A 144,179-nucleotide genomic window follows, 5' to 3' on the forward strand; every position below is an offset into this window, starting at 1 on the left:
GTGTGTGTATGTGTTGGTGCACTCAAACAAACTTTGCTCCCTACACTTGACCTTGTATTGCCATTTTGCCATGCACAGTCAACGCTGCCCGTCGCTTGCTGGGGCTACGCTGGGCTGAGCTGCTGCATTTGCTCGATGGATTTGTCAGTGAGAGAGTGACTGAGGGAGGGGGAGGAGGGGAGGGGAAGCATGGGAAAAACCAAAGGCCAAGACGCATACTTACTTACATACATACATATCTATGCGTGTATGTGTGTGTGCTTGTCAGGGCGGCGGCCGTCAGTAATTTGCCTAAAATTCTGCGCCGGCTCAAATGCCGGCTGTGCCACAAAGCAACGATGACGACAACAACGACAACAACTACAGCTACATACATACATACATATGTATTTATGTATGTACATACATACACACATACATACATATGTATGTACAACGAACGAACAGAAAAAGCCACAGGCGGCAGGCATCGACGGGCAGACAGCGGCAATAAAAATGCAGAGCAAGGCAAACCGACAGGGGCAACAAAGTTATTTTAATGACCTGCAAGCCATGAGGGTCGAAAAGAAATGTAGTAGTCGGAGGCAACTGAGGAGACGGAGACGGTGAGCGAGTTGGCTAAGGAGTGGGGTGGGGGGCCTATGCCGCAACAACCGTAAAAATGGCAAGCGAAGGGAAATTAAAGACCACGAACACTAATGTCACAACAACAACAACAATAGTCAGAATATGATGGCAAAAGGCAAAAAGAGAATTGCTAATGCCAAACGGCAACAACAACAAACGCGGCAATAACAGCAACAGAGACAAAAATAGCAACAACAACAACAACAGAGGTAGCGGCAGCAGCAAGAAAGTGATGAAAGAAAGGCATAAAAGCTTTATGCTATTAAACACACACACATATGTACATACATATACATATGTATAATTTGTGTTTGTACATATGTATGTGTGCATGTACTTTATTTGTCTGTTTACGTGTTTAGCATTTGTTTAAGAATTTTCAACTTTTTAACAAACAAATAACCGCCAAAAGCAAAATAAGGCGAGAGCCATAAACACATGTATGCATGTACATACATACATATGTATGTAAGTATACATATGTACATGTACATAAGAGTATATGTATGTATGTATGTACATTTGCGGGAAAGAAACTAACACTATTATGAGAATCTGATTCCAAAAATATACATTTGTATGTACATATGTATATACATAATGTATACAAGTACCTCTTTATACCCGTTACCCTTTTGGTAAAAGGCTATACTAGCTTAGTTCGAGTGTATGTAACATACAGAAAGGATCAGTATTAAAAGTCGAATCGATATAGCCATATCCATTCGTCCTTCTGTATAAATACAAAGTATTTAGAAAGTAAAGGAGCTAGAATAACCAAAATTGGTAACAATCTTCTACTCGAACAGAGAAAGCATAAGCTTTTATTTTCTTCCGATACGCCCCCACTTCCTCCCCTAGTAGTGATCTTCTATAGCTCCCATAATTCTCAGATTATAGTTTGGTATTACCCAAAAGCAAAAATTGTTTAAGATTTTTTTATAAATACCCAAGTTTCTGGCACACCAATCGTTCCTGATATAAAGGCGATTTGAAATATATAGAATATTATGGGGTCTTAAACAAAACACATAACTAACCAAGTTTAGTGTCTCCAGCTGTTATGGTTCAAAAGTAATTGGTGTTCATACAGACGGACATATCTACTTATATTAGTTTGTTTCGGCACGCTCTTTATATATAGTATAGTAGTGGGTCTACGACGCCTCCTTATTTGCCTGTTACATACTCTACATTTGGTCCTTAAGTCTTCCGGATACAGGGTACAAATATTGACCACAGATGGATCGAAACTGGAGCGGTTATATGTTTCCGTTTTGATATGGTAAACGGTTCCCAAAAAAATGTTTAATAACAACATCTCCCAGAAGTTATATGTATAGAGCTTAATAGCAGTTGAAATGCCAGAAACTATCCTTGGTTTCTATATCTAAAGAGTATGGTCCAAGAAATGATTAAGGTGCCTCACATGGGTCACACACAGGACTTGCTTGCAAATATAATGCAATATTTGAAAATATATTCGAAAATCAATTTCTGTGCATTTCCAAAAATATATTTTGTTTTTCTTAATCGCATTGCGTTCCAATTTTTATTACAATTTTTCATCTTTTCATTACAGTACTGGAACTATTTTCGTTCGCACAAACGGAATTCAATTTTTTTGGAATACCAAAAATTATTACAGAACTGTACAATAAATATTAATAAACACACATATGTAAGTAATTCAACACAGATTTGTGTGTGTCTAGTAAAAATATTTATAAATGAGAACCTTTCCACAACATTTCGGAAATGTGTTTTTGTTTTTGGAACATACTTGTAGATATATACGCATATGTATCTTTTAAAAATATTAAAATTGAAATGGAATGAGGCTGTGGCTATGATTTGATGAATCAAGTTATCAAATTTATTGGTTTTGTCTTACAAAGTAGTTTCTCTGCTACTTTTCTAACTTAATTCTTAAGGCCAGAGAAATGTTCTTGTAACTGACTATTGTATTCTACAAAAAATTGGGAAACTTTTGTAAAGCTAGCCTTCGTTTCTTCTATTATCTTTATCGATTTAATAGAGACCATTATTATGGATCAATTTTAACCAGATCACTGTGAATTCTTTAGAGAACAAATTCTGAAGTACAGCAGGACCAGTAACTGTGCGAGTGGGTTCGGCATTGAAGAAATGAGGCTCTCTAAAAAAGGCTGTTTAGCTGCTTAAAGATGAAGATTTTTTAATATACTGCAACGAAACTCTTGACCGCTTCTTAATCAACGATTAGATATTAAATTATCAAATTATCAAAACTGATTTCTTTCTTTTCCAGATAATTTTTGAGAGCCAAAGAAACTTATAAATAGAATATTATTGTTTCTGTCTTTAAATTTGTATGGCAAAGTTTTAACTATAATCTTTCGAGTTACGAATCCAGAATACAGAGCAAATATTTAAATGAAAATTTGACGAGCTTAATCGACAGCTTCAATTTGCAAATCAGCTTCGGTCAACAGGAATCGTTAATGGGGGCATATGTTGTATGTATGTATGTATCTGAACATAACCATGCGTGTGTGTATGGGGGTGCGAGAAGGGTCTGAGTTTTGGCGCCCGTATAACGGATCCCGACGGCGATGCCAACAATTTCAAGTCAAGTCGAAATACCAAAAAAAAAGCAAAGCAAAATGTGCAGATTTTTTGCAAAAGAACTGCTGCGGAGGGTTGAATAGGATGGGGTTCGGGGGTGTTGGTGGGGGCTGGAGATGCTTGGTGGTCTATAGCGTGTGCGCTGACTGTGCCAAGTGGCAACAGCAACAACAACAACAATTGTGCAAAAAGCAAAAGACGACGACAACAAAATAGCAGAGAAAGCAAAAACCAAAAGAACGCGACGGAAAAAAGAAAACAGAACCTCAACTCACGGACTCGCGAATGTTACCATAGAGGAGTAAGAGAGTGGAGTGAACGCAGTGGGTATGGTAGAAGAGGAGAGGGAAGGGGAGGCGGGAGTCACGGTTAGGGGCCGCCACATGTGTGGTGTAGGCATGCAGAACCGCTTAGTCAAGATTTCAAATGAATACAAAGAAAATACAACAAACCGGTTCATAGCTTGTAAACAGTTCTTCATGTTCTTCCTTTCTTTTTTGCCTTACGGATTATGCAGAACAATCGGTACGAGGCAAGTGAGAGAGAAAAAGGAGCTAAAAAAAACACCAAACTTTCGTTGGTCCCACAAATCAAAGCATAGGAAGTTTATAATTCAGAAAGCTACAGACATACATACATACATATGTACTTATGTATTTACATATAGCGCATGACATATGTATTTAATTTTGAAACTTGAAAAGGATTTTCCCAGATCTAGTTATACAATTTCGTTTGAAAAGTATACTTGTAAAATTTTACTTTCTGGATGTGATTTGCGCACACGGAAGCAAAGATTTTCTATTCCGCACACTTCTAACGAATTCGGAAGCAAAGATTTTCAATTCCGCACACTTCTAACGAATTAGGAAGCAAAGATTTTCAATTCCGCACACTTCTAACGAATTCGGAAGCAAAGATTTTCAATTCCCCACACTTCCAACGAATTCGGAAGCAAACAATTTCAATTCCACACACTTCTATCGAATTCGGAAGCATACATTTCTTTAAATTCGGAAGCGGAAATGATTTGTTATTTACCGATTTTTCTCAGAATTCACTTCTGTTCACTTTTCAAAGCCAATAGCTCAATCGTTTTTTTCTTGGATGTGGATACATTTTTAATTGAGCAAAATCTGAATAAACGGTGCTTTCTAGAACATTCTCCATGGGACCTAAGAGATCTAGTAAAATCAAAGTTATTTTTTAATCAAACTCAAATTCAGTTAATTTTTGAAGCTACAAACATATCCATATCCTTTAGGGACTAAAATTCCTTGAAAGACCAAAATAGAAACATACTTTTAAACATTTATTCCGTTTCATAGCTGGCATCAATTAATAAGCAAAAAAATGTAAATAATAATATTAAATTATTATAATAATTGTAATTATTTGTATTTAATAGTTTGGTAAAAATAAGTATACAAATAAAATCAAGTGTGGTTTGGAAAGTCTTTAGATCTTTGAAGTCTCTTCATGTCTAAGCAAAAATATTTTGCTATATTATATATTATATAAAATATTGGAAACCTCCCCCTCCCCCCTTTCACCCTTTCCCACGTCTTACTGGAACATACAACCTTCTAGCTGGAGCCATTGGGCAGAAATCGTGCATCCAAGGACAAACGATTCATGCGTCCAAAGATGAGAACCTCGGATATAATGCGCTCGGCAAAGAGTCTCTGATCCATGCGCATATTACGGAAATGTACCGCCATACGTTTGCCAATAATATCACATTCATTATCTATTTTCTGCGCATTATGGAGATTGAGGCGTCGCTTCTTCTGTTGGAGTACATCGGAGACACTCTCATCGGCGCTACTATGTCGACGACGTCGCTCCTTCCCCGACTGCCGGCTAGTTTCCGCTGTCGAAGGTTCTGCCTCCGGTTCCGGCGACTGTATATAGTCGATGGTGGTCTGGTTCTCTGACTTAAGCTCTGATTTGACACGCACGGACGGCGAAGATTCTTCAACGTGCTCGATATCGCCATCCAATTCCAAGACATCTTCCTCAACACTGAAGGGTTCGGCAAAGATATCGTCGTCCTGTTGGGATGAGACCCATTCAAAGACAGTTATAGACAAGAATGAGTTGAGCGATTTAGAGGAGAAGTAGACAAGTCTTCCAAGTAAGTACGCCCCATGTTTTTTTCCTCCCTTACTATCTGGTTCCCCCTCCCACTGCCCGAACTTACTTCCATATCGCCCGTAAACTGGACAAGATCGATAGCATCTGATGCATCCACCAATTCGAGCATTTTATGGTCCCGTTTTGGTCGCGGCAACAATACCGGTGATATAGAAATCGACGACAATTGTTCCTGTTCAACTTCGTTCTCTGTATCAGGGCCCCCCAAATAGTCTGTATCGTCCATTAATTCCATGTCGTATAGGAAATCCAATTCCTTGAAATACCACAATGTCGGCACATATTGCTCCTCATCGGTACCATTCGCCTTGCAACGACGCATTTTTCGCAACTCACGGCGATACGATGTCCGAAAATTGTTAATTTTCCGTTTCAGCGTGTGAATATTCGCCGATGGTTCATGGGTGCGCATATGATCCAATAATCGCTGATAGGAGCGCGCCTTCAGTGCACGATTACGATAACACTCGCTCTTTGTCAGCCACAGTTCGGGCATGGAGCGATAAAGGCGGAAAAATTCCTGCCAATATTCGACATTTGCATGATATACCGGCATATCTGACATCTGGCAGCAAACTGAACGCAACACACCACAGAAATAACAAAAAGGTTGTCGTCCAACCCGGTCGTACGACAAACGACGCAACCTGCTCGCTCGTCTACGACTAACGCTCTCTTTCTCTCATACACACACAAGCAGGCAGGCAAGCAGGCAGGCAAGCAGGCAGACAGGCAGGCAGGCAATACTTACTTGTGTGCTTCGCAGTTCCTCATCATTATCGCCTCCATCGTCATTATCGTCATCCTCATCATCATAACTATCGAGAGGTTCTTCTTCTTCAGCTTCTTCCTGCTTGTGCTGTCCCTGTCTTGGCGATTCAATATTTAGCACAGGTTTGAGAAAATCCATTTTGTGGAACCACCAGAGACGCGTCTCGTAGCCATCAAAGGAAGATTGTATCTTTTTCAATTCCCGTCGATAGCAACAACGCAAGGAATTTATTTTACGCTTCACATCATTCACGTTCGCATCCGGATTGACATGGCGCAGAATTTTCAATAGTTCCAAATAGCCCGGTTCCTTCATCTTCTTGGACAGATAATCTACAGAGCTGTTGTCCCAGAGGGCCTTATAGTGCTTATAACAGCTGATAAACTCCTGGACCACCTCCATCTCATCATACGGGTGGGTGTTATTCATGGTAGATCGGACCGCTAGTGGGGCATCACGTCATGCCAAAAGTAAAAAATTGACTGACGTTCTTGCTTGATGAAAACGCCATGCAACGAACTAATTTTGTATGAGAAAGAGATGGCGATAGCCAGACTGCGAGCCAGAGAGCAATGCGCTCATTTCATACAATGCAACAACAAAGCTTAACATTTTATGCGAAACACAATAAAGCAGCACCACCACTAACAACAACAACAACAGCCACGGCCTCTTCAGCTGGTACAAGCATCTAGAAGGTATGACATTGCGCAGGTCTGTTATTCGCCGTTCTCTTGGTGTGACATCACAACAGTACTGTCCCATAGATTGTTATTCAAAAATATCGCTTATTGGCGCAACCCAGCTGCATTGTATGGACATGTATTGTAAATCAAATGCGTATGCAAATTTATCGCGCGGGAACTCACGCGTACGTGGCTAATGACGTGTTTGTATGTGAGAGTGGAAAATGTGCCGTATTTAATGCCATACCTTATCTGTTTATAGCAAGGCCTCTTGCCATAATTGTTGTTGTTACTTTGGCATTAAAGTCAGCTTAGTACGCAACGATTTGCCGTCAATGCGTCTATTTTGCTTCTTTTTCTATGCCACCTCTTCGTCTTCTTCTTCAACATCATCTTATTTATTTATTTATTTTCCTAAAAACTGTGCTGCCGACGTTGACGTTGGCGTTGGCGTCGCACAAGTGTATTGTATGGCTGGCAGCAGTCATTATGTGCGCTGTTGCCGAAGTTCAGCTACAACACCAACGTCGACGTCGACGCCGCTCAGAGCATGTGTTCGGCCGGCAATTTGCTTATACGTTTCAAATTTTTTTCTTCTACATTTGCTTTATTTTTTTTGCCCGTATAGCGCAGAGCTCCCAGCTCGCACTGAAAACTGGCAACAGTGCGCGCTCTCAGGCATGTTGTGGTACGAATGTTTGTCTGTGTATGTGTGTGTGAATGCTTAGAAATGTTGCATTGCAGCAACGAGGCCACAGCTGCGACGTTGACTGCGACGGTATAGTCGTTGTCAGCGACTGCGACTGCGAGTTGGCCGGCCGGTCGGTCGGCCGTGTTGCACAAAAATTTCAGCCTAATAATAATAACAACAACAACTGCAATAATAATAGCAGCCAACAACAACACCATATTAATAGACATGAACACACACCAACACACACACACACACACACACATGCATACATGAATGCTTGCATACACGCAGTCACATCAAACAGGCCAAGTCTGCAACTTGAACATGCTGCAAGCAGCGCTGCCCACGCTTCGCGTCGTCGCCCGTTTCACTTTCACTGCAATTTGCAATTGGCAATAACAACAACAACAAGAAGAACAGCAACAAATATGAAAATTGTCAGGCCGGCCCGAATCAGCAACATTAATCAACGAGCGCGCAAAAAATAAATGAAATATACATACATACATATCTACACGCACACTTACATACACATACGCGTATATGTATGTATGCACATGTGTGTCTGCCAGAGCATAGAACAAAATTTAAGGCCCCTATTATATGTTTGGCTAATAATACTAACAAATATCTGAGATATCTAAACGAAAACAAAGAAAGTCTCCAAAAAGAATGTTGGGACTGCTGTGGGAAAAATAATTTTATTTCAGATTTGATTTTCGGGACATCAGAACTATGTAATATACGAGTACGGAAATGAATTGAATCATATGTAGAAATCATGAAAAATTGTACATATACATATGTACATACATACATACTTAAAACCTTTCTTCCATCCACTTTAATTTCTAGCTGAGCTTAATTTTCCAACTCCTCATTCTCTTCTAAAATAGTTGTTAATTTCTAGATCCCAATCGATTTCGTTTCGTTTTCTGAGTGCTTTTCCTAAATTCCTTACTAAAGTGAATCCAATAAATATCAGAGATAAATTTCCTATTTGTTTTTTCTGTAAAGGCGATTTCAATTAAAGTTCAGCAAAATTTGGATCTTTTTCTCAGGGAAAAGCATGTTTTCGATGGATTTGAAATAGAATTTTCTTAAATTTCTTATCAATGTTGAAAAAAAATTCTCGAATAGTTTTTAAATAATATAGATTATTATAAACATTGAGATCTATATTTTGTCAGCCTTTTTATTTCTAAAAACATACTTTGATTTAGAAAGAAAGAGAAAGAGAGAGAGAGAGAGAGAAATCAAACATTTTACATTTTTAAATGTTGTTCCTTTTTAGTTTTTCTTTATATACGTGGTCTATTGCATATATCTATTTTAAGACTTTTAAGACAACTTTGAACTTTGGCAAAGTGTTTTTTGAAAAATCCCCATGGCTGCTATATAAAGTACTTATGTACATATATTGATAAGGACAGCCCAAATGCCAAGTTATATTTACTTAAAAGTTTCAAAGTCATCCTCAATTATTTGCTTGAAATATTTATGAAATAATGAAGAAATCGCTATTAATATTATTATCGTTATTATTATTTAGTACTAACACACCTATTTATAGGAAAGCCAATCATTGCGATTATTTCACTTATATTATCCAATTTGCGACCGTAATGAGCATTCAAGGCAATTCTATTTCGAGAACCCTTGCGCATTGCTTCAAACCTTCATCCTTTAATTAAAATAGATTTCCAGCGAATCAGGGAATCAATCCAATTAGTCTGATTATGGCAAAGTCAACTGTTGTTGTTGTAAGTACGAGTACTATTATAAAATAAAAATAGGTAGCTTTATCCTTCCAGGAAATATTGATGACTCGCATTTCGCTTAAATCTCAGCTAAGTACCACCCCCTTGATGGGGGTTATTTAATTCCCCCATTGCCACCCACTCGGTATTGTATGTCTTTGTATATAAATAAAAAAAGAGCACACTGACAAAAATAATGAAAATTGCCTAATATGGAAATACTTTTCCGCCTGTAAATGAATATTATCTATGAAATAATACGGAACTCTATTCGAAATATGTATTTACAATTATACCCAAAATTTAATCCAATAAAAATAACTTTAAGCAAAAATAAGTTAAGTAGTAACAGCTAGTTGGTACTTAACCTTGTACTTTCAAAAGCTAGATATTAAAGTGTGTGCTTTGCATTTTTAATTTAATTTTAAATCTATGTGCTTATGTATTTGTTTAGTTGAAATTTCGCACGCAAGTACACACTATTTTTGTAAACACTGTAACTAAGCCACACAAAACCAGTGGACATGTTGTGTCGCGCCATCGAACATGCTTAGTCAATTGCTACACTGTGCGAATCTGCAGCCACAGCATCTGTGTTGTTCGCAACTGTTGTATGGGGTTGCGTTGGAGTTGTGTTTGATGTTCGATGTTCGATGCAGCTAGACAGGCGCAGAACACAGGGTTCGATGAATTTTTTTTCAAGCTGCATAACAAAACTCAGCCGTCGTCGTCGTTGTCCGTCGCGTTGCGCGTCGGTCGTGTGTGCGTTTCGTTTTCGTCGTCATCATTCAAATCAAAAAATCAAAATCGTTGTTCCAAAGCCTAAAAAACTCGGGTGTGTGTTGTGCAAGCGCAGAAAGAAGAGCATGTGTGTGTCTTCTTTCAACTTCAACAAACGTTGCGAATTTATTAATAACAAATTTACGAAAAAATTATGAGAATCGTATTTAAAGAAAACAACCAACAACAACCACCACCACCCCGTCATATAAAAGGTAAAATATTGAGACGCAGTTAAAAATATACATATGTATGTACATATGCACAAATTTATATGTATGTATATGTATGTGTTTTATCTGCAACGGCTAACATAATAATAACAAATAAAATGAAAATTATAATTATAATAATACACACATACATAATACATAAATACAGATAACAAGAAAAAGTTCCACTCCGTGCGCCGTAATCTGTGCGTGTCGTGTGTGTGTGTGGCTCTGTGTGTCTGTGAGTGTGTGTGTACAGGTAGAAGAAAGAAAGAAATGATATGAAAAATTGGGGAAAAATTGCGTCGCGTTTTTACTTAAATCGCGCAACGTCGTGACGTAGTTTTTTGTTGTTGCTTTTTTTTATCTGTTCAAACATTTGCTCGAATGCAATTTATGTGTTGTAGTGTGCAAATAAAAGTGTCTAAAGATCAGTATAAAAAAGAAGAAAATAAAAATAAATGGAGAAATACAAATAAAAGAAAAAAAAGAAACGCAAGTAGCGCAAAATGTTCAATTTTTGCCTGTGCCTTTGCCTGCCTCTCTGTGTGTGTAAGTGTGTGTGTGTGTGCTCGTGTGTATATATAATATATATACATATGTATATACATATATATATATACATTTGTACATATTCTCTGTGTGTATGTGTGCGTGTGTGTGGCACCCCACCAACAACCAAAAGGCAAATACTGGCGCTGCCGTTGTTGCTGACGTCGTCGTCTGCGTTCCAATTCTAATTCTTTTTTTTCAATTTTTTTTGTTGTTGCTCGCTTGCCTTTTGTGTGCTTTTTAAAGTGGCATAGATTTATATACATATGTACATATACATATGTATATATGTATGTATATACTGTTTTATATAATAAATTGGAATGCCCTTTTTTTTAATGTGCAGCTGGCCCCCGAAACAGTGCATATCTGTGTCCATGTGTGTGTGTGTGTGTGTGTGTTTGTGAAAGAAAATCATAAAAGTCATCCAAATAAGGCAAACAAAACACACACACACACACAGGCACACACATAACTGTGCATAAAAATTTGCTAGCATTGCTTTAAAAGCGCAAAAAGCAGAAAAACTGTTATGGGGACACGCCCTGCCTTGAAAGTCTTGGCCAATAACGGTATCAGGCGTCACTTCTGTTACTTTTGCCTGCCAGCTAACGTTTCCTGTTTATGCTTTTGCTTTTCGCTCTCCACCCCACCCTGCCCCGCCCCAAGCCAAAATAAAAACGAATATCTATATATTTTTTTTGTAATAAATAAATATAAAACAAAAATAAAATCAAGAGAAATCAAGAACGACGCGACATTTGTTTTTTGTGAGTTTGGGAAATTTTTGGAAAACTGACACGAAAAACTGAATCTTTGAGTGATTTTGGATTTTGGATTCTAACCGCCGGCACTCGACGCCTGTCTGCATGTGCGTGCGTGGTAAGTGTAAAGATGCAAATTTATATTTTCATCGAAAGCTATAGATACATAAGTACACGCATACATTTATAAGAAAGAAATACAAATACTCGTATGTATATGCAGTATACATACATAATGTATAATTATATGTAGAACGTAAGGGGGTGAGAGCTCGCCGTCTGCGCCTTGCGTCTTATAAGGGTTGTTATATACAACTGCGTCAGCGGGCTGGGGGTTGCGAGTGGGTTGGGGAGTGCCAAAGGTTAGGTCGATAATGAAATAAAACAGCTGACGCCACGGAAATCCAAAACAAATGGCTTCATCCCGAACATGAAGTGATCATCTATTGTCGACTTGCAATCGGGAAATGAGGCCTAAACGTCCATACATATACATATGTAGTTTAAATGAGTCCTAGAAACGTTTTAAAGTTTTTTTTTAAAGACATTTGAAGCAGTTTCAACAAAGTAATGAGAATTAATTGTTGTGTGACAGATCTGTAAATCGTTCAAGTTGAATTATATGTATATGTATATCAAGGTAATTATCTGTTGTCCACATAGTCCGTTAATAGTTCTCTTATTCTCATCAAATTTTTGTTCTCTGAAATTTAAAAGGCACCCGAATTTTTAAAGCAAGCATTATAATGTTTTAAAAACTTCACTTATAGCTTTCATTCCGTTTCCATATCACAATATTTGCAAGTTATCTACATAGTCCGGAAATAGTTCTCTTGGTCTCATTAAATTTCCGATTTTTCTGAAACTTAAAATATAAGCAAATCTACATATGTATATATCGAACAAGTTGCATTGCCTTCTTTTGTTTCCAATCACATAGTCGTGCAATATGTAGTTCTCATCAATTTTCGGAAACCTAAAAGACACTCAAATTTTGGCAAACACCATCGAATTTTGTGGAACTTCCGCTATCCGTTCGGCTTTCCTTGAATTCGAATCAAATTGAGTGACAAAACAGCTTTTACTGACGAATTCGTATAACTTGCACCCTCCACCATACCTCGATTTTCTTCAAAATTCAAACAATAAATGAAACATATGCGTTTCCTTTGCTTCGAAGTTTTCTGCGAAAACCCCACACTTAGCCATTTATTTATTTTTATTGCAGATTATATTTTGTGGCTAAGTACTTTTGTGTCCTCTTTTTTCCATTTCGTCTATTTACTTTTATAATGTCTTAATTAAAAAGAATGTTTTCTGTAAAAAAAAACATTCGAAGCTATAGTTAAAGAAAGGGTTTCTTACTAGGAAATATTTATTTGTAGATCTATACAAACGTATATAATTAAATCAAGATCGTCGGGACTAAATTTTAAGCTTTGTTTCGTTTGTCCATTTGTCTCATGGTTTGACAATAGCGCTGTAAAGAAATTTGAATATGAAAGCATTCAAAATGTATATAAGATGTTTCCGGACAATTTCGAAAAACTTATGAGCCTTGGCACAAAAACTACAAACCCTGTTGGATCTTTAAATTTATTGTGTTATCCTGTGAATAATGATTTTATGGTACATATAATCAGCTTTATGAATTATTTAAAACCATGAATTTTAAAAGGCACATTTTGGAATTGACATTCCCATATTTTATTTAATTATATAATACTAGCTTAAAATTAAAATCTTAAAACCAACAGAAGAGATTATGTTAGCTTTCTTCTACATATGCGCTACCAATATCAAACTATAATCTATATTAAGGCTTTTGAATTGATAGTTTTTAAAGCGATAATATGAACGCGCTGGAGAAGCTTTCCGCCTTGAACTTTGACTTAAATACTATAAATATATAGTGTTTGTTATTGCTATTAATAGTTACATTTGAATTTCAAATGGATTTGAGGTAGTTTTACATAAGACTTGTGACTTCTAAAGTGATTTGGTTCCACGCCTCATTCGAAGGCTATACTAGAGTTTTTTTAAGCGAATTTGGAGAACATTTAGTTCTATTCGCAACTAAATTAATGTTTAGAGGGCACACATTGTTTCGATTCAGTTGGAAAATTCCAATCTACTAAAAAAATCAAATGGGCTTAAAATAGAGTGCAGTTATCTTCATTGTTTAATAAAATACCATACAATTATTTTAAATATAATACCACAATCCATATTCTCATTCCTTTTCCCCAAATAGTAAATAAGTGGTTTTACCTAATTGTTAGCGAATATTGTTTCTTCTTATGCCCATTATTTAAAAAAAAAAACCCATCCATCTATATGACAAAGGGTTTTTTTTTTTAAATTTGGGAGCGTGATATTGCACATTTATTCAAAATTCTATTAAATTGTTCACTAATAAGGGTGGAAGGCGAATATATCAAAAATGTAATAACCCTATGCTATTCGTATCTATATGATTGGTATGATAAGGCGAATGTCTGTCCGTCTGAACGTCGGGAACTTTTGCATCATAACAGCTACGGACACCAAACCTTTTATGTAGACTTGTCATTTCATTGACTACATTATCATGATTAAACTTTGTAATTATATGTTCTATTTAATACCCCACTTGTTAATGAAGTTTCATCGAAATCGGAGCACTATATAGCTGGAATAGGAAGGATGTTTGCTAGAATCACTCTTCGTAGCATAGCTCTTTTGTTCATGACGATATTGTACTCATAACTTAACTGTGTAGTTATGAGTTTTATATAGTGCCTGGCTGTATACTAATTTCTCTTCAAAATCGAAGCATATATATATTATATTAGGTAGCTATAATAGAAACAATCCGTGCAATAATTACTCTTTGTGGTATACGTTTCAGATTGCTCAAGATTTTGTAACTAAATTTTTTTAATAGGACTTTCATTTAACGCCTGACTTTATACCAGGGAACGCAAATAATATTTTATTTTTTTAAACATTTTAATTTTTTTTTCATTCGCTCACAATTTAATGATTAATTTTGAGTTTTACTTTTAAAATTAAATTAAATCTTCATTATTCAAGAGCAACAAAATGAAACTTATTAAGCTTTGAGTTTTATTTTTTTGATCAAAAAGTTTGTACAGAAGTTTCCGTTTCAGAGAACTGTACATTGGCTGTCAAAGGGCCAATCGGTGCGAAAACTTTTGTTAAAGTTAAAAGGCTGCGTCGAGACAAGAGTGTGAGCTCTTTAGCGTTCTACTCATACGTACAAACATAGTTAGAATATTTGGGAAATCCAAACACACTTAAGTGCTGATTTAACCGCTAGACCCCATTTAACCATCACATATGCATACATATATACAACTACATACATGTTATATACTCGTACGCTTATATTCTATATGTACTGATTACGCAATGTTTGAGAAAGTTTTTGTATAGCTGTGTTCCATTTCAGCTTTTGTTCAACCTGATGAACTTTATTTTAATTGTCCACCTTTTCTCTGCGTTTCAACTAATTTTGGAAAGTTTTCTGTGTGTGTGTGTGTCTGTTCTTTAGAATAGCTTCTTAATAACAAGTCGTATGTATTCCACAAATTCTATTCCATTATAATATCATTCCATTCCACTCCATTGGCATTAACATTACCAGTTCGGCTATCGGCTAAGGCCATAGCAATAGCCATCGCTGCTGCTATAGATTTCAAATTCCGATATATATGTGTATATATGTATGTATGCGCGTATATACATATCTACCTAACTAACTACCTACCTATGTATCTACCTCTACCTACATTTTGTTGTTTTTTTTCCCCCCATATAGACACATCTTATTTCTTATCTACCCCATTCAGTTTGTTGCTTTGCGAGATCTCGTGTGTATGAGTGTGTGTGTTTGCTAATTAGCATTTAAATTATGCAAATATTACTTTGCATTTTCTTGCTGTTGCTGTTTCCCAATTTCTTTTCTCTTCATATTGTACAGATACAGATATGTATATACATACATACATATGTATATATTCATATATGTGCATATGTATGTATAAATATCAGTATCTGTAGCTTTTTTGTGTGCTTTTTCTGAATCGCATGTAGAATTTCTTGTTCAACTGGTTTGTTGTTGTTGTTGCTCTTGTCTTTTTGTTGTTGTTGTTGTTGTTGCCTTTTAATCACATTTTATTTGCTACTGCCGTTGTCAGTTCACCTCACCTCACAGCCCCCCTCCCTTGCTACGTTGCTTTTATTGTACATTTAAATGCAATCGCATATTGATTTTTCCATTTCTTTTATGAGCCATCCAGAAATAAACAACAACAAAAAACAGGCATTAAAAAGAATGCAAAGAAACCCACGCAAAATGTTTCGATTCGCTGAAATTTGGCAACGTCGCTTTTACACCAGCCAACAAAATGGAGCTCCATTTCACTGTCGTCTCCAGCAACATCCTCAAGGAAGCACAAAACAATTCCTTCGCCTCCAATTCGAATAATGCGACGAAGGTCAAGACATTTAACAGTCCCTAGACATACTCTATATAGACTATATATTATTCGCAAGCTGAACCAGAAACTCTTATAACATGAGTTAGGTTTTTAATAAGGAGAAAGAGAGTAGAAGAGTTATAGGAGTAGACAAGAAAGTAATATATTATAGATTGTATTTTTCAATAATTCAATTAATGCTCTGAAGTTAGTTTTGAGGCACAAGATCCAAATTTTACGCATATATGTATATATGAAGGAAATCACTCAAATATACAAGTATTCAGAACTTTTATGAATAGAGTGTGTATTTGTTTCTTAAAGTACACTCAAACTGTTTTATTAGAATAGGAAAATAAATTTATGAGAAATATCCAAATAATTAGCTGCAAAAATCAAGTTTTTAGGTAACAAGAAATATTAATATAAAATTTAAAGAAATGCTCAAAATAATAGTAGTGCTATTTCAAAAATATAGTTCGATCAAAAAATGTACGAAATGTTGTTTTAATGAGCTTAAAATAATTTTTTTTATTAAGTACTATATTAACAAGTAAATCATAAGGAAATAACAACAAATTCTGGTCATATAACAATTGAAATAATAATATATGCCCAGGTCTATTATTAAATCAATTTGCATTCGATTTGTTTCATAATTATAAGCAATAGGAAAATCGAAGAAAATTATTTCTTGAAGAAGTTTTCAAGGAGGAAGTTCAATATATGTATCTTTTTAAAGAACTTCAAAAATTTGTCACATTTTTAGGTATATCAAATAAATGTTTTATTTATCATTTGTTTAAACAAATATCACCAAAATATTAAACAAAAGCCTTAAGCATATGTCAACTTTTTCAAAGTGTATATTATTTCATTTGGAAATATTTTAAAAATTATTTTAGGAGGCAATTAAAAAACATTTCTCTTTAAATATTTTGGTGAAAATTAGTGTGCAAATTAGTTGCCTGTCCGACCATATAATATAATTAATATAGTGTGTCATGTAGTTCAAAAGTTTCATCAAAAACTTTCCCCTATAATATACATATATAGTATGTAGCTGTCCTAGGAACGATAGTTGCAAAAATCAATTCGTGTACCAAAAACTTTTTTGCTTGAAATGTTTAAAAACTGGCATTCAGTTTCTATAGCGTCTCAGCATCATCTAAAGTTTTAACGAAATCGTAGAGCCTCTATATAAACGATCGCGGTAGATAACTAGCTTACTACTAAAAACTGTTTTGTTAATTAAGATATTATAACCAAATTGAATATTTTTGAGTTTTTTATGGGGTTTTATGATGGAGAGCCTTCAAAATCAGTGCAACATATCATATAACTGCCATAGGAATGTTTGGTACGAAAATAATATTTTAATTGAAAAGCTGTGCTGGGAAATGGGTTCAGGTACTCTTTTCTTCTTTTCGTCATGCTATAAATATTATACTTGTATACACACATATATCCGCACTATCATCAATCTTTCGAAATCGCTTGAAATACCTTTTTGAAAAAAATTCTTGGACCACCATAATAGACTTTTTCATGATGCTGTAATTGCACATCAATATAATGTTATAAAAGGACGATTGAAAAAATAATGAACATGCTGAACAATCGCATTATATAGTACTTAAATCTATTTAAAGAACGCGGGAGTCAAATGGAAAACGAGCCACCGCCTCTAGCTTCTACGAAACTGTAATTGCACATCATTATAATAATAAAGGAAGCAGTAATGGGAAGCAGTTTATCATTAAAAATTAGTGCAGCGTTATATAATAGGTATGTATATGTATATGTACATGCATACATATATACATGATATGTATAATATATATATATATATATCGTAAGTAGTAATGCAGGCATGTGCGTGAGTTTCAACGTCCTTGTGACGTTTTCGTGCCTCGTTGCGGCCGGAACGCCAATTAACTGTAATTTACAGTAAGATGCCACCATCACTACCACCCTACTATACAGTGCCACCTGGCACCACCGCCTTCCCGACTTCTCCTTCTCTTTTTCTCTGCCTTCTTCTCGCACATTCTCGACAAGGCACTTTGCTCTCTAATATCGTTGATTGGCTCGCGGCCTGCATATAAAATATGCAAACAAAATTACAGCAATTTAAACCGATTCATATGACAGGTGGAACCTACAAACAACCATTCCAACCACCAACCACCATTATCACCCACAACCACCGTCCCACCGTTCCCGTCTCCGCCACCACCACTACCATCATTCAAAATAGTTTTGGCCTCGTCTGTCACTCCATTTCTGTATGGATATGCAACGTTGCTGCCGGCCGGCCCGTCGAGCACTTTCCACAGTTATTTATTGTGCAGTCCCCCTCCCACACCCCATCCCCATCCCCCCCCCATCCTCTTTTCTTGGTCACACGTTTATCAGCCTCAGCCGCGCGGTTGAGTTCTCCAGCTTAAATATACATGAACCCCAAAAAGCTGTGCACGGAGCTACAACAACAACAACAATGATGATGACGATGACGACGTTATTGTTGTTGTTGTTGCCCAAAGCTTGAAGACATGTTCTGCTGACGTCAAGGATGCAGCGAAGCGGTTTCGACGCACAGTGGTTCAACTCTCAAAGCTTGGGTTTGAGGTTCGAACATTTTCATTTTTGGGTTTATAGTATTCGGTTTTTCTGCAATCTTTTCAAATGAGGTTTAGAAAATGGTTAACTTATTTAAGCTTGTATTTGATTATAATATTCTTCTCTATTCCTGCCCTAGCCATGCAGGCGCTTAAAGGCCTTGTAGGTTGAAAGAATATGGTTCCTTAAAAGCACACCTTTACGAGCTCGTATTTTAAATGGAAAATCCTTTACTTCCCATTTAGGCGCTTAATAGCCTCGGAAAGTTGAGAGAATAAAGTTTCCCAATGGTAAACCTTTTAATTCTTCTATAGGCCTCTCTTGTAAAGCTGTCAGGATACTACATTTTTCACCCATAATGCTAAACTTCTGTAAGCTCGCATTTGAGTAAAAGTTTTTTCTTAATTAATTGCTATTTATTCTTTTAGCTTAATGGAATTAATATTATGTGCTGTCTTAGAGGGATAAGGTGGGGATTTCGTAAGTGGTTACACAGTTGTATAAAATTCTAAAATTCTATCATTTTTGCAGGTCCAGCTTCCGTTTTTAAATCCTCATTGGAATTAATTGGAATAATTTGATGCCTTATATTGACTTCCTCTCTCTATTTTCTACTGCGAAATTATGTGTACCATTTCATAACTTAGATGGTTTAAGATGACTTTTCCCTGTCTACATTACTTTGTTTGCCTTTAAGTAAGCCCTATAGCCGGAAACAAATTAGCTGACTCTGCTAAACATCCATCTGAATCCTTGAACGCTATGTAATACACTTAATTCTGTTTTTGCACGGTCTTTGGGACGGTTTAAAAACTAAAAATGTTATATAAATACCAAAAAAAATAATCGTGCAACCCTTTATTCCATTTAGCACGATTCAAAATAACATATGATCACTGTATTTTTTCACACGACTTTTTCTGGAACCAATCTACCGTGTAAAAACAGAAATAGGTGTATTAAGGTTATCTTCTGTCTTTCAATATTGCAATATTTTATTATACATTTTTTTGTATATAGTATAAGCCCATCCACAATATTCGCGGAGTCGATTTAGCTAATGAGAGCGCTACTATAGATAGCGATAAACAGCATCTGCAGTTAAAGAAAAATAAAAACATTCTTACTACTTATAATTCTTATCATCTATTTATCAGACACGAATCCAACAAAAATTTCAACTGTGAACCACTCTATAATTTCTTATAAATAGAATATACATACATATATCATGATATGCATTCGATCGTATATCAAATAGGCACACCTCTTCTAAACGGTTTTATAAATAGAACCAACAACCCAATTCCCGATTTGCTCAGCCTTATGACAAATCCGAACCACTGTTCGACGTGGGTTGCCACTGCACGGCAGATTCTTCTTCTCCTGCCAGAGAGCGGCAAGAACTGTCACTTGACATTTTAATGGAATTTTTATGTTTGCCGGCCAAAAAGGAACAAAAGTAAATGTTGAAGAAAAACAGCAACAGAAACAGACACAGAGACAGAACTCGGCAAACCAGAACAGCAAATGGCATAGATGGTCTGGTCGGTTGGTGGGTGGAGGATGAAGGAGCAAATGACAGAGAAAAGTCAAAGTTGATTTCAATATGGTTTATATAAGTATATATTTGGGCCACTCATAGCAGATCAGTTGACAAGGCCTGACAGGCAGGCAAGCAAGTAGGCATTAGCCCTAAAAATAAGTTGACCCGATAATACATACAAACATATCTACATACATATATAGAAAACCACTAACCTCCAAAAAGTTTATTGGAATCAGAGAATATAATTCGACAGAAGAAGTAATATAAGAGCAGTAATTTCGTTAGAAAATACTTCCCACTAACTTCATTTACTTGCACATTTTTTTTTTATGTAATTGTAATCAGAGATTATGGTCCGATATGTGAGAGATAATAAATATATATTCCCATTTAACTGAGCAGTCTGATTCCAATTTTGTTCTATCGAGACATCCGTTTCGTTAAAAAGCTTCATTTTATGTTTTCAAATTCTTGTTTCTTGAGGTAAAGTACTTCCTAAATGTAACATAGAAATTAATTAAAATATTGCTCCTGTTCTATAAAGTTTCGATTCTATAGAATTGTAAATATCGCTTCGGTTTCTTTGTCTTAAACGATATCTTATGGCCTCCGGTTTTTGAGCATGCTTGACAAAAATTAACGTAGAACTAGGGGAAACATAAACTTATTAATAAATTCCTTATTAGATATGGAAATCAAACACCGGAGCAAACTAATTCGGAATGGCTATAAGAGATACGGAATTGCAGAGAATAAAGGAATGCACACACTGTTATCGGAACCATATAATACCATTTCTGACAAACTCTGAGATAATATTCCCCTTTTGTGCTTTGCTTCCCGAAATTGTTATTTTAGGACAACAGCTATATTTATAGGAATTCAGACAACAGAGATAAGATATAGAAAGCTGACTTAACTACGAAATACTTTGTATATAATCGGGGCACCCATAAAAGACGAGTCGCGAGATTTTAATGATATTTTAAATAAAATATTTATTCATACAGGGAAGTCTTTAGTGAATGATTTCCGAGTGCCTTCTAGTCGATTTTATATTCAAAAATAACTATCGAAGTTAAAAAGTATATTAAATTGAAAACACTAATGCAACGAGCAGAAGAGTTTAGAAAAGCGCTTAGTGGGATGGATAAGTTATTTAAGATATTAATTTTAATATATCGGATTATATTCTCTGACTACGCTACATCAAGAAAAGTTCAAAAGAACTTGGTAGGATGGATTTCTGTTAAAATTCCTGCACCGCGTAATGAGAATCTTAAAATATTACTTTTAGGGGTCCGAAGTCGTTCTTTGCAGCAAATATTATGATTTCAGATTCTGAATTTACTTTTTATGAGATAGACGTCCCTTCATTACGAAATAGAATTGCATGACTTTTAATAGAAACGTCATTTTTTTGTTATATTGTTAAGCAAATATACATTCACACACACACACACACACGCATGTCTGTTTTCATTTCAGTAGCTGTTGCACTTTGCTATCAAAAATGTTGTTGTTGATATTTTTAAAGCAGCTGCACGCAGTGTAGGTGTGGGAAGGGGAGGGGAGTGTGGAAGCGCACATCAACAGCATAAATCGCTAAAATAAAAGTTATAATAATAATAATAACAACAACAAAAAACACAAAACCTACGACACATTTTAGGTTGAAAAACACGTATTCCATGCATCGCTGCTCGCCATTCACATGCGCTTATTTTCGTACAACAAAGTTATAAAATATGTAGCAGGCCACAACAACAACAATAACAGTAGCAGCAGCAGCAACATCGACGAGCCAACTAGAGTAATAGCTGATAAAACACACGCACTCATAATAACAGCCGCAGCAGCAGCACCACCACCACCAAAAAACAACAATCAACACACACAAATACGCACACAGATACATACATTCATACATATACAAAGGCGCATGCATGCCTAAAAAAAGCAGGCGCACTAAATTAAAGCTCGAATGAAAAATCAATACTTAACTTAACTCTGACAGTAACAACAACAACAACAACAACAATAGCGGCAATGGCAGCAGCAACAACGCCAATCCAACAACAATATAAAGCAGCAGCAAGAGGCACACAATGAACAACAACAATTACATACAACAACGTCGACGGCGACGTTGGCAGCGCCAAAAAAAAAAGTTCAAAATTATCTCAAATAAATTGCTTTCGGCCTACTCGTGATTTTTTTGTTGTACATTTTGTTCGTTCCATTCGCTTTCGTATTTTACTGTATATTTCTAGCAGTCGCCCGCCGCTCTGTCGTTCCACCTCTCTAACACTGCTAACGCCCACACACCAGAGCTGTGCGTGTGTTTGTGTTTTATTTTATTACAATTATTATTATTATTATACGTTCTGTGCGTATGTATGTATGTATATATATGTATATATATATATGTATATATATGTGTGAATGCGTGTGTGTGTGTCTGCCTTTTGCTTCTCTGCTTCTTCTTTTACTCGGTATTTTTACGTTTCACCTTGCGCGCCCGCACGACGTTTTTATTGCTGTTGCCGCCGCCGCTGCTGCTGCTGCCTCTTCCCCACCTATCGTGTTGTACTCGTTAGACTCGTCGCCTATCATTTTTCATGCACACTCGCATATAAATGTACATATGTATGTATGTATATACTTCTATGTATATGTATGTATGTTTGTATATATATAGATGTGTATATACATACATATATACAGTCAGACGGCCGTTGGTTGCTGTTAAACACGAGGCTCTCATTGCCGTCGTTGGCACAGGGGATCTTTGTGCACGTCACTATGCGAGTCTGACTGACTGAGCGGCGGGCAGACGAACTGACTCACTCACGCGTTCATTTGGTCTGTCGCTCTGCTCGTTATGACGTTGCGAGTTTTGTGGCTGCCTGGTGTCGATGTATGTATGTCCTCTAGAGATGGACATGTTCGCGTCACTGCAGGCACTCACGTACTCGTGTTTCATTTTCCGGGTGTGGTCGTGTCGATTCAAATAATACGAACAAAAAATACCTGAAATTGGGAAAACTCTCAAATTCTTAAGCTCTTAATATTTATTGAATTTGCGATATGTATTTTATTTCTTGGCGAGTGATTTTGTCTACTTTACAACACTTTTTAAAGCAACTATACGATAAACACATTTATATGTATATGCATACATATACATAAGTGTATATAATAAAAATAATTAAATTTTCTGCGAAGTATTATTTAAAGTGTCGGATCGACATAAACCGGCGTATGCCCATCTCTAGTATGTAGTATGTGTGTTTGTGTGCGCATTGTATTTAGTTGCCAACGACGCGGCTGCGTCGCTGCCTGCTACTCACTGCCTCCTGCCCGTTGCCCGTTGCCCACTGCCTGTGCTTGCACTTGCTGTTGCGTCACCCGCGCCATAACGAACGTTGGAACTCGTCGGTGCCTCTGCCATCGTGTTGCCCCCTCTCTCAATGACAAGATTGTTTGTTGTACTTCTCTATGCGTGTATGTGTATATCTATAGATGTATATATGGAAGTGTGCGTCTTGGCTGTTCTCTGTTTTTGCTTAACCCACACATACACCCCCCGCTCTTGCATGGCAACGACCCAACAGAGCGTCGGTCAGACCGACTGAACGAACGGCTGACGTACGCTCTCTTGTTTCCTGTCTTCTTGTGCTATGTAGCCATTTCTCTCTTTCTCTCGCTCACTCTTGTGGGCTTTGTTATTGCTGCTTTACTTGAACATGTGCCACGGTATTATACAGTATGTATGTATGTGCCTGTGTATACATTTTTGCTCTTGCGTTTTGAGTTGGCTTTGTTTTTTTTTTTATAATTTCTTTCTTTTTATGTCATTATTATTATTATTATAACGCTGCTGGCAACGACGCAAACGTCGCTGCTTTGCTTGTTTCTTTTGACGTATAGTTTTAAGCCTCTTTTTTTCATATTGTCGTCGTCTGCGCAATTGTTGTGTGTGTTTGAATGTATATGTGTGTTGTTATTTTTATTAATTTGTTTGCGCTGGGGCTGCTGCTGAAAATTGTCAACAGCGCACTTGGCTGGCTGACTGGCCTGGTCGTCGTCGTCGTGGCCGGCGCTGTGCTGCTGCCGTCGCTGCTTTAATCTTACGCGCGCTTAAGTTTTTCTTTCCTTTTTATTTTTTTTTGCTTTGGCTGTTGGTTTTGCTTTTGTAAGAAATTTGGCGACGTCGCATTTGAACGACCATGTATTTTTATTGCTGCTGCTTTTTAGACGGTCGTTTGGTCGCTGCGACGGTTGGTTGATTTTTCTTTTTTCGTTTTTGCTTGTTTGTGGAATTTCGTACTTAATTTTCGCGTATGTGCATACATACGTACATAATGTATGTATGTTTGTATGTATGTATATGTGTACATTTGTATGTATGAATGTATTTTTCTGTGTGCGCGTTTTTGGTTTGCCTTTTGCTTAAATTCAATTAAATTTCTGTGAATTTTCATAGTGTGAATTTAATTTACTATTTGCTGTTGTTGTTGCTGTCTTTTTTGGGTTTTTATTTATTTGTGGCTTTGTAGTTTAATTACTTCTATTAAAAACAAACACACACACACAGTCACATACCATCGCAGAAATGTTGCTGGTCAGCATGCGGTTTAGAAACATGTGGCCCAACTTTAGGAACATGGGCGCGCTGTTGCCAATTTTCACTTGCTCGGCGATTGCTGCAGCGCTTCTAAGCTTGTCCTAGGCATACACACATACATACATTCATACATAAATATAAATGTTGTTTATATGCATATGTTGTTTGCTTGTATGTACATATGTATGTAGTATGGATGTGCGTACCTGGAGGCCCTTTAAGTTGGGCAGTTTTCTGATGAATCAGCGCATAAAATTGATCGAAATATTTGTTGCTTGGCCGAAAGCTAAATACACACATACATGCATACATATGTACATATGTACGTATGTGTGTGTATGTATGTATGTTGGCATTATTTAGGCTTGTTTGGCAAAGGTTTCTTTTTTTCGCATTGGTAATCACCAATCATTGGACACGTCAATGGAAAAATTGTTCAACCTCTGTTATACCGCGTATCAAACGCATACATAAATACAAATTACAGTGCATATGTATGTATGTACATATGTACATACATATATATGATTATTTCTTTGTCTATGAAGATGCTGCTCTAATCTGTTAAAAAACTTTTGAATGGAAAATTTTTGAAAATCCCAGCAGCTAGAAATTTGGATGCCTACTTGAAGAAAACTATTAAAAACATGTACAGTGAATCAAAGTAGCGCTTTTGAATATAAACTGAGTACAGATTGATTCGGATATCGGATATGTATAATATTTAAGAACACCATAACATATTCAAATGCAAACCAAAGTATAGGAACCACTTAACAAAAAATCAACTAAGCTAATATTAATAATGAAAGAGTAGAGATTGACTTTTAAGAGAGGTTTGGTGCTTTTTCACCAGCAGATTCTGAATATGCCTAAAAGGATTTGGAAGCCCATATTCGGCTTTCCAATCTTTGAAAATTCGGTGTGGCTCCTACGATTGAACATTGCCAATCAAATCATAAAAATGTATATAACCGCGCACCTACAAGGCTTTTTTGTTGGTAAAGCAACGATAAGTTTTGGAGCGTGAAAAAAATCAAATTAAAGAAAAAAACATAGTAATCCAAATATTCGTATTAAAACATTGTTTATATTGATAGTACCATCGATTGTTTTCCAGGGCCGGCATACATACATACATATGTATGTATGTATGTATGTATGTGTATAATACATATGTATGTAAATGTATACATATGAATGTATGTATGTACATAAGTATTATGCTAAAGCGACTAGTTTTCATGCAAGCTGTACGAATATAGAGATAGCATACATACGTTATCATCATTACCTTTATGTGTTCACTATTTTTATTGGAAAACAAATGCATTTTATAAATAAGACTTTATTATCAAATTGCAACTGTTGTTTTGTTCTGTAATCAACACGTTCTCACCCTCCCTTTTCTCTCCGTCTCTTTCATTGCAGGTTTGCGACGCTCTCTTTTACTGCAACGCAATATCCACGAAATACGTACACGTACGCACATGTGTGTGTGTGTGTGTGTGTGCGAAGAAACAAAACGGGTTTTTGTTTCATGTTTTGCGCGTTGATTTTTCTTTTTTGTTTTTTTTTTTATACATATATATTTTTTTATTGTGTGTGTGTTAAATGTCTTGTGATAAATGAAGATAAGCCGAGCGCCGACCGCCCGATCGAACGGTCAAGCAATCGAAATCGCGCTTCATAATGTTAAACAAAAAGTGTGCAAAGTTGCTAATTAATGGAAAAGTTTGAAATTAAATTCGTGGTTTTGTTTTCATATCGGATTTGATAGAAACTCTCGCTCTCGCTCTCTCTCTCTTGGTCACGCTCTCGATCTCCCTCCCCCACACACACAAACACACACACACACGCGCATATGTATATGGGAGAACGTACATAAATAATAATAAAAAAAGCAAAGCAATTATTTATGCAATTAACTTAGACACAAACAAATTACACGTAACGAATATTAACAAATATTAAACAATTGCATCAAATAACGAATATTAAATAATCAGTTTTCGAATTGCAAATAAAGATTGCAACAATTAAAAAATTCTTGAATTCATAAATGATAAATTATTAACAAATAACGAAATGAACAAAAAGTCACAAAAGACACAAGCAAAATTATTATACAAATATTGTGATTATTAAATATTCATATATGTACATACAAACATAATTTTACAAAAAGTCTAACTATCAAAAAAAGACAAAATAAATATTTTAAAAATATTTAAATATAATCGGAATAAAAATTAAATCAAAAATGAATAAATACTTAAATCAATAAATCAGAATTGCATAAAAATAAATGAAAAATGAAATGAAAACTTGATACATAATTAAATAAAATAATTGCTTAATATAACTACATATAAAATCTGAATTTTTATAGATAATTAGTGACTACAAAGAAGAAGACCCAAAAGCAACCAATTCTGCGCTGCTTCTCCTATAAATAATGATCGTTATCGTTTTCCGCACGCCGTTTAATAATATGTTCGGTACAATAAGTCGCAAAATAATGTTAAGTTTTTTTTTTCAGTGCCAGTGTCTTGTTTGTTTGTGTGTTTTATTTTGCGCAGTGTAAAAAGCGCGCCAAATATTGTACGCAAAGCGCAAATTGGCAACGTCGCGCACTCATTTGAATCAGCGAGTGATTGAGCAACGTTGCCGCACTTCACGAGCCATGCACTGCGCGCGTCGTGTTCGTGCTGAAATGCAAAAAAGTGCATCTGCCTCAAATTTCATTTTTCTTCTCTTTTTGTTGTTGTTCAAATTGCAGCAGTGTAAATAGAGATAAATGGCGACGAATGAGCGAGTAAAGCAGAAATAATGTAAATTAAATGAAAAGTAGGAATTAAGTAAAGTGCAACTACAGCAACAGCAACTGTGTCTGTAATCAATTAAAGTCTCAAGCCAAGTAGTAGTGTAAAAAATATGCAAAAGCAGCAACAACAACAGCAGCAGAAGCAGCAGCGGAAACAACAACAGCAACAAAGGCAGCAACTGTTGCTATGCGCTTAAGTTGTTGCTGTTTGTTGAGGGCGTGTTGAGTTTAAAACGAAAAGCAACAGCAACAACAACAACAACAGCAGCAGCAGTCGAAAGTGTTGAAAAAAATTAATTGAAATAGAAAAAGAAGAGCAAAAATAAACAACAATTCAAATAATAGTAATAAAATATCAATAATAAGTGAAACATTGTTTTGCCTGCGAGAGAAGAAAGAATGTCGCATTGCAATGTTGTTGCATGTAGGCGGCCCAGTGATAACAACAGCAACAACAAGCAGCAAACAACAGCAACAACGACGACAACCACAACAACTTCTGAGCGCAACAACAAGTGTTTAAGCCAAAAGAGTTCGGCATGAAATGGAAGCAGCTATACGCTCCTCTTCAGTGCAGGTCGGTGCTCCGCCGCCCACAAACAACGCCCCAAATAGTGGACAACAACAACAACAACAGCAGCAGCAGCAGCAGCAGCAACAACATCAACAACAACAACAGCAGCAGCAACAACAGCAACAGCATCAACAACACATTCTTCATCACCGTCATCAACAGCTTCAACAACAACAGCACCAACAGCAGCAGCAGCAGCAACAGCAGCAACAACAACAACAACATCTGCGTGTTCAGCAACAATTTCAGCAGCAAAACGCTGCAGCGGCACATGCAGTGCATGATAATGGACCAACGTCCCATCAGATACACCATCATCAGCAACAAGCGCAACAACACCATCCTCAAACAACAGCGTCTAATCAGCAGCAACAGCAACAGCAGCAGCAACAGCAGCAGCAACAAAATAAAGCTTCGCAGCAACAGCAGCAGCAACAACAAAAGCAACAACAACAGAACGCTGCAAATATGTCAGCGTATCAACAACGTCTGCCCGCCGGCCCATCTCCCATTCATAGGTGAGCACAATTAACATACGAGTATACTATATAGATACCCCCCTGACCCACCAAAACTCTGAAGCTATAGCTCTCGCGTTTGTTTTACATATTTCCGCAGCAGGCAGGCTCTCATTTCCTGTTCGATACTCGACATCATTGTCGGTCCATTGGCAACAAAATCCCGCCCCATATTAACATTCTACAGCCGCTACCCTACCCTCCAAAACTAACCGGCTCTGTGGCCGAGTTGTGCGGACTTATCTGCAAAATTTCAGATTTAAAACTACAGCGAACCCGTTGCAAATTCACAAAATTCCCATTAAATTCATATGGGGCTGATCCTTAACTACAACTACGGCTTATGCTTGAATAAAAACATTTATTTTGGATTGCACGATAAAGAGATGATCATCCCTACCTTTGAGTTGAGGAAGTCTCTTCTTGGAACAGATACAAATTTATTTATAATATAATAGAATGTTGAATTTTGAAACAGAAAATTGTTCAAAAACCTTAAAGAAGAATGCCATCATTAGTTAGTTCTCTGTTAATTTGAAGATTAAGGTTTGGATTTTGAAAGACAAAAAGGAATCTCTACTCTTTACTGAGTTTGCCATTAAAAATTCATAAATACAAATTCCTCAAAACCAGCCAAAAAGCTTCGATTTTCTTTTTAGAAAATATCCTCCATTTCCAGTCTCAAATATTCCAAAATGATTCATTTTTTAGAGCTTAATTCCAGAAGGTTTTATAGAGAAATTCAAAGTAAGATGAAGTTGAAATATTGTATATATATAGAAATATGTTTCAGGGAAATTCAAAATTGATCATTTGACTAAGAAAGTACGTTTTATTTTGCTGCGGAGCGGTGATCCAAAAGTTAAACAAACTTCAATTATTGACTGGAACAAATCTGATCGTTAACTTAAAGATCAATTTTGAAACCATTTTTCGTAGAAGCAAGTTTCTTTCAAATCAAAACAATCTCATCTACTTTTTTGGGGCTTGTCTAGCGGAAACAAAGAAGAAAACTAATTGATCAGTGATGGTTTATTTGCTGGTATATTGAGTCGAGACGCTATAACGAAACGGAACTGAAATGCCTGAAATAATGGCTCGAACCGGGGAACTCGGGGTATTTGAGCCCATGATTCGGTGACAGCAGACTTTGAGATTATGAGAGACTTTGTATTGATAAAAAGCTCTCCGGGAACAATCCAAATAGCGTGCACACTCAATAGATAAGCACCGAGGCAGTGGCCGAGCACTTGGACTGAGCTGTGCTGAGAGCTGAAATTATGAATGTCGAGAGCTGATAAAATAAAATTGTAATGTTCCATGCGAGGGCGTATCGAAGGGCGATCAGTTGGTTATATGGGATTTGTTTATGTCCCCTACTGTAAGGATGGAAGGTATGTAACAGGCAAAAGAGGGCGTGGCCGATCCCATGTTACATAAAAGAATCTTTATGACGTGTCCGGAATTTCATATTTCCTGAGTTTCCTCGAATGTAGAACTCTAAGGCAGAGTAAGTTTAAAAGAAACCACATATAGCTGCTTTATTTTATATAGCTGCCATAGGAACGATCGGCGCAAAAAACACTCCTAGTACGAAATTTTTAATATTTGTTTATAAAGAATTCTTCAGCAAATCTGGTAGTCTCTCTTTTTGGCCTTACCATAATCTGAAGAATTGTAAAAATTACTACACTTTATAATACATATAGCTGTTATAGTAGGAACGATAAGTATAACAAAGTTCACTTTAATTGAATGGCCGCAGCGGATGGGTACAGGGTATCAAGGGATCGGGCTGGCACGACTTTCACGTTCTACGTGCGTTAACCACAGAGGTCGAGGCATTAGTCACAGTCTGGCGACAGACAGTTAGTGCAAGAGTGAGAGCGACAGAGTGAGGGAGTGGGACGGAGCGAGGAAGAGGTAGATGGGAAGCAAAAAAAAAAAAAATAGAAGAAATATAGACGATGCAGGCTGAAACCCGGAAAGCTTAATAACAGCCACAATATACATACATACATATGTACATATGTATGTACTATGTATGAGTGTTGTAGTTATTGCTGTTTCTAGTTTTGCGGTTATTCAGACAATAATAATGATGACAATAATAATGACGACGACGATGATTATACTAATGACGATAATGACGATGACGATGACAATGATGATGTAAATGAGTAGAAGTGGAAGCACTTAAGAGACAAAGAGCAAAAGACAATGGCAATGAGTTGCATGGGGAATACGAATTGGAGGAGGGGTGGGGGGTACGCTTGATAGCACACACACACACACAGGCGTCTCTTAAGCTAAAAATAATTATACGTAATTTGACACTATTGACCTGCCGCAACAACAACAACAACAACAACAACGACAACGGGGGGCAGTCAACGGCATTCGTTAAATTACAAACCCATTAGCAACACAGAGAGGCAGAGAGAGAGAGAGAGAGTGAGAGAGAGAGAGAGAGAGACGGAGCGGTAGAGGGGGAGAGGGAGAGCGAGGCCGAGAGAGATAGAAAGTGAGCAAAAGAGATAGAATAGCAGACTAATTGTGGCACAACATGGAGAGGCTTATAAAGGTCGTTTAGCAAAGTAAAGAAAAAGTAATAATAATAATAAAAAAATAAAACAAAAACAAAGTCGTTTTTAGGGGGCAAGTGAAGACCCAACTTTGATGCCATTGTTGCGTGCACACAAATATCTACATACATACATACATATACATATATAGATATGTATATAAATACACAGATCATTCCATAATTAATGGGTAGCCCTGAACAAAAAGAACAACTGAAGTTCGGCCCTGACATTGAAGAGGAGTAGAAGAAGTGAGTCAACATGATTATTCGCACATTATTATATTAATAAGGATATTACAAGAAGAAGTTTCACAATCAGGCTTTTCTTTACAGATATGGATATCTGCAATGGGAATGAGGGATTCGTTATTAGATCTCTATTCGATAATGCACTTTTGTTTCTACATTTCTGAAACAGATTTTGTTCTAAAATCATTGCCTTTTTGAATTAGCAATGAAGAATATAAGAATAATAAGAAAGAAAATTACAAGATAAAAGATAAGCTATGGAGTAGAAACGAAAACAAAAATTATGAATTATATATTATATGTACATACATATGTATATGTATACTAGTATGAACGAAGAAGTACGCGCGAAGGCGGAAAAGATGAAAGATATACGAATAAAGTAAGAGCTTAATCGAATGATAAGATTATGGATCTCGGGTTTATTTTTTTTGGCTGCTTTTTGAGTTTTAGTCTCTTACCATATTCTTATTATAAGAAAGAAAGCCCCCAATACAAATATATATTGATAGTTTCTGAAAGCTATATCTGTTCCAAAATTCCAGTCTCTAAAATTATGCACAATGAAATTTTTTTCTTTAGGATCAGATTCACATTGAAGCTCAACCACATTTAGATTATACATACTAGCCACGCAATTTTAGAGAATTTCGTCCCTAGCGTATATTCTTGGACAACAAATGTAACTCATCTGATTTGCATATAAAAAGATATGGCTCTTCTGATAGAACACGAGTATATACATACATACATAACATAAATAAAATAAAAAAAAAGATTACTTCGTCACTAGCGTATATTATTGGACAACAAATGTAACGCATATGAGTTATATTTTTAATGACATGCCGGTTCCTTGTTTCTTCTTATGGAACACGAGGATATATTCAATACATTTACCACCGACTCTTTGATTTGAATTTAAATTAGAGCCAATCAAAAATTTATGAATTTTATCGATTGAGCTGCCACTCAGAACCGCACCATTTCCTCCCAACCACCAATCCCAGCCATAGAGCATCTGCATGGCTGCCGATTGTTTAATGGACATTTAATAGCTGAAACGAGCGATGGCCCCCCCAGTTATCGTTGTCAAGAGCGATTACAACTCCAGCCCACGCCCCCTTGTCATTGCCGTTGTCGTTGTCGTTGCCGTTACCGTTCAATGGGCAATTAAGCTTCATTAGAATGTCATAAAAGTGCCCAAATTATATATACATACATTCATACATATATACATATGTACATAATGCTGTGGATAAAATGGAAATAGCTTCCGTTGCCAATATTGTAGACAACGACAGCAGCAGCAGCTCAAGTGGCATTTGTAAATGGCGGAGGGAAGAGGGCAGCAATCTTCTTTGCCAATTAGAGCTAAATTAACAAAAGGGATTCGCAGCTTTTTTAAAAGTCGCACCCTATTTGGGGGAAAGCGGCTATATTAATATCATAATTACTCTGCTTAAGTTTCCAAACGAATCCGTCAATCATGTTATTTTTGTTTGTATGTCTGAAAGTCCTAATCTCGGAAGCTGAAAGACTTAGCCGCTTAAAACATGGAGTGTGCCTTGCTCAGATGTGTATGCAGCTTAAGTTTGTCCTAAACTTCTTATCTTTCAAGTTATATACTTAGTAAGTATCGTTGAAGAATTGGTCGTGTTGTGTGGATTTTCTATGTCAAATCAGAGACAGATTGTGATTTCTATTAAAGTTCAAGTACCTGCTGATCTGGCGAATAAAACTTGTTTTAATGTCACTCGAAAACGATTGAAGTGGGCGAGCAAATGTGTCTAGCAATTTGATTACGAACTGGTCGAATGGCACTAAGATGAAAAGCTATTAGTGTGTGGGCTTAGTCCAATATTCAAATCTCACCCCTTTTTTAGAAATCCCACTGGGATGTTTAGCGCGCAAATAGCTTTTGATATCGCAAATTTCCATTTCCATACAAATTGTTATTAATAGTAGCGTGTGTGTGTGTGTGTGTTTTTTTTTTTCTTTTTTGTCGATAAGTAAACCCCCTTGCAGCCGGATATGTGAATATCATTGCCTCAGAAAGTATACGTCTAGTATATAAGTACTACATATAAAAAGTGGAAGCAGCTCGAATATCAGTTGCAGAGCGGCCCCCACCCCCATCATCCACGCTTCCCCCCACAATTGTTGGAAAAGAATGAGAAAGGGAGGGGATGGGGGGTCGGACTGGATCGAATTGACGCTAGATTAAATGTCGGGGCGTTTCGTACGAACTTTGTTTTTTGTTTATGCGTTGGGCCGCCTTTGCCAAAATATACAGACATACGATAATGGATCTACATATATGTACATATGTATGTATGAATGTGTGTATAGTTGTGGTGTAAACAATACGAAAAGTATCTCACGGATATGCGGCTGAAGCAATTGAAACGTATTATTGTTTATGGTTAGTTCGTTGTTGGCAAGCAGGCAGAGTCGACTGCCTGGCACCGCCACGGGCGACAAAAGAAAACTCCAATTGCGCATATTTTCACTTGAAAATGGAAATGTATCTGTTAGATACACACACACACACATACACACACACTCGCACACACACACTCGCACACATGCACACACAAGAGGCGGCGGCACAAACAGCAGCGCAATAAACACAGTTTTGCGATTGCTTTGCTTAAGTTGCCGTTTCCATTGCCGTTGAATGTGCATATCACAAACACATCCACATATAGCAGCTATACACACATATAATGTGTGTCTGTGTGTGTGTAGAGCAACTAACGAATACAGCAACCAACACACAACACACACACACACACATTTTAATCGCTTTCGAACGGTCAAGGTTGCAAAATATTTAATGAGTCAACTGCGAAGCCAACAGTGACGCCGGCTGCGACGCTGACGTTGATAGCGCTTGCTGCTGACGTCGCCGCCGCTGTCAACGTCAACGTCAGAGCGTGTGTGTGTTATATATGTATATACTTTTGTTGTTGTTGTTGTTGTTGTCTTTTCTTTGTTGTTATTTGTCAGTTATCGAACAGCAGCCCGCGTTATGCTCATAAACAGGCAAAAACATACAGAAATACTTACGTATGCACAACTGTTGTTGTTGTTGCTGCTGTTGTCAGTCATTCAGTTTGTTAGTCTGTCATTCTGTCTGTCACATTCATGCCAGTGGCCTATGGCTACCCCCCACACAGCACTCCATTTTAGCATTCATTCATTTGGCAATTGATTTAAGGCCCAATTGTTGCTTAAAAGAGTTGGAAAAAACAACAACAACAACAATTATGCAATCACCCCGCATCTGCATTGCACATGTCAGGCAAAAGATACAAATGTATCTTGTCCCATGAGATACTCATAACAGTTCGTCATGCGAATAGAGATAGAGCAGACATATTCATCATTGCAGCAGTTCTAGAGCAACTCAAAGGGCTTTAAAGTTTTAAAATCTCTCTGAAAATGTCAATCTCGATTTTATTATAAAAACTACAAGTATTTGCAAAAGCTGCTTTTGTAATTATTTTAAAAATTCTGTGCTCTTAAGATGATGCATTAGTTATACTTCGAGCTCTTACTATGTGCATTATAAATAATCCAAATCAATCACTATATATTCAAGTCGATACAAAAACATGGGCTTCAGGGGCTTTTTCTCAATTCAGATATAAAATTATATAAATACTCTACAATGCTTACTAGCTTCTAGGCATCAAAAAGACTATAATAACTCTATATCGTACAATCCAAATCAATCACTATATATTGAAGTCGATACAAAAACATGGGCTTCAGGGGCTTTTTCTCAATTCAGATATAAAATTATATAAATACTCTACAGTGCCTACTAGTTTCTAGGCATCAAAAATACTATAATACCTCTATATCCTACACACAAAGAAATGCAATTGAGAAGTACTGTAATTATTTGCCCCAAATGGTTCAGTACTAGAATCTATAATAGATATATATCATACATACAATATCAAGAAATAGCATTATGTAGAAGAGTTAAAGAAGTGACACTATTCGTCTTAATGGTTAATCAGAATAGTCCCATTACATTCAGAACCCTTCTAGACAAGTAAAATTTGTGCTTCCAAGAACACCATTAACCATAAACATTTAAAAATATTCCAACTATGTACTTCAATTGGCTTTTGAACGCCCGCCAAATGCTGTTTAACAAATAAAGTTCATTTTTCGAAGCCTCACCTCTATATTCAATATTCGTTTTCAACAAAAACATTTTCTGTATTTTGAGGTCTGCTGTTCCATAAGCAAATCGTGCATTATTATTGAATTGTAATTTCCAATTTCGTTTGCAGTAAAATGAGAATCTGGCATATTCGTAACCAGTTGTGACATTTGTTTTGCATTCAAATTGCATAACGAATTGCTCAGCATTTCCTAACCCGAGCACCAGACTCGCTAAAAGTATCGATATCCGAATTCCGAGAGTGTTATGTGTCAACAGAGACGGTTTCCCATTACTGTTAAACAGCTCTAGTACCTTTTGAACGTTCAAAAAAATCGATTGCGTAGCTAGGAGTTTAGCTTAGACCTTAATAGGATAATTTCTTGCTATAGAAAATGTGGGTCCCAACTTCTAAGTAGAGCTATTCTTTGCAGTTTTGTCACATTCTAAAGTCTTACCAAAATCGGTTTACTGTATCATATATTTGTCATAGAATCGATTGGTAAAATACCTATTTGGTTTATGTTGTTCGTAAGTTTTCTATAGTGCCTTACCATAGTCTGAAGTTTTATCAAGATTGGTTACTTAAATCATATAGGATGAAGAATCGGGCTAGCACGGCTGTACGTGTCATGATACATTATTACTTGTATTATATCGTAAAGCTTCCATTGAAACAGTCTCTCAAAATACGCCATTGGTGTGGAGAACGTTTCCATTATTTCGAATTTTTTTATATGTATTTATTTGTTATCTAAATAGATATTTGTTATACATACATATTGTATATATCTTAAAACTGCGATTGGAACAATCGTTCGAAATCCCTATGCAGTCTTTGATGTGGAAATCTTTTGGGGCCCAATACTTTTCGCTTTTTTATTATTAAGAAACAATGTCCTACTCAACGCCTTGCTACCCATTCCATTTTTCTTTTAGGTAATACCCACTGTAATTCCCATAACTGCCCACTCCATATAGCTTGCTTCTGTTTCGCCATAAAAGAAGGGGTATTGGATTGGGTTACAAAAGTAAACGAAGCATAAACTTAGACTTAATCACCTGCGTCCCCTTGTTTTTGAAGTGAGGCGCGTCGCTGTATTTGCGACCCATACCGGCAGTCCCGGACCTACCCCTACATAGGCAGCTTGTAAGTTGTTGCAGTCGGCGCCGCTTGGGGGCGCTGCAACAATAAAGCTGGCAGGCAGGCAGGCAAGCAACGACCCGTCGCGCCACAATTTTCATAAAAACAAATGAGAAGAAATAAACTAAAGACAAAGAGGAAAAACAAAATACGTAATGAAATATAATTAAAGAAAACGAAACGACGGCAAAAAAAGAAAGAGAGAGAGAGAAAAGCCAGCAGTGCGGACAAGTAAGTAATGAACGGACGGGGCTCGTTGATGTCTATTTTTATATGCAACAAAAAAAAGTGCAGCGCCCCCATAGAAAAAATGCATGGCAGCGACGTCGCCGTTGGCGTTAACTTTGACTGCGACGTCGACGTCGGCTCATTATGAAATCACCTTCAACTGCAGCAACGACCTGACGACCAACAGCAACAACAACAACAAAAATAATAACAAGCGCTGCTAGCTTAGCACTATTTGCCAGCCAACAATTAACGAAGACGGCAACAGCTACATATTACATACAGATATAACAACAACAACAACAACAACAGCAGCGAGAAATTACATCTTTGTGAACGTTGGCAGGCAACGATCTTTGGCATTGTTATGGTATATATGTATATTATATATAATAATATACCCTTTATCAAGAGGGCCTAATGCGACTTTTTAATAAAATAAGCTAGAGACAGAGAAACTAACAGAAGCTCCGGAATATTTGAGTTTTAAATTGCTATTCAAATTTGAGCGAATTTGTATTCCGTATAAAAACTCCAGAATTGCTTCAAATTTTATAAAACCTTCTTAAATGCAGATGTGAATTTTGCGAAAATAAAATGTATTGCTAGAAAGAAGAGGGCCCTATTGTCCTCTCCATACTGGCCTAAACAAGCTAAGTCTCTGATATATGCAATGGGATAAGTATTTTAAATCAACGGAATAGGATTTATAGAGTTTCTGTTTAGGTTTTTAAACCGTTTCTTCCCCTGTAGAAATATTGAGCGTAAAAGCTAAGCTGAATACTTGTCTACACAAATAGTATTTGAAGTAAAAACTTTATTGAAGAGCCTCAAAACTAAGTCTCTGATATCTCCATAGAGCCTAAGTAGTTTATATCGATTTGTTGCATGTCTATTAAATTCTTCATCCATCTGAATATCGAGAGTTAAGCAAGAAAAACTTGTTTGTAGAGCTGAAAAACATTTGATAGTTTCATCTTTCGTACTCCTTCTTCCTTTTTTTTTATGTCTTTAATCTTTAGACAACATTTGTATACATTACATACTCGTATATCGTAGCTATCTATTAGCCCTTTCGAAATAGATCTACAATGGTAACCGTAATACTCGTGGTATTTATGAATTATACAAATTACAAATGATCTGCAATTTCTTTTATTAGAGTTCTTGTGCGATTAAGTCTCAAACAACTCTCTCACTTCTTGTTTTTGGAACTTCTAATCCAGAGTAAGCTTTCAATACTTGTTGAAGTTTTTTTTTGGAAGGCTGCAACATAAATTTGGAAGAGCCAAGATACAAGTGGAAGAGTATAGCATTTACGGTGCTCTAAAAAGATAATTCTTTATAATCTGTTTTTTTTTTTTTGCTGCCCACACAATGCCGTACTTAGTAGTGTTAGTATTAGAACAGTTATGCGTCTGAGTCACGATTTCCAGGCAGAGTGTCAGCCACATACATAGCTAGTCCGTCAATCGGTTAAACACGTCAGAGATACAATATACATGCATACATGCATATATATGTACATACGAGTATACGTATAAAAACTATTTACGTACTTATGTGCGACATTTGTTGAAATTCCCATAGTTTGAACAACAATTGCAGGTGGGGCCCGGTGGTGCTGGTGCTAGGGGCTGGGGCTGGGGCTTTCGATGGGCGATAAAAATAGAGTGTTAGCTTGAATTGATAGCTGGTGCAGTTGTCGCAATTAATAGTTTTGATGTTGTTGCAAGATAAGTGCTTAGATAAGAGGTGGAAGACGTGGTTGGTTGCGGCCATGAAACCGATATGATAAGTAATTCTCAAGAGCAGTGCTCATTAATAACCATATAGGGAATATTCAGTTAGATTTTCCAAAGCGACTTCAATGAAACGTGAATGTATGTATATTAAATTTAAAATGTTAATAACTTTATTTAAATAAAGTGTTATATGTAATCAGTAATGGAATCTGTTTAAATATCATCAAGGATTCCATTCATGGGTATCATTTGGAAAGCTGTCTTTATCTCTGTTTGTATCTTGAAGACTGTAAATGTGAATATACTTCACAATAACATTTTGATTAAATTCATAGCCCTAGGGTGTTTTTAAAATTCTTATGTTATATGCGTATATCTGAGACTCTTTATATTGAAAACTTCACAGGTACATTTTAAAATTCTTTTGTCGTCATCTCCTTCTAATTTCAATTTACTTATCAACTCTTTGTGATCATCTCATGTCAATTTTGGATTTGCTTTACAACTTTCCCATCATCTCATTTCATGTCTAATTATGTTGCACAATGATCCGAAATTTACTTCAAAAATACATGTAGATGATGAAACAAAAAGTTGTTTGGATCAAGATGGAATTGGGTTTCTTTAATAACATTTTTCTAGCGATTGGATAGTAGGCAATATCTTATCGTTATTGTATTATTCATTGAAAGGGCTTTTGTTTGTCATGTGTGCAGAAATAGTTTGTTTTTAATTTTTGGGGCATTGATTACAGTTCTGTAGATGACTGTTCAACTCACCGATAAGACTTGCTTCAATGCTTGCTTCTCTTACCATCAACCAATGTCATCTTATCGCTCGTTTCAATCAACTTTGTTCGTCTACAGTTTTAAACCCATTTTTCATTCTTATCACGCCCACTACGCTACTATTATTCGCAATCATGAACATATCATATCCCCCACAAGCACGCACACACACACACAAAGAGTGAGAGAGAGAGAGAGGGAGTGACATTTATAATCGTTGTTCTATAGTTTTTGTTATTTTTCTGATTAGATTAACTGGCACAGACGATAAATTAGAGCGATAGGTGAGGCACGACCATCCAACCGTCCGACCGTCCAACTATCGTTACCAATTTGCCGTGCAGCTTATGCATGTGGAGTAGTAAAAGTTTAATGGGGGTAAAAAATGTGTGTCTGGCAAATGCTTTACGACCCAGATTAGATACGATACGACTGGCGTTGCAGCTGCGCGCTTATCCCCCTCCTGCCCCATCACTTCGTTCCTCTGTATTGAACGAACTTTATTGTGTATTGCAGTTCGCCACCATTTAACTTTCAGTCGAGAGTTAATTTCAAACGAAATGCTGTCATAAATTTGCACGGAAACTGCCAGAGCTGAGGCTGCCAAGGAGAGAAACCACAACAGACCACAGACCTGCCATAACAGGTCGATATTAGCGTTGTGCACAATTTTTCCATTTACGGAACTAGATCCTCAAATTTTCCATGCAGTTGTTGCAGCTGCGCGATAACAAATTTTCAGTTATTGTTTCTAAAAATAATTGCTATTGCTGCATTTGTTTATTATTCTAATGGGAATTTCGACTAAACTGAAACAGATGTGCCACATAATTACATAGCCCGCTCATTACATCGAATTGATTTGCATTTGCATTACTTAATGAAATAAAAGTACAGACCATAAACAGAACAGAAGAAATTACAGTTCTATATATAAACTCGCACCTTTGAGCAGAATGACGGACGTCTGTTCGTCCGTATGAACATCGACAACTTTTGGATCATAACAGCTACGGACACAAAGCTTGATTTGTAGACTTGCCCAATGCATACAGAAATCAAGTTTATTTCAAATCACATATAGCTGCTTTATTTCATATACCAATAGGAACAATCGGTGCAAAAATCGCATTTAGTGGTCTAACGTTTGTGTCTTTAAAGATATCTTAAGCATATGGCTATTTACGAGTTTATTTTAGTGCCTCATCATAATCTGAAGTTTCATCCAAACTGGTGCATTATATTATACTAAATAGCTGCCATATTAGTAGAAAACATATTTTGTTTATGAAGATATCTCAACCTAATGTATCAAATACTTCATCATAATCTAAAGTTTTTATCAAAATTGGTGCACTATATCATATTTCTGTCATAGAAACAGAGATTGTTTTAGTTGAAGGCTGTGTCGGGAAAAAGGGTCGGTAATATTTAATATTATAGTAAGAGGATGTAAATATATTAACAATATCTGTATCTGTATCTTTTTTTTTTTTCAATTTTCGTTTTTTTTTAGTCGCTTTGTTTACAAATACTTTTCGATTTATAAGTAAATACAATTTTAGATATTTTTGTTTACTACACAAGTGTATGTGAATAGCAATAGGTATACAAACAAAAAAAAAAAAAGTTCATGTTCATATTTCACAATTTGCTGTTTGATTTTTAGTTAAAGAACATAAAACTACGCTAAAACGTGATACGGGAACGAGACAATTTTGTTTACGACATGTGGTGTTTAGATATTGTTCTCTTGCTCTCCATATTCAAGGCATATACATTTTATCATAGTGTGTGAAACAAATAATGATTGATAAATAACGTGATTTAGCCATGTCCATCTAACTGTAATGGTGTTTGTACATCTGAACGCCTGTCAGTCGAAAACTATCAAAGTTGTAGCTGACAAAATTTGCATTCTTTAGACACTATTGAAATCTGTATTAGTTATAGGACTCATACCTGCTATCATGAAGCTATTATCGAGTTAATTATACAAATGATGAAAACTATTTGGAATTTTTGCAATAAATGTTTTTGATTTTAAAATGCAAAAACATGTATTTGAAATGTTTTTAAAATTGACATAAATACTATATATAAAAAAAATATAGGAATTAGTGGAAAGATAAAATGTAATATATTGTAAGTTCGTATTATAATCATATGTCCTTCATTTGTGAAAACTTACAAAGTATTCGAAATTCTGGCATACACAGTCGACTATTTTGTTTGCCTTTTTGAAAGTTCAATGTACAGCGACGCTCTGGCCCTCTGGCGCTCCGGTCCGGTCCCCGGGGTTTGGTCGTCGCCAATGATGTGGGACCCAACAACGGCAGACATCGTTTCGCAGATCTGTGTGAAAAATTGCATGCGGTGGGCCTATTGCCAGTTCTGCGACTTTGTTCGCTGCTTATTAAGGGGCCTAATGTGTTCTCATATACATACATACATACATACATACATACATACATGTGTAAGAGTATACATATGTGTGTGTACTTACATATGTGCTCCATATGTCGCTTGTCAGAATTCTGAATTGTTGTTGCTTGCTCTCTTCCGATCCGATCCGATCCGACCCGATCACCGCCTCCAACCCGCTCTGCTCCGCTCCTCTCTGTTAGAATTCTACTTGTACGTCTCACAATTTTCGCACGTTTCGCATTGCGCTGATACCTTGTAATTGGATTCAAAGTTTATTTAGCGTTTTCCACAACCCCTTCAATTGTTTTTTTTTGTTTTGTTTTGAAAAGCTACATTTTTGCGCTGCCTGCGCACATTTTTCCCTTTAAAATTGAAAATGCTGAGTATGCTAATGAAAGCAAAAAGACAGGAAAAAAAAATTAAAGCCAACTAGTCAACCAACAACAAAGGAGCACAAATTGCTGACTACCGTTGAAACAGCTGGAAAAACAGCTGGATGGAAAAAAAAGTGAGCAGCTCGTGGCCATCGCTGGTCACAACAACACCAACAACAACAATAGGCACGTTAAAAGGGTGTCAGCAGCAAAAATTTGTGCACACACACACACCACAAACACAAACAACTCATTGAAAAAACTCGCTCTACAGCCCCCCCGGTTCTCTGCAGTTCGCCCCTGGCCTATGCACCTAGCCTCATGATCAGGTAAATGGCTGCCAAACGTAATTAGACACTGACATTTTTCGAAATTTTCTAACAGCAAAGATACAGTAAAATCTGACCAGTTGGCCACACTTCTAACCAAATATAGCGTTTCCTCTATCGGGAAACCGCCCCTAGACTTTCGAAATGGCTTAACCCACATTAACCTAGCTTGGTATGTAGACTTTCTCAGTCCCTAGGCAGTACTGCTTTAGTTTATTGCATTGATATCTTTACAAAAATACAAGTATATAGAGGCTATTTCAACCAGTTGTCTTAGTTGTCTTTTTGATCAGCTTTGAGTGGAACTTGTTTTGCTAGAACCTTTCCATAGAATTTTCTTAAAATTTTAAACAAAAGTAGATATAGATAGGTATAGAGATTACGTATGCTGTTTGGTGTCTGTAGCTTTTGAAATGTGGACGGTATTGAAATTAAAGAGGGGGAAATCAAAAAATAAAATAAACTCGTATCGCCTGGATATTAAAAGAATTTACATGCCAAGTTTGGCGAATGTAGTCAACCTACATCTCCAAAATCCAGGCGTTCATCCAGACAGACGGACATTGCTCTATTGACTCGTCTCGTCAGGCTGATGAAAAATCTATATACTTAATGGTGTCAGAGATGCCTCCTTCTGCCTTCTGCTACATAGTTTGCACAAATCTAATATTCCCGTTTTACCCTAGGGCTACGGGGTATTAAAATTAGGGATAGAAACTTGAAGAAAGGCTCTGATGCTTATATGACTTTTTAATATAATGGATAGCTAATATACGACTCGACTGGTAGCTGGATCTACGTATGTATGAATCAAGTTTTGTGGGTTACGAAAATCACAATATTTACCATGTATTTATCTAAGAATTATACACTTATTTTTAAAATCCAAGCTTAATATCATATCATACTTGTATCATATGTTTAGGAAAACCTTCTTTCGCTCAGCACTATCTTCCTAACAACAGCAACAGCTGTGATTCAATTCGAGGGGCTTAACAGTTCCAGGAACCAGGCGGTTATACTGTAGGTAGATATTCAGATGAATTACTAGATAGGTAGGTGTGTGTGTAAGACACGCCATCTAACAATAATCAGTGTGGATGAGTCATTGTGGTGTGCGACAGGTGAAACCGATAGACGGAAAAGACAAGACGCACAAAGCCAACAGTTAGACACGCATACCTAACATCTGTTTGTATATATAAATATACACATTTTTGTATCTACACATATACCTACGTATGTATATACGTATGTATGTGTGTTTGTTGTTATTGTACATTGAACTACTAAATAGGAAATGCAAATGCGCATTTAACTCATTAATATTCAAGTGTGCTGTGTGGTATGAAGAGAGCACTAGATAGAAAGAAGAAGGAGCCATAAGACAGAGAGAGATAGAGAGAGTGAGAGAGAGAGGCATTGGAGTGTGAGAACCCGATGTTGAATAGGTGCTGGCATGGCTGTGGAGGTTCAGGTGCAGCAATACTTGTGGATGGGGATGATGAGGGGCTGCCTGCCCTGCTTGATAATATTTGTGGGTGCGTTCGGTTGGAATTGGAATGACTGTGAGTGGCAGCAAAATAACAAAAAACAAAATACATACATACATACATACATACATATGCAAAAGGAAAGAAAACGACAAGAAAAACCAGAAGCAACAGCAATACAACAACAAACGCTGTTGTAGTTGCATTCAAATTTGCATTATTTAAGCAGCGTGTCGGGCACGTAGCAAAACAAAGAAAGAGCGTAAAGCACAAATAATATGAATATACATACTTGTACAGACATGTATGTATATGCAGACGAATCACAATATATAAAAACTATTCCTGATATCTCTGGATTTGTTTATGGCCAGCATTTGATTGAACTGTTAAAAGAGTACGAATGAACCCAGAACCACTTACAAATAAACAAATACAAGATTCTTGAACAATTGATTCGAGCAATTTTCTTCAACTTGACATAAACTATAGACGGGAGGAGTTCCTTTGAATTAAAATCAATCTCTTAACTGAACAAATTCGAAAACTCATAATATTGTGTCAATTCTAATAAGCGGTTTTTCTTAGAGGAGTACGAATGAACCCATAAATAAAAAATAAAAAAAGAACAACTTACAAATAAACAAATACAAGATTCTTGAACAATTGATTCGAGCAATTTTGTTCAACTTCACATAAACTATAGACGGGAGGAGCTCCTTTAAATTAAAATCAATCTCTTAACTGAACAAATTCGAAAACTCATAATATTGTGTTAATTATATTAAGCGGTTTTTGTATCGATGATCTCCAGCTTAAAACGCCTTTTGTGAACAAATCAATCAAATAACTAAATACATGTATTGGGTTGAAATCTACACCTAATTCTGTTTTTACACGGTAGATTGGTTCCAGAAAAAGTCGTGTACAAGAAAAACCGTGTAAAAAAAGAATCGAGCTACGGTGTGAAAACAGAATTTGGAGTATATTATTTTGAATCGTGCTAAATGGAATAAAGTCGTGCAACCATATATAAATTTTTTTAGTTTTCAAAGCGTGTGAAAAAGGACCGTGTAAAAACAGAATTAGATGTATTTTCATTTGCTGTATTTCTTGAAAATATTATGTGGGATTTCTTGCAAACTAAAAACGATTCAATAAAAACAAATGTAGTTTAAATTTTAAACATACCATCATGTAGAACTTCCTATATTAAGAGTTTCCATTTATTCGTGTTTCGGTTTTTTAAAAAGAGCTTCGTTTTTAAAATATAAATAGAAATACATTTTACAATATTGTCTCTTCTCATAGGACTTTGACAAAGTAGCGTAAATAGTTTCCATAAATAGTCGTGTGGGGTAACAATTGAAATCTTTTGGGATTGTCTGGCTACATAGGAATCTATATACTCGCATCTATGTGTTACATACCTTAATATTATGTGCCATTGGCCATTGTGATAACAGGCATTTAATGTCCAAGCGGTAATTTATAAAACCATTTAAGCTGTATTGCTAGTTTCTGCTTCTTCTTGCTGCTCAACGACAACAAAAGCAACAACAACAACAGACAATGGAAAGTGCGCGGGTATTTCGCTTAGTTTGGTTTGGTTCGCATTATTCACGAGCAGATCTTTGTCATTTAGACAGCGAGGGGGCAGGGGCAGAGGGAGAGAGGGAGGGTAGGTGGGATGGAGGGGGGTGCCAGAGCATAATCACATAAAATGTTGCCAAGCTGCTGCAACTTCACTTGGCTACCAAAGCCATAATCAGCTTGGCCAGCCCGCGCTTCCACTCCGCCCAATTACTGGGTTGTCTTAGCGTTAACTATGCACTGTAACTGCACACACCCAAGTTCAGTATAATAGATACACCACTCTTAAATGTCTCTACATAAACTGGCAACAGTTCGCGGCGAATAGGCCATCAAAACACAACGATATTTATAGGCCGATAAATTTGAAAAGTCCAACAGGCCCTAATCAAAGTTTGTCACACCTCTATATGAGTTCGTAGCTCATTTGTTTGTGATCAAATAACAGGAGTTTTTTTTTCCAATAATATCCAATCTTTATTGTAGTTTCAAATTGTGAAGCGATCATTTTTTAAACTCTCCGCCATTAGAGTTTTGTTTTTTAATTTTGGCTTTAGGATTTTTTTTTAGTTTTTAGAGCTGCATTATAAAGTTGTGTTGAATTTATTACCTATGCCGACATAAAGCTGGAAAGTGGTACTGCTTTCTTTCTAAACTAAATGCCGTCAGCTGAATTGGAAAGTGGAACAAAATGGAACTTATTTGCTTATTTTACTAGTCTAATTCATTCCAATATGCGATGTGCGATGATCAGACAGGCAGATAGTTTGCACACAAATTCGTAAAATTATATCTTGGTTATTGTTTTTGGACTCAAATGAGAAATTGAACAAGTTTGTGTGCAAATATTTGCCTGTCGGACCACCGTAGTTGTAAATTTTCTTGTCACTATTGCTAGACTATTTTAAAACATGATGTTGGCTTAGTCAGGAATCCTATTGATTTGGACGCGGGTGTACACCATCTGTACATCATGTGCCTCAACAATGGAGCAACAATACTGGAAACATTGATAGCAGTGTGTGGCACAGAGCGAAACCCTAAAGCTGCTTAATGTAGCAACAGCAGAAAATTGCGGGCGAGTTTCAAGTATCGCTCCCGCTCTCACATACTATCCATTTCGAGCCAGATAGAGTCAAAGAGTGGCATTTGCCGCCCAAAAAGTCGGTGGTTCATTGTTCACTGTTCACTGTTCATTGTACTCGTACTACATGGCATGCACCACACGCATTGGGACGAGGGGCTGCCTAAAAAGCTGATGTTGGAAGGCATATTTGCGGTCGCCATTAAGGATTATATCAGCTTTAATGAAGAGCTATATATTCATGGCGAGCAGTGCCCAAGAAAAAAAAGGAATACAATGTCTCGAAACCATCACCATATCCGAGCTTAGACATAAGTATGAATTGTGCGTGAAAACTGCTCTTAAGCTCATGTCTAGATCGCATTTCCATAATGCTTCAATATTCCTGCAGAATATCTCAATAGGAAACTTAACCTTTGACCTTGCCTCTCGCACGGCCCAGTTGCCAAATCTATCAGCAAGCAAGTTTCAAATTTCAGGTAGTCCGTAAAATTCACAGTTAGGGGAGGGAGAACCAGCTTAGAGAGATAAAGAGAGATTTTATAGAAAACACGACTTTTTATATGTTCTCTATAAGTAGGATAAGCGGATTTTCTTTGGTGAAACGTTTCACCAATTAATTATTTCAAAACAAACAAAAAATGTCCAAGAAAATGGCTTTCAAATAACAAATGTACAATAGTTTTGAAAATATAATGTAAGGTATTATTGGAGGTTCCCGCTAAATCGAAATGTGTGAACATTTGCAATGTATATGTAATTGGAAAATACTGCTGCGCCTTCATTTACAAATAATTGATAAAATGTAGTCAGGAATTGTTTAGAGATCGTAGCTCCTAACTCTCACAAAGTTACAGGGTTAAAGAGAAATTTTGGTTCATTTGGCTTACTACGGGTATTCGTATAATGAGTGGTTATACGATGTAAAGTTTTAAAATGTCGGGAAGCAAGAGTACCTGGTTCTGGATAACATATACCCAAGGACACGTAGATAACAGATGCTTTCTGAGCGCAAAGCCCACATACCTGGCTTAGCCAATATTTTTGTTACAAATGTTGAAATTATTGACTAGTTTTGTGACAAGAGCTCTTAAAGTGAACAGCCGTTCTATTCGCATTAAAACTAATTTTAACAGCTGACCGATAAACCGGCCAACCGACCTTACGCACTGTGAAATATATATATTTCTATATATATATATATATATACATATATTTATATATACTATACAAGTGTCCGGGCTTTCTCTTTCGGAGCGATGCAACAAAAGCCACAAATTAAATTTCTAGCGTGCGCTGGGAACTGCAAAATTTAATGGTCGGTACGTGTGGCCAACAGGGACGGGACTAATGGGGGCTGGCTTGAATTTGATGAGGGGGGAGTGAGGTGTGTGTGTGTGTGTGTGGGGGGGGGGGGGGGGGGGCATAAAAAGTGCGGCACATAAAGTTTGTTTTTAAAGTTGTTGTCCTCGTCGTCGTCCTTCTGCTTCTTCTCCGCTGACGTCGCGTAAAAAGTTGTGCGCCTAAAAGCAGGCAACACACAAAACTCAAGGCAGCTGAAGGATAATCAGCAATGGCGGCGACGGCGGCATCGGCATCGTTGGCATACAAATGTGCCTTTGCTCCAAACTGCCTCTGCCTCTGCCAACAGCCACTCTGCTCTGCACTGCTCCCCTCCCCTTATGCCAACATCCCCAAAACCTGCTCATTCCCTTTTTCTCGTTCCCACCACACCCCATTGACGCCCTAAAGCGACGCGCCACGTTGCCTTTGTTAATATGTTTGCTGTTGGTCTCCCCTCACCTTGTTGCCCCGCTTTCCGTACCCCTCTCTGGCTGTCTCTTTTGCACATGGCCGGGGCACGTTGCTGTTTCAGCTGTTGTTGTTGTTGTTGTTGCTCTGGGATTCATAACAACAGGGGGCGCATAACTGCCAAACCCCCATGACTGACTCCCCTCCCCTCCCCCTCCGCCAAAGGCAAACTTGTGCTGCTGCTTCGGTTTTTGCAAGAGCCAAAACAAAAATCGATAAAATTTTTACTGCAGCGCAAAAGGAGCCAGAAAAGCAGACAGACCGACGGGTTGGGACAGCACGGGACGATACGGGACGGGACGGGACGGGACGGCACGGACAGTGGTACGGACGAGTTGGAAGGACTGCGTCACGTCCTCATCGTACATATATATACACATATACTTATACATTTATAAAATACCTACATAGTTGTAGTCATCGTCGTCGTCTTCGTTGCCGTCTGTGTGTGTTGTTTTTGCACTTCCATATAGCCACTATATACAGTCTAACTTCTTTAGAACACATTCTGCACTTAGCAGGCATTATAAAGTCATTAAAAAGATGGGAGCTTGCAAAGAAAATGACTTGCTGTTGTTGCTTTAAAGATATATGTACATACTATATTACCTCGACTAGAAGATTTGTAATTGAATGTTGTGTTGAACTTTTGAAAGGAATATTCAGATATTGGAGTGAAAACGAAAAATCAGGCAATATTGTTATTTATTCTTGTTGAACACAAAATAGACTCGTCTGTATATAGAAGATTTACAAAGTCGTATACATAATACTTATAATTTGTAGAAACATTTGTTACCAATATATTTCGTATGTTGAACTAGTTGCTGATATCTTATTATTGCTTTAGTTATATTTTTGATTTTGTGATCCTAAAAGTAAAATAATAAACCTCTAAAAGTCACAGCTGTAGAAATGTATCGATCGGCCTTTCCATAACAGGTCTACAGCTATTCACAAGAACTATTTAACTTTTTCTCCAATCTACAACAATTATTCCATAAAGATGTCTGCTCATTCCTCAGTTGGAGAAGGTCACTCATTAGTTCTCAGCATTAACCTTTCCACATAACATCTTTTTCACATTCTCCAGTAAGAACCTATTTATGACTTGGCTGCTATTTACTTAACTTTTTTGCCATATATTCGTGCGATCAGTTGTTAGTTTAAGCTTTCGGAGGGAAGTTGTAATGAGAAGTAAGAGAAAATCTATAGGTGAAGTTAAAATTTCGAAAATTGTGTTTTCAAATTTATGTTCTATATACATAAGCCTGTATAATCAATTCTTAATAGCTTCTCATATTCCTATTTAACATATTCTATGTATATTTTTTGAGATAAGTCAGATATCAGTCACAAGAGCATAACCGCTATAAATAAAGTTTAATCAACCCTTCAATAGAACGAGAAGTATGTGGCCCTGAAATTCTGATGACTTATTCTATAGAAAGCTAGTTTTGAGTTGAAAATTCATCCATTCTGTAATACTACTATATTAAACAAAATACTTAGCTTAAAACCCATTTATCTTGGAGCATTCTTCCTGGTTTTGTTATAGTATTTATAAATAAGCGTATCGTTTGTTCGTCTGTATGAACGCTGAGAACTTTTGAGTCATTACAGCTTAGGACACCAAAGTCGTTATATAGACTTATCTTATTCACATGCAGAACAAGTTTATTTTTTACCATATAGAGTTGCATTAAACTCGGTGGACTATATTATATAGTTGCCATAGGAACGATCATATGTTAGTATTGAAAACTTGTTTGCTTATTACAAGATGGTCGCCACATTTTATAATTATGGATTTTGTATAGTTCCTCACCTATCATAGGAACGATCGGTGCAGAAATCAATCTTAGTACCTAAATGGTAATCAAAATTGATATTTAGAGGTTTTTTTTTAAATTTTTATTTAGTGCCTCACTAAACTCTTCTATCGTTTTATTAAAATTGGATCTACTTGTATATAATATCCAACATTAAAGTGTAAAAGTGCAGCTGTTTTTCGGCTTTAGAAGGGTCTTTAATTACAATGCGGTAATGATGCTTGGAAACCTTTTTAAGAAAGCAATCTCTTTTTATTGACGTAATTTTTCTGACATCGAGTTTCTGTTCTTGGTGGTTGTTTATAGGGTGGTTGGACTGTATGCGTGCGTGCGTGCGTGTGTGTGTGTGTGTGTGTGTGTGTGTTGTGCCAAAAGGACTCGCCCGGCATTCGTTTGCAGACTCGCAGGGCGGCGCGCTGTTTCTATATAGATGTACTATAGATATATATGTATATATCTGCATGTATGTGTGTGTGTGTGTGTTTTTGTTAGTTTTTCTTGTATGCCTTTTACCGTTGCCTTTTATTATATATGCCACATGCACATAGTATGTACGTACGTCCGTATGTAGATGTATATATTGTAGACACATTCACATACATACAAATAGTTGTGCGTGTGGCACAAGGCGTGGTTGGCGTTGGGTGGCAACTCTGGCAGCTTTGTTAGCTACCATGGACTTGTGGGTGGCGGACGACTCTGAGAATGGATGCTGTGTATAGAATGCATATACATATATGTATATAAAGGCATCAAGTATGCGCACATGTGTCGCTCTCTATATATAGTATATGTATATATATATATATATATATGTATATCTATGTTTGTGTATATATCTGTATATGTAAGTACGTGGGTTGTTGTTTTTGTTCTTCTTCTTCTTTTGCTGCTGCTGCTGCTGTTATTTTTCAACTTTTCGTCAACAAAACAAAAATTATTCAAGCTGAAAGTTTTAATTATTTGTATGCTGCTGTCTCTATTACTGCTGTTGTTGTTTTTGTTACTGGTAGGGTTGTGGCTGCCACCAGAACTTTAAAGGCTAGCCAGCCGAGCAAAAAAAATCTTATTATGGCAACAACAGCCAGCGCTTGGTTGCTCATCGTATTTGTATAAAGTTATTTGTTTTAATGTTTAGAACATTGGACTTGGCTGTTATTATTAATTGGAATGACAAAAGTTGGAAATTAGTTGCGACAAAAAGCTCCAGATTGGAACTGCTGGCTGGGGCACAGTTCGGAGTGAAGTACTGAAAAAAAGTAGAGAAACTAAAGTGTATGGGAATGTGACAAAAAAGAGCAAAATATTTAATTATTGGAAAATTTTCCATTTAAGCGGCTAACATGTGACCACAAAGTTTCCGGATTCTGTATGCCTATTTTCTTATTTCATTTATGGCACTGTTTAGCTGACATAGTGAAGGTGTGAGATCTGCTGACTAATCGGAAACGGGCCTATATTCGATTTCAATTTATTTTTGCAATTTTGTGTTGCGAATACATTTTTCTGCGACCCTTTTGACCTTTAAAGATGTATGTCCACAAGAAAAGGATGTGAAAAGCTAGCATTATGCAGAAGATAACTCATATCTCAGTTTTCAAGCTAAAACTCAAAATTATTATTATTATTTTTTTATAATAATAGTAACTGCCGTATCGAAAGTGCTTTTAGTACGTACGGTCGGCAACCCCAATATTGGAATTTTCAAATTACAATTATAGCTTGGAACCAAACTCTCCTAGCTGGAACGTATTACTCGCTGTAAATAAGGCAAACCAATTTCTAAAATGTCTCAAATTTAGTCTCATTTATGTTAATGATTAGTACCAATATTTTCTCAATTTCTCAAACACGCATCCATTTGTCCGTCTGTCTGTATGAACCTCGAGAACTTTTGAACCATAAGAGCTCTGGATGTAAAACCTGGCATGTCAATATATCTTATCCATCCATAATCAAAGTATATTACAAACCCTTTACAGCTGACAAAAAAACTATCGGGCCAAAAATGACTCTTAGTGGGATAGGTTTTTTGTTTATTAAGAAGTCGTCAAATTTCGTATTAATGAGTTTTTTATTTATGTATTTGTTCTTTCTCACTATAATGTGAAGTTTCATCGAAATCGGTGTACTCTAGAATATGGCAGTTATTTCTGTTATTCTGCTAGAATCACTTTAAGTAGAATAAATCACCTGTTGAGGACGATATCGTAACTTAGTTTGATATTTACGAGTGCTATATAATGCCTGATAATAAGCTTAAATTGCAGCAAAATCGGTGTACTATATCATTCATGTAGCTGTGGTAGGAACATGTTGTGAATAAATCACAGCGCAACAAAATTTGCAATTTATTTGTTTGTTGTTATGCTAATTTGAATAAATAAATTGGATTTGAATTGAAGAACTGTTGTTGGAGTGGAGGGGGCAGCAGCAGCAGCAGCAGGAGTAGGAGCAGGATATACTCGATTTTCTCTTGATTGTGCAATCAAAGGGATTTGCATTTGAAGGACTTCTGCTTGAGAATAAGCTGCAAATAGTAACTACTTTATTGCTATTATTATTATTTTTGTGCCTAATGCTCAATATGTTCGGCTTAGATCTGCATCGGAAATGAAATCCTTTTGAACTTTTGCTCCTTCGATGGAATTATTGCATGCAATTTGTGTGCTAGTTACATAAAGACATACATAGATACAAAGGTACTCGTATATACAATGTGTAGATATTTAAGATGCTTATAATTTAATTCCAACAATTAATTGCTACGTCCTTGTCTGTGCCACTTGTAACATTTTGAGCCCTTAACCAAAATTTGAAACACAATTCTAATGCCAATTTCTCTCTCTCTCTTTCTCTTTCGTTGCAGGTAAGACATCTTCAACGAGCAAACTCTCACAGACACACACACACACACACATACAAACATACGGACGTTGTAATGAAATGTTCAAGTAATAAACGCTGTCCAATGTCCATTTGTCGTAAGTCCTCGTGATGATGTAGCAAGCAGGAGGGGAACGGGAACTGTGTTGCTGGTGTGTGGTGTGTGTGCGTGGAAGGTGGTGTGTGTGTTTGTCGTTGGGAGAGGGGGTGTTGGGGGGGGGGGGGGGAGGGGTAGATGGTTCAGTATTACGCCTGTTGTGTCGTCTGGTCTGGTCATTGATGATTGATGGTCGCCTGATTGAGCTTAATGATAGCGTGACAAATGTACAGACCGACAATCAAATACGAATACATACATACAAACACATACACATACATTTGTACATAGAAACTGCCTTTAAAGCGTTTTCATTCTTTAAATATAGCAATGGGCGTTGTGTGTGAAGTGTGGCAACAACGCATTTTGTGTTGCGCATGCAACAAAAAAGACAATTGTTGAAGCAGCCCACAAAACCAAATAACAAATGATGCCAATAACAACAGTAACAACAACAACAACTACAACAACGACAGCAGTTGCTTGCTTGTTGTGTTCCATAAATATTTAATGAATCAATAAAGAGTGTTAGTGCTTCAGTTGTTGTTGTTATTGTCGTTGCAGCTCCCTTGTCGCCACTGTCCCCCGCCTCACAACCAATTGCAGTCAATTTTTCGAGCATCACTCAATTTCATTAGAGGCAGCGACGCTTACGTCGCCGCCGGTGATAGTTTTTGGCAAAATTTTGCGTCCGCCGCGGGTCAAACACGTCGCACGCTTAATCAAACATAACGTGCATGTTGTTGTTGTTGTTGCTGCCATTGCGATTGCAGTGGCAGTGACGTCGACGTTGACGTTGACGACGTTGAGGTTGCAACGGATGCAGCTTTTAACAATTTAAATATGTATGTGCTGTCAAAGTCAGTTGCATGTTCGTTTCGCACATGCTGCTACAACATGCTGCTGCAACATAAATCAACTTGGTTCGATGTTGCGGCTCGTTGCCCACATGTTCATACGCCGCCATACTGATTTCACACGCACTCACACACACACACACACACACACTAGCATACACATGTATAATTACAGGCGGCACACGGCCACACGAAAACGAGCAGTACAGCCAATTTTTGTGCCTCTCTCTCTCTTGCTCTTTGTTGACATTGCGCTCTTGCTCGCACACGCATAGCATACGACCGTGCTGTGAGGTTTGAGTCTTCGCTTAAATATTCACCGTTACGGAATTTGAAACGCTGAATTGACTGTTTTGTCTAAAAACAAAAATGCTTCGATTCATACAAATATTTGATAGCGGAATAAAAATAATTTCAAATAATTTAGATGCCTTAAGAGAATTTCAGTAATTCTTAAGAGTAAACAAACAAACAAACATGAACATGTCACAATATACTCGTTTTTACAAAGAATTTCCTATTTTAGAAGTAGGCTTTGAAAAGTAAATTCCAAAAGAAGTTCTTGTACGCTCGTGAACGTGTGAAAATAGAAATTATTTATTGGTTTTTGTCAAGACGCGACGAATTGATATTTGAAAGATATTTTGCACCACAAGGCCTAGAAATTACCGACTTCCTTGGGGACTGACTTCACATTTTTGGTATGAGTTACTAAAACAATATTAAAATCTGCCAATTCGTAAGCAGAATAACTATTAAATACATATGTATGTATGTACATAAGTAAATACATGTGTGAGGGTCGAAGGGGTTTTATTTTTGCGAAGGTGTTGAATTTTTCTTTATAACAAATGGACATTGAGACAAGATTGAATGGCATTAGCGTCGACTTATTTGGAAATACATACATACATATGTGGAAATGATCCCTAAACCCACCTTACACATAAATCTAATAATCTGTTCTTTTTTCTCTCCGCTGGTCGTACAGAGGGATGGAGCAGCAGCCGCAGCAGTACGTCAAAAGCATTGGACACCTGCAACAACTCCATGCGCCCCCGCCTACGTCCCAGCATCTCCACCACCACCACCATCAACAGCAGCAGCAGCAGCAGCAACAACAACAACAACAGCAGCAGCAACAGCAACAGCAGCAGCAACAACAGCAGCAGGCTCAGGCCCAAGCTCAGGCTCAAGCCCAAGCACAGGCTGCAGCAGTGGCTCAGGCTCAAGCACAGCAGCAACAACAACAACAGCAGCAGCAGCAGCAGCAACAACAACAGCAGCAGCAGCAGCAGCAGCAGCAGCAGTCATCCCGCTCGGCAGCTAGTCCCCTCTCACCACCACGTCCCTTACCGGGTAGCGCGGCTGCCGCAGCCGCTGCCAACAGTTACGCCAAATTCGCGGATGCACCACATCGGTTCATTCAACAGCAGCCGTACACACCCAGTTTTGGGCCGTACCGCGAGATTCCCTACGCGCGAATACCTCAGATACACGCCACGGTGCCGGACTATCGGGCAGTTCGTGCCGCTGCCGCAGTTGGCGGCGGTTGCAAGAGTGGACCACCACCAGGCGCGCCTGGTAGCGGGGTGGTGCAGGTTGGAGGCGGTAGCATGGCACCACCGCAAACGGGAAGTGTGCTCGTCATGGACGCCATGTCTCACTATGCCCAACAACAACAGCAGCAGCAGCAGCAACAACAACAACAACAGCAGCAGCAACAAACACAACAGCAGCAGCCACCGCCGACGCAGGGCAGTAGTGGAAACACCGCAGTCAATGCCGCCCAGCAACAAAATAGCGGACCACCCACCAGTGGTGTTGGCCCAGGGGGCAGTGGTGGCGGCCTAATGATCGCCGGGCAACGTGTGTTGTTGCAATCCCATGGAGCGGTGCATCCGATGCAGTACGCCCCTGAATATCTGACCAATGCCGCGGCGACTGCAGCGGCTGCAGCAGCGGTCAGTCAACGGCATCAGCAGCAACAGCAGCAGCAGCAACAACAACAACAACAGCAGCAGCAACAACAACAACAGCAGCATCAGGCGCCACCGGAACCACCCAGTGGTCAACCGTATAAGAAGCAGCGTCTCAGCGAGCCCAGCAATGCCAGCAATTTGAATCACCTGCCACATCAGCAACAGCAGCACCAACAGCAACAGCAGCACCAGCAACATCAGCAGCAGCAGCAGCAGCAACACCAACAACAACAGCAGCACCAGCACCAGCAGTGTCAATCCTCGCCAGCTAATGCTCAGGCGCAAATGAATAGCAGCCGGCAGAGCAATCATGGACCGCCAGTGCCCTCCACCGTCCCCGCGCATCATGCGCTCTACATGAAGCCCCTCGCCATGCAGCAACTGAAGGTGGAAACCATCCAACCCTCTCAGATTACGTCGGCAGCAACGGTGGCGGCTGCAGCAGCGGCGGCAGCAGCGCACACATCCCGCACTCTGACCCCCGTGGTAACCACAGTGATGGCCTCTAATAGTGGCTCCAGTTCAAGCAGCTCAGCAACTGTTGTCTCCAGCATTGCCGGTGTCTCCACATCCACTCTACAGAGCGCGGCAATAATTGGCAATGCATCGGCGCCAGCCCCATCGAGCAGCAATGCGACGGGAGCATCCACAACGGAGGCCTACCATCCACAGGTGAGTCGGGTAATCAAGCAACCTGGTATCGAAAATCGCAAACTTGAAAACTAAGACGCTGTCTAGCCGATACTTTATTCATCTTATGAATGAATCGTTCCGAAAATATCTTGAGTCTCGTAAGGATTGATTACAATATTAATATTTTTTAAGAGTTCAGATCTTACTCTATAGTTGCGGTATAAATCTTAGATTATATACGGTTGTTTCATAAACCAGAGATACTATAATCCAATTTTCGTTATCCAACAATTTTGAAATTCCTTTCTTAGGATTCCATAACTCATTAAATTTCTTTTATCGATTGAAATCATTCAATGTCTTTAAAATAATGCTCTTCCAGCCAGGAGAGAAAACTAACACAAAAATTGAGCACTTCGTGGGGCCTATTTTCTTTATTATCTTGAAATGGTGTCTCTAATAATAATGATCTGTTGGAGTTTAAAGACTTACTTGAGCTAGGCCTTTTTTACGACGAGTTTGTGAAATTCTACGCCATTGTCTGATCGCTCTCCCCATTTTATAAGAAATCGAAATGCTAATTGTGAACATTTTACAGGTGGAGGCCATTTCGCCCACACTGCCAAGCGACAATGCCGAGGAACGTGGCCGTACCACGGCTAAGGAGGAGCTGCTCATGCAAATTCAGAAGGTGGACAATGAGATCAAGGTGGCGGAAACCGAGCGAGAAACGCTGAAAAAGAAGGAGAAATCGTTGATGGAGGAGGTGGCTGCGGTCAGTAAGCAGCAAAAGGCAGCGGCGGCAGCAACGGTCGATGTCGCATCAACGTCAAAAGCCGCCCAAGCGACAGATAGCAGCAACATCCACGATTTGAATAATGAGATTGTGCAGCGGGCATGGCACACACAAATGCTGGCGCAAAAGATTTACGAGGCGAACCGAAAAACGGCGAACACGCAACATTCCATGCTGGAGGGATTCAAGGCCGTTGATCATGCGAATTACTGGCTGCCGCTCTATTTTCAGCCGCTGGATGTTAATTCGCTGGCGGTGTTGATTAAGCGGCATCAGACGCTCGTGAGGACTCCGTTGCTGCAGCATATACGCAAGCTGAAGGCGGATCGGTGGGAGCGCAATCAGAGTCTCGTGGATAAATATGCTAAGGATCAAGCGGACTGGCAGCGGCGGTGCGAACGGGCCGAAGCGAGTGCCAAGAGAAAGGCGCGTGAGGCCAAGAATCGTGAGTTCTTTGAGAAAGTCTTCACGGAGCTGCGGAAACAGCGTGAGGACAAGGAGCGCTTTAATCGAGTCGGTTCGCGCATCAAGTCCGAAGCAGATCTCGAAGAGATCATGGACGGGCTGCAGGAGCAAGCATTGGAGGATAAGAAAATGCGCTCCTATGCCGTCATTCCGCCTCTCATGCATGACGCCCGTCAGCGTCGTTGCGCTTACCACAACGAGAACGGACTCATCGAGGATATGGTGGCTGTGCATGAAGAGCGCAAGGCGCTCAACATGTGGACAGCCGGCGAAAAGGAGACTTTCAAAGAAAAGTATTTGCAGCATCCCAAGAACTTTGGCGCCATCGCAGCCAGCTTGGATCGCAAGTCGGCGCAAGACTGTGTGCGCTACTACTACCTCAGCAAGAAGACGGAGAACTACAAGCAGCTGTTGCGCAAATCCCGTCAACGCACGCGCAGCTCCCGCAATCCGGCCAAGGCGCAGGCGGCCCAGCCGCAGTCCATTGTCGATTCCATGACGACGGGCGTGACGACGCGACTGCAACGGGAGCAACAGCAGAAGTCCGGCAACCGTTCCTCGGCTGTGGCCGAACGGGAACGGGCCGAGCGTGCTGCCGAGCGTGAGCGTGTGGCCGAAAAGGCTGTTGCCGAAGCGGCCAAAGCGGCAGAGAGTGCGGCTGAGAAAGCAGCGGCCAACAAAGCTGTCGAGGCCAGTGAAAAGGTGGCCAAGAATGCGGCGATTGCGCCAGTGGCGGCAGCAGCAGCGGCGTCCGTTCAAACCACCGGAAGCGTAACCGCCAGCGGCAACAGTAGCAGCAGCAGCAGCAGTAAAAACAGCAGTAGCAACAGCTCCAGTACAACAGACAAGGCAGAGAAATCTGTGTCAGACAAAGTTGCAGCGGCTGCAACAAAATCCAGCCTCGTCGAGATCTCAGCGGGCAGCGCAGGCAGCGAGCCGAACAAGCTCAAAGCCAAGGCCGCTGCTGATGAGGATGCAGCAGCGGCAGCAGCAGCAGCATCCGCATCCGGAGCAGCTAAAACAACAACAGCAGCATCCTCAACAGCAAATCCTGTACCAGCAACAGCAGCTACAAAAGCGACTACAGCAGCAGGAAGCGCTTCAAATGACAACTCCACAACACCCTCGGCAGCAACAGCCGGAAATGCTGCCAAGTCCAAGCTCGACACCGTTAGGGATGCGTCCAAGACACGCTCTGAAGCGCCCACGGAAACGGTCGAACAACAAAAGGCAGCAGCGGCTAAAAGTAAAGCTACAGACAACGCCAATGGTAAGCATCTCGAGCTCCCGAATCTCAAATCATCACTAATTATTCAAAATTTCAAACTTGCAGCTACGAATGCAGCGATCAGCAGTGGCTCCACGGTATCAGCGGCAGGCGGCGGCGCGACATCCGCAACAGCGACTGCCACACCGCCAGTCAGTGCGGCTCTCAATGGCTTCAAGCCCGGCTACCAGAACCTGGTCATGGCCATGGGTAAGCCAGGCAGCGAAGATAATGCAGCGGGAACGGGTGCAGTAGTTCCCATTCCGGCGCCAACAACGGCCACAAGTAATGCTTCAGCTGCCAAATCTTCGTCGGTGGCGTCTTCGTTCGTAACAACGACAACAACAACAACCTGCTCCGCCGCCTTTGCCGTGCCCACAACTGCTCCGGCAAGCGGTGCCACAATCTCCGATAGCAGCACCAATAAGAACAATGTGACCAACAGCATGCCCACAACACTTACGACGGCCACCACGGCTGGCAACTATCTGGGCCAGAAACTAAAGGCCGCCCAAGTGGAAGGCATGGGTGCGGGCAACGAACTTCATACGGATGTTAGGTAAGAGTCGAGAGGGAGAGTGAGCGAGATAGAAATAGATTCTGTTTCATAATAAATTGGTTACGTAGGAAAATGTATTACAGGGAAACACAATGCATCGACATTGGCCTTTCGAGTGTGAAAGGGAAAATCAATTGTCTTCTCTGCAGATATTTATTTAAATCATGAGTAGTCTAGTATCTGCTCTAGTCTCTACTCTCTTTTACAGATCTTTAGCTTTATTTCCGTAGAATCTACAATTTCTTAAGCAAACTCATGAACGAATTATGTAAAAACCCCAAGTAAATTCTGATTTATCCTGTCACTCCTCCCGAAATCCTTTTTCAAAAATTGAGTTTTAAAAAGAATCGATATATTTTTCCCTAAGCAGGCATAGTTTTACAATAAGATCAGGGTTTTGTCTTCTATCGTTCATTATTAGATATTCAAGATTATATTTCAAGCTGTAGACATTCTGTTTTCCAGTAAATTAGAATGACTTTAGTTTCTTCTCTGCAGATCTTTGTTCATATTATGACTAGTCTAGTATCTGCTCTAGTCTCTACTCTCTTTTGCAGATCTTTAGCTTTATTTTGATAGAATCTACAATTTCTTAGGCAAGGTAATGAAGGAATTATGTAAAAACCCCAAGTAAATTCACTTCTGAAATCCTTTTTCAGATCTTGGGTTTTAAAATGAATCGATATAGTTTTCACTAAGCAGACATAGTTACATAATAAGATCAGGGTTTTCTATATCATCGTTTTATTGCAGAGCATAACAGAATCTGCTCCGTTCTTAGAGTTCGTAAAAGATAGAATCTTTAATCTTTAATATTTTGCGCGAGATTCTATGTATTTTGCCACAACGAATCGACAATCTTTGGTATTCTAACCCGGGTGGGTTTTTAAATAAATCGTCGACCCTAAACGATATAAATATGGATTAAAACCATTTTGTATATTTATATATATGTATATCAAAAAATGTGAATTCTTTAAGAAAAGTTGTCAGAAGATTGTAAACTAACTTGCAAATCCATTTATATTTTTTCCAGTGATGCCAAGAAGAAACGCTTTGAGGGATCCAACACGGATGCCGTCATTGTCTCAGCCTGCAATAACAATAACAACAATAACGGTAGCAACATCAAGAGCACGGGCAAGGATATCAAGCTGGGCAGCTCCACAGGAGCGGGTGCCTCTTCTCTCCTTCTGATCGCGGCATCCTCCGCCAGCGCTGCAATGACAACCTCAACAACGGCGGCCGCAGCCGCCTCCTTGGCAACTGGTACGTCCACGGCAACGGTTTCAACGGATGGCAGCGGCGTTGGTTCGTTGATGACCACGCCAGATGTCCTGGCATTGGATGGCAAAGGTAAGTGGCTTTAAAGTTTATCCTTTCATAATTACAACTTGGTCCACTCTATTCGTCTGTCACAGTCCTTTTAATGTTAGTTTCTACAGATCTAGCTACTAGGCTATAGAGCCCCTAACGGTTTCAACTGTCAACATTTAAAAGGGCAAAGAAAGCTTTACAACAACATTATAGAAGAGGAAGTTTAGGAATATTTACAAGTTTTCCAACCCGGAAAGGAAAGCTTGTCGTCAACTTAATAGAGCTTTTTTAAAGTTTCGTGACTTTTCTTGAAGTTCTTGAAGCTTTTAGAAAGTGCAGCTTTAGGAGCGAAGAAAAGCTTTAAGCTTTAAGGAACTTAAAGCGGGCTAAAGCTGCTGATTTGAAACTGCAGCCGTTAATGTCGAATGCAACTGCAGTTCTGGACTATTTTCTCGCTCCCTCCCTCCCAAAAACTGCTCATGAAAAATGCATTTCCGAATCGTTTTTCAAAAGTCTCATACTCAAACGAGTATATAGAAATGACGTATACAAATATATACATATATATATATACATCTTGCCTTGCCAGCAACCCCCTGTTTGTTCATCGTATGCTCTCCCTGATGGCCAACGCTGCTGGCTATCTTTGCCGGCATCCCCGCCACCCGTCCGTTATCTCTCGTGCCGCCATTCCGTTTGTCACTCCATAAATATTTTATTAAAAATTCAACTCGCATTGCCTCAAGTCGTCCTGGATGGGGGTCGGTAGAAGAGTTAAAAGCATGCAAAAAAAAAAAAAAAGAAAAAAAGGAGCACCGTCCAACCGCCGCTGCTGAGACTTTCCGCCCACATTCTTTTGCTCTTTGGGTCGCTTGATTGGTGCGTGTCCTGCCGAGGGGGTTGCTACTGCCTCCTTGCTGTTGCCTGCCTGTCAGTCACACTGCGCGGCGCATTGCGGCTTGTTTGCTACCAGCAGCCCCTGCTGGGTACCCCCTAGCACCCAGCCCCCCTCGTCTGTGCCGCCGCTGGCTGCCTGGCTGCCTGACTGCCTGACTGGCTGGCTCGTTGGCTTGTTGGCTGTCATCTCCCTGGCGAGTTAATTAAACTCAATTAAATTAAAATTTTTGTAAACGTCTTTTTTATTATGCAAGTGATTTAATTTAATTATTAAATTGCCGCAACGCTTGTTTGCTCTGCCTGCTGTGCCCCCACCCAACCCCCCTCCCCCCCACACACACACATACACCTACACACTCAAACCACAACAACAACGATAACCATAAAAATAAGCGAAAGTTAAAAAATGTGGTCAAGAGAAACTGGCAACATTTTGAGGTGCTCCGAACAGACCAAAGGACATTTTATTCCGTGGACAATTGTGGTTAATAATATTTGTGAAACGATCAACAGATGATAATCGATCAATTTTCAGCTAAACATATGGTTATGTTTAATCGCTCGCGATTCTTATGCTATTCCATTAAATAGCATTATATTTTTCACGATATCACAATGTTAACCTATGAGCAAGTATATATTAATTGCTTAACTTAGCCAACATTAGTTGCTTAGTTATCGATAAAGAAGTGCGATTCATTTTTATGCTTTTACTTTTACATTTATATCGTTTTAATATTTGTCGATTGATCGTAATTACAATCGTTTTAAATATTTTAATTGAATTGTGTTCTTGCATTTGACAATCATGTTATCGATACTTTTTGCTTGCGTTATTAGGGGAAATGTGCTCCATGTAGCTTAGCTTTCTTATAATTACATTTCATTTGTTAGTTCATTATATCGATAATCTTCTACTGCCTCAATTCGAATCGATAAATGTCTGCATCTGCATCTTTTAACTGTTTTATTTTATTTATGTATTTATATTATTATCGTTACATTTCATTTATTAATCGCCGTTTTATCGATGTACTCTTAGCTAACTTTTAAATCATTTGATTAACGCTTTAATTCGCTTAAATCAATGCACTAGTAGTTAACATTCGACATTGCTGAATATATTGAGAATGTCGCTCAACTTTTCGATATTCGATTAACATTTAAAACTTGCCCGCCCGATGCCAAACAAAAAAATCACATTTTTATTTATAGTTCTTTTTTAATTGTAATATCGTGCTTGCCTTTATTTGTTAAAGCTTTAGAGCAGGGCGACAAAAAAAAAATTGAGCATATACATACAAGTAAGTGTGTGTATGTTATTTTTGTGTGTGCGTGTGTGCGTGTGTGTGTTTTTGTGTGCTAAATTCGTTCATTTGTTGCACTGTGCCAGAGAAAAAGAAGCATACTTTATTGCTGCTGCTGTTCGTCCCTTGTTTGCAACAACTTGGACGTTGCCACAGATTCTGTTGCTGCTGCCGTTGCCGTTGCCATTGCTGTTGTTGTAGATTTGCCCGATGTTGCTGTTGTTGTTATTGTTGCCGCTGCGGCTGAAGATGTTGATGAGGCGGTTGTTGGTGTGGTTGTTGCTGTCGCATTCTCGATTTCATCGGCATGGCACAGCTTGCGATGCTTGTGAACAAAATAGTAGCTGGGAAATTTGCTGCCACAGGTCTTGCAAGGATAATACTGGACATTCATGTCCAGGGGACGCACCTCGCGTCGCAGCAACTGTTCCGTATCGCTCGACGGACTTGTGGAAGTCTCCATTGCGGCACTGCTTGCTGCCAGTGGCTGTTGCTGCTGGTGTGGCTGGGGCTGGCCATTGATGAGTATAGCAGCGGCAGCAATGCTTTTCTTCTCGCTGAGACTCAATGGGTTAAGATGACGCTTGGCGTGCTTCTGGTAGCAGTACTGGGACTTGAAGGTGTGCTTGCAATAGATGCAGACATACAATTCGTGTGTCTGTTGTTGCTTGCGATGCGTTGTTGTTGCCGTCGCGGCTGTTGCTGTCGCTATTGTGGCATGTTGCTGAGGCGTCGCATCGCCGCTATTCTCACTCTCCTCGGCATTTTGTTGCTGGTGTATCTGTTGCTGTTGCTGATGTTGCTGCTGTTGTTGCTGTTGTTGCTGTCGCTGCTGACTGCTTATGGTTTTGGCCATCTGCTGATGGAACGAATAGCTAACACTCTGCTGCGTACGCTGCTCGCCCAAATGGGCTGTTGTCGCTTCGTAGGCATCCGGCTTGTGGCCGTAGGCGGTGTTGAGGATGCGCCGAAAGCGCACAGGCCCATCACAACTGGCCACATCGATGATGAACTTGGCCGGCGCCGGCGCTGTGCCCACTGTGGATGAGCTGGCGTCCAATTGGGCGGCCGGTATGGGCGCTTTAGCCACTTGCAAACCACCGCTAGATTTGCGCTGCTGCTGCTGCTGTTGCTGCTTCCGTGAGTTGCGCGACTTGCTGGACATCTGAGCCGGAGGCGCTACACGTGCCACCACTGGCGGCAAGTGTTTGGCCTGCAATGGATTCGGCTTAACTGTTGTTGTTGTTGCTGTTGTCGTCGTCGCCAGTGTGGTCATCACCTCGGGGGCTTCGGCCAACAGACTTTTGGGCTGCACATCCACACGTTCAATGTTTAGGCTCCCTGCGCTGCTCTCCAACGAACTAACCACCGACACATTGCAATCCATATCGATGTCGGCATCTTCCACATTGGGCTGTGTGTCCAAATCCAATTCTGCCTCATTGTCGGTTATTGTGTTACTGTCAATGAACACCTCAACATCCTCCTCGTCCTCCTCCCGCTCCACCTCCTCCTGTGATGTTGTTGTGTGCACATTGCACTCTAGGGTTAGCAGCGAGGGCGGTGGTGGCGGCGGTGGAGCGGCAGATACATAGGCTGCCACCACAGCCTGTTGTTGTTGCGCGCATTTGTATGCGGCGGCGGCGGCTGCTGCTGCTGCTGCAGCAGAAGGTGGCGGTGGTGGTGGCGGCGCCGGTGGTGGCGGTGGCAGAGGCAGAAAACCAAAATTTGGCATTGTCGCCTTGCTGGGTATGGGTCTGATTATCTTAGAGACTGCGCCAGCATTGTTATTATTATTGTTGTTGTTGTTGTTGCTAATGCTATTATTACTGCTGCTACTACTGCTGCTCAGATAGCCCTCGGTTTGGGCGCGGGCCAGAAAGGAGCTATAATAACGATAAACCGTAAGAGCGCTTTTAAAATGTTGCCCCAAAATTTAAAACACTACAGAAAAACAAGAAATTTTCCAAAATATTTTTGGTTCCTGAACGGTTCAAGAATTATTCCTAAAGCCTAGAAATCTAAGATATCAGAATTACTATACAAAGTATTTTCGCCCGAAGCAAAGAGTTATTTAATTTTTAAAAAACAATTTCAGAATAACTGTGAACATTCAAAGTATTTTCGCCCGAAACAAACAGTTATTTAATTTTTAAAAAACAATTTCAGAATAACTGTGAACATTCAAAGTATTTTTAATTTTTAAAAAACAATTTCAATTTATTTGTTGAACTTCAGCAAGCAACAACAAAAAGTAGAAAATTTCCAAAAAAAAAAAACACCCAACCTTATGATAAGTTTTTGAAACTTTTTAGTATTTTCGTTGACTAGTTTTGAACAATTCTTTTTTTTTAAGTCCAAGTTTTCAACGGTTTGTTGCCTCCTAAAACCCAAGAACCCCCCTAGACTTCCGGTAAACATCCATTTACGCATAATTGAGACGCACCGACAAATCTCGAGAGCACGCGGCATGTGCAGCACATGGGTGGCCAGCAGTACGGCAAATATATTGTCCACATTCAGATCCAAATAGCCCGTATACATGTAGGTCAGCAGAGGTGCGAATTGTTCTGCCGTAACATTTCCCAAATAGAGCAACAATTCCCCGGCTCCGCTGGTCGTCGTCTCATCCAAACGTATGGCCGAACGCAAATAGCCGCTATGCATGCCCAGAACTAGAGCGTGGGCGACAAAGCGTACGGTGGCCGGTGCCGGTCCCACCTCCAGGATAACATCCGGCGGCGTGGACATAACGCTTGACGAGATCGTTGCCGGCAGTTGAGCAACGGCGGCGGCGGTGGCGGTAGCAGTGGCAGCGGCACGACTGCTTCCGGTGTTGCCACCGCTGCTGCCCCCGGTGCTACCCGTTAACCAATTTGTAAACATTGCACATTAAATAGACAACAACAAAAAAAATGGGCAGAAAAAAAAAGAGTCGTCGAACAAGTGCGATAACAGCGATTTGAAAGGAACGCGCGAGCTTGACGGACTACCAGACCGTATCGTACCGTACCGTACCGAACGATAAACGAAGGACCAACAATCAGACGAAGACGACGTCACGTCACGTCACGTGTATAACTCGGTTAAAACTGATGGCGTCTCGTTATGCTGCACGCGTATTTATAGTCAGTCTGCCTCTGCCTCTGCCACTGCCACTGCCACTGTCTCTGTCAGCCTGGCCAGCAGCTTCGTGGTCGTTCGGCTGTTTGTCCTGACGTCGCTGCTTTTGCTGCTGTTCGCCCTCGTCCTCGTCGTCGTCCTCCATCGCTGCTGCGGTGGCGGCGCGTTTGTTTGTTGTTGGTTTGTTTAATTGGTTTGTTCTGTGTGTGCGCTTGGATTTGCGTCAGTTTTTTAATTTCAGCAAATTAACAAATAATATTTGAGCGACAAGCAGCGCGTGCCAATTAACGGCGTGCCAGTACAAAGCCATGTGGGGGTGGAGGAATGGCGGGGGCGTGTAAAAAAAATTGCATATGTGTGTTGCCTACTTTTGTGCGCACGCTGTAAGGCTTGACATTTTACAAAATAACCGTTTCCCAACCGCTTCAAACCCGATTAATAACCGTTTCATAACCGATTCGCAAGTTCAATAAATGAAAGCCTAATTGGCTTTACTTGAATTTTTTTTATTTTTATTTTATTTTTGGAAAGCATTTATATCTGGCGCTAACAACCCTCCATACCACCTTTCTCCCACCCCCCTCTATTGCTACCTTAAACCTTCTTTAGTTACATCAATCTGCTGCATTTACATTTTAGCTTTGCGCTTAACTCACCAAGCTCCCCCAATCCTTACCATCAGCAATCCTCTTGCGGTGTCTCAATCGACTTAATTGATTTGTGGGCATAGCCAAAACATATTTACATATGTGTGCCCATGTTGATTTTCTTTGTGTGTCTGTATGTATGTGCGAGTGAGTGTGTCTGTCTGTATATTGGGTTCCGTTAGATGTCTTGGCTACTTTTGATTCACATGCCCTGTGGCTTGCGGCTGCATTGCCTTCCAGAACAAGAACCACTCATGGTATCTATATGAAAATAAAAAAACCTTCAAAGCATTTGACATACGAACTGTTTTTGGGAATCGTTCATTTATAAATTTATTTGAAAATTATTAGAAAATTTTCCAAGAATTATTAAATTATTAGGTTTGACTAGGACTAGAACTAGGGAGCATAAATTGGACATTTATCGAATATATGTCTTTGAAAAATTACAATTCTCCCTTGAAATATGGAGGATTCCATACTATGAATATAAATGAATATTACTTACATTTATCGAATATATGTCTTCGAGAAATTACAATTCTCTCTTGAAATATGGAGGATTCCATACTATGAATATAAATGAATATTACTTAAATTTATCGAATATATATATATGTCTTCGAGAAATTACAATTGTCCCTTGAAATATGGATGATTCCATAATATGAATATAAATGAATATTACTTAATATACTATAACTAGAAACAATATTAAAGGAGAGGATCAATGCAATACAGGTTGAGAATCTCTTCACATATTCTGAAGAATAAAATATAATACCCCATTTATTGACTAAATAAAACCTGAATTGAGATCCACAAAGCACTTTCATTACCCATTTCTAACCCGAATTCAGATCCACACACACCTTTATCCAACTTTAAGAAATTCAAAAATTACAACAGGGTCACACATTTTTTCAGAGTTACTTTATTTAACAAAAAACCAGTATTTAACGAATTGGATTCATTCATTTTTTTTTTAATTCTACCACAGTTGCTTCTTGCTCTATAAAATGTTGCCGCGCGTCTAGGGTAATTGTAAGTCGTTGTTGTCCTCTTCGGCAAATATGCTCGCTTGCCTTTTTTGACTATTTTTCTAAGATTTCAATCGGGTTGTTGTTTTTTTTTTTGCTGCTTTTTGTGTGGCTATTTGACCATTTGCATGGCTCTTAATTACCGTTACTGGCGCTGCTGATCGGTTTGTTTGTCCCCCCTGGTACTGCCGCCCCCAGTCCCAGTCCCTATACCTGCAACTGCCTGCCCCCACATATGTGACAAGTTTGTCAAAAAAGTTTACCATTCACATACGAGATATGAGCAATCAGTCGGTTGTGGGTTTTATTTATGTGCCTTTGATAGGCTAATTTAATTAAGTTCAGTTGTTGCTGTTGTTGTTGATGTTGTTGTTGTTGTTGTTGCAATTGTTCATTTTACTTTCCATTCCCTTGGACTAACTGACTTGTCTCCCTTAGCCGGTCTCCTTGTCTCCCCCCTGTCCATTCAAATAAAACTTCAATCAAGCGTTAACAATTTTAATTAAATTATTTCCAAATGTAATTATAAATGTGCGTCATGCATAAATTGTGTTATTAATTAATTTAGCAATGCTGACCATTCTTTCATCCTGCCACGCCCTGACGCCCCCAAACATCTCTTCCGCATCATATGGAGAGCGATTGCAATTGGTTTTGGCATGGGTCGGGGGCCAACTTTTTGAATAAATAATCACAACGTAGGCAAAAAATAAATTTCATAAATTGGCAAAAAACAACAAGAAGGTAACAACAGTAACAATAACAACAACAACAACAACAATAAACACATACAGACAAGAATCCATGTCCAGCGCCCAACGCTCGATGGTCGACGTCGTCAATCTGCCACGTTTTTAACGTTGCGTTAATCCCCGTCTGCTGCATGCAACTCTCGTTCACTTTTGTTTTTGCAGCCTCTCGTCCTCGTCGTACTGCCACAGACTTCCTCCCCTTTCCCATCTCCCCTCTCTTTCTCCTTCCTTTGATATCCGGCCTCGTTTTTATTTTTCTTTTTTTTTTTCTTTTGGCATTGTCGTACTTTCCATAGGTTATTATTTTTTTATTTCACTTTTCGTTGCTGCACACATTTTCCACACTACCTTCTCCGCTCTTACGCCACTCAATGGAAGTCAAATATCTATCGATAACGAGCATAAATTACCAATAAAAAGCGATTACATTTTACCTCCGATACATTATATTTATTTAAAAATATTTATATTTGTTAATTATTGCATAGATTTGATAACTATGTTATATGGATCATATTCGATTTTCTATATAATCGATATATTTACCAAATGCTTCTTTTCTTAAAAATAAATCATTTGTTAGACGTTTTATATATCAGTGCTTTCTGACTGTTCGCAATATGGTTCAGTTACTTTTATAGTCAATCATATACTCGATAGTGCTAGCTTTCATTTGAATTCAGTAATCGTAATTTATTCAGGATGTTCGTTAAAATACTTATCCTTATAATCGATTATCTATTCGATAGTGCTAGCTTTCATTTGAATTCAATTATCGTTGTTTTTTTAAATATACCCTAGAATTAATTAATAATTAAATAATATTAATTATATATGCACGTACATATGTTAATATTCGTAAACTATTCGATAAATATATTCAAAAGCGTTAGTTTGAAATAAAGCCGATCAGAAAGCGAATATATTACTAGATTCGATTGCATATTCAATTGCAATAAAATGCAAATGCAAAAGAGAATGAATATATTTTGAATCATTTAAGCACTTAAATATTCGATAGTATTCGTTTTGCTTCAAATTTATAAAATGGTGTAAATCGGTAATGCTAAATAAATGTGTGTCATATCCACATGTATATCTATTTGAGGTGCTTCCATAAAAAAAATACAAATTTGTGTTATTCGATTATTCATTCTCTTTTGTTTTGATGCAAATAATACACACACACCCGCAGTCCCTTTAATGTTATTGTTCGTAACAAAAGGGCTTGACAAATCGTGTCAACTCATCGTGTGTCATGGATAAGATTCACACTCTTTGGTCTCCTCAGACACGGCACAGTGGTTCAATGCCATACAATGCAATGCAATGCAATTCAATTCAATTAACGGCCTGGCAAAGCTTTCAACGTGCGCAATTAGCTTTTGTGTTATTGTTATTGCTGGTGCTGTTGCTGTTGCTGTTGCTGTTACTGGTGGTGTTGGTGGTTGGCTCGCCCACAACAACAAACAAGCCAAGTATATAAAAAACAAACCAAAACAACAACAACAACAACAATAGCAATTTCTGCTGATCTTTGCAGTAAGTTGGCAAATTGCCTGCCAACTGAGAACGCCTGCCGCTCACACACTGTCAACTGGCTTTGTCTTACGCACACACACACACACACACGGAGAGACAGATAGCCAGCCATTGGCTTTGGCCATGTTGACAAACATACACACACACACACACGCACACATACACAGAGCAGTTCGCTCGCTCGTTCTCACATTCATAAACCCATACTCTTCCATTTGCACATCCTCGTTATCGTTCTGCTCTTCAACATCACATCGTCGTTTTGTGCTGAGCTTATCCCAGTTGGATTTTATTGTTTGCAGACAAACAAACACACGCACAGTTGCCCGCTCTGACTGCATGTTGTTGTTGTTGTTGTTGTTGTCGTGCATATGTGCACGAGCAAAGGGACAAACCTTTTATGACAATTAAAACATAATTGACGGTCAACATTAATAAACCAACGACACCAAATGGTGGTAAGGAACAGCAGTTGGCTCAGACTCTATCACTTCCCCTCCTCCACCCCACTCTCTCTCTCTTCATCCTTTGTGTCTCTCTGTTCCACTTATCCTGTCCCCACTGGCATTGCGTTTGTTTGCCTTGCTTACTGCAAGATTGCAATTGAACATTTGAAGGGTGTTGCTACCGAGGTGGTCACGAAGGTGGGTCTAGGACGCACTAATCCATTGCCAGCCAGCCACCCACCTGTACACACACACACACACCCACACACACCCACACACACCCACACACACCCACACACACCCAAACACGTGTAACGAACACAAAAATCAACACACAGCCATTTTGTGTTAGTTAAAAATTCTTTTTGTCTTCTGCTAAAAAACACACCAGCAAGAAAAACAGCAAAAATGTGCGCCCAAAACTAAATTTGAAAGCAAAAGGGCTCAGTACTATACACTTTACACAATTAAATTCTTTCTGCAGGTTCTTATGGGCTCCTCATAGCATTGCTCATAAAAAACGAATTCAAATCGTGAATATATATGTATGGGTATAGCGCATAGAAATTAGTAGAAATAAAGAACATTTAAATACATTTGTTGGGTGAATGATCGACTTGAATAGGCTACATGTAAACGATTCTAAAGCAGTGCACAAAAAATGTGTTACCTTATATTAATAAATTTCATATATATTCGATAAATGTATCGTTGCAAATTTTAAACTTGTACAACGAACGCTTGTTGGTAAAAATGGGATATTTTTAATTTTTAATTGAACATATTAAATAAAATAGGAATAAAAATTTTACGAACAAAAGTCCAACTACAAATTGTAGAAACATTCCCAATTTCGATTATTCAATACATTCTACAACAGTATTCGATAAATAATCAAACAAGTGCCTGTTGTAAATATTGAACATTTCATTTCTATTTAATCTTCCATGAGCACTAATAATAATTATTATTCAACATATTCGATTCTACATATTCGATAATTGTAGCTGTTAAACAGTTGTGTTTATAAAGCTGAACTAATACGAATATTTTAAAATCGAACTGCAGTTCTAGAGCTCATATTCCGGTTCCACAGTTTGGTTTGAATTCAATGTGTATTTGAACAAGTTGTACATTTAATAAGACCTTATGTAATTAGTTAATAAAGTTTTGGGCATCTCCACCAAAGGGAAGCAAACACTAAGCAAGCTGTTGTGGTTGCTGATGCTGTTATTATTTATTAATTTGTTTATTGCGTTTTAAGTGATTAACGTGTAATCAGCCAAAAAACATGCAATCCGACTCATACACCGCATTATGCTGATGGAAAGTAAACGAAAATGCGAGCGCTAATCTCCAGCACCTGTCCTAATCCTCCCCCCACAATGCTCCAGCAATCCACCACCATATGCTGCTGGTGCTGGCAGTGGTCAGTAAATGCAATTTGATGCCACCCCTTCGAAAGGGGAGTTGGGGCCAGGGCTGGGACTAGAGCGAGTGGTTGAATGTGTGGTGGCTGTCAAAAAGCGCTGCAAAGTATGCAACGGTGCAAGCAGCTTAGCATGCCGCAGCACCGCACCGTGGAGTGCAGCGCAAGAGAGGGACGTGGGCGAGCAAGTGAAGTGCACTCGAAGAAAAATCTAGGAGACTTAAAAGCTAAAACCATAAAGTAACAACTCAAAAGCTGATTAGCATAATTATAGTGGCAACGAAGCAAGTTCTAACGCTAACTAGTTATAAATATGAGGATATGTTCATTAGTATATACTTAGATATATATCCGAGTTATGTGCATTCTGATACAGCTAAATCACTCTGCAAATGTTTTGTATACATCTACGCTTGTTTTATAGTTGTCTGATTAGTCAGTCAGCTATATTTAAAAAATATATATACAATTAGATCGTTGTATTTAGCGGCAAACAAATTAAGAACTTGAAATGTTTTTAAATTGATAAAAGAATTTCAGACATGTTTCCTAATATTGAATCATATTACACACTTCCAATATGTATATTGTATGGGTGCATTTCAACACTGCTCTTCAACTCCTTAACTTATCCTATAATCCTATAATCCTTTAAATCATTAATTTTTCTAAATTGTTTGCACATCTGAACGTGTGTTTGCACGTCTGAACGCCTACATTTCGAAAACAATAAGAGCTAGATATATTGAACTTTGTATGAGAATTATTCTGATATTTTGGCGGATGAAGTTTGGTCAAGGTATGGGATATATCGATTACTCTTCGACCATTAGCTAGTTTAGGAGGTAGAAATGTCTTCTTTTTGAAATTACTTTTTATTTATGCCAGTGTGATGGCAGTTTTAGCTTTTTCGTTGCGTTATATGTCGCTAATGCTGTTGTTGTTGCTGGACATTGCTTATGAAATTTTGAACAAAATTGAAATTACGCTAATTGTTGTTTGGCCCCGCGTCGCAGCAAAGTCTACTGCATTCGGCTGTTGTGGCAGACTGCAACCATCAGCCATCAGCAGAACAAGTGCAGGCCACGGCCACGAATGAACGACATATATGAGGATATGTTTGCGGATGGAGTGGGGGGAGGGGTTGGGAGAGGAGAGTCAAACCAAATCAAAAAGCAAAAACAATTAGCGAATTTGATGCGCAAATCCCTGTTACATTCCAGGCCCAGGCCGACACGTGCAATGGCGTTGCCGTTGCCTAGGGAGGGGGTTGAGTTGTTGTTGCTGTTGGGGTTGCTGTTGGGGTTGGGGTAGGTGTGAGAAAACGTTAATGGGCGCGCGATCGTAGTCTACCTTTTCAGCTTGCTGGCCAATACTCATCTGTGGTAAAGAGTGTGATGGGGTGGGGTGGGGAGGTAAGCGCGAATGCTAATTAATAGACTTTGTCTCCTGCTTTGCGCCACACGACGCCATCATCATCAGCAACATCATTATCTTCATAATAAACATCATTATCAGCACAAGCATGACGCGTTGTTTGGCCTGCGCATTAGCCATCATACATGTGTATGTGTGTGTGTGTGTGTGCGTGTGTGTGTGTGTGTGTGTGTGTGTTCGTGTTGGCCATGTTTGCTAATTAGTAAATCATAATTACTCACATTTTGTAATGGAGCGCTGATGTGCGCTGCTTTTGTCTATCCGTCAATCTACCTATCTATGTATGTACTATCCCCCGAATAGTGCATTCACATATCTATCTGCTGGTTACATGGCCTAAACAGCTCATCAATTTGATTTGTCACTTGTCCACTTGTTCCACAGAACACACCCCCCTCCTCCCTCCTCCCTCCTACATCCCCGCCAACTGAACGAACATTCACAAAACGCATTTTTAATTGACTGATGGTGTTGCATTAAACGATTGGCGATTGAACTATAAGGAGACCAAATGATTGATGCACTCGAAGAGCAAGTGCTACATACTCGTACATGTATTCAAATATCTGAAGAATCATTGCAAATATATGTATTAAGTCGGAGTCAACTTGCCATCTGATGTGAGAATACTTTCTAGAGGAAGTAAGCTTCAAGCTTATTTCTATTCCTATGTCCGTCTGTATATCTGAACAACTCGAGCTCAAAAATTATAAGAACTATAGTAATTATAACTATTGAAGAGAAATGCATTTGAATACCAAAAACAGTTCAATGAATTTAACGTTTGAATTATTTAAATGTGCTTCTTTTTGAAGTGTTTCGATATATTGTTCGGCTGAAGTTTTAAATATGATTGAAAATGCATTAGATATGTCCTGGCATGGTTAAGGCACTGACTGCTAAAGAAGATTGAAAAATAACTGATTTGTGTATCCTTCCTTCCTGCGACTCGATCGAATCCGATGCCTTTGTCTTCTGTCGCTTGATCTGTTGTTGAGACTTGTTTTTTAAATGTCTCGAATCTGTTTTTAATATGTAGCGTACTAAGCATTGCATTCCCTACGCAAATAAATCCAATTTGATGATTATTTCTCAGGCGTCAAATCAGGCGTCAGTATATACAAACATATACTCAGCTTGCCATTAACTAATCCGACATATATTTAAATAAAACAAACATCTTGAAGTATTCAAAAAAATCGAATATACAAAATTTGGTTAATTGTGTTTACTCGTGTTTGGACAAAAATCAATTCAATAATGAATCATATAGTTATGTTGTCTTGGTATTATACATATTATATGGCTTAAAGCTTTCTTATCTGTTTTTGTTTATATGCTTAGTAATAGTAAGCATTATAACCATTAACAATTAATTGTCTAATGGTTTTTCTTTTGGGTCTACTATGTGTGCAGAAAATCTTAATTATTCTCATAATTTTCAATTTTTGTTTATTTTTTTCGTGCTACACTGGCACGAATAAAAGCACGGCCCATGTCCATCTCTAGTTCACGCTGCCTCTTGCCGCCTTTTACATTTGTTTGTTGCCTACATGGAGGCGCTGACAAACTAATTACAAACTTAAACCCAAAATCGTATGAAAAGTCAACAAGACTGCAAACTAACGGCACCTACACACGCACACACTCACGCACGCACATATTCATGTACATATATTACAGTTGCAGCAGCAGCAGCAACAGCAGCTGCCTGCCTGCCTGGCTGCCTTGCTAATTATCTGCCGCACTCTTGCTGTCCCACTCGGACGTACACTTTACTTCGTCTTGCACTCGTACTCGCACTCGCACTCACACTCGCACTCGCTCTTCCGTTTGCTCTTTCTCTTTGGTTGACTTTTGCTTACATATGTAATTAAATTGCTCAATTAAAATTGCACACCCTTTTGATTATCGCTGCCACTCGCGTAGCTTACAAGCGTATGTGTGTGTGTAACAACAACAACAACAGTCCCATTTATTAATCAGTAAAAATCGTTTGTCAAAAACGAAAAAAAAAGTATGGTGAAAGGAGAAACGAAACAAGGAAGCAGGGGAGCAGGGGGGGGGGGCAAGAAAGCCGACAAACGGCCATCGACGCAATTGCCCAGATTTTCAACTTTCTTTTGTGCTGTCGCTGCTGCCCACGTCGCGTCGTCATCGTCGTCGCTGCTGCTGCTGCTGCCACTAGTGCTCTGCCGCTTGTGCCGTTAAATCAACACCATTTCGTAAATTAAAAGTGCCAGGCAGTAGCATCCGCGGCTGCTGCGGCGGCGTTCATATTAACTGTATTTACAATTATATTGCGCGCGCTCGCTCTCCCTGCCCTCCTCGCTTCCTTTGCCTCTCCTGCGCAATTTCGCTGCGCTGCTTTTGTATTTGCGCCTTGTTGCTGCTGAACATGTGTTTAAGCGATATATATGGGTGTGTGTGTGTGTGTGCGCCATCGTTCGTCGTGGTATTTATGCACATAATTCCTTGCCTGCCTGCTCTTTGATGTTTGCACAAGTTGACGGCGACAGCGACAGCGACGTCGGCTGCTCTGTCGGTTTGCTCGCCCGTACAACTTCTTGTGCTTACGCGCAAGTTTTTTCTTCTTTTTTTCCACTTTCGTGTTGCCAAATACAAATTCCCTATGGTGCTAATTAGCGGTCGTCGTCGTTGCGTCGTTGTCGACGTCATAGCTGCGCGCCGCTCTTCCTCACAAGCTCTGCTGTAGTATTGCATACTTTTATGCGCGCGTTGTATATTTTTTAATTGGCCGCCGCTGCCAACACCATCAACACACAGTGGTGCAAAATTAAATTCTAACTGCAGAAATGTGGCTTATTTAATGCCATAGAGTAAACAAATTGTTTGTAAATTTCTCTATTATTATTTCTCTAAAATATTCACGCTATTAGTTCGCTTTTGTTTGTTCTTCTTCTAATTACTTTGTTCTGCACTGAAAGAAATATGAGAGCTTGAACTATTATGTTATAAAAACTATCTAGAGAGTAGATCTGATATTGTCTGCATTGCAGGATTGTATGAACGTCTAAATATTAGGGATTATATGAGCCAGAGGAACAGAGATCAAGTGTATTAAGCAGTATTAGTTGAGCAATTAGTTTCCAGTGCTCTATGTATGTATAGGTAAAAATTGTGTGAGAAATATTCTGCTGCGCCGCTTTCTTTGGTACCCGTTTCCACAATTTAAATACAAAACAGAATGACAAATCGTCATGAAATCGGAAAATATTACAATTAACAACATTTCACACATTTCGCAATAGCTGCCGTACTTAATTAAAAAGGATTCTAAGAAGTTATGAAAATTGAACTGAATTCAATGGCGTCTAATACTATTCCATCGATTTCAATGTTCTTTAGAGTGTTAAGTCTAGGTGTTGTGTGTATAATATCTTCTAGTACGCCATAATATGTTTATTATAGAGCTGTTGCTGTCAAAAGCTTAGTCATTGCATAAAAACGGTTCGCAGCTTTCCATAGTCATAGTTCTTTTCTCTCCAGTTGTTGTTGTTGTTGGTTTTGTTGTTATTGTTGTCTTTGCTGCTGCTTGCTATTGTTTCCAATTGTCTAATTGAAAGTTAAACACATTTTTGGTAACTTGTGCAGAAATTTTGTGCTGTTGCAGCAAGCGGAGATACGGATGCAGGGGATGGGGAATATCAAGCAGTCCGGGTTAATTTCTGTTTGCTGGACTGGACTGAATTGACTTTGTTGTTGTTTCTGCTGAACTATTTGCAGTTGACCAAATTTAATTGTCAATATACGCAGTTGGTACGAGTATAGAGGGAAAGGTTGTGCGATTTGTAGGTCAGCAAGCCACTCACCCCACCCCACCTCCTACCCCTATTCGCTTATTCTAAGTAACCATCCAGCTCCCCGCACTTATGGTATTATCTGGTAATAATATAAAATCTAGAATAACGTGTGCCTGTGGCTGCTGGTGGTTGTCGTCCTCTAAGCACGAATGCAAACATTATAGGCCTCGCATGATAACTTGATTATTTGCCACGCCCGCCCGCTGTTGCCGTCGCCTGCGCCTTCGTCTTTGCCGCTGTACAATATTTACTCTTTGTCCTTGCAAAAGAAATTGTACTAATGGAATTATTTCATTTTTTCCCATGCTGCGTTTCTGCCCCGACTCGTCCCACTCCTTTCCATTCCAGCCCGCAGCCTCTCTCCTCTGGCCTGCCATCTTCTCTACTCGTCGTCTCGTCTCATCTCATCTCGTATCGACTTGTGTTGCCTTGCCTTGTCTGTTCTCGTTTTGTTTTGTTTGCTGGTTTGGTTTGATTTGCTTTTGGTTGCCGTTCGTTCCCGTGCCGTTGCCGGCGTTGTGCAAATAGCTAGACGCTTGCTGCGACCGCCAACGTTTCATCTTTCATCATAATCATCTTTCGTGAACATCATTATCGTCAACATCATCAGCAGCAGGAGCAGGAGCAGCAGCAGCAGCATAGCATCGTCGCAGAAATCAAAGTAAAAATAAAGCAATGGCGGGCGCAAGGCAAATGCCGCGCGACCAAAACGAGCAAAACTTTTTTGTTTTCCTTTGGGGCACATTTCAAATAATTTTTTGACTGATTGAATTATTAATAAAATTGATCGAAATGCAAAAAGTGCGGCGTTGACGATGGTGGCGGTCAAAACTAAATGTTGATTGAATTGCTTTAAAGTAGTCAACATATCTCATCATTATTGTCGTTTGACTTTGAATTTCTTTTAGATTCGATGAAACGATTACCAATTTAATAATTTATAAAGCAATTTTATGCTTAAAAAGAAAGAAAGAAAAACAACAAATCAAATATTAACAGCAAGATTTTTATTAAAACTCGAAATCTCTTGTTAAAAGCTAAGGATTAAGTCAAGCCTATTAAATCTATTGCTTTTTTTCGGAACACAATTCAAGAGCTTAATAATCTTAAATAACTTATTGCCAACGATCCAGCTTTTCGTTCCGATGTAGACTTCTGATCGTGTCCCGATTAGAACCGACAGTAAAAAGTCTAGACGTTTAGGTTTGCATTCTAGTTTTTATGGGACTATTTGACCTACAAAAGCAGGCCTTAACATGACTTGAACTTTTAAATCAATGTCGGCTCTTCCAAGGGCTAAATAAACTGTCATTTAATTGAACGATGTGGCATGCTATATATTTTTATGAAGTTTCAAGAGACGTACTCTCTTGAGCACTAAAATCTCGACTTAGGAACAGAATGCTAGCACTATTGATTAATTGTAGAAAAGGTAACAGCTTTCATCCAATAGCTAAGAATAAAATAGACAATAGAATGTGTGCAATACTTAATGAGGAGAGAGAGAGAGAGTGAATTAAAGAAGAATAAGCATTTAAAGCCTATCTAATAATCCTGTTTATTGTTTGTCATTACAAGGAGTATGTGTTATATATTATATATACGAATTGCATATATTGAACAACTCTAGTTATTTTATTGCCATTTAAGACAGCTGTTTATCATTGAAATTTTGTGTATTTACCAAATATTGTTTGCGACTCCCCAAAAAGTATGCTATGAATGCTAATTGCGTATACGCCACATGCGGCAGACAACGCAAATAGTATATGGGAAGTACGACAGACATGCGAGTGTTTATATATGTATATATATATATATATATATATACGTTTGTGTGTGTAAGTTCTTGCTTTGTTCTGTCTCTTTATGTGCGAGTGCACAGCCAACCTGTGCAGCTTGGTAACATTTAATTAACACAATTTTCCATTAATATGTATTAATTACAGTTGACTTAATTTTTCGGTAAATTGCTGCAACAACAACATCAACAATAGCAACAATAATAGCAAGTCAAACAGCAAGAACATCGATTCGAATCACACAAATGAGTGACATACTATTTAGTACCAGTATATATGTTTATAACACATCTCTAATTAAATGATTAATATATTAAGCAAGTGTGCTGAAAGAAGGAGCTGTGCTTTCATCTAAAAATATATAATACGAGTCGTAACAGTTATGAAATAATTCAAATTACTAGCTCGTAGATGAATATACTTGTAGTCTTGCAAACCGTTGTTGTTTATTTCGTCGGCTGGCAGCATAAATTCAACCTTTTATACAACTGTTGTACGAATGTGTGTGTGTGTTTCAAGGAAAATGCAAATTCAGCAAAAACAAGCATAGCAACAGCAACAGCAATAGCAGAAACCTTAAACAATTTTTAACTACGCATTATTTTCTTGCCTTTTTATATGACACTAGTTAATGAAAAAGTGAAATATTTTTATGGCATACTTCGTTGCTGTTGTTGTTGTTGCTTGCTCGCTGCTGCCGCCAAAGTGCATTAAATATTTACATAAATTTTTAAATCAAAATTAAATAAAAAAAAAACAAGCTCCGCAATGAAATCCCTCAACGTGCTGCCTCTCTCTCTCTCCCCTTCCCGCCGCCTTCAATGTGCTTCGCTGCTGGCCAATTGGCTTTTTATTAATTAATTTATTTGAGTTGTTGTTGCTGTTGTTGTGGCAGTGGGTTGCTTTATATATATATGTACATAAATATATATTTTTTTGATATGCCATACTGGACACACTCGGTTGTGCAACAATTTCAATTTATTTCATTTCGCCTCACCTGTTTTTCCACTCCTACATATATTTGTATGTATATGTATATATATATATTTTTTTTGTTATAGCTGATGGCTCATCAATTGCCTATTGGTATTCTTGTTGTTTTTGTAATTGCTATTATTAATATTAAATATTTATTTTGCGTTTTTATTTAATTTGCCATTTATAATTGTATTTTGATTGAATGGAAATGGAACGAACACTTTGGCCAGCACTTTCTTTTTCCAAGCACCCTCCCCCCAATTCTCTGGATTGCTGGATTGCAATTTGTCAAAAAGTATTGTCTGTTGCCTGTTTTTGTTTGGGTAGCGGTGTGTATTTATAATGCTATTAAGAGGTAATGAAAAGAATCGATATATACACACTTATAATACTTGTATAAACTGCACACTTCCATTTCTGTCAAGGTCAGCCAAGTTTGGAAAAGGAGGTCATCGTATATTCAGAGCTGAAAATAATCTTCGTCTGTGTCTAAGTTCTAAACGCTTCAATGTGTCTAACAAGCAAAATTTTCTTCTTTATAATCAAGAGGCGCGAACTATATACTTACTATACTCTACTGTTTTCGTACTTAGTTATTTTTTATTAGAGATCATATTTTTTGCCATCATTTCTTATAGGCAAACAGTATTTCATACAGAAACACCAATCAGCCACATGCGTTTCTATGGCAGCTATATGATTGGGTGATCTGACAAAGTCGGTCGCAAAACGTGTAAGAAGTAGTGATAGAGACAGACAAACGGATGGTTGGGCAGACGAGTTTTGGACTCGTCTCGAGACGCTGATCATCTGCCATTCTTCAAAAACAATAGACCTTTACACGTTTCAGTGAAGGGTATACAAGTTGTGATATGTTTCCTATTCAACGACAAAGATGAAACCAAATTAGAAGTCTTTTTACATTAGCGGATATACAAAGAATTGGGTAATTTCTTACAACGTATTTCCCAAATGGTGGGCCAGAAGTCAGCGCAATTTTGGAGGTCAACTATACGTAGCTCGGAACCGTCCACCACCAATATCATTGCTGGTCCTTCTTACCCTCACTGCAGAATATTGTTGTTGCTGTGGTTGGTTGGCTGCTGGACTCTCCACTTGACTGCCTGTATGACTGACTGTCTGACCACCGCCAACCACCGCGACAATCAAAATTAAAATGAGTGGCTTATTAAAATTTAAACGCTTTACTTTTGCGCTCGCAAAAAGCATTTTTGCCTTTATGCCTTTGCTCGAACGTTCGCCCGCCGACAACGACGGCAGCCATGGACCGCAGTCCATGGTCTGTCCGCTGCTGCCCGCCTTGCAGTGTTTGTGTATGTGTGTGTGTGTGTGTGTGTGCTACTTTGATGTACTTTCATATTCCACAGAGAGACGCACATCCGTATGCTGAATGTCCTGTCCGTGTCCTCACTCCTCCACTCCACTCCCTACTTTGCTCGCCGTCTGTTGTTTGGTCAGTTCCGCGACCACCTTGGAAGCTCTCCCAACCCCCCTCTCCCACTCTCTGTGGCATTTAAACGCTGATTGATTTCGCTTGGTGAAGCGCGGTTTCATGCCCAGGCGCCACCCACCACCCACTACCCACCACCTACTGAAGGATATAGCAGCATCAACGCCCTTGTTGTTGCCTTTCTTTTAATTACATTGATTTGCCTTAAATTGACGTGCGCATTGTTCTCGTTACCGTTGCCGTTGCCGTTGCCGTTACCTTTCCCAATCGCCCGCTATCTCTCTGCCTCCCCTTCTTCCCACTCTAGACCTCTATTTGCATATCATTAAAATTTTAAAAATATTAAATGGCAAAACAAAAACTAAGACAAACAGAGACGCAAAAGCGCCAGCCAGCAACGGTTTTTATGGTGGCTGGGTGGTAGGCAGAAGCAGCACAGAGAGAGAGAGAGAGAGAGCGACAGTGATGAGCGCGTGATTGCGTTTGCTTTCTCAATCAATTAGATAATGTAATTTAATAGAGATTCTTCGCTACTCATGTGATCCGAGTGTTCTTGATTCTTAACAGCTTTACATTTTGCGCTTAAAGATAAATCCATAGATTCATAAATTCAGCTTTGAAATGTAATTCTGGAAAATATATTTCTTTAACTTTACTATAATATGAGATGAAAAATATTACATATAAATTATAACTAAAGAAGAATGTTTTTGTGCAGATATCGAGCTTTCAATAATCACGATTTGTTTCCTTTAAGTCACGGGCTCATCTCTGAGCTGTCATCATCAACGCCGCTTTGATTTGATTGCAATGAAAATTAAAAGTTACCAACACTCACACCCTCTCCTCCCTCCCCCCACCTTTTCACCCACGAGCAATTGCATTGCCATCACCCCCCGCCGCCACACCCCTCTACAGCAAGGCAGGGGTACACACTCGAGTGCGTTTTAAAATATTCAATGGACGAGCTGCTCATTATTTGTTAAGTGGCTTAATGAAAACGGCACCCGTCAGCATCAGGAACTGTGGCAGCTCGCTTTCTCTCTTGCTTATTCCTAAACCAGAACCTGGCCCAAGTTGTTTAATTAAATCGCAATTTATTTGTATTTTTTTCTGCTGCTATTATTGTTAATGTATTTACTTAACTAACATCTTCTTCCCTTCTCTCTCCCATCGTCTCATTACAGATAAGTTAGCCAGCTGCTTTGTGTGCAAGGCCGAGGCCTGTCCACGCACTCGCCCCCTGAAGAAGGGACGTGGCCAACAGTACGCTATACCGGATGAGACGATACCGGCTGGTGCTCGCGTCTGCAATAGCTGTCAGTGCAAATCGGTGCGCAACCGCTATCCAAATTGTCCCTTGCCGACATGTCCCAATCCGAAGGATCGAGCCAAACGATTGCGCAACATACCATCACGCCTGTTCGAGCTATCGCCCGAGCTGCGTGATCCCATTATGGCCGAGTTTCAAATACCGACACAGGCCACACGTTGCTGCTCGGCCTGCCTGATGCGTATCAATCGTAAGCTGGATCCGCAGCTGAATCTCACCGATGATGATCGACGTACGGATGACGGCGATGAAACCGATGTGAGCACCTCATCGTGTGACGAACGCGAACCGGGTGGTAGTGACACGGCCTCGGTGGAGAGTCCCGAGAACTTGCAGCGGCACAAGTCGGCGCTGAGTAAACAGCAACAGCAACAGCAGCAGCAACAGCAACAACAGCAGGTGTCAGTACAAGCGGCGCCACCGCAACCACTTTCGCAAACTGCCTCCCAACAGAAACAGCCATCGGCCCTACCACCACAACCGCAGCCTGTAAACGTAAGAAATGATGGTCTAGCGACTGGTCCCGGTGCTGCTCTAACCATAACACCGACGCGACTCAGCGGTAACAAGAGTGGTGCAGCGGCTACCAATGACAGTGAACGACTGCTACCACCCGCTGGACAAGCGCCCAAGAAACAAAAGACCTCCGAGGAGTACGACTCTTCGGCAACAGAGACGGCGGATGAGGAGAACGAGAACTCACCGGCTAATCGCCAAAGTCCTAAGGTACCCTTCACCGGCTCGAGTGGGGTGGGCGGACATGTGCATGGCAACAATATAACGGCAACTGGACTTGCACCACCGCTGCCAGGATCCCAGCAGCTCAACGGACCGATGCATGCGGCTGTTGTTGCCGCAGCCGCTGGAGTTCCCCCTGGCATGGGACTGCGACGGGAGCCTTGCAATAATGTGCAGGACTTCATGTTCACCGTAATTGAGAGGCAGCTGAAGCAACAGCAGAAGGGACCGCAATTGCCAGCTGGTGGTAAGCCGGCAGCACAACAACAACAGCAGCAACAGCAATCTGTGCAGACACCACCAGCGTCACAGCAACATCAACAGCAGCAGCAGCAACAACAACAAGCACCACCGCCTATGAGTCATAACAATCTGGAACGGAAAGAGGTTACCATTGTGCGTGAATTTCGAAATGATGGTGGTGCTATTGTGAAACAGCAACAACCACCGCCACCACCGCATGCTCTACCGCATGGTACCTCAGTGCAAAAATTGACCACGCGTCCCACAATAGCGGGCAATGGCGCGCCTGTTAGTGCAGCATCGGTGCCGGACAATTTAGCCACCTTGTCGGTGGTTAATTCACATCTGGCATCCAGTGTGCATCATCCACATGCGGCGCATTCAGCCCACGCTGCAGCCTTGCTGCAACAACATCAAATCAATGATAAGGCCACCATCACTCCCGTTGTAAAGAGTGGTGCCGCAAACGCTACGCCCACACCACCACAGCATGTGGCACAGCCACCGCCAGAGACAATTATCTATGGTGGTGTTGTGTCAAGTCATGGAGCGCATGCCTCCCTGGCAGCACAACATCAACAGCAGCAACAGCAACAACGTGTGGTCGAGGCAGAGCCACAAACTTTGGATTTATCGATTAAGAAGCCACCACGTGATGGCCATTCACCGCATTCGCACTCCTCGAGCTCCTCGTCGGGTGTCTCTTCGCTGGGATCCAACAACGATCGTCATCATGCATCGTCTTTGTCCGGTGCGATCAAGCATATTGCGCGTGCCACGTCCATATATCGCGTTAGTGGTGCCGGCGGAAGTGCGCCTGGGCCCGAGTCTGCGCTCCCATTGGCTGTTCCCAATTCCGCGTATTTGTACCCCCAGATGCATGGCGTGGTTAAGACAGGTCCACCAGGTTCACTCTATGTATCACCAGTAACTGTACCCATCTCCATAAGCCAGACGGGCGTTGGGCGCAGCAGTGGGCCGCCTCCGGCGCAACCGCAGCCGCCACAATCGCATGTGAATGCCCGCTCAGGTGGTTCAATGAATGCTGGTGGTGGCGTTGTGTGCAAAATGCCACCCAAACTCAGTCCACAACATCAGCAGCAACAGCAACAACAATCGCAACATTTGCATGCACCACCGCCGCACAGCGGCCAGGCGCCATCGCCGTCGCATCAACAGCCTGCACCACCACCACCACAACAGATGCTAGTTAAGAGCGGCTCCATCACTCATGGTACTCCAGCGAATAGTGCGCAACAAATAATTGTGCACCCCGCTTCCTCGTCAGTTCTTAGTCCCAAATTCGAGCGGCTAGTGCCGCAGACACCACCATCGGTGGGTGAGTCGAGCAAACATGGATCGATTACACAAGGCACACCACTGCACATGCCGCAGCATCATTTGGAAAGCAAGCGTGCCTATGATTATTACAAATCCACCCAGCGTCACAGTCCGGCCCAACAACCAGGGGGGCCCGGTGGTGCACCACCCGGGCAGCTACCACCACCGCAGCAATCGTCACCACATGCGCCACCGCCACAGGGCTATGGCGTTGGTGTGGGTTCACCCTATGCCCGCTCACCCTTCAGCAATGTGGTGGATCAACCGCCGGTGCTGAGCACCCGACAGATCGTGATGCATGACTACATCACGTCGCAGCAGATGCAGGGACAACAACGTAATGTTTCGCGTGGCAGCAGCAGCGCTGGCGGTGGTGCCGGATCTGATAAGGAATCCCCATCGCCTCGCAATAGTGTTAGTGGTGGTTCGGCAAGTGGCTTACCAACGATGACCTATCCATTCGAGAAGGAACCGCAGCCGCGTGGACGGAATGAGTATTTAACAAGCCGTGCCTCACCAGCAGAGCATGCAAATAGGTAAGCCCAAAGGGACATTAGATAGAGACCAAAAGAGAGACTATATTATTTGTTCTCTTCCCCATTCACAGCACCCCCAGTCCACATCGTACGCCGCCGCCACAGCGTCAGAATGTAATACAGCGTCACAACACGGGCTCCAAGCCGCCGTCGCCTGCAGCCCCACCGCAGAGTCGTATGCACATTGTGACGCCCTACAATTATCCTCCGGGTAAGTCATTATTATAAAGCCTAAGTTGACGAAACTCATTAGATTTATTCCCGACTAATTATGGCTCTATATTATACGCCTTTAATAGCTGGTCACGATGCGCTGGCCTCGTTTGTTGATGTGGCCGTACAGCAGCCACAATTGCCGGTACCATCGCAGAAGGACGAGAAATCATCGCGTCATGAGGCCTCGCCACAAGCACCACCACCACCACATGCCGTGGTGCCGCCCACATCCCATCACGATATGCGCTATCGCGACTCCATGGCGGCCATACACCATCATCAGCACCAATTGGCCATGGCCGCCCAACAGCAACATTTGGTCGCTGCCGTCCATCAGCAGGAGCAGTTTAGACATCATCTGAATGCTGCCAATGTGGCTGAGATGCAGCGCCGCATGGAGCATGCCAATCGCGAACAGCGTCACCACAATCATGTCATCGAACGGGATCGCGGGATTATTCAGCGCGAGCGCGACCGGCAGCGGGAGCGAGATCGCCAGGAGCGTGCCGCCGAAGAGCGAGAGCGCGAGGGTCGACGTCTATTTCCGGGTGGTGTGGTGACTGCCCCAGGAGGCGGTGCTCCACCTGGCCATTATATGCGCAACCCGGGACCTGGACCCGAAACAGGACCACCACGCACAATTCCCGATTCCGAAGCTCGATCCCGAGAAGCGTAAGTGAAAAGTGAACCACTTTTTGAGTTGGTTGCCAATTTAAATCTTCAAATTACAGCTACTATCGCACTCATGGCACTCAACCGCCGGATGATTCACCGGGGCAGTTTAGTGCCCAGAGTCTTATAGATGCCATCATCAAGCACGAGATCAGTCGTACCGGCGAGAGTAGTGGACTTAGTCGTGAACTGACACGACCATTGGTAAGTAATAACCATTTGTCCATTGTCATAATCAGAGCACACATAATAATCACATTATTTATCATTAACAGTATCCACGCGATATGCGGCAACAACACGACGGTGTTGCCGCCTCACTTCTGGCCGCTGGCAACAATGGGAACGCCAATTCGAATTCTCCGAATGTCATCAACATCGATCTGGATCAGGATGTTCGTGGTCCATCGAAAGGCCCGCCCCAACCGTCATCGCAATCGAGCCAGACACGCGTCTATGCCGCATTGCGCGCTCAGGGTGCACCACCACCATCACACAATCCGCCCACATCGAAGGCACAATCAGTGGCACCGCCAGCCCAGCAACAAATCCACACCAAGAACATAACATTTGGCCAATTGGCCGACTCGATCATTACAAACGACTATGGCCCCAATCCGCACAGTCGGCCATTCATGAATTATCTGCCAGATACTCAGGCCACCATCTTGACACCCGATCGTTGGAAGCAGAATCGTCGAATGCAACAAAAAGCTGAGGAGGCAGCGGCAGCTGGTGCCTCATCGAAACAATCGCCAAATTCGGGACCCGGTGGTGTGCCCAGCAGTGGTGCCGGACCGTCACCGAATGCACCCAGTGGAGCAGGGGGTCGAGCCAATACACCTGGTGATGATGGACGCAACATAATTCGCATGCCACAGCCCGTCAGTCCCCGAAAATATGAAATTCTGCACATGCAGCAAGCGGCTGTTGTGGCTGGCCTAGACGCTGTAGATCCCCACTACTTCCTGCCCTCGAATGTGGCGGCGATGAGTCGTGGTGTGGTGCCGCCACCGCCACAGGTGGGGGCCGCAGCACATGAACAACGTGTGGCCAGCGGTGGTTCGGGCGGTGGCACCTTCGACACCTATGTCAAGAATCGCATTGCCGAGGTAATGCGTACGGGCGATGATGTAAGCTATGCCAATAAACGTATGGACGATAACAAGCTGCATGCGGTCCATGCCCATGCGGCGGCTGTGGCGGCGCATCACGATCAGCAACTACAACATCAGCAGAAGCAGCAACAGCAACAACAACAGCAGCAGCATCGCAGCAAGGACCAGGGCCCACCACCGCCCCAACCTCATGAGGTATCCGTCTCGCGCAATACTCCCAATCAGTACGAGGTGGTTGATAGTGGCAGACGTTCCGCCAGCAGCTCCTCGGCCAGCTCCAACAGTGGTGCCCATCATGCCAGCTACCATCCGCCCACGCCCACAGCGGTGAACACATTTGGGGCATATACATTTCCATACAATGCATTGAATGTGCCTGTGCAGCCATCGCCCATGTCCTTGACACACCAAGGCACACCACCCAGTCATTTGAGCGCTAAAGCGGCGAATGCGCTGAGCGAGGCCGGTGGTGCGGGTGGTGTTAGTTTGGTGGTAGGTGGGGCCGGGCCGAATGTGGGCATGTCTGGGGGAGCAGGCGTTGGGGGTGGTGGTGGCGGCAGCGGCGGTGGTGGTGCCGGTGGTGGCGCACACAATGCTAGCGTCTCCTCAACAGCGGCCGCGGCCGAGCCAAAACCACTGCTATCGGAAAAGTACGAGGCACTTAGCGACGAAGATTAGTTGTGACTGCAGGCGTCGTCGTCGAGCATGCGCAGCCTCTCAGTGGCTGCAGCAGCGGCAGCGACGGCGCCTCCAGCAGCGACACAAAATGCAGCAGTCAATGTGTATGAGCAGCAGTGGAGTGTTTATGCGCCACCACCCTCACAGCTACCCCCCCCAACATCGTCGCGCCATCAGCGCCACCACCACCAACTTCAACACCAACCACTCCAACCACACCAGCAGCCACAGCAGTTGCATGCAGCGCGCAGTCTACAACATTACGCTACTCACGTGCCACCGACATCATCAGCACATGCACCAGCACCACAATCATCGCATGGCCTGCATCGCGTCTCGCCCTCGACCTTACATCATGTTGTTACAGCAACAGCACCACTGCCGCCACCGCCTTTGCAATCGCAGCAGCAGCCTCAACAACAACAACAACAGCAGCAGCAGCAGCAGCAGCAGCGAGCACCACCGCTACAACCGCCGCCGCCGACACACTACTCAGTGGGTGGTGCTGGCCAGCACTATGCGGAGCAAGGAGGTGCGCCACACCACTATGCAACAGGGAACAGTCACGGCTATTATTGAATGGCTAATTATGTTAACCAGTTAATGACGACGACGACAACAACAACAACAACAACAACCACAACAATAATAACAACTATTTATGTATATTAGTTAACTAAACAAGTAAATGCATGTAAAGAATAAAGGGGCATAAATGTAAGAAGAAGAAACACAAAATTATGTAAATTTAAAACAAAACAAAAGAAATGTTGTAACCAAATTTGACGCTCAGCTTCAAAAGCGCGCGCGTCAGAGAGCAGCACAAGATAGCACCTAAACACACACAGAAGGACATACACACGCATACACACACACACACACACACATACCTGTAGACAAGGCTCACTCTCAATAAGCCAAGAGTAATTAAAATAAAACAGAAACGACAACAACATCAACATCAACAACACGAACTAGATATCTGTAATTAAAGTATGGCAACAGAGAATAAATTAAGAAACATATACAGATATATAATATATATATGGAAAGAAAATAGAGAGAAATAGAGAGAGGGAGAGAGTCATAGCACACACACATACATACATACATACAGACAGACAGACAGTTGATCGATCGGCAATCATAAGCCGACACCGCCGCCTTAAAATTTGTGTTCGTTATGCGCCCACACACACAGACACTCATTTCACTATAAGGTATATATACCTATATATAGTATACTATATGTATATTCACGCACTCTCATTAAAAACAAATGAAACAAAACAAATAAAAAAACATACACACTTCACACACTGACAAACATGTAGTTAGGCACCTTACGGCAATATGAAGAATATATTTAAATCTTCAAAGTTATACTATATATATGTATATGTATATGAATATGTATGTGTAAATTATAGGAGAAAAGAACAAAAAAAAACATAAAACCTAAAATGGAAATCTATAAATGGCGGCAGTTCTCACTTTTTAAGTTCAAACTCCAATTCCCATTTTTCTTGCACACGCAAAAAACTATAATAAGCGAGAGAGAGAGAAAGAGAGAGGGAGAGTGAGTGTGTGTGGGAGGGAGGATGTTATGGTGAGGGGAAGTGGGGAAGCTGGAGTGCGAAATAATATTGTGCGCTCATTATGAATCATTCTTTTTATTTATCAAATGTTATTACTTATCTTGTACGCTATTCTAACGAAGAGAGCACTCGCTCACCCTATCTCTAACCTCTACCTTCGCTCTTTCGTGCTCGTCTCATTTATATTTATCTCCGCACTCTCTATGTTGTTTGTATGTTCTTTTGTTTGTGTTGTGCATTTCGTTTCGGTTGCTAACTTTCCTACACTGACAATTTTATTCGATTTATATTTAAAATTAAGCCTCGAAACTTCAATCGGGAGTATGTGGAGAACATGTAGTGACGATATATATACATATATATATAAATTATGAAAAGAAAAATCTTTATATATGTATACATAAAAATTTAAAAGATAAAACACTGTTGGGCTGTTCTTAGAAAAGAGAAAAAAATCTATGAAAAATCGAGTAAATATTTTAATTGTAGTAAACCCTTAAACATTTAAAAGAGTTTTTTGTAAATTTCATAAAAATGCGCATACGTTTAATTAAATATTATTTACTATATATATATCTATATATATATACAAACATACATATATAATATACATACCTTTTTTTTACTACTTTTTATATATATAATGCAAGTTGTAATTTATGGAAGATTATTGTGTTTTTCTATGCGATTTAATTATGTTTAAAACTATTACCATAATGTTTATGTAAGTAATATTTAAAATAAAGCAAAACAACAACAACAAAACAAACACATATATATATATATGTATACAGAAAGGAAGCAAGCAAACATTATGAATACATATGTGTATATGAACTCGTATACATACATAAATATATATGTATATATATATATGGTATATGATATATACACATATATATATTATATACATACGCATATTTTTTTATATAACAAACTTATGTCTTACAAGCAGTTTTAGTGTTTAGCTATGTTACTGTTTTTTTTTTTTTAACTTATTTTTTACATATGAGAAACAATTTAAAAAATTAAATATTTTTAATACATAAACAAACAAAAAAAAAAAACTAAAAAGTAAACAAACGCTAAGACTTATTCAAACAAAACAGAAAACAAAACAAACGAAGAGTGTAAAATATTAACAACAAACAAGAATTGTGTGGAAAAATGAATGAAAATATAAACAAATAAAACTTAAACATAATATAATATAAAATAATATATATATATATATATATATATATATATATATATATATATATATATGTATATATGTATATATATATATATATATACAAGTATATATATATATATATATGTAATTGTAGAACGGCGGCGATTTAGTTAAGAGCAACGCGCTTGAGCTGCGTATTTTTTTTATATATATATATATACATACATATATATATACATATATATAAATAAAGAACTATGAAATAATGCAACAAATTCTATATATGTATACAGAAAAAAATTATACAAATAAAATAAATGTATGTGAAATGTCAAGAAAATAATCATAGAAACGAATCCTGGCATGGCGTGTCTACACACACAAATACACACACATACACAAATAGTCGAACGGTAGAGAACGTGGAGAGCAGTTAGCCGCAAAATACTTCAGAGAGCGACAGAGAGAGGGAGAGAGAGAGAGCACGAGTGAGAGACACACACAACGAAGCAGCGCGCCATGCCGAGGCCGCCCCCCTCCCCACCCCACCCCACCCTTCTCACCATCCCAAGAAACCTCCTCCCCAATTGAAATGCAACTAATTAACTGCAGGCATATAAATGAATAATCGAATTTTAAAACACAGCATGAACTGCATTATAAAAATACAAAATGGCCAAAACAAAAAGGCGTACAACAAAAACAAATCTAAAACACAAAAACTAAATCTACATATATATACAAAAAATATATATATAAATATATACGAATACTTTAAAGCTAATTGCCACTTAACTGGCAACTGTTATGATTTGACAACATTTTCCATTTTGGTTAAACAATTGCTCTGTTGAACAATAAACAACAACAAAAACAAATTACCACACACTTCTAAACTGCATTAAAGTTATAATAATATGAGAACCCAATGATAACAATAATATACCTATATAGATAAACATTATGATGAAAAACAGCAACAACAACAAACAATATTATAAATATATATATATATAAACAAATAAAAGATATATATATATATACACACACATATGTATATACATATATGTACTTGTATATGTAAAATGTGCGCTTCTGCGCAAAGCTAAAGCTGATGATTATGATGATTAGGATGATGATGATGATGATGATGATGATGGATAGGAAGGTGGTCCGATGGTCGGAGCCTACCTGCCAACCAGAAAAAAATGTTTAGCACCTAAGTTTTAGTTCGTAACTTTACGCCTTAAGTTGTAAGCTTAAAGATAATATGATAAAAATAAATACAACATATTGAAAAGCAAACAAAACAAAACAAAAATAAACAAAAACAAACAAAAACAAACAACAACAAAAAAACAACAAAAAACAAAACGAAATGTATAACAAAAAGTGCGGCTTATCTTTTGCGGGAATTGCGGGTTTCTCTCATTTCAGCAAAAAGGTCATCATTGAGATTCCTCTTCTCTACGATTCTTCTGTTCTCGCAATATAGGCTCTGGTATATTTTGCAGCCTCGCCTCTCTCCCTCACAGTGTTTCAGAAAAAACTTTATTGCACGACTTGTTCCTATGGCTGTTATACTATATGATATGACATTTATAATAATATGAGTAAGAAGGCAAGTCTCTAGGATTCTTATCTTCTTGCAGTTGATGATGTGGAGCAGCATATTCGTATTATGCTGAGCATTCTTCATTCTCAGCTAGACTTTCAGGTGGCATGGAAGAATGCGTAAACGCTCTTAAAGTTGGTTCCGTGCGGACAACAACGTGTTACGGAAATTGAGAGAAGAAGCTTCGGCATAATTTAGTTTCTCTATAGATAGAGAATTTGAGAATCGTAAAAGCGATATCTCTTCATAATACTTACATTTGTACTTACACTAATTATTAGCGAGGCTTTCTCCACAGAACACAGAACTTTTGACCCAACGTATGAATGTATGCACTATTTCAATAACAACAAATTAAAGTGTCCAGATTCCGCGATGTATTCCAATACCTGGCCAGCAAGGTTTTGTGTTTGTTACATATTTAAGCCTCATTGCTCAGTTCATTCAGTTGAGGATAGTATTTGTCTAGCTTATTGGCTTATAGTAATAGTCTTGATCTCGCATGATTAAAAAAGAGAGCTCATCATCGTAATCTTTCCGTGCGCTGGCTTTGGACTACACTGGAATCCAAATATGACTAAATAAACAAACTAATACACAGCCAATTAAGACAATTAGTGAGTTGTTATGAACAACACAGCAACAGATTTATATTCTACAAAAGTAGGGAGATTTTTAAATGTTGAGTTGGTGCTTTTCTTCAATTTCCTTAAAATAGATATTAATTAGTTTCGACTACTGATCCTAAATGAACCAAATTTTGATCATTTTGTTTCTAGATCGATTGCCTATACATTAATTTTAATACAGCTCCATATTGTCCAAGAAGCACCAGATTTTGAGCGATGATGAAACATTTTAATGAACGCAGAAAAAACCATAAAAACCACAAAAACCACCTCTTGATCCCATCTTCGGTTCCATTCAATATAATCCCATAAAAGTAGGGTCATATTTTTGCAATTCAAAAGTAATTATTTCAAAATATTGTTGTACTTGTATTCACTTAAGTATTTGTGGTGACAATTATTTCAGTTATGCTTTCGATAATCAAATAATTCTAATGATTGCTGTTTGTTTTTTAACCGTTGCGAATTGCTTTTCACTTAAAATAGTAGCAAACGTACTCGATTTACTTAAAAAAAGAAACAAGTCTAAATGAAAGAATGGAATGCTCGAGTCGAGAATACCCTCAAATACCCTGTACTCTCTCACACTAAAAAAAAATATTTAAAAAACGTATTTAAAAAAAATGTAATTATAAATTTATCAGAAAAAAACAAACTTGCCCTTCCTCCGATTTCGGAGAATCAGTATACCAAATATAATTATTTTAGATCGTATACTTTCTGAGATCCTTGTGTTCAGACAGACGGTCATTTTCATATCTATTCGTCTTATCATCATGATCAAGAACATATATGCCGCACCCTTTGGCTACAGGGTATAAAAAGATTGGACTGGATTTCAATTTTACACTTTAATTGTATTTTTACTTCATACGTAATACTCGTTGCATCGGTCTGGAATGGTCTGATTTACCTTCTAAATATGGAACTAGAAAGAGCTGCATTGCTTTTTATTCGAAATCGTTTTTAATTAGAAAGAAAGCGTGTGTTTTGTATTATATGGACAGTTCGTGCTCGTGACTATTTTTGATTCACGCACGCGTGGCGTGACGCACTCAAAACAGTTCTCCTCTCTAGGTAGATGAATTGACTAACTGGGTTTGTGTCGCCATCTGGCAGTCAAGTGCAAACAACAGCCAGACTTGTTGTTTGTACAATTGAGCCACAGATGACGCCACAAGCCTCGTTCTGTGGTAGTGGCGCTTAAGCATTACGTTGTGATTGCAACGGGAAAACCCGCTTCTCTGGCTGAAGGTGAAGGTAGCCGAAGTCATTACGCAATCATAAAAATTGTCAACGAGCCAGCCACTCAGTTGTGCCGCGGTTATGGCCATAGGCGACCACATGATCGAGGTTCAGGTAAGGAGAAGTCTCGAAAGCCGGCGATTGAATGACGGGAATCTCCGAGGGATTTCCAGAAGTGTGTGCCATTCATGAACGTCTGGGTCGGCGTCGGAGTTGCGCGCACACGTGTTTTCAATTACCTGGACACGCGGCTTGGACGTTAGGCGCCGACTAGCAGGCAGACTAGGTCGATAAGATGCCGTTGCCTCAGGTAAGCGACACAAAATCTATGAGTGTGTGTGTGTCTGTTTGTAACTCTAGGGGTTTTTGGACGATTTTGTGAATGAAATGCGGGCATAAAAAGCAAGCGATGTTAGCCAAATGCATTTAGAAGCCAAGGTAACGAGCAACAGTAAACAGCCAGCAAGAATCGGAGCAGTCATGTTAACGTCAGCAACAACGTCAACATCAGCGTCAACCATGATCAGTATCGGATTGATCTGCTTGATGGGCAGTGCGCTGGGCGCCGCCCTATCCAACGAAATGTTGGCCCCATCCGGCGCCTTGACGCACCCATCACCAGTTCTGCGCATCCATCCGCTGCAGAGGCACGTGGCCCAGTGTCGCCAGCTTTGTTATCGCCACACACTCCCGCTGCTGCCCGCGCCGCTGCCCACCCCCCTCTGCCGGGACAAGCCCGACTGCTTTATGTGCCACGACTACTGCCGTGTCCTCGCCGTGGCCAAATGGAGTTTGGCCAAATCAATGTGCGGCGATGCTGTCTTCTGCAGTCAGGGCTGTCGCATTGCCTGTGACTATCATCGCCTGAGCACGGCCGCTTGGAACGCAAATTCGCTGCTGAAGGGACAGCCTTGACGGCAGGACACTTGCATAATCACATTTGTACATAGTTATCGTAGCTTTAGATTGATTTTTAAGTTATTTCATTATTTTTTTTTCATAAAAAATACATTAAAAAAACGAAAAAACGAATCTGAATCTTTTAATTTACTGAGCGATTGGAATATCGCTGCTACGTATTTGAAAGGGGCTCAAGCCTTTGCTATTTTATTGAAAGACCTCCATGTAAGGCATCCAAAAGAGTTCAATTTGTACTCAATTATCTTCAATGTTGAATAAGCGTATTATTTTAGATGCTCTCTGTCCTATATTTAGATACGACGATAAAGCGAAGTGAATTTGAACAATATTTGAATTTAAAACGGGAAATTGCCTCGACAAGGGATAACTGTGTGTGTCTAAAAAATTTCAAATAGTGCAAAAGAAATGGAACACATATGTACTTGTATATATTGTCCCATTTGGGTGATACTTAGTTAGTTCCATTCTAATTGAACTACAGATGTTTTTTGAAATTGAAATGCAGCCGAAACAGTAATGGTCTGAGATCAACAGATTGAACAAGTTGAACGTGAACAGCGAGCCAGTTCGACTCTTGAACACTCTACAGACAACCTTGTATATTTTTATTTTATTTTTATAAATCAATAAATTGTGTCTGTCGATACAGGTTACTATAAAATCTTTTTATACCTCGTACCCGTAGGGTTAAAAGGGTATATTAGGTTTGTGCAAAGTATGTAACATGCAGAAGGAAGCATCTCCGACCCCATAAAGTATATATATTCTGAATCAGCATGACGAGAGAAATCGATCTAGACATGTCCGCCCGTCCGTCTGTCCGTCTGGATGAACGCAAGGATCTCAGAAACTAGAAAAGCTAGAATAACCAAAGTTGGCATCCAGATTCTCCTAGGTCCGAGAAAGGACGAGTTTATTTTATTTTTTGGAATTTTCTCCCCTTCCCCCGCTACAGAATTTCTTCATTACCGTCCACATTTCAGAAGCTACTCTAACCAAACTTTGCACACATAATTTCTATACAATTCTACTTTTGTTTTAAACTTCATCTAAATCGGATGGTTCTAAAAAAAGTTATTAGCGAAACAACTTTACTTCGGTACTACGCCCACAAGCTGCAGCATCAAGTTCGTTCTTCTTCTTCCTCTTTTTGCTTCTGCTAGAAGCGCATATACCTCAGTGTCGGAAGTTTACCTGGGTACAGGGTATTACACTGTCGGGCTTGCTCGACTATTGCGTTCTCTCTTGTTATTATATTACAATGAAGGTATAGAATAATATTATTATTGTATAATTTAATTTTAAAAAAATAGGAAAGCCTCAAAAATAACTATACAATAATGTCTACATATTAATGCCTCAAAACAGGTTGGGGGAATTATATTTACCATTTGGCCAGCTATATTCCGATTCACTGCCATAGGTGGTCAGAGACATTAAAGACCTAACAGACTTAAAAAATAGTTAGTAGAGGAGAAAACTTACTTCTACTTAAGAGCTAATTTTATGAAGTTAGGAGTAGAAAGGGAAAAAGAAAAATCTCCAAGCCAGTGGGAAAAAATTTGATATATATATAGTGCACAGATTTTAATGCAACTTCAGACACTATAACAGAGCTCATAAAAACCTGGGTTGCATTGGACTGTTTTAACTATAAGAGCCTTACTACTTTTCCATATATAGATCCTGCGATAAATAAAAGTGTACAAGCGTATAAGAAAACACTTTTCGAGAAACTATTGGTATGGCTGACGGCAATGGATTATTGTAGCTCCACTTTATTTTTTGAAAAACTATATTATAATTAATTCAAAGCGCACCTCAAATCGACAGAAGTCGAGGCATCAATGAAGACTTTCAAAACTAATTGGAACGGCTGCTGCTGCTGCCCATCTGTTGTCATATTTACTTTTAGATATGGAGCGCGTTTCCTCCGCGTTTGCCAGCACAGCACCCAACATTTATTAATCATGAAACACGATGATGATGTTGATGATGATGATGACATTGTTGCGAACCAGGCACAAATAATTTAAGTTCGCAAAAAAGAATGAAAAAAAATTAAATTAAAAATGTTGCGCGCGCACATAGAAAAAAGGGCACAACAGGTGGTCGGCTCTGACTCGGGCTCTGGGTCTGGGTCTGTATCTGGCCCGGTCTCAGCTCAGGTCTTTGGCTCAGTGTGAGACCCCAGAGGCCGGATATTGAATGGAAACGTCACAGGCCGCAGAACAGAAAGGAACAGAGCCGAACAGCATATGGCGCACAATTCTTGGCCGATGCCGTAGCGCCGATAAGTTTAAAATGAGGAGCTCTCTGGCTGGTTGACTGGCTGGTTGCCTGGCTGGCTGGCTTGTGCTTCTAACGGTGCGTGTGTGGAATCCGTTTCGAATACTGCCATCGCATAACATAAATATTTGACTCAAATTGTTTGCTTTAACACCTAATTACATAATTAAATGCCCGATGCGAACAGCGGGCTGTCCGGTTAGTCGGTTCCCCTGTCACATAAACCAATGGGCGCATAAAAAGCCAGCGACGATCGTAAAAAAATCGATTTGAAGTCTATAAAAATCATATCATACAAATTTTTATATGCCGTGCACATTTAGGAAAAATAAAGAAGAAAAAATAAAAAAACAAACAACAAATATGCTGCAGTCGTCGAATATGTCGGGAAAGCGGGGAGCGGGTTGAGGGCTCCAGCTCGAGCTCGGGCTGATGCTGTGTTGCACCTTCATATAGCCGGAATTTAGGGCTCTTTTGACACATTCAAAGCCAACAAACAAAAGATGAGCAGCGAAGGTATTATATTCTGAGCACTGACAAGCCCATTATTGTATACCCTACTGTGTTTAATACTGAAAATTTGTTTAATTTGAAAATGTTAAGAAAAGTTGGCGCATTAGACAATATTCTAAGTTTGTTTCTAAATATCCAGAGTTATGAATCTGGACGAGAAATGGGAAGATGGGGATATGGAAGGTTTAGTTTTTCATTTGAACATAGTTCTCTGATTACTAATGCAAAGAATCAAGAAACAGCATGAAATGTAAGAGGTTTGACGACTCCAGCTCCAACATCTTGGGAACTGCAAGTGTTCATACAGTCATACAAACGGAAATGCAGACTAACGCAGAGCTGGACAAACAAATATGGCTAAACATCCATTTAGTTTGGCTTAAAATGTTTCAGTTAAAATGTTCCAAGTGCCACATGAAGGAATATTGAAGGTTTGATGGCTCTATTTCCAACACTTGCCGAGTTAAAAGCGTTCATACATTCAGACAAAAGAGTTAAACAATGCTGCTTGTGTTGCCAATCAACTGGGAATTTCATAGATACTCTTAGCCAGTGTTAGAGCGCAGATAAAAATGAAAGAAACTGAAATTGCCTTTTATGGAACGAAAAACTAAGCTATGCGAGCAGTTTGAAAGCGAATTAAAAGCCACGACAAATGGCGCAAAGAAAAATGACAAATAAATTTTCCCATTGATGAGCGTGCAGAACGACAAAACAGGTGCTTAGCTGCCTTGGATGGGGGATTGGGGCTCGCATTGGAATTGAAAAGTTTCTCGATGATGCAATAAATTCACAGATAACTTTTAATTTACGAGGGAGAGGGAGCAGCAGCAGAAGCAGCAGAGAACTGCAGGCAAAGCAAAGTTATGCAGACAGGCAGTCTGGTCGGTTCGGAACGGAACGGAACGGATCTGTGCTGTGATGTGCTGTACTGTATTGGGGTTTGCGGTACCAAGTCTAGGCCTACACCTAGAACTGGCCATGGGTCAGAGCAACTTATTGAAATGTTGGCCATGGGCCAAGGATATGCCATCAAGAGAGAGGGGGAGGCAGGGGCGGCTCGATCACGACCAGGCAATAGCCACACAGCAAATACTCGCCAGAGTAGAAACAGGGGAGAAGAGAGAGGGAGAAGAAAAAAGGCGGGCGGTCGCAACATTCTCAGTTTGCCTTCCTGAGCGGCGATATATATTAATTAATTATAAAGCAAGGCAGGCAAACAACAGGCAATGCTGGTACCGTACCGGCCCATCCCGTCCCGTTTGCGGTCGCCTCATAACGTTAACGTGCACGAAGGTGAGAAATCAATTTTCAGTATCTCGCTTTGTGTTTAATATTTTTTCCAGTGAAATGCGCCGCATTGGATCAACGTCTGCCTCGTCGTCTTCATGAAGGCGAGCATTTGAGTGGTGCCTCGACCTGAACTTGAAAACTGAAAACTGAGCACCGCTTGCGGCATTTGCAGACACGCAAAGTTCAGTTTTGGGCCAAAGTCAAACGAATCCTCGGTCTCCAATGATCGTGTCATCAACAGAGAGCAGCCGCATGACAGGGAGCGAGAGAGACAGAGACAGAGACACAGACACAGACACAGAGAGAGAGAGGGTCGAGGGAGAGACTCCGAAGCCACGACACAGCAACAGCAACAGCAACCGGCCAGCACGTAAATTAGGATAACAACGTGAAACATAATTATTACTTTGGACAGATATGGCAAGGTCTGCTGTTGCGGCTGCGCCGTCTTTTTTGTTTGCGCTTTTTTCTTCTCCTCTTTTTTTTCATATTTTTTTTTTTGGCCCAAATAAATGTATTAAAGTTGGTTAACGCCTTCATTTTGGGGTCGAATGTTGAATGTGTCCTGGTCTGTTCGTTTGTGGGCTTGCTGTCTGGCTTGCGTTGCCCCAAGTAGGTGTAATAAAAAATATGAATTGTTGTTGCATTAAGCTCCAACATCAACAAGAACAACAACAACAACAACATCTTGCTGACTCCCAAAGAAGATCATTCAACAATTTTTACGAGCTGATCGGCGAATTCGTGTGAAAGAATGTGCAATGCAATGTGTTTGGATGCTATGATCGAATATCGAATAGGTAGGGTATTCAATAGTGTCTACGGATCCAATTGAATATATATAGGTTTCCAATCAACATATCTTTTATTTTCTAATAAAAAAGTGAATGAGATAATAGAAATTTATGATTGCAAAACTAATAAAATGAATCAAATATAAATAAACAAATTAACAACGTTTTAAATAACTGAGAATATACGATAAAGATATCCATTAAAATATGTTTTTTAAACTTTAAATAAAATATGAAATTTATTAATAAAACCAAAGAATTCAAAATAGAAAAATAAAACAAATATGTGCTACATTTTTAAAATTGAAATCTATTTCGAAATTGTTGGGCATTAAGAAAATAGTTTTTATTACTTTTGTCGAGCCTTAGAAACGTTTCAACCCTAAGAAATTTCAACACAACAATTTAAGAAGAATTATTTTAGAAAATATATGCGAAAAATCAAATTTGAAGCAAATTTCAGAAGAATGAAGAAAAACTTTTGTTATTATTATTTTAAATTTTCCTTTTCTGCAAATGCTCAATACAAATATAACATATGAAAGATTTGACAATAAAATATATAAGTTGCCACAATTTTAACTGAATTTTATTGCTATTGCAAACAAATTATTTGACACCCATTGCTATCAAATGTATAAATGAATAAGAAAATTGATTATATGCATTTACTAAAATTGTATTAGAGGCCTTTGTGTTCCCATCGATTGAACTGGATTTAATAAATTAAATCAATAATCAAATATGGAAACAAAGAATGGAATATTGAATCGCTTTTTTCCGGAATTGATTCGTTTTTGATTGAAAATTTAATTTGTTTGTTTTAATTTATTTAGCCAATAATATAGAAATGTGATAATACAACTTGACAAGCCAAAAATGGCCCAATAAATAATATTGCATCAAATCTATGCTGGAAAATCTTCGTAGGGCAATGAATTGCCGTTGCGGCCAAAATTAAACAAGTTGCTTCGACTTTGCTGCGGTTTTTTTTATGGGCTTTTATTAATTTTGGCAGTCGCATCCGCTTTGGCCATATCCCTATTTGTTTATAGTTTGAATTAATTAAAATCTATAAAACCATTTTGTTCAAATTGGCCCTTTGTGGTTCTTTGCGGTTCTGCGCCAAAAAGGACACGCAAACGAAATGCAACCGATATGGAGGAACGAAACCTGACTTTGCCAGCCGGACCAGCTGCAGCCGAAAAGGCCACCCGCTGCTCAAGTCATGGGCGTAGCCAGCAACTCATTAAGAGGGGCACACAATTTGTCTTTGCAACAGAAGACATACTATAGTATACTATATAGATACAGGTATGCTAATGAAAACTGGTGAGCCCCTGTTTACTTGTTGAATACAAGAAACTGGCGATTATTGTCGAATAGGGAGAATGCGAATATTAATTCCAGATTGATGGACTTATACATTTTCTAGGCACTACCATCCGTAAATATAAGCGAAACGAAAAGTTTTCAATCAACTTTTAATAACAAGTGAGAATGTATGTTTAAATTTAGCAGCATAAAAAAGAAGAGCAAAAGTCTCAACTAAAGTAAATTATTTCGATGTTAACTCTTCTTATAAATGGTTTAGGGATGGTGGGTAGCGCTGTAGAATTCTGTAGCTGGGGAAGAGATGATCAACTCGTAGTAGAGCATATAAATCAAGTTTGGTAAATGCTGCTTGTTCAATCTTTCAACTGACAGACAGGTGGACGGATATGTCTAGATCAATGCTGATTAAGAATATACTCGAATGCTATATTATTTGAGGGGTCGAAAATGCGTCCTTCTCCTTATAAGTATGTGAATGCATATACTTACAAATCAAAACATGCTCTTTACATTTTAGATACTGTGCTTAAAAAGGTAAGCTCCACTATGGCGAAAGAAAGGCGATAATGAAATTACGAAATGTCTAAATATGTACTTTTATCTCGAAAAAGTCAAGTCCGTTAAATCTAGAGAACGCAAAAAAGTTCAATACACACTTAAATTAAATCAAAAATCAAATATTCATTAATCATAAATTAAGTTTTTGTAGACTTGACGGGAGACTTGTGCCTTTTATTTGTTGGGGAATATTGTTAATATTATTATTATCCCTTTGAATCAGTTAAATCGGACCAAAGAAGGTTTAAAATTGGGGTAAAAATTAGTAAAAGTAAAACATATTTAAAGCGATGCTTCAGCGGTTTCCATTTAACAAACCAGGATAAGTTTACCAATAGTTCGATGTACTATGTTTTGTTTGGAAACATATGCATTAAAATATTTTCATTTAAGTTTCATTGAGGATAGATTCAGGTTTATGCGTTTCATGTTTTTTCAACATGGAACGCATTTAATGTTTCTCAATTCCACACGAGACGGACTGACATCGCTGTTCATTAAATTCTTACGAGAATGTTCCACAACAATTGTGTTCACTGTGTCTGCTGAAGTGAAAATAAATCGCATGATGATTTCGTTTTGATTTCTATCCAAGGGATGTCGCACTGTGCGGTGTGGGGCGGTCGCAGCCAAAAGGAAATGCCACGAAATTGAAAATTCAAAACGAAATTGGCAACCACATGTGCTGTGTATATACGAGCGGAAACGTGGGCCGTGCGTAATGAAGACGTTAAGCTGGAGTTGGGGAGCTGGATCATAAGTAAGCAGCGATGACGGCGGCGCATGCCTGGCAGCTTTAACGTTGTTACTGCCACTGCCTCTGCCACTGCCACCAGTGCCACGGCCAGAGTCAGAGTCAGAGTCGCTGCCAATGTTGACGTCAACGTTGCCGTAACTCTTTTGCGGCTCGTTTCGGTTCCGCTTGCATGTTAACTGAAAATTCGTATGAAGGCGAGAAATTAATGAATCATTCACACCTGCATGACGGATTGTCTGCATTACTCTCGGAACTCTCGGGACGGTGTACGACTGTGCGACGAGGATGAGAACGAGGACGAGAACGTGCAAGAGAACTGTGTGAAGGGGGCGCAACGCGCCTGACGCTTCTGCCGAAGGAGTTGCCTTCTAATTTATTTGCCTGATGTGTGTATTACATTTGTGGTCGGTTCGTTGAATGCGTTTGGATGCATTGCGTTGCGTTGCGTTGCATTTCAAAAATTGCCTCTCGGCCAGTGCGGCAGACGAGTGTGTGAGCGAACGAATGAGTGCGGCTTGATGATGCGTTCAACAGAAAGTATCTGTAAGAAACAGTTGCTCAACAAGCTGCACTGTGTGCCAAACACTACAAAAAGTGGCAATCATGTAATGATAAAATTTATATACATACATAGTTAGTTTAGTGTTTTAATCTACACAATACTTATTAGTTCTTATAGATTTTGGAGAAAGAAATCTGGGCAATAAACACGTATGTATATTTCGGCGAAAATATGCTCCAAGGCCTTCAACAAAGATTTTCTGATAAACAGAATATGGAAAAAATACTAAGTTGAATATTCGTTTATGTCTCGAAGAACTCTTTTAAAAATCGTATTTACTTTTTGTCAATTTAAATAGAAAATTGAAAAAATTGAAAAACCAATTTAAGGGATAGTTCGCAGATTAAAATAAAACCTTCTTCAAGGCCATAACATAAAAGAGACACTTATTTCTTATTATACATAATATTTAACTTCTAACCGGTATAGCCAACCTTATTTTATATGACCTTATTCCGCATACTTTAAGCTAAATTGAGGGATAAATGTGCTCTAAAGAAGTGAGGCTGATTTATAATAGTAATGGAGATCCAATCCTTCATCACCCATTTGGTCATTAAGGAGCGTCTTTTGGAAACAGCGCACTTTCTTATTTCAAATATCTCCTTTTTTCGAACATACATACTATATTCTGTGAAATTACTTCAATTGTGTGGATATTTGTTCTGGGATCGTAGTTTTAGCACTCTTGCTTTTGGAATCGCATTTCGAGAAGAACGCGCTCGTAAGCTTTCAAATTTTAAATATTTCCACTTGCTTTCTCTCAAATACAAGTATAACATATTGTTCTGTGAAATGACTTCAGTTTAAGAATAATAGTGCTCCTGGAAAAATGAATGATTCGTGAAGTCTGCCTAGTTCAAACAAATATTTATTATGTCGATATCGAACTTGCAACATATTTATCAGATGGAGACAATCATCCGCATTGCTACTGAAACCTTAATACTCAGGTTTTTGATCAAATATACTCTTATAATCTCTTAAAATGTGGAAATAAAATGTTGCACTTTAAGTTCTTTTTGCTACAATTCTTGTACATATGTTATGCAGCTAGAAACTTGACACATTTCCCCCCAAAATCTGAAATTTGTTGCCATTGTGCAACGGTTCGTTGCATGCCGCGTGTGAATTTGATGGATGCACTGCCTGCGCCTCCTGCTCGCACATTCGCATAACTTTGTGGCACACGCAGCCGCGGGCCAGTCGAGATCAAATTAAAAAATGCACTCGAAAGAATGCGCTATGCGGCCTCAAGCTCTACTGCCCTGACCCATTCTTTGCCATTTTCCATTTTGCATTTTCCATTCTCCATTTGCCATCTCTCATCACCCATTACACCAAAAGAAAGACATTTGATATGCACCAGAAAAAAAAAACGAAGGTATTTATGTCAACACGCATGCCATAATGCTAAGTACTCGCATCTTCCAGCTGCTCTATACAATCTACAATCTATGGATAATGCTAGCCACCGTGTTGCATGGTGTTATGTCTGCATTGCAGCACCGCCCAGCAGCGACTCAATGCTGAACGAGGAGTGGTGGTGGCCCTTGTGCACTTGCTTGGGGGGCAGCGTCGGGGCTGGTAGCGCGGGTAGTGCTGGCAATGGTTCCAATTTTATTATAACTCTACCATCACCATCGGAACTATCATCGTGGGAGGCATTGTTGTTGTTGTTGGTGGTGGTGGTGGTGGTGGTGTTGTTGTTGCTGTTGCAGCAGCTTCTGCGTCTTATTCTTTGGCTTGTGTGTGTTGCTATCGTGGTTATGTCCGAGCTACGCGAATTTTCCAGACTATCGCCACCCACGCCGCCCACCACATCAATGGGCAGCTCATCGTCGTCATCGCCAGCCACAGCTCCCACCTTCTCTGCTTCTTCCTCGTCGGCCCCGGCCATCAATTGGAGGCCATGTTGCGCCATATAGTCCGACCGCAGCTGCTCCAGATTCACCTCAATGCCCTTCAATCGCAGCTTCCGCGCCTGCCGCTCAATGGCCTTGGCAATGCGTTTGCGTTGCTGGGCCCTGGGTGGAAAGAAAATGTAGACTGATTAGCAACAGAGAGAGATAAAAATAGATGACATATGACTAGGCAGGTTGCCCCTCAATAGCATGCTTCACAACAATCCAATTATAAATCATAAGTCACTATTAATTTGGCTACAGATGACACCCCTTATTAATAGAATACTCTTCAAATAGATAATTAGATTCTAATCTTGGAGCTTCTCAATCTTGTCCTCTGACACTTTTGTGTTTCGTGGAACTAACCGTTTTTCGTTTGTCAAAGTCGATTTAAAAAACTTTATACTTTTTACATTCCTGGTATTGAATGTTACCAGAAGAACATTTGCTACTAGCTTCCCCAACTTTCCCCTGGTCTCTGTTAATAGTTTTTAGCCCATTCTTAGAGCACGAAATGCAAATTCGGGAATAACGTCTTACTCTTGAAACTGCCAACTAAATATTGCGAGTAGTTTTAAAACATATTTCACAAAAATACTGAAATGTTGAGAGAATAGTTTAGAAAATATTAGATTGTGTAATTGCTGGTTTCTTTATTGAAGTTAATCTAAATATATATTAATAGGAAATTGATTCGAAACAACAAACAGATTGTCCCTGGCTTTGGGAAAATATTTAACTTTTTTTTTGGTATTTTTAAATTATTAAATCTTTTCTCTTAGAGACTAATGACAAGTAGGCGGAACTTAATCTTATATATTTATTGAATTAAACGCAATTGATTATTTAGAGTACGGCCCTAACTATTATTGCTGAATGCGGAGGTCTGTCCCATATGTCAAGTTAGACACTACGCAAGTCTATTAGGATGGGCCTGAAGCTTGATCTGATACTTTACTTTCACCTTGGCGATTTCATCTTTAATCGATTCTACATTTCTTTTTTTTTTTGTTAGTTTCTTATAAATTAATGCACTAGTCAGAAATTATGAATATTTTCATTTCCCAGTGATAGTTTTTAGAATTTTTGACTGAGCTCTCTGGATTATTTCTAAATTTCTAAATTACAAATGCAAGCGTTTTCCCGTAATTGGTTTGAGAATTGCATTTTAGAAGAATACTTTGTTGTCTTATGTTTTTGTACATAGTCCTTAGGATTTTGACGTTCGAACTTAAAATTAAAGCATACCCTTTACTAATTTCTCATTGGGATTCTATTAATAGGGGCAACCAATATGTTATTGATTTTGATCTCAACTCACCGCTCTTTGGCGCGTAGCTCGGGTAACGGTATGGGAGCTCCGCTGCAGCTTTGCGGCTGCGCATTGTGGGCTGGCCGGCCGGGTCCCTTCTTCGTATGCTCCTTCTTGCGCCATTTGGCGCGACGATTTTGAAACCAGACCTGCAATGAGACGAGTGGCAAGCGCGTGGTTAGTCTACAACAACAACAACAACAACAAGAAGGAGAACTGCAACAGCAACAGCAACTAGAAAAGCAGCAACAACATCGATGACGACAAACAAAATGGCGTCGATAATCGTCGCGCATTTTGTGAAACAACTCAAGCGCAACCAAAAGCAAGTTGTCGTCGTAGATGATGTTGTTGTCGGGGGCGTGTATTTATATCTGTGAATGTGAGAGTGAGTGTGTGTGTGAGTGTGTTGTGTATTGTTGCATGGCGGCGGCTTGCGGTGACAACAACAAAAACAATAATAACAACAATTCATTTGTATGCGTGTATGTGTGTGTGTGTTTGTGTCAATTTGAAGTCATTTGCATGCATTGTGCACTTTTTAATGTACAGCAAATTGTTTTTGATGTTCCATTTGTAGCAACAACTACAACAACAACAAGTACAACAACAGTGGCATGCAATGCACACGACCTGCGCTTTAACAAGCCACCCAGCAACGTCTGTCTGCCCTAGCGGTGGGTCGTGTTTGTTCAAAAAGGCGCTAGAAAACACGAACAGAACAACAATATAGACCTAAAATCGAGGCATCTAGTGCACAATTTCTCGGTGTTCAGACGAACGGACGGACATGTCGAGACGTGTTGAGATAGATGTGGTGCCCGAAAGCAATGCAAGCCAGGAAACGCTAGTTAAGCTATAGCAGTCTATATAGAATCTAAATACCTTTATCGAGCGTTATAAACAAAAAAAAAGGAAAGAGCAGAAAAGAAAAACACAAACATGAAGTTACGTTCAGACATGCAAATAATTTCCCCACGAATTTGTTTTTTTGAAATTTGACAATCAAGAACGAAAGCAATGCAAGCCAGGAAACGCTAGTTAAGCTATAGCAGTCTATACAGAATCTAAATACCTTTATCGAGCGTTTTTAAAAAAAAGGAAAGAGCAGAAAAGAAAAACACAAACATGAAGTTACGTTCAGACATGCAAATAATTTGCGCACGAATTTGATTTTTTTTTCTGCAATTCGACAATAAAAAGCGAAAGAAATGCAACCCAGGAAACTCTAGTTAAGCTATAGCAGTCTATATAGAATCTAAATACCTTTATCGAGCGTTATAAACAAAAAAAAAAGGAAAGAGCAGAAAAGAAAAACACAAACATTAAGTTATATTCAGACTAGCAAATAATTTGCGCACGAATTTGACTTTTTTTCTTTTTGCAATTCGACAATAGAGAGTGAATTCCAAAGCAGAATGATATTTATGATATTTAGCCAATTTTTTTGCCAGTCTGTCCATACCTTCAGTTAACTACTACACAATTCATAAATTACTAATTAAATTACTCCTATAGATATAAGTGCAATATATTTTCTTGAGCACAAAAAAATACTTTATAGAATCGAAAGGCTCAGAAGTTATGTATGACATGCAATTTGTTTTCCGTAGCTTGAGTTTTTAAGTCTAAGCACATGCTGAGATACGATATACATACATAAGTATTATATGCTATATTGTTTAAAAAAATTTCATAATTTTGTTAATCATTTGTTTTGAAAAAACATTAAAGGTTCTTCATACAACAATATATAGTATAAATTTCGTGTAATGTGCTGTTAAAACACAGATTTCAGTCGGTTCCCTGTCCATCCCTAGTACGCCCCATTCCCTCTACCTCTTCCACTCTTTGGATTTGTGCACCAACCATCCAACTGATAGACAGAGAGGCAGAGGGACAGACGGGCAGACAGACAGACAGTCTGACAGACAAACTTGACTTGTCGTTTGTATTGACAAATTGATATGTCATGTCAAGAAACAATTTCAGGCAAAGCGTTGCACTCTGTCCCGCACCCAGGGCACGATAATCACACGATTGACATGCAAGTGCAGCTTTCCGAGGCTTTGAGGCTCCGAGGTTGCGAGCAAAAAGGGTTATACTCTTTGGTCTTCTCCCCGCTCGTCCTTCCCATTTCCCCGTCAATTCAGCAATTGAAATCATTACAACAACAAGCGACACGAAACGCAATTGGAAATGAAATAAAATGAATTATAATGAATAAAAATAGGAAGGTAATTGGTTTTATTGAGTAATTGAGTTGCAGTTGCCGCCAAATTGTTTTACAATGGCGTACACGCAACGTCTTCGAGCTGCGCACTCAACTAACCTGAACAATAACTTCAATGCCAAATTTGTAACCGCTTTGGTCAAGAGAATCTTAAGGGCACATACTATTCTCGTATACCAGTTGATGGCAGTTGTGAAATATCTTTAAATACTTGTATGGTTGTCAGGCAGCTATGTTTTAACAAATTTATCGATTTATTTGAATCGAGCATGTCTCAACCACAGTTTTCAAATCGAAATACGAATCGTTTAGTTTGGGTTTCCAGCGTGGAGTTGTAAGGCAGCTGCGTTTTTAGAGAAAAATCAATCGAACAATTCTACAAAAATCATGCACGCATTTATGACGCTTTTAAGTCTAAATTTTGAAAGATTTTTATTTGAATCGAGCATGTCTCAACCACAGTTTTCAAATCGAAATATAAATAGTTTAGTTTTCCAAGTGGGTTTCTATTAAAAAACTGAAACAAACTTGACTTTTATGGGACATAGCAGAGTCCGAATGCCAAGTTTGGTTTTTCTAGTTCTTTTGTATACTTTCCACTCACACAGACGGTCAGACGGTCAGACGGACAGACGGATGGACGGACAGATGAACTGACGAAGAGATTTGCCTAGAAATCGTATTGCTGATTAGGAATAATTATCATTATTATTGATTTGTTGCGCTTACAAGGCGAGCATTATCAGCACCTGGTTTTTTTTTAGCTTCAACTTACCGCTATGCGGCCCTCCTTTAAGTCCAAACGCATTGCTAATGCCTCACGCATGAATACATCCGGATAGTGGCTGCTGAGGAAGGCGCGCTCGAGCTCCTCCAACTGCCAGGTGTTGAAATTTGTGCGACAGCGTCGACGTTTCCCAGCACTGCCATTGCTAGACGCATCGTCCTCGTGCATGGGCGGCGGTGGAGAGTCTGCAAGGGGCAAATAGAAAAGTCGATAAGTCGTTGACATTAAGCGGCAAGCAGCCAAAAAATGGAGCCAGGGCAGTCAACAGACTAGCAATCAGAGCCAGGGCTGTCGCGGCATAATTAACTGACAAAAGGGTCGGGTTGGTCGGTGTGCTCCGGTCTGTACTGGCCTGGACGGTTCGGGGCTAGGTGGGGATGGATAGAGAGTATTATAGGGTAGGACAAGAACGTCGGCTCGGTAGGTAGGTTTGGGTGTGAGGCGCATCGTTGGGTTTTGCTTTTCGGTTTCGTTTACACTCCGCTCGCATTATAATTGCAAACAATTAAAGTCTATTTATGCAAATTTCCAAGATATGCAAACGGCGGCCGTACAGGCAAAGCCACACACACACACACATATCCACAAACATATTTATTTACATGTGTGTGCTTGGGCTTGTAAGTATACACATATATACATACAGTAGAAGCTGCTTAAAAGGGAACAAAAATCACTAAACTTCAGAGTCCTAAGCCATTTCATGAAGAGGAGTTTGCTTTTTAAATCGAATTCTCTCTTGGTTCCACATTTGATGAGCATATGTAGAAGAATGCCTAAAACCCGGTGGGCATGTATAAATCGTCTAATTTAGGAATTTCGGTATTTAGTTGGTTGTAAGAGTATACTGATAGACATATGAATAGTCTGAATGGAATCGAGCCTAATCCAGATTGATTTAAACTTATAAAACACTGAAACCGCACAAGAAAAACTTCATCTTAAATATAATCCCAAAAGATTAATATACATATGCAAGAATTGGGATCGCATTTCAAGAAGAATTGAAACTTAAATGAGTTCTAAAACGTTTGATTTTAATTTAAGTATTCAAGAGAGGCTCGTACTCCTCTGTTCTCATGCTCTCAAAATTCAATAATTGACTTAGCTTTTTCTGTTACTGTCCACTGTAATTCCCAGATCACTTTTTAGCACATGATTTTGATAAATATTATAAGTTGCAGCCATTTCCCACAACAAGAGAAATCTTAAGCTGAATATTGGCTTTGTTTGCTAATATAGCCTTGCCTGCTCATATTTTGTGGGCTTCTTGAAAATCATGTAAAATAATACAAGATTTAGGATTTTAAGACTAGCATTGGTTAGCCGGTGAGAAAGTCAAATATAATCTTAGCTAGCCGTCAACACACTTTCTACACTAAGTTACAAGTCGATGTTTCGCGTATTTCTTTACATGGCAGATATAGTATACCAATAGCTCAAGATAATTGCTGTAGCTGGCTGGTAAACAATTCCGCTTACATATATTAGAATATATTTATATTGGATAACAAATCTAGTGGATAGTGCGGACGGGAGCATTTTCGTTACATTCGTCTAGCCATTAAGGACGAATGATATAATTGTTAGTGCTTTAAAAACCACACAACAGACTCTAGGAGATGAGAGCATCTCTACAGATCAATGACTATACCTACATGCATATACATATGTATATATCCTCTCATCACATACGAGTGTATCTTAAATGTCAGTTGAGTTTCAAGGCTGATTGCCCCGCTTAAGCAATCGCAATCAAGTGGATAGTCCGGGCGGGCAAATCTTCGTTACATTCCTCTAGCCATTGAGGGCTAACCATCTAATTTAAAAACTACCCAGCAGACTCTAAGAGAAGACAGCACCTCTAGAGATCATATATATATCTCATCACATACGAGTATATCCTGAAAGTCAGATGAGTTTCGAGGCTCGATCGCAATCTAGTGGATAGTCCAGGGGAGCACAACTTCGTTAAATTCCTCTAGCCATGAGGCGCGAACGATCTAATTTAAAAACCACACAGCAGACTCAGCAGAGAACAGAGCACCTTTATATATATATATCTATATATATATATCTATATATATATATATATATATATATATATATATATATATATATATATATATATATATATATATATATATATATATATATATATATATATATATATATATATATATATATGTATATATTCTCTATTCACATCCTGAAAGTCAATTGAGTTTCAAGGCTGGTTGCCCCGCTTAAGCAATCGTTACTGTACGCAGAAGCAGCCGACATTTTGGCGAACTCATTGGCAACATTGTCGGTGCCATACCCGTTTGGCTTTCCATTTCCCTGTGCCCCTGTTGCCGTCACCGACACCGACACCGACACCGACACCGACTCCGTCTCCATCTCCGCTGCCGTTTGTCTTTCTAATTTATAGCAGCGCAAATTGGTTTTCACAATTAGGAAGTGGTGGGTGTTGCCTGGGCCATGTTTGTGGCGGCTCGGATATGTTTAAACTGCCGTTGCGGAAGTAAATTACATAGCAGTCGGCAGTTGTTGTTGTTACTGTTGCAACACTGGCTATTTAGTTGTTGCAATTGGCAACATTCGCATTAGTGTTTTGTTACTCTCACACCCACACACACCCACACACACCCACACAGACACATCCCATTCTGCTGCACTGCTCCAAATGTTTTTTAAGTGAAATTTAATTGCGAATTTGCTAAAGAAGTTCGCTCGTTTGCCATATGATGATAAGCAATTACGCATAGGCGGCGGGAGTCGGCGTCAAGCAGAGAGGCTTTAATGCCATTTAACACACAACAACCACTAAAACCGCAATAGCGAAAGCAACAGAAAAAACACAACACAAAACACCACCAACAGCATAGAGCAGCAGCAACAATAATGTCGTCGTACACCTCAAAAACCAATAAAATGGGCATCAGCACGTTAAGCCCCCCATGAATGTAAGATTTGTGCATCATGGTGTTCTTGTTGTTGTTGTTGTTGCCTCTTCACTTGCTGACTTCGTTAATGGGGGCAACGATGTTGTTCTTACTACTGCTAGTTGCGAGTTTACCGCCCCACATTAGGCGCCAGTGGGGTGCTACGTGATTTTCATATGTTAAAATGCACACAGATTTATACAATTTATAAACACATCTGTTAGCAAATCGAAGGAGTGTCCAACAACCCTCAATTGATGCCACACCAGCGGCAACAACAACAACAGCAACAACAACAACATCAACTACATACAGTAAAGGGCAGACCCTTCATAGAGTTCAGCGCACAGAAACTATAAGGAAAAAGGGGCAGGTCCTGTCGCGCAGCTCAACATCGTCCCATTGTCCATTTGTATGCTTCGACTCTCAACACTCGTATCTCCTCTACTCCCCTTTCCTTTCCTTGCCTCGGATCGCCTCGCCTCGCCTCGCCTCGCCTCGCGTCGCGTTGGCTCGGCTCAGCGGCCTCATCATCACACTTGAAAGAGTAAATAAAATATAATTCCTCAAGGGTGTTATAAATAAAATTATCTGAATTATGGTTTTTGTTGACTTTGTGACTTTGAATGTTTTGTATTCGAGCTGTTGGCATAGTTTTCCATTGTTGTTGTTGCTGTTGCTTGGGGTTTTCCTTCTTTTTTTTTCTAATTTGTTACAAGGCAGCGGGTGTACACGTAAGCAGCTTCATATGTTCGCTGAAATCGATATTTGAGAGCCATAGACAAAAGGGGATTTCTGGGGAAGGGGGGAGCTCAGTAAAGCCGCGGGCACTAAAACTGATAATGGGCATGGGCCGTATGATAGGGATTTTAGAGCTGAATTACGGCAGCTAAATTAGTGAGTGTGAAGCCATGAAAGACAATAACGAGTGGGAAAACATCCGAGCATCGGATTTACAGAAATGACAAAATGTTTGTTTTGCTTTTTTTTTTGTTTTTATGATAAGGTTAACTAGACTTTGAATGTACGAGTATACTCGTATGTCATGGGTTAAGAGGCCACAATGTGTTCAGAAGCGAACACGGTGCTATGAAGTTACTAAAAATACCAGGATGTATGCTGAAATGCTAACAAGGAGCGTCTCTTATTTACTTAAATATATTTATTTCTAGAATTTTGGAATGAAACGTCTTAGACACATATCGTATATTGAGATATGTTAGTGAATTATATGATTGGAAAGGTGCTTATTGCAATCTTGTAGCGACACACTTCTGCTGGTAAGTGCTTTAAGGTGATTGGCTTGCTAGGAAGAAGCATGCATTATGATCTTAACTTTGGCACGTTTTCGACTGCTCGGGGCAAATATCAAATATATATCAAAATATCCTTGTAAGGCTAAATATGCTGCTTAAGTTATTAAAGCACAATTGTTGAAAGTTAATGTTTTTTTTTCAATATTTTATTTTGTATGCTAATTTACTTTTAATTTTTTGCAAAACAAAAGCAGAAGTGCTTGCTGTTCATTGAGATTTTAGACACTTATGTCCGATTTTTTTGATTTTGTCAATCTGTATGTCAGTTCAACAAAATACATATTTCCAATTATGGAATAAAAATGAAATGAAATACAATATATATAATGTTTCTACACAAGTAATTCTACAGTAAGAATATTAAGATACAATAATATTAAACCAGTTGGTTAATCTGTGCCTAGAAATCTTCAAGCATAATCTGAATATGATTCGATTCTTCCAATTTAATTTTGTTTTAACATTTATTGTCCGATTAATACCTATAATTCATCTAAAACTGCTTCACCCAACTAGCGTTTATCAACCAATTGCAATGAGTTGAGAAGCTCCTCAACTTTCAATTCTACTTTATTAATAACTTTAGCATTTGTTATCTATCTAGTATTATTTAAGCTAATTCTTCAATAACTGTTTAATCCCTGAGCTCAAAGAGAATACTATTTTGGCAATGAGGAGGATGATAGTCTCCCAGAATGCTTTCCATTTTCCGGCAAAAGCAATTGTTCGTAGGGCTTGAAAAAAAAGATTTCAAACTTTACAAATGTCAATTTGAAAGCCAAGATGTTTGTAGACTTGTGCACATATGTATGTACAAGTATAATGAAAATTAACTTCACACAGCACATTAGGCAGCTGAGAGAGAAACTAATCCGATCGATGGAGGACACACGACAAAGGCTGGCTGGCTTTCTGGCTTGCTAACACATTAATACTTAAGTTCTGTTTTGGTACTTGGCCCAGGGGTATTGCACCCGAAAGTAAAATTAAATCATGTTGATGATGATGCTGGCTCGCTTGTCATACTATATACTTGTATGTATATTCTCTCTAATTAAAAATGGTAGCCCTGTTTTAATTAGGCCAGAAAATGACAGGAGTGCGAGGCGTTCACAAAAAAGAATTTGCATATAAACTGTATAAATTGTTGTTTGTTGTTGTTGTCGTTATTGTTGTTGTTGTCTGTTGTTGGTGTTTGCTGTTTGTTCTCTGCTTGTTTGCTGACGTTGTCTAATCTATGCGCTGCTGCATTGGGTCCCCCATCAGCGTCACCATCACAGTCTCCGCCTCCGTCCATTGCCCGTTTGCCCCTTAGTTTTGCCTAATTTCAAAGGTCGTTAAACAAACAAACTCAAGTGGAACAAAATGCCACACACACACACACACACACACACACACAACGCACACACAGAGTTTCGGGCTAGGCATAAACCCTCGGGGCATACAACGGTCGATTTCGAGACCATAACGTAACATTATAAAGCTGCAAAAACTACCCGCAACACCCGCCCAAGCGGCGCAAATCTCGAAGGTTGGCGGCCAAAGCGAAACAAACGAGAAGAACGAACAAAAAAATAAAAATAAATAAAAACGAATGCACCCAACGACCCACAAAAAATTACCCAAAAAATGCCCGTAAAAATCTATAAAAAAAATTAACTTCAAAAAAAAAAAAAAACAGCAACAGAAAAAACGTCTGGGTCTGAGCCCATCTCATTAGCATTTATAGGCCACACGAATGTTGCCCGGTGGGCCGGTCGTCGGGTCGATCTGCCACTTTTTGAGGTTCATTAGAAGCTTGTCACATGATTTGTTTTGCGTGTGTCGCGCAGACGTCGCGTCGCCTCCCGTGAAAAGGCAAAAGGCAGCTCTCTCATTCAAGCAAAAAATCAGCTAAAACTTAGAAAAAAAGAAAAAATCAAATACAAAATCAACGCCAAGTCGCATAAACTATTAGGGCTGCTAATTATGTGACCCTCACGCTGTCAACCCCCAGATGGGTTAAATGGAAAAAAAAGTGAAACAAAAAACACAGAGACACGCGCTCATGATGCCTCAGTTTTGTCGCTGTTTAGTTTTAGTTATTTTTTTACTGCGAGTTGAATTCGGTTTAACCCCTTGCCGCTTTTCATTGCCTGTCAAAGATGCCTTGATGAATCGTTTGTCGCTGGCCCAGGCTGGCTGGAGTGAGTTAAATGGTTCAGGCACCGCGTGCTAAACGCACCTCCAATCAGGCAACGTGGGAATTTTCGCGCTTGACAACATTTCTTTGAACATAATGGACTTGGGTTGCATTAATCTCAAGTTATTCCTTTAATTGCTTGTCGATCTTGTAAACAGCAGTAATCTGTCCCTTTGTTGACTGTATGAACGCCTTGATTAAAGATATTTAAACAGCTAGTACACAACATTTTGCTGGAGTATTTTATAAATGAGATTTCTCCTTTTTATAAGAGTATGTTGTGGTTATAATTATAATAATAGTGGTCAGTCAAAGCTAGATCCTACAAATACTTTATTTTATATTATAAATACAGTCTCCTTTTAAGACGATTGAAAACACCGTATAATAAATAATAATACATAAGCAAGTACAAAGAATACTTCTACTTAATAGTGTGAATACTATACACTATTAAGTAGAAGTATTCTGTGCACTTGTTCGACTGTATGAACGCTTTGATCTAAGAGATGTTAAGTGCTTGCAGCGTGAAACTTTGCCTATTTATTACTTCGATATTTTATTTATAATATTTGTTCATTTCATTAGCTTTGATTAAAAAAGGAACAATCAGCCAAAGAAAAGGCTTAGCCCTGCTCAGCAAATTCCTTACATTTTAAAATTTTGTCAAATGATCAAATTAATAGACTAGTCTATCTTAGCCAAATTAGAAGAGTGGTACTAGATCGAATTTATATAGTTTCTGAAAAGTTGTATTATTAGATCTCAATCTTAGTTAAGAAAAAGTTTGGATCGCTTGTTATAAGTCCATCATATTCCAAATTTTGAAGTATGCTCTAAAGCAAGCTCATATGCAGACGAATGTGAGGGAATATCATTGATTTTGATAAGTCTGCCATAGCTATACTTATGCCTAATTATTTAAACATGCTTAAAGCGTTTACAAGGTGTTACCCCTTTGCGACTGAGTTTCCTCAATAATACTTTGGCTTGGCCTGCTGCTGGAGCCGGCACAGTGGGCTCCCAATGTGTGCCACTTAAGTTAATGAATTTCTTTGCACTTTGCACGATGGTGCCAATTTGAGTGCTTGTCCTGGACTCTGCTTCCGTGGCCCACAAGTCATTCTTGTCTTGACTTGAGTTGACTTGACTTCACTTGACTCGACCCCACGCCACTCCACTTGGGACCACTTGGGACCACTGGACTTGGCTCGGCTCAAGTCGACTCCTGCTTGTACATGAATTTATATGAGTTGTTTGCATTAAAATGAATTGATCGACACGACGAGCGGTTGTAATCTGCACGCTTGCCGGCTGCTGCCTTCCACTCTACAGCTCTGCGGCTCTTCGACGCTTCGGCTGTTGGAGTTGTCTGCAGATTTGGGTGTCTGGGTGTCTGTTTGTCTTTTAACCGGACGGGTCATTGCTCATCTGCCACGCCAGGCACGTCAACGCGGCAAATTACTTGCAGCGGCCGACGCAAAATTGAAAATTCAAGTGGTTGGCAGGCAAGCCAAGCAGGCAGCCAGGCAGCCAGGCAGCAGGCAACAAGCAACTTAACTTGGCAACATGTTGCTAGCCCAAGGATCAGTTACGCTCCTCTCTGGCTAACTTGCCTGATCGGTTGGCTTGTCGTGCATGTTATGATTAAATTTTGATAGCCAACAACAATCAAGTCAAAGAAAATCAATAATTTTTACGCATCTTGTTACGACGTCGCCGTCGCTGCCGCTGCCTCTGTCGGTGCCGCTGCTGCCACAGCTTCTGCCTAAGTCTCAGTCGCCGCTTTCCATGACGAAAAGCTTTCAAGACCATCGCTGACTGCCGCAGATCGATCGCTCTACTGGATCTGGCTAGCCAGCCAGCTGACTGGAGCTGGCTCTGTCTCTGACTCTGACTCGACATGCCAAAGCGGCGCATAAATGTTTTGTTGTTTTAATAAAGACGTTGCCTGGAAGAAGACATCAAGGCGTTGCATGCCAGCAACATATTTTTATATATCCTTCGCAAAGAGGAGCTTATGCGTTCACCACAGAAGTCTATCAGAATATACTCGCTACTAAAAAAATCTTTAATTTATTATCAAAAACGGCTTTATTGTTTTTACAAAATATTCTCCCTGAACACCAGTACACTCTTCCATTAGTTGGGATTATATTTTCATGCTTGTTTGCTTCAAGTTCAACAAAAAAGTTCATGAAAGTGTTTCCCAAACCTATTTGGATATAACTTTTCTGAAATTCTGAATTTCGTTTAGTTGAATTGTAGAATTGTTATCAGTAGCTTTCTGATTTTTTCGACAAGAAATTCACGATTTACCCAGAATGAAGGAAACATCCAATCTAAGTCGTATCTATGTCTCAATTCTTTTGATCCTTTCTTGCAGGCAAATCTTTTAAAATTTTTTGAATAGGCCATAAAAAGTAAGCTGCTTCCGAGAAAGAAATTCACGATTTACATTTATTTTAAAAACCCCAAATGCTTTGCTCAGCAACTAAATGTCTAATCAAGATCATACACCAAGATCAAAAGGAGTATATATATATACATAGTATGTCATATTGTGGAGTATATAATATTCGGGGAGCCGTAGTTTGACATTCTTCTTGTTTTTTTCTCCCTCTTCTTTTTTTTGCGACGATCGAGGGGCGCGTCTGCGTCTGCACGCTACGTCGATCGTAGAGTCGCACTCTCTCTGTCGCACGCCGGCGCTCTTTCTCGTTCTCACACTTATTACGAATAGGGTCTAATTATTGTGGCAAGCCCCTGAGCTATAATTTGCCTGATTGATTTACATAACGATCGAAAATGATCAAGACATTAATTTCTTATTAACGTCGTTCGTTCGTTCGTTCGTTCGCTCGTTCGATGGTTCGTTGCTTCGTTCGCTGGTCTCTATAGCTATACTATATATGTATGTAGCTATAGGTATAGCTATGTGTAGAGCTTCGTTTTGGCGTCGGAGTTGGCATCGCTGCCAACAACAACATTGTTGTTGGTGTTGCCGCCTGCAGCCAGTTTAGGGAAACGGATGGATGTGGCTGTGGAGGAAGCAGACATTGCTGCAAAATTCGTTGCGCCTGCGCGTCTGGGGCGTAACTTTGGACAGAGGCACTGCCTAGATCGTTTGGCTGGCCATTTGGCCGATCTTCAGCTGCATTTTATGTTTCAATTTTTTCATTTTTCGTTCGATGCTGCCTGCCTGTTGCCCAAAACATTTGATGAGTCGTTTGACGCATGCATCTACTCCTATACTCGTATGTAGTGTGTTGAGAGTGTTTTATTTTCATTTCGGGTTTTTGTTGTGGGGCGTTTTTGTGTTATAGTTATCAGGGCCAGGTGATCCGCACGCTAGAGGGTGCCGTATGCTGCCGCTCCTGCTGCTATGTCAGCGTGCTACTAGGAAACTTTCCAGTCAGATTCGATCGCACTTAGCTGCATTCTCTCTGTCTCCGTGAGCAGTCATTTGGCTACTTCGTATTTTTTTTTAGCTGTTTTTCAAAGCAAGCGCATTCTTCTGTTCTTAAAATTTTCAATCCAGATTCTTTAATTTTCTTTTCCTTCATTACATACATTAAATAAACTTCGCTCTTTCTTGCATTGAATCCTAATATTCTATAATATTTCGGTACTTCTTTTTCTTTCTAAATTTTTGATTAACTTTTTGATTTGTTTTTTTTTCATATTTTAGTTTATTTTCATTTTATTGTTATTATTTTAAGTCGACACTGCTTTAACTTTCCATCTAATTTTGAAAAGAAAAGATTTTCGGATCCTCTCTTTGCTTTAATAAATTTTTTTTAAGGAAATTCAGTTCCTTATTTTTTTTTCGTTTTCTTTCTTCTTTCTCTTTTATTCTCATAATGTGTTCTAAATTGTTTCTCTTTACCTTTTTCCATCCAAGTCCACTGCCCTCTACTCGTTTTTATATTTTTTGTTCTTTTCCTCTCATACTCCCTTTTTATCATCTATTATTCATTTCTTCTATAATTTCTTCTCTCCCCTTGTTCTATATCTGTTTGATTTCATTTCTCTTTATCTTTCTCATTTCTTATATTATATATTTATTTGCTTTTTGGCCCACTATCTATCTCTTCATTTCTTATTCGTGTTGTCCTTTGGCCCACTCTATTTCTTCATTTCTTATTCGTGTTGTCCTTTGGCACATTTTTATTTGGCATCTATTTGCTTCTTCTCATGTATTTGAATGCATATGATCAATGAAAAAACTTTAAAAAATCCAACTCAGATCCATTTTAAGGCGAAATAATGCGTCATAATAATGAACGTGTGGTCGACTTTATATGGCAAAATTTTTTCTAGGGGGGCAACGGCCCCCTTGCCCCCCCTGCCTACGCCCTTGGCTTATTTACTTTTCTTTTGTCATATTTTATCTCCTCTGTTTTACATATATCTTTCTGGTTTCGCACGGGACCTGCGATTCTGTTTTATTTCTCTCTCCTTCCCTGTCTTCAGGTCTCACATTTTGCTTTTCCCACACACTCTCTTCCTCTCGCTCTCTCTCTGTCTCTTGTTAACACTTTCATTGTGTTCATCTAATTTTCTATCTCCTTGATTATATCTCTCAATATTATTCCCAAATTTCGCTATGCTTTCTCTTTGCTCTTTCTTTCGTTGACGTTGGCGTCGGCGTTGGCGTCGACATCGGAGTCGGCGTCATCGTTGGCATCGTTGTTGTTGTAGCCTTTACCTTTGCCTTTGCTCGTCGATCGTTTTGTTCGTTTCGGACATAATTAATGTTAGTTTTAACGCTGCTTGAAAATGTTATTTCCCTTGATTATAGGAGCGCACGGCTGCCGTTGTTGCTGCTGCTGCCGTTCAAGCGGCCTTTGCCAGTGTTGTTATTCTTGTTGTTGTCGTTGGTGCTGTTGTTGTTGCTGTTTACTGCCGCTGATTGTTGGTCTTGGTGTTGGGACTGTCGGGCAGTTGGTGTTGCCGTATTTGCCTCTTTTGCTGCCTCCTTTGCTGCCTTGTGTTGCTGTAGGCAGTCATGGGGAAACATTTTATGACGATTACTGTAATTCGTTGCCGCAAACAATAATTACTTTCCATTACGAAAATGGCGGGCATATTATCACCTGAATATCACACACATACACACACACACACACACAACAACAAAAACAGGAGTATGTGAATATGCAGACATATCCATATACGAGTACTTATATGAAACAAACCAACACAGGTGTTAAATGTATGCGCAGACACACGTACATACCTACATACATAGCTGCTGTCGTCGACGTCGATGTCGACGCTTAAGCTGACGCTGACGATGCTAAAGCCGCTGGTGAAGTCGAAACGTCCGTCCAACGATCGCATTCAAAATTCGCCACGCCACGGCCCAAAATGAAACGTTTCGTTGCGCCTCGATGCGCGAAGCGTTGTCTAAAATTTTCGGTAATAAAATATGACAACTCAATCAAGGCCCATAAAAACCAAACAACTACAGCAACAACAACAACAACAGCAGCAGTCAAGGCAATCGTTGGGGCTGGGCAACTGGCAAAAATGCTCAGTAATTTGCAGAGGCAACAACAAGAAGAGCAACGACGATCAAAATTTACGATCATTTTGTTTTCAAAATCAATTTAGAAAGGAAGCGCGGCAAAGATCTCAGCCCCAGCACACGACGCACAGTGGGGCCTTAGGCCGAAACAGCTTGCGAAAATCAAAATTTTCATGAACGCTTTGGGAGTAATGAATAAACGTGTCTAATAGTTTTTTTTCCAAAGATTACGAAAATCTTACTCTCAAAAAAATCGGAATTATAGTTTAGGACATATGTGCACTCAAAGTCGACCCTTTTTTAAGCTCGCAACAATTAATTCAATTTGATGCAAATACTTCATCTTTCAGGTATAATATTAGCTAAGTTATGAAACGAATCATTGATGTTTTGATTTGTATTGCTAGATGAATTAATTTTATGCATTATTTAATAAAAACTATGTCTTTCGTATTTGTAGTTATCTAGAAAACGTTATTTTTTAAACTACCTATTTTTAGGGTGTTTTTCAACTTTGATGGAAAATAAAAAAAAAGTACCCAAAAGTACCTCGCCCATATTTTCAAAATATGTTCCTTAAATATTCTTTTACCTAACGCAATAAAACTTTCATCCGCCCGGATCCGCCGGTGTGCACCAGAGCAAAAAGAGTGCCGCAACTTCTGGAAAAAATCAGCGAAAAAGGCGCTGCCGCGGGTATAAGAAGAAGAATGCATTGCAGGTAGATTCGCTGTAACGGCTATTAGGAACATTGTATTTAGCATTATGGATACAAAAATATACCTAAGCGGTCCTATTTGATCCACATTTAATATTGTGCAACCAAAATTATGCATAATATTTATTACAGGTAGTGTAATTTACAATATTAGGTGAAGGTCTTGCAATCTTTTTGACCCTTTCATGAATTGTAATTTCTTTGCTTTAAAGCATTTGAACAGGCAAAAAGAGGTTTTAGTTTAATATCTTAGGTATGCGTTTAGAAATGGTATATATTGCCAATATTTTTGGTGCAGCGTAATAGTCGAATTTTGACTTAAAAAGCAATCAGTTGTGTCTAACTAGCAGTGAATAGTATTTTTCAATATAATTTACGTTTAAATACCTTAAAAGTGATTTTTCTTTAACATGGCTGTGCAAAATGCAACATTATTTGATCTATTTAGGAATTCCAATGATGATAAGGAATTTGAAGAAGCTGTTCTGAAAGAGCTGTATGATGCTCTGGAAAGTGTAGCAAAAAATGTTGAGAAACAAGCTTAAATTAATTTATTATAAAATCAAACAAAAATGGATAAGCGTAGGATATAGCAAGCAGAAATTTGATTTAAAATATGAAATCTGGCTATCAACGACTACGTACTTGGATACATCAATGGACGATGTACCCTCTACATCAACTGGACGAGCCAGAGGAAGACCAACGAAAAATATTGCGACATTCCCTAATTCGGCATAATGTTGATGTTCTTCCTGGGTACAAACAAATAGGATCGGCTAAGAAAGAGGCAGTACCTCAGCCCACAATAGTGACGGAACAGTCAGTGCAAGTAACACTTCAGGACCTTATGGATCACACAGCTAACTCCCACAATACATAAAATTTTGGCCCATGGTCAAATTTTAATAGAATATCAGTGTCTACCAATTGGAGAAATGTCAGAGGAAGCCCAGAATTCAGATATTTGAACACATGCAAGACGTCACGAATAAGGCAAAACGAGGATCTCTTCAATATGTTGTCAGCCTCTTCAGATCCACTGGTTTCATCCCTTAGACATGTGAGGTCTCAAAAAGAATTATTAATTATTCTTCGGACATGGTGAAATTATTAGATATTCCTTCGAATGTAGACGACTATTTTAAAGAAAACATATTAATGTAAATAATTGCAGCTGTCAGTACTTTATAATAAAAATTAATGTAATCATAAAATATTAACAAAATATTTTATTTTAATTTTTTTTTATGTAAAAAAAATTTTCAATATTTTTAAATTAAAAAAAAAATTTTAATATTTAAACAATTTTTTTCCAATTTTTAATTTGTTAAAAACTAAAAATATAACATAACTGAAAATAATTGTATCATTAAATGTTTTTTATTAGTTTGATTAGGCAAATATTGCACTGGCAACTAAATCCAACTTTGAGCACACATTGCGCAGCTCCTAGAAATCACAGCACAATGCGCTATGACTTGTTTCAAAGCTTAAGAATTTTTCTTTCAAACACAATTTGAATGACGAAAATTGCTTTAGCCGTTCAGAAGATATGATTTTTGCAACGAAAAAAGTCCGAAGGCCCCACTGTGCGACGCAGAAGACGACGACGGAGACGACGACGATCCAGACATTGTCGACCATCTAGCGCGAATGAGTTGCCCAACAGCAGTGTTGGCGAATGAGAAAGAGTGCGAAAGAGAGACAGCAATCACAAATTGAGTTCTTAAGCCTTTGTCTGCCTTGTCTGTGTTGTCTGTGCTTGTGCCCTAAAATGTTTTTTTTTTCGTTCTGTTTTTCGGATGATCGCCTGCCGGTGCCTGTCCAGGTCGCACGCGAGATCATTTGGTCGCAACAACTCTTTGCTTTTCACCTCCCTTCATCTCTGCTCGACTCTTGGCTGCATCTTCTGTGGTTTTCGCGCTTTTTGGCAGTTATTAGGTCCCGCAAAACACGAGTCTTGCACATTTGTGAGCTTGTAATTTACTTAATTTGATTACGAACGATGTCCTCCCTTTGTGTGGGCGTGTCCCAAACCTCTCTAGCTCCCTCTCCTTGTTTACACCCATAGCTATCGGTGGAATTGTTGTGTGCTTTGGCCAAATTGTTGCTGTCAGGTGCATAGCTGTTGAATTTACTCGCACATGACCAGCTCATGGCATTAGGTTAGACAAATAAGTAATTTACTTGAGTGTTTGAATCGGGAGAATAATGCTAGATGACAGAAATAGGAGAAAAAGACGTACTAAAGAAAATGACTATGCATTTAACATCTGTGTGTGGACACTCTGTATCGAAATGCCAGCACAATCTGTGCACCCTACAAGCGAACTTCTTGCCAGATCCAAGTCCCTTCCTGCACACACTCTCTGTGTCACGATTAAGCAAAACATTTCACATTATTTGTTTTAAATAATGCTATAGCTTAAACGAATCTATATTGAAAACCGATTCCTTCGAATTAAAACTCTTCCTTTAATTTTCCAAAAATGATAAGGTACAAATAGATATTGAATTTTCTGGAAACAAAAGAATGCTTTAGATAAGAAAAAACAACCTAAATGAAAGAACTAAATTGTTGTTACATTGGATCTTCTGGAAATAGGGAACAAAATACTTAGACGATTGATTCAAGCACGTTCAAAACTCCTTCTATATGATTTCTTTAATTATTTAAAATAATTTCAAATTTATATACCTTCGATTTTTCATAATGAATTAATCTAGAATAGTATAGTAAAAGAGAAAAAAATTGAGCACCAACGGCAGGTATTTCCGGGCTACTCCTTAAAAATGTGGAGCATACCCTTTTATTGTTTTCCAAATTTCCATTATATTTAGGATTTTCTTCAATTATTTGCAATAAAATATTATTTTATTTCACCAAATGCATGTAAGCTATGAATCTAGAAGCGACTGTAGAATTATTAAAATATAAAGGATTATACGATTTGAACATTTGTGCCAATTGTAAGTAAAGGAGATATCATCTTTCTTTATGCTTGCATATTCTTAAATTTCAACAGTTCATATGGTTTTATTTACATAAATTTGTAAACTATGTGAACAACACATTGGCGGATGAAGAAATAGAACGTGATTTTAAACCTTCATGTTTCACAAAAAATGAAGTGGCTCTGTATAACGATATAGTAATAGAATTAAGAATATAAACAAATGCAAAAATGCTCAGCCATGCAAACTTTGGGCAAACGTAAGATAGAGGCGGCTCTCCATGCTATTAACTTTGTGCTGCTTGCTTTGCCTCCTTGATTCAGGAAGAGTAACATTTCGGGCACTCTTAACAGACTGTCATTATAATCTAATCTACTTGATACACACCCAACTCGTTTGAAATCACGATATTTATGGGAAAATCATTGTCCATGATCATTATCCATAGCGTAGCCTAACTAATTTGCTCATGCTGAGCGGCCTGAGCGATCAAGTTCAACGTTAATAATAATAATTAATTGTGCAAACAATTTAATTTATGAAGTAATAACAAAAGCAAGCATAAAATTCTATTAATATACGAACAATAGTTCACTAATTGAAAGTTATGCTTAACGCTTTTGATTTATTTCTAGTGTGTGCGTAGTATGTCTGGCTATGTATTTGAAATACAAAAATTGTATTGAAAACCACATACGGTTGAGCAGAAAAGCCAAACAGACAAAGACAAACAAGGGAGAACGCTACAGTTGAGCAAGCCCGACAGTGAAATACACTGTACTCTCCACAAAAAAGGAAAATAAAAAAATATATTTAAAAAATGTAATTAAATAATTAAATTAAATAAAAAATATTCAATACATACAAAAGTGAGAAAATATGTACTTTGTGGGGTCTGCCACGCCTCCTTCTGTGTTTTACATACATTCTCAAAAACCCCTTTGGATACAGGGTATCCAAACTCTGTAATATGTAGGTTCAGTAATAATAATAATAATAATAATAATGTTACAAAGTGGAATTAACAAAACTCGGCCTTTTCAGGAGATAGATCAACCTGCATATGAAGTTTGGTGACGCTAGCTTTAATACTTTCAGAGATATTTATATGTCATACTATCATATCATACTATAAGTATGTCAACATGAGCCATTCGGCTATAGTATGTATGCATAATTTGTGGGAACTGCCACGCCTCCTACTGATCGTTACAAAAACTAAACGCTCTCATAATACCTTTTTACTCTTCGGGTACAGGGTATAACAAAAAAGCTGGCATAAAAATTGATTTCTGCTGCTGTTTTAATGAATTCTGCAGCAGAAGCCGCAACAACAGCAACAACAACAACAATAATAGCAATAACAACAGCAGCAACAACAACGAGAACACAATCTCAATCAATTTCAAGTCGCACATCACATCAAAACAAATTACCAAGGAATTAATTTGCCATCAGAATCACGCAAGCGCAGAGACGCAGAGCAGAGTCGCTGTTGGAGCCGCCGTCGCCGCTGCCATGGACAGGGCGGCAATGGCGATTAATAGAGCGCACGTTGACCGATTGAGAGGGACGAGAGGCAAGGCTCTGGACCCATTTGGTCGGCCAAGGTAGGTGCCGTGATTAATACATGAGGATTTAATTAACTTACCATGCTGCGCGGCACATTCTGTCCTGCTCACGACTCACGACCCACGCCCCAATGCTCCACCACACCACCTCTTCAGCTTCAGCTTCTCCTTCTCTTGCCAGCACTCTCTGTCTCTCTCTCGTTTGTTCTTATGTTGTTCTCTTTGTGCTTGACTGCGCTGCACAAACTATGGCGGCTCTTTTTCGGGTTGGTGTTGTTGTTGCTGCTGCTCTGGTTACGCTGCCGTTTGAAATTCGCATTTGTGTGAGAGCGAGAGGGCGCGAGCTGAGCGAGTTGAGAGATAGCAGCAACGACGCGTCGGCAGCAGCCGCGGCAGTGCCAGCAACTTGTTGGAAATGGTAGGTGTATAAGCAGAGCAGGTGTGTGCGTACATACATACAAACTTACGTATGTACATACATATGCATGCATGCTTATATGTGTGCGTGTGTGTGTGTGCGTGTAATTGAAACGTGTTTTTTTGCCGTTGCCATTGTTGTTGCTGTTGCCGGCGAACGCCTGTAGCGCGAAAATCGGTGGCATGTATAATTTTTATCACCTTTAATTAACTTTTCAATTAATAAAAAAAGTAGCAGCAACAACAAGAACGACAATGGCAACAGCAACACGCGCATATTAACTGCAAAGCTCACACACACATAGAAATTTATGTACGGGCAGCTGCTATGAAGCATGTCGTCTGAACAAAATGCCGTCGGCATTTGCCATTTTATGGCTTTGAACTGAAATTCGTTCAGGGTTGTCTCTGACGGTTGCGGTCATGTATGCTCCCCACATTATATCCTTACCAAGTCGCTATATGTACACATACTTATAAGTGAGTATACTTACATACTTATGTATGTAAAGGTCAGACAATTGCCGATGAATGCGTGTATATATAGCATACAATTAGGCGCCAATTATAAGTTATTAATCGGAAGTGCATATTTATGCACATCTTTATTTAATATGCAAATTATGAGTACTTCTTTTGAAATTCGTTCTCTACTTCGACAACTTTTTGGACTCGAATAGTGTACGCAAGTCACATTTCTTGGTTGGTTTTAAATTTGAGAAGATAGTTTAATTAATATTTTTTTAAACAATAAAATAGGCTCAGCTGTTTAGCCACGCAAATAAACTTAGTTACATTATTTATATGTGTACTATATTTTTAAATAAAGGCATCTCGCAGGCTATCGTCTCAGTTACAATGCCAGCGCACGACAACGACTGTCGTATCCACTCTATTTATTTTTCTTGTTAGAAATCGAAAGTAGTTTGCTGACCTCCTCTGGATACCACTCTCCAAGGCTCCCTGATGTCTGCGATAATATTAAATCGTTTTCTATACAGCAAATAGATCCGCTCTTATAGCTTGAAATCTTAAGCATGAAAGCAGATACAGAAACCTCTCGAAATTGCCTGACGATTTTAGAAAATATTGATAAAATATGAGCACACTTGGCTTACTATTGGTTGAAGATATGAGATGCATAACATCAACTTTGAGCAACTTTGAGTAACTTTGAGTAACTCAATCGTAGCCTCTAGGTTAATTGGGAGCTTCTATATTTATATAGAGATCTGCGTGCATCAAGCTATGATGCTATGTTCGATTAATTATTATTCGCTTAAATATTACGTTTAAGTTTTGAAGATGCCACAAAACAGTTGAGTTACCAATAAATTTTATTAAAACAAGGAAAATATAAGAAATCTCAGCATTATTTCATGTTGTAGAGTATCAATATTAGGGTGCAGAGAAAAAGGAAACTTGTTTTGCCAAGTTAATTAATAACGCTGCTTAGAATTATAAGAGTAGTTGAAAACCTCCACAAGCCACAAAATATTCCAATTTTTTCGGTTTATAAGGATATTTTTCAAGTTTTATTAAACAATCGGGTCAATTAACCCAGTAATATGTCAATGAGAAATCAGCCATGGATTGCTAAACTATGGACATATAATTGATAAAGCTATCGCAATAATAGCATCTGCTTAAAGCAATAGCAAACTTTCCAGCCAAACACTTCAGCTAATGGAGCATATAGTTGTACAAAAGCTCACCTACTTACATATGCATATGTACATGTATGTATGTACAAGTATATATGTGTGTATGCGCGTATACGTAATGTGTTTAAGCGAACCTGAAAAACCGAAAACGGCAAAGTAAGTAAAGAACAGAAAAGCCAGAAATTGTCTAAAAATTGATTAAAAACCACACAAAAGCACAAAAAAAAACCACAAAAACAAGAAGAACAACAAGCAACAGCCCGAATCAAGGCAGCGGAAATGGAAATGAACACATAGCGGGGAATACACACACGCACACACAGACATACACACGGCTAGACTCACACTCCCATGCATGTAGGCAAAATGGCTTCAAAGTCAGCTAAAAGTGTCATTACAACAAGCAGAGCACACACAAACCTACATATAGGTATGTATTTCTATATATACATATGTATGCATCTATATACATATGTACATATATATTTATATAGAAGTAGAGAAAACGTGCAGCCAACTTTCAGGGACATACTCGCACATACATACTCGTATACGATGACGATAGAAGCGATGTTGCTTTGTTGTTGTTGTTGCTGCTGTTCTGGCATACGGCTCAATTCAATTTTATCGTTTCAATATTAACCCAAAACAACCCCACAATATTGCCTTCATTTAAGGTTTATTAGATACAACGACGATGGTGGCGTCGGCTTTGCCAGTCAACAAGCGGAACGAGACGCGGCGGATACAAGAAATATGTAACTACAATAACGGTAGCAGTAGCAGCAAAAAAAAAAAAAAAAAAAATCACAACACACAAACACACACACGCACACACACAAATTTTCCAATTTACAAACGACGCCAAATGCCAACAAGCAAGCATTTTGTTGAGCGGTGGGAAGGAGGGGCGGGGGTGGGGGGGGCTTAGGCAGCGTCAAACAGCAACATGGCGGGGGCAGCTGCAAGGCGAGGGCGAGGACTCTTACTGTGTCGTGTAACAAGGATAAATGCGGCGCTCTCTGTGTATAGTATGTGTGTGTGTGTGTGTAACGGCATAAACATTGATCTAACCGTAAAACTGACTGAAAATCGAGGCAGCCAGGCAGCCAGGCAGTCATGCAGCCAGCCAGTCGAGTGCCAGACATGTGGACTAACGGGGAAGAGGGGAGGCAGCAGCAGACAGGGGGAGGCAGGGGGTGGTGGGGCACAGCCCCCAAAAAACGAAACGAAGCCAAGCCAAGTGCATAAATTGTATTAGCCCCGAAGTGTCGTGCGGCCTTTTATTTTACACTTCAACATTTTGGGCATTACGCTTCGGTCATTTGTATTAATAGAAAGTATTATTAATTCTTCTTATAAAAGAAGAAATTTGTTAGTTTATACAACTTTTGAAAGAACAAGATAATTTATAATTCATTTCAGCAGAAAAATCATTTAAATTTTTTTTTTTAATTTAATTTAGTTTAATTCATACTTTTCGTATAATTTTTGGATGAAATTATTAATCTGAACATTTGCAAGATGGAACTTATTATTTATGCTGTTTATTTTTAATTTATATTTTCAAACCTTGCATCCAAAGGGTGAAAGGTATACTAATATTATGCGAATGTAATCTAATTTATAGAAGATCTCGGAAAGTAAAGGAGCTAAAATAACCAAAATTTGTAAGCAGGTTCTCTTAGATCCAAGAAAGTTTGTTCTCTCGCTACTCATGAGTTTTCCCTAACTGCCATAATTCTTGACGTTTTTATAAAAATATTTCACAATTATCTGCGTTTAGTGCTCGTTTTATGTCGATTGTAACAGAAGTTATAGCTATAAATGCAATCTCTGCCTATACTCTTTCAGCAATTGTTGTTCTTATTCTTGGAGCTTTAGCTCTACTCTCGCACACACACATTTACACACATAGACGCAAACGTGATGTAAATTAATAAATACGTGTCTTCACGTACTTATGTTAGTTGTATTGTCAATTTGGAATTTTAAAAATTAAAACATTTTATTAAAGAAGTATTATTTGTGATGATTTGGTTGTAGCTACAACTTCAGCATTGAATTCTTGTATTTCTATTTATTTTCATATTTTTTTTATATTTTCAAAAATTTATTTATTTAATTTATAAATTTATTTATTTTTATTTATTTGACATATTTCATTTTTTATTTATTTTTTCTATCCATAAATATATTTATTTAATTTATAAATTTTATATAGTTGTTTATATATTTGATATATTTAATTTTTTTATTTCATTTTATGCATTTATATTTTAAATTTATTTAATTTTTTTTATGGTATTGATTATATCGGTCATTATTTATATTGCCACTGTTTGGGCCAATTTTATGAAAGAAAGCGACCTTGTTTAGTTAAAAAAAAATCCAAATGGAGTCTAGCGAGCTTTTCCATAGAGTATTAAAATCAAGGACAGTGTGTAAAGAGAACGATTTTTCGCTTTGGTAATCGTATGCTTTTTGGGTCTCTCTAATGGAGAAGGTCTTTTTGTACCGATTCTCTATATCCCTACTGTATCACCAACCAGCGAGTACTTCGATAGGGTCAGCATGTACCAGAACTTTGTTAACTACTGCTCCCTTAAGCTTTTGCAAGGCAACGTGAACACCAAGAAGAACACTTCCTTTAAGTGATTCAGATTATCGTCAAATTATCGAAAATCAATCCAGGAATACCAAAATGCTTGTATATTGCACAGCTATATAATTAAGATATAATGCTGGTTATGATCAAAATGTAATTCAGAAATTTCGTGTGCGACGCCGAAGTGAAAATGACTTCGTGAGTGTGCGTGAGTGCCAGGACGTTCTTGGTCACGGGCGCAGCTCTACGAGTGCTTGTTACAGAGTATTTTAGTTTCGATGAGATCAAGCATCTGCTCCTCCTTTTGATGGGTGGGACTGGGTGCTGTTGGGCGTCTTTGGGTGGGTTTAGGATTCGTGTTTGGGTTGAGGGGGCCCGCTGAGCGAGAACCACTTGAATTTTTGTGTCAGTGTAGGCAATATGGCAATTGCTGGCTGTGGGGTGGGGGTGTGTGCTGGCTGACTGCTCGTTGGTGGTTGATGCGCGTCAGAGGCGACGCACGCACGCACGCACGCACGGAGGTATGGAGGTATGGAGGCATGGAGGCATGGACGGATGGACACCACTGCCAACAGCCAACATGGCAACATGGCGGCTTGGCTTTGCTCTCCTCAGCACTGCTCAGCTCTCTGCTCTGCTCTACTCCTGCCGTAGTCTGGGCCAGAAACGAGTGTCATTTGTAGCAAATTGCAAACCGCAACAATTTCACAAAGGACAAACAAGCGACACACGAGAGACAGCCACAACAACAACAACAATAACAACAACAATAACAACAACAGAAACAACAACAATAAACAGTTGCCATCATGTGGGAGAGTCCTCAGCGTTGTTGTTGCCGCTGCTGAGCTTGGAGCCCGAGCAATCTGTTTCAATATAAAAGCACATGAGGCATTTACGAGCGTAAACAAGCGTTGTGGGTAGCTGAGCTGAGCAGAGCAGAGCAGAGCGGAGCAGAGCAGGGGGTGGCTGTTTCTGTGGTTGGAGCTTTGGGCGTTTGATATTATTATTTTTTTTTACTCATCGCCATTGCCGATGCGGCCACTTAAATGCCAAAGCATTTGTAATAGTTTGCTTCGCTACAACTTTTCCATTTTTTCTTGGAGACTTTGTCCTGCCTGTGGTCGGGTAGCTTGGCTTCCCAGGGAGATTCTAGCTGCACTGCTGGTGTTGTCGCTGATGATGATGAACATGATGGGACTTGAAACAGAAGAGCCGCCGTATATTGCCAATATCTAACGTATATAGACCGCATTTTTCTTCAGGCATAGTTTCTTTTAATTTAGTGCAGATATATTTATGATATAGGAAGGAAAGTTAAACTAACCTGTTTACATTTTCAAAATAAATGATTGGCTTTCTATTGTGTCAAATGATTTCCAAACGTTTCTATAATCATTGCCTATTGACTGCGAATGGAAGAGAATTGAAATCAAGAGCTGCCATCCATTTTGTTAATTAAAGCAAAACAATCAAGCAAGCATAATAAACAAATAACTAACAACGAGGCTGAACTTAGAAATTAATTATTTGCTAGCAGTTGTGGCTTATTTAAGAGTGATTAAGATTTAAGGTTTTCAAACTTAAAAGCAATTGAAAAGCGACTAAATTATAAATTTATAAAAACAAAACAATGATTTATTATTACTTAATTAATTAGTTAATGGCCTACAAAAATGTATTTTGCGACGAAATTTAAATTTATTTAACGCGTAATTTGCAGTGTTTTCCTTAAGTTTGTTTTTGAATTTTTGCAAAATTTAATTAAAATTGAATAACGGTTTGGATTTGTGCATAATTATTGAAATGATCAGAAACTCAAATTTTCACGTTGCTATTTTATAACTATAAGGAATGCAGGAGGAGTGAAAAATAAATGTCACAATTACTTGAAGATATTGAAGAAGTTTAGTTCCGGAAAGGTGTCGGCAAGTCGTGAAATTTTAGGTCGAATTATGTTGATCGTTTTATCATAACACACCAGAGATAAAGCCTTCTTCAATCACCTTTAAATGTGGATGATTCTTTGGGGATTTGAAAGCCAATCAGCACACAAGATGTTTTCGCTTCTTTCCAGTCCTCCTCAATTGCTTTGCATAACTGTAAATCCGTGAAAGTGAACGAACTATCTGCACTATTTGGCGTGTTGGGATCTCGTCGGAAGGGCATTAAAGTTTCGGATGGTCAGGTAGGGTGTTGTGTTTGTAAGCTTTGATTTTCTTCTCTCAACTCTCACTCTCTCTCTCTCGCTCGCTCTTTCTCACTCTCCCTCTATAACTTTTTTTGGGGGTGGTTGCGACAACAACGAAAATAGTGGGGGTGTGCGTATGTGTGTGTGTGTGTGTGTGTGCGTGTGTGTGTGTGTGCGTGTATTGCTGCTGTTTTTTTCACTGTTGCGTTTTGCAAACATTTTCGTCCCTGGGGTGTCATAATTCTTGACGAGCTCATCTTTTACTTAAGTTTTACATAATTTTCATGTCGTTGCCCGGGCATGGGTTGGGCAGGCGGTGTTGAGGGCGTTGGGGAGGTGAAGGCATCCTGGAATCCATGGAGATAACATAAAATCAAAACGTGTACGGGGGGCGGGTGCCAGTTGGCGGCAGTTTTGCGGTAAAACGCTCAAGTCTACGTGTTTGCGGCTTTTTTTTTTTTGCTTACGTTTTGTGTTTGACGATTTTCCTTTCTGCTCTTTTCTTTCTTTTTTTTTGTTCATTTTACACTCTTTTTTCTCTGGATGTGTGTTGTGCCTGTCTGTGTGTGTGTGTGTGTGTGTGTGTGTGTGTGTGTGTGTGTGTGTGTGTGTGTATATATTTGAGTGCTCTCTGGCTGGGTCGCGTAATTGCCTCGATTTTTTGACACTTGTCGGCACAGATTGTGCGGCCATGTGGCGCGTGACTAGTGCGAGGCCATAGGCTGCGTCCAGGGAGGGTAACACGAAGGGGGGCGGCTGTGGCAGAGTCATGTCTGCTAGCTGTTGGCAATTAGCCATGAGCTATGAGCAAGTGTTTGCATAAACTGAGTCGGAATAGGGATGAGAGTGCATGGCAGGTGGGCTGACGAGACGAGTCGATATAGACATGTCTGTCTGGATGTACGCTTGGCTTGCGGAAGCAGTGGAGCCCACATTGAAAAAACTTGATTTAGTCGTAGCATTACATAACTTTAAGCCTATTTTGAAATTAACAATCATTTCTGATTGAATGTTAATGCAAATTAAACACATACAGTGTCGGGTACACCTAACAAGACCGCAAAAAAATTGGGAAAAGATTAACTTTTTCTTAAAGCTAAAAACACCTCCAGCGCTGTTCAATAGCTTCGATACCCTATTTATAGTGATGAGCCTCAAAAAAGGCTATGAAGAGCTATAAATTTTGGAAAATCTCCAGTTTTTCAAATTTGGAAGGACGAAATAATCCGAGAAGGGATAAGGGTGCATGAGCCAACAATACTAACTTTAGTTATTAATGTATGAACAAACATTGAAATAAGCTGTGAATTTTTTGTGTTTTTGCAGAATAATTAACTCAAATATTCCTTCGCTTTCTTTGTAACCAATTCTCCCCTTTCAGTACATTACAACAACAGCTCACCAAAAAAAAAACATCTATTTGTTACAATCAAACAATTTACGATAATGTCAGACAATTAGTTGTAAATCCACTTATAAAACATCCACTGTTTTTCAAAAATTCGTTTTCAAATGCAATTTTTTTCCAATATTTTTCCATAAGCAATGGAAACTCTCTCATTTGGATATGTTTGCAGTTTTTTATGTCAATTTTCAATTAATCATTCCCATTGTTTTTAAATGTGTCTAGGAATAGGTTTCTAGCGCATCCTAGACTCTGATTATCTGCTTTCAAATCGAGATAGATATTTCCATTATCTTTCAAATCAAGCAGTCTTCTTAAAAGCCTTTCCCGATTTTTTTCTGAAATCTTTGAACATCGAATACAGCTGCAACTGGTAATTATTACAATCTTTCTTTTCCCCTCCTGCCTTCTTCACTTTCCACGCTCAATCACAACATTCTCGTTCCTCTGTTGCCTGTCCGGGACCTTCTTGTCTCAATTTTTTGCCTAATTATTTAACTGTAATGTGCCAACCCTTTTCCCCCGCTACCTTAGCCGACCCTTGTTTAATTTAACCACCGCTCCATCATTGCTCCATTTGCCAGTGGCTCGTGAGGTTCTGGGCGGAATGGGCGTGTTACTTGTAATGCTATTTAAGAAAAATTACGCCTCAAAACTGTAAATGGCCAAAGAACAGAGTAGCAGCGGCAACAAACATTTAAAAAAAAAAAGAACGAAGAAAATTCATGACATAACGCCAACGAAAAATGCAAAATAAGTCAAGTGTTCAGAGAATGGGGAACCGGGGCAGGGACTGGGACAGGGGCCGGGGATAGGGATAGGGATGGGCCACTGTTCTGGGGTGCTTCAGTCTGGCCGCCAAAATGTTGTTTTTTTTCGGCAAATTTTTTATCTAGAGCCGCCATCTTTGTACTAAATGGTAACGGTAATACAGCAAACACTCGCACACTTATTCATAGACAGTCAGCCGGAGAGATGGCGAGCCGGAGAAACAGACAGACGGGCGGCATTTTTTGGCAAAAGACCCTTGGCTGTGTGTGGTTTTGGGCAACCGCTTAAGCCAAATCCGCCCCTTGAAGTGCTTATCCTTTTCATTTGTTGTTGTTGTTGTTGTTGTGATTTTTGTTGTTCTAGTTATTGCTGTTGCTGTTCGGCAAAGTGTTTTCAATTTAAGTTTAGGCAACAAAACGCCTTTTCATGTTTATTAGCTGGCGTTATATTAGTAGCCAGCCCACAGTACCGGCCTTCCTTCCCCAATACATCAGACAGTGGTTTAGTTGAATTTTGAATTTGTTTTCTTATGATAAGATATTTAATTACGAAACTACTTAGTACAGAGCTATATGCACTTGTAAGCGATTGCTCGTCTCTTTCTCAAGGGGTTAGCCCATGAATACCCAAAGAATACTCAAAAGTAATGCAATGGTTACCCAAAGGTTACCAAATGGATACGCAAACTTACCCAAAGGGCACCTAAGAGTTACCCAAAGGTTACCTAGTGGCTACACAATGCTCATTCAATTGATACCCAGTAGTTACCTCTTGGTTACCCAATGGTTTCCCAAATGCTACTCAATATTTATCGAACGCTTTCTGTTTTTTTTTTGACCTAGTGGTTACCCAGTTATACACAATATTAGTCAGTGGTTCGCTATTGTTGGTGGTTACCTAAGCTTGTGATGAGTTTTTACTGCAGTTCCATAATTGAGCTTTCTTTGGAGACAGGTTCTTAGTGACTGTCTGCTGTCCCTTATTGCAATTAGAGGCTACTTGGCTGATTGAACATAATCGATTGAAAGGAATTTTAAACGGACGGGGAACACACATTATTCTTTTCTTTAAAAACTATCCATTTGTTTACAAAATTTTGAAAAATGAATTGGAAATTCATGTTAAGCAGCATTTTATGGTTTATTTAAAAAAATCGTAACTCAGAAATTCGTGTGCACGAAAAATTTTGAAAAATTATGAATTTTGAACTAAGAACTTTGAACCCGACTTGTTCCTACGCCCACATTACTCGCCCGTCATGGTGGGTAAAAGGCAAAGCTCGGCATCCACATTTCCGAAGCGCAACTTGACAAACCCATCGATTGCATCATGGTAGGTGACGGTGGCTACGGAGCCCACATGCTGGCCATTCACGACCACATCGCCGCCACGACTCTCATTCAACAAGTAGAGAACGTTGGAGGTACGCGCTAGGGTTGCATGGACCTTGGCTATAGACTGCGTTGGACTAAGTATTCGACTTGTGCTTCTTCTGCAAGTTGTTCCAACTCACCCTGTCCGATAGGCAAACATCTAGGTCAGCGCTTATGTCACTTCCAATGCGTACGATTTGTGATTTTCCTATATAGATTGTAGGGCGTTCTTCGAAGGTTATACAAGCCATGAATCAATTTTTTTTAACTGCCAGCGATTTGAAAAAATTAACACAATTTTTTTTTATTACTTTCAACGTTTTCAACTTTTTACATAGAATACTTTTACAGTAAGTTCCTGGCTTACCCAGACACCAAGTTAACCTAGACGTGTTAAAGGTTTCCATAAGAAAATGGTACCCTATGATTTAATATTTATTTATTTATTATTAGTTCCTAGTGCGACAAGAAAGATTCTTATAAATTAACGCACTAGTCACAAAAATTAAGTTTCCTTAGATAATAAAATGGAAAGCGATTTGATTAGCCTACTTAATACGTAATAACATAAACTTGATATGCATACGAGTTAGCTGAAACTATATGTTAAGTTTGACAAACGTAGGTCTTTTATTTCTTGAGATTCAGGCGGTCAGACGTTCGAACGGATACCACTTATTAAGAAACAATGCCTATGTTTCAGGGGATGATAGGAAGAAACTTTAACTTTATTTGAAACTTGATATTTATGCTGAGATTCTATGTAAAGTTTGCTTATAATTTCTTCTCAGACTGAGGCATTCAAACGCTCGAATCGATACAACCGATCAATATTCAAAGCAAATGGGATTTGTTGTAGGGTTGAGAGATTTCGTAGCATTTTAAAGAGATTCAAAATAAAACTTCAGCTTGATCGACAGATGGATTAAACGAGCCGCTTGGTTACTCTAGGTATTTTAAATACTGAGACTCTCTCTGGATGACTGTCAGTTCAGATATCATAGTTTTCGGCGCCCATTGTAGAGCCATACACATCACTCCCGGCACCGGACCTAAGCCCGCTTGGCAACTGCATTTAAAAACATTCATTACACCACATTTTCTGGCGTCTAGCCAACTTATCAAATGAATCACAACTACTGCTAAGACTGTACTTACAAATTGGCTGAATTTATGGCCGCGGGTCGCGGTTGTTTTTGTTCTCATTGGCCAGACCCCGAACCAGAAGCATAGCTTGTTATGCAAATGCCGGAGGCTCAGGCAAAGGGCAATGAGTGAAGGGGGTAAGTGGAGGAGTGTGGGAGTGGGTGAGTGAATGTGAATGAGCTAGTCAGTTGAATATCTTAAATGGACTTGGACAATTGCCAGCACTTAAATAATTATCATTTCCCTAATAAATACTCGTGTGTTTCAGGCAGACACGCGCTCGTCAAAAGCTCATTTGGTCTGTTAACATACCTAGAGGTTAGGAAAAGAAAAAAAAAAAAGAAAATAAAATAAACCGAAAATCTCAACGATCTCGGAACCTGGCAATGCGTCCAATTAGTCCGAATACAATGGTGGAATGAATGGCCATTCTACAGCTTATTAATTAAAGAAAATCAGTGGAAATCAGTGGAAATCGTTGTGTGCTCGAGAAATGCGCATTAAAATTGATGGACATGCGCGCTTCCAGTCTTTCTTTTCTTCCCATTTTTTTTTTATAGTTTTTTTTAATCTTCTGCTCATTTCTTCTATTTTTGATGGGGCGCCCAAGCCAACAACACAACAATTTTCAACGCCAGCTGAAGCTGAAGCTGTAGCTGAAGAGTGGACCCATAATTAATCTCTGGCCTAGGTAGCCAATAAAATTATGGCAATTACAGTCGCAAAGAACGACGGCGGTGAGTTTGTGGTTGAGTGGTTGAGTTGTCTATCGTTCGGTGGCTAATGAGGCGCGCTGCCCTGCCCGCTTCCCGCTGCCCGCCGATCTTTGTCTGCTGCTTTCTTCTGACTGCTCTCTTCTGACCTCGCACTTCTAAGGCAGCATAGCAGATCAGCTAAATTCATTCATCATTCTTGATCAGCAGCAGAATCAGCAGCAGCAGCAGCACCAGCACCACCAGTCGTAGATGTTGCTGAGTAGTAGGCCAGCGGTGGTGCTGTTGGTGGTGGTGGGGCGTGCCAATAGAGTTCTTATTAATTTGCCCAATTTCCACAACGCAAGAAGAGAAAAACTTAATTAAAATGTCGTAAACGAAAATTGTATGTTTCTGCTTCTGCTGCTCGTGTTTTGTGGTTTTGTGTTCTGTGTTTTGTGTTTTGTTTTTCCTGGCCAGGTCGTTGCGGGGGCCAAAATAATTAAGACATTTCACTTGCCTATGGTTGGGCAGGGCGAGCGGCGAGCGGCGAGGGGCAAGGAAATTGGACCGAAAATGGGAAAATTGTTTGTTGCCCAATTTCGAGCTGACTCTGGTTTCGGGTTTTTGGCTTTCGTTGCTGTTGTTGTCATTTCGGGGCCGCGACCGAAAACAATAAAAATGACTAATGGCAGCTAATTTCCCGTCGTCGACGATGTCGATTGTGAGTTTCACATTTGGCCGCCTTCCTCATCGTTGTAGCCGTCTTCATCGTCATTTTGGCCATTTGCCCGACTTACAAAACTGTTGTTGTTGTTGTTGCCGCTGCTGCTGCTGCTGCTGTTGGTGATGAGGGGGTGTTGCCTAATAGGCGTTACATGGACAACGGCTAGTCGGAAGCCAGAAACAGTCAGCTACTTGAAACCGAGTGCTTCGAATTTTGCAGCTTGCCGCATATTTCCTGCTCTTCCTTTTTGCCGCCACGCCGCTGCTGTATTTTAAAATCCCTTGTACACGGCATCAGTATTTTCTGAATTTCTCCATCAACTTTTTTATGCCTTTTCCAATATCTTGTCTCATGTCTAATGTTTTCCCAACCTTGCTTTTCTTAATTTTCGATCATTTTGTTGCAGCTGTGCTCTTCGCAAATCTCCACTATCCTCAGATTTTTGATGGATAGTCTTTAAACCAAGTATTTCTAGCTACGCTTGAAGACTCTTCCTGCTCTTCTGAGGCAGATGTTGTCTCCTTTTCTATCATCTTTGATTATTCAAATCAATTGGATTACCCTTTTCCACTATTGCAGTTTCAAAAATCTATTTAAAAAACTAGATTTCACGTAATTTAAGGCAGAGTTGAAGCATATTTGGAACATAAATGTGTTCATCAGGTCTTAGAAATGATAAAATCATGTTGGAATTAAACATCCTTAAATGTTGATGATAATAATAACATATATAATATTTATTTTAATCTAGATTTAACTGGAATATTAACTTGTTCATCAGGTCAAAGAAATGATAAAATCATGTTGGAATTAAATATCCTTAAATGTTGAGGATAATAATTAATATTTTTTTTTATCTATATTGAACTAGATTTCATGAAATTTAAGGCAGAATTGAAGCATATTTGGAATATTAATTTGTTCCTCAGGTCTTAGAAATGATAAAATCATGTTGGAATTAAATATTTTTAAATGTTGAGGATAATAATTAATATTGTTTTTAATCTGCTTATTTAGCTAAACAGCAGCATTAAAACATCAATCATTAAGTCTTTTTATAGTACAAAATTATTTCTCGATCGTTTCAAGTGCGTTCATTAATTTTAGCCTCAATTGAATCAAAAAAATGAAAATCGTTTTTTGATTAATATTTAATCTTACATCTTCCTAACAACTTTAATTTTCTCTTACATTCTCTGTATTCTTTCTGTATATGTATAGTATTTAATCTGTTTTTATGTTGTTATTTTTTTTAAAATTGTTCTATATTGTGGAAAATTTCTTGTTAACCAGAATTTTTATAAGTAACCTTTCTTGAAATTTTATGTAGATGCGGCACCTCCTTTAGATAGACACTATCATGGATGAAAGTGTGAATTCATGTTTTGTTTTTCACAGAATTTGATTCATAAATCTGACAATTCGTTAATTTTCTATTATGCTGCTTGGTTTAATCAACTAAATGGCCTGACAACGAAATTTCTTTTTAAAAACCTTTAAATTTTCTTCTTAATTGGCCCTCTTAATCATAAGGCAATAGTCGAGAGTTCCAGCGAAAAGCGTTCTTTAGAAATTCCAGGAATTGTGGCAAGTCGCATAGTCCCAATAATTGATTCGCTCGATGCTGTTTAGAGCATGGAAGAAGTCCTGGGGCATTAACACAACAACAGTTACACTATACTGTTTCAATACCCTACCATACCTCTCTGCACACATACGGGTATACATATACATATGTACTTGTATGTATGTATGTCCTAACCAAGGCCCCAATGTCGCTTGCCGGAGGGGCCTAAAACTATTTGCGGAAGCCTCAAAACGCACAAAACGTTTGCCAAATTTAATTACGCGCATAATCAACAAGCCACAACAACAGCAACAACAGCAACAACAATACCATTCACACACAATCCAGCTACAACAAAAACACAACTAACAGAAACAACAACAACAAAACATTGGCTGCTGTCTGGCAAACACTGCGGGCGCCGGCGCGCAAATTTTTGTTGTTGATTAAAAATTTATCAAAAAACATAAACAAAAATTATGCATGCCCCAATGTTTGTATTTGCGTCTGTGTGTGTGTCCATGTGTGTGATTGTGTGTGTGTGTGTGTGCGTGTCGCAGCGAATTGATTAAAAAGAGCAATGCGATTGAAATTTTATTGGTAAATTGAATAAACTGCGCGTCGGGGCATTTGGGGAACTTGTTTGTTGCCGGGCTGTTCGCGTCGCTCTCGTCGCACATTTGCCACAATTTTTGTTATAAATTAATAAACTTGCCGCCCCTGTTGTTCTAGTGTTTGTGGTTGTTCTTGTTGTTGTTGTTGTTGTTGTTTCCGTTGTGACTCTATGAGTTTTTGTGGATATCCAACCTATATAATTAATTCATCTTTGGGTGCATCGATTGGAGACCTTCAAGCGGATGTTTCTTTATTTTAATTCAGAACCACACATATAATATACATTCTTGAACATTCTTTCTATTTAGCGATATTTCGTTGATATGAGATTAATTGAAAACTGGAAACAATCATTGTAACTAATCAAGTCTTCACATTGACACTATGACGCATCAAATGCGAATAATTTAGGCAAGGCAACGAAAAACCTTTCCACGCGAAATGTGAAAAAGTCCAAGGTCGTTTTAATACATTTAAAGTTAAACACAGAGCTTCCTAGGGTGTTTCTAACATCTTGTCAGTCCTCATAATTGACGCCTATATCTTTGAGCTGTCTGCTGCCGAGATGTGAGTTGCAAATCAAGATTCAAACGCAAGATACAACTTTATGTGAAAAATGTGTTCCAAAACACTAAGACTTTGCGGTTCATCTACATTCCCATATTTTCAGAAAGTTATAAATCACATAATGGCCTGTGCGATGATTTTATTCGGAAACTTCTTTAGTAGTTTTTACAAGTATTTTGTTTCCATTCTTTCAATAGACGACATATTGAAAACATAAAAAAAAGTATTATAAATAAATAATAAGGAGATTGTGTTGTGCCCCAAAACGCGGTGTTTAGGAGACTTCCAATATCTTATCATCTCAGCTCAGAAATCTTCTATGTTCCTAGGGGCACTAATTTTTTTAAAGACGTTCTTGTGGAGAAACACATACTCTTCTCATTCTCCAAACGTTAAAGGCTGCCTGAGCCATATTTGATTTGGATTTTAATGTTGTGCGTTTTGCATTATAAAATACTTTAAATTGTTACTTTTAAAATACATTTTAAGTACATAAATATTTTGTAAATTAAATAAAAATTTCAAAAAGTTCAAAAAGATATTCTTCATTTCAAAAGTTTCATAAAGTCCCACCTT

At 39.1% G+C, this 144,179-nt stretch overlaps 4 protein-coding genes and 1 long non-coding RNA gene across 6 annotated transcripts; 1 reads left to right on the forward strand and 4 right to left on the reverse strand.

Moving 5' to 3' along the window:
• Positions 1 to 4,761: 4,761 nt before the first annotated feature.
• On the reverse strand, positions 4,762 to 6,616 carry LOC115629943. 2 transcript variants are annotated; one of them, XM_030526553.1, is made up of 2 exons: positions 6,143 to 6,616; positions 4,762 to 5,288 (listed from the first exon to the last, which is right to left on the reverse strand). In XM_030526553.1, the coding sequence occupies exons 1-2, from the start codon at positions 6,590 to 6,592 to the stop codon at positions 4,821 to 4,823; spliced, it is 918 nt and encodes a 305-aa protein (XP_030382413.1). In that variant the 5' UTR covers positions 6,593 to 6,616; the 3' UTR covers positions 4,762 to 4,820. The 2 variants fall into 2 exon arrangements, with proteins under 2 accessions (XP_030382413.1, XP_030382412.1); XM_030526552.1 differs by lacking the exon at positions 6,143 to 6,616 and adding an exon at positions 5,438 to 5,949 and having other exon boundaries at positions 4,767 to 5,288.
• Positions 6,617 to 10,055: 3,439 nt separating this feature from the next.
• On the forward strand, positions 10,056 to 89,694 carry LOC115629907. Its single transcript, XM_030526512.1, has 12 exons — positions 10,056 to 10,298; positions 27,679 to 28,815; positions 55,515 to 57,177; positions 57,737 to 59,669; positions 59,733 to 60,225; positions 61,262 to 61,581; positions 83,428 to 86,431; positions 86,503 to 86,642; positions 86,731 to 87,319; positions 87,379 to 87,523; positions 87,595 to 88,944; positions 89,341 to 89,694. Exons 2-12 carry the CDS (start codon positions 28,268 to 28,270, stop codon positions 89,692 to 89,694), a joined length of 10,539 nt encoding a protein of 3,512 aa, XP_030382372.1. The 5' UTR covers positions 10,056 to 10,298; positions 27,679 to 28,267.
• LOC115629958 (AF4/FMR2 family member 4) lies at positions 63,519 to 67,014 on the reverse strand. Its single transcript, XM_030526572.1, has 5 exons — positions 66,891 to 67,014; positions 66,193 to 66,541; positions 65,350 to 65,632; positions 63,995 to 65,259; positions 63,519 to 63,531 (listed from the first exon to the last, which is right to left on the reverse strand). Exons 1-5 carry the CDS (start codon positions 67,012 to 67,014, stop codon positions 63,519 to 63,521), a joined length of 2,034 nt encoding a protein of 677 aa, XP_030382432.1.
• A 16,193-nt stretch (positions 89,695 to 105,887) lies between the features above and the next one.
• On the reverse strand, positions 105,888 to 113,037 carry LOC115629908 (homeobox protein unc-4). The gene is made up of 5 exons (XM_030526513.1): positions 112,899 to 113,037; positions 110,626 to 110,822; positions 107,627 to 107,766; positions 106,181 to 106,425; positions 105,888 to 106,000 (listed from the first exon to the last, which is right to left on the reverse strand). Exons 1-5 carry the CDS (start codon positions 113,035 to 113,037, stop codon positions 105,888 to 105,890), a joined length of 834 nt encoding a protein of 277 aa, XP_030382373.1.
• Positions 113,038 to 138,037: 25,000 nt separating this feature from the next.
• Positions 138,038 to 138,463, reverse strand: LOC115629959. Its single transcript, XR_003995957.1, has 2 exons — positions 138,430 to 138,463; positions 138,038 to 138,374 (listed from the first exon to the last, which is right to left on the reverse strand). It is a non-coding gene; the product is annotated as an uncharacterized LOC115629959 (long non-coding RNA).
• Positions 138,464 to 144,179: the final 5,716 nt, after the last annotated feature.

Source organism: Scaptodrosophila lebanonensis, unplaced genomic scaffold (assembly GCF_003285725.1).
Source record: "Scaptodrosophila lebanonensis strain 11010-0011.00,11010-0021.00 unplaced genomic scaffold, SlebRS2 tig00000171-arrow-arrow-pilon, whole genome shotgun sequence".
NCBI classification, from domain to species: Eukaryota; Metazoa; Arthropoda; class Insecta; order Diptera; family Drosophilidae; genus Scaptodrosophila; species Scaptodrosophila lebanonensis.

Bases quoted from the DNA above. Each gene is read 5' to 3' on its own strand.
- LOC115629907 (XM_030526512.1), top strand. From the start codon at position 28,268: ATGGAAGCAGCTATACGCTCCTCTTCAGTGCAGGTCGGTGCTCCGCCG. The intron at 59,670-59,732 runs GTAAGCATCTCG...TCAAACTTGCAG, and splicing joins AGCTACAGACAACGCCAATG to CTACGAATGCAGCGATCAGC. The intron at 60,226-61,261 runs GTAAGAGTCGAG...TATTTTTTCCAG, and splicing joins GAACTTCATACGGATGTTAG to TGATGCCAAGAAGAAACGCT.
- LOC115629908 (XM_030526513.1), bottom strand. From the start codon at position 113,037: ATGGAGACGGAGTCGGTGTCGGTGTCGGTGTCGGTGTCGGTGACGGCA. The intron at 110,823-112,898 runs GTAACGATTGCT...TGCCCCTTGCAG, and splicing joins GTCGGCTGCTTCTGCGTACA to ACTCTCCACCGCCGCCCATG. The intron at 106,001-106,180 runs GTAGCTCGGACA...AACCATTGCCAG, and splicing joins CGATAGTCTGGAAAATTCGC to CACTACCCGCGCTACCAGCC.
- LOC115629958 (XM_030526572.1), bottom strand. From the start codon at position 67,014: ATGGAGGACGACGACGAGGACGAGGGCGAACAGCAGCAAAAGCAGCGA. The intron at 66,542-66,890 runs GCAGAGGCAGAC...CTACCGCCACCG, and splicing joins TGGCAGTGGCAGTGGCAGAG to CCGCCGCCGTTGCTCAACTG. The intron at 65,260-65,349 runs GTGGCAGCCTAT...ACAACATCACAG, and splicing joins CGCAACAACAACAGGCTGTG to GAGGAGGTGGAGCGGGAGGA.
- LOC115629943 (XM_030526552.1), bottom strand. From the start codon at position 5,947: ATGCCGGTATATCATGCAAATGTCGAATATTGGCAGGAATTTTTCCGC. The intron at 5,289-5,437 runs GTAAGTTCGGGC...TCATCCCAACAG, and splicing joins AGTTTACGGGCGATATGGAA to GACGACGATATCTTTGCCGA.